The sequence below is a fragment of the Oncorhynchus mykiss genome, chromosome 29 (genome assembly GCF_057628025.1).
Source record: "Oncorhynchus mykiss isolate SJ-2025 chromosome 29, ASM5762802v1, whole genome shotgun sequence".
Taxonomy (NCBI): Eukaryota; Metazoa; Chordata; class Actinopteri; order Salmoniformes; family Salmonidae; genus Oncorhynchus; species Oncorhynchus mykiss.
Genome location: NC_143050.1, coordinates 803,472 through 947,262, shown reverse-complemented (window position 1 = coordinate 947,262; position 143,791 = coordinate 803,472). Strand labels below are relative to the sequence as shown.

At 45.5% G+C, this 143,791-nt stretch overlaps 6 protein-coding genes across 11 annotated transcripts in view; 3 read left to right on the top strand and 3 right to left on the bottom strand.

Annotated features, from left to right (window-relative positions):
- Positions 1-25,398, bottom strand: part of birc2 (baculoviral IAP repeat containing 2) — a 39,505-nt gene extending 14,107 nt beyond the window's left edge. For 2 of the 4 annotated variants that reach the window (XR_016493157.1, XM_036968048.2), the window contains exons 1-10: positions 25,043-25,398; positions 24,597-24,701; positions 22,938-23,713; positions 12,792-12,906; positions 10,896-11,061; positions 10,207-10,316; positions 7,822-7,996; positions 4,812-5,097; positions 4,312-4,411; positions 2,999-3,077 (exon numbers count right to left, since the gene is read on the bottom strand). Coding sequence is in view for 2 of the 4 variants with exons in the window: in XM_036968048.2 (XP_036823943.1) it covers positions 2,999-3,077; positions 4,312-4,411; positions 4,812-5,097; positions 7,822-7,996; positions 10,207-10,316; positions 10,896-11,061; positions 12,792-12,906; positions 22,938-23,031 (1,125 nt within the window). In the remaining 2 variants the exon portion in view is untranslated. Of the gene's footprint in view, positions 1-2,998; positions 3,078-4,311; positions 4,412-4,811; positions 5,098-7,821; positions 7,997-10,206; positions 10,317-10,895; positions 11,062-12,791; positions 12,907-22,937; positions 23,714-24,549; positions 24,702-25,042 lie in introns of all 4 variants that reach the window. The other 2 variants (XR_016493158.1, XM_036968047.2) reach the window with 2 other exon arrangements.
- Positions 25,399-43,498: 18,100 nt separating this feature from the next.
- Positions 43,499-71,330, top strand: c1qa (complement C1q A chain). The gene is made up of 6 exons (XM_036968033.2): positions 43,499-43,886; positions 45,598-45,768; positions 61,234-61,577; positions 61,896-61,982; positions 62,121-62,165; positions 70,397-71,330. The coding sequence occupies exons 1-6, from the start codon at positions 43,868-43,870 to the stop codon at positions 70,502-70,504; spliced, it is 774 nt and encodes a 257-aa protein (XP_036823928.1). The 5' UTR covers positions 43,499-43,867; the 3' UTR covers positions 70,505-71,330.
- A 9,276-nt stretch (positions 71,331-80,606) lies between these two features.
- c1qc (complement C1q C chain) lies at positions 80,607-87,813 on the top strand. Of its 2 annotated transcripts, none has more exons than XM_036967927.2 (5): positions 80,607-81,039; positions 81,368-81,553; positions 82,828-83,122; positions 86,361-86,493; positions 86,883-87,813. In XM_036967927.2, exons 2-5 carry the CDS (start codon positions 81,388-81,390, stop codon positions 87,015-87,017), a joined length of 729 nt encoding a protein of 242 aa, XP_036823822.1. In that variant the 5' UTR covers positions 80,607-81,039; positions 81,368-81,387; the 3' UTR covers positions 87,018-87,813. The 2 variants fall into 2 exon arrangements, with proteins under 2 accessions (XP_036823822.1, XP_036823823.1); XM_036967928.2 differs by having other exon boundaries at positions 80,946-81,039; positions 81,380-81,553.
- Positions 87,814-104,494: 16,681 nt separating this feature from the next.
- Positions 104,495-115,505, top strand: c1qb (complement C1q B chain). Its single transcript, XM_036967905.2, has 5 exons — positions 104,495-105,059; positions 105,330-105,516; positions 105,863-106,044; positions 106,366-106,569; positions 114,692-115,505. Exons 1-5 carry the CDS (start codon positions 105,057-105,059, stop codon positions 114,863-114,865), a joined length of 750 nt encoding a protein of 249 aa, XP_036823800.1. The 5' UTR covers positions 104,495-105,056; the 3' UTR covers positions 114,866-115,505.
- A 10,775-nt stretch (positions 115,506-126,280) lies between these two features.
- Positions 126,281-132,542, bottom strand: bud13 (BUD13 homolog). The gene is made up of 10 exons (XM_036968121.2): positions 132,331-132,542; positions 131,067-131,157; positions 130,840-130,924; positions 130,417-130,749; positions 129,628-129,938; positions 129,255-129,363; positions 127,699-127,837; positions 127,185-127,375; positions 126,746-126,827; positions 126,281-126,521 (listed from the first exon to the last, which is right to left on the bottom strand). Exons 1-10 carry the CDS (start codon positions 132,471-132,473, stop codon positions 126,428-126,430), a joined length of 1,578 nt encoding a protein of 525 aa, XP_036824016.1. The 5' UTR covers positions 132,474-132,542; the 3' UTR covers positions 126,281-126,427.
- Positions 132,543-138,030: 5,488 nt separating this feature from the next.
- btg4 (BTG anti-proliferation factor 4) lies at positions 138,031-141,494 on the bottom strand. 2 transcript variants are annotated; one of them, XM_036968209.2, is made up of 5 exons: positions 141,091-141,472; positions 140,641-140,778; positions 139,644-139,765; positions 138,904-139,046; positions 138,031-138,496 (listed from the first exon to the last, which is right to left on the bottom strand). In XM_036968209.2, the coding sequence occupies exons 1-5, from the start codon at positions 141,261-141,263 to the stop codon at positions 138,263-138,265; spliced, it is 810 nt and encodes a 269-aa protein (XP_036824104.1). In that variant the 5' UTR covers positions 141,264-141,472; the 3' UTR covers positions 138,031-138,262. The 2 variants fall into 2 exon arrangements, with proteins under 2 accessions (XP_036824104.1, XP_090082418.1); XM_090226292.1 differs by lacking the exon at positions 139,644-139,765 and having other exon boundaries at positions 141,091-141,494.
- Positions 141,495-143,791: the final 2,297 nt, after the last annotated feature.

Sequence of the window (143,791 nt, the reverse complement as noted above, 5' to 3'; positions counted from 1 at the left end):
GGTCATTGATGTTAGGTGTGAATACGGTGTATAAACAGGTCATTGATGTTAGGGTGTGAATACGGTGTATAAACAGGTCATTGATGTTAGGGTGTGAATACGGTGTATAGACAGGTCATTGATGTTAGGTGTGAATACGGTGTATAGACAGGTCATTGATGTTAGGGTGTGAATACGGTGTATAGACAGGTCATTGATGTTAGGGTGTGAATACGGTGTATAAACAGGTCATTGATGTTAGGTGTGAATACGGTGTATAAACAGGTCATTGATGTTAGGGTGTGAATACGGTGTATAGACAGGTCATTGATGTTAGGTGTGAATACGGTGTATAGACAGGTCATTGATGTTAGGGTGTGAATACGGTGTATAGACAGGTCATTGATGTTAGGGTGTGAATACGGTGTATAGACAGGTCATTGATGTTAGGGTGTGAATACGGTGTATAGACAGGTCATTGATGTTAGGGTGTGAATACGGTGTATAAAGAGGTAATTGATGTTAGGGTGTGAATACGGTGTATAGACAGGTCATTGATGTTAGGGTGTGAATACGGTGTATAGACAGGTCATTGATGTTAGGGTGTGAATACGGTGTATAAACAGGTCATTGATGTTAGGTGTGAATGCGGTGTATAGACATGTCATTGATGTTAGGGTGTGAATACGGTGTATAGACAGGTCATTGATGTTAGGGTGTGAATACGGTGTATAGACAGGTCATTGATGTTAGGGTGTGAATACGGTGTATAAAGAGGTCATTGATGTTAGGGTGTGAATACGGTGTATAAAGAGGTCATTGATGTTAGGGTGTGAATACGGTGTATAAAGAGGTCATTGATGTTAGGGTGTGAATACGGTGTATAGACAGGTCATTGATGTTAGGGTGTGAATACGGTGTATAAACAGGTCATTGATGTTAGGGTGTGAATACGGTGTATAAACAGGTCATTGATGTTAGGGTGTGAATACGGTGTATAGACAGGTCATTGATGTTAGGGTGTGAATACGGTGTATAGACAGGTCATTGATGTTAGGGTGTGAATACGGTGTATAAACAGGTCATTGATGTTAGGGTGTGAATACGGTGTATAGACAGGTCATTGATGTTAGGGTGTGAATACGGTGTATAGACAGGTCATTGATGTTAGGTGTGAATACGGTGTATAGACAGGTCATTGATGTTAGGGTGTGAATACGGTGTATAGACAGGTCATTGATGTTAGGTGTGAATACGGTGTATAGACAGGTCATTGATGTTAGGGTGTGAATACGGTGTATAGACAGGTCATTGATGTTAGGGTGTGAATACGGTGTATAGACAGGTCATTGATGTTAGGTGTGAATACGGTGTATAAACAGGTCATTGATGTTAGGGTGTGAATACGGTGTATAGACAGGTCATTGATGTTAGGGTGTGAATACGGTGTATAGACAGGTCATTGATGTTAGGTGTGAATACGGTGTATAAACAGGTCATTGATGTTAGGGTGTGAATACGGTGTATAAACAGGTCATTGATGTTAGGTGTGAATACGGTGTATAGACAGGTCATTGATGTTAGGGTGTGAATACGGTGTATAGACAGGTCATTGATGTTAGGTGTGAATACGGTGTATAAACAGGTCATTGATGTTAGGGTGTGAATACGGTGTATAAACAGGTCATTGATGTTAGGTGTGAATACGGTGTATAAACAGGTCATTGATGTTAGGGTGTGAATACGGTGTATAGACAGGTCATTGATGTTAGGGTGTGAATACGGTGTATAGACAGGTCATTGATGTTAGGGTGTGAATACGGTGTATAGACAGGTCATTGATGTTAGGTGTGAATACGGTGTATAGACAGGTCATTGATGTTAGGGTGTGAATACGGTGTATAGACAGGTCATTGATGTTAGGGTGTGAATACGGTGTATAAACAGGTCATTGATGTTAGGGTGTGAATACGGTGTATAGACAGGTCATTGATGTTAGGGTGTGAATACGGTGTATAGACAGGTCATTGATGTTAGGGTGTGAATACGGTGTATAGACAGGTCATTGATGTTAGGGTGTGAATACGGTGTATAAACAGGTCATTGATGTTAGGGTGTGAATACGGTGTATAGACAGGTCATTGATGTTAGGGTGTGAATACGGTGTATAGACAGGTCATTGATGTTAGGTGTGAATACGGTGTATAGACAGGTCATTGATGTTAGGGTGTGAATATGGTGTATAAACAGGTCATTGATGTTAGGGTGTGAATACGGTGTATAGACAGGTCATTGATGTTAGGTGTGAATACGGTGTATAGACAGGTCATTGATGTTAGGGTGTGAATACGGTGTATAAACAGGTCATTGATGTTAGGTGTGAATACGGTGTATAGACAGGTCATTGATGTTAGGGTGTGAATACGGTGTATAGACAGGTCATTGATGTTAGGTGTGAATACGGTGTATAGACAGGTCATTGATGTTAGGGTGTGAATACGGTGTATAGACAGGTCATTGATGTTAGGGTGTGAATACAGTGTATAGACAGGTCATTGATGTTAGGGTGTGAATACGGTGTATAGACAGGTCATTGATGTTAGGGTGTGAATACGGTGTATAGACAGGTCATTGATGTTAGGGTGTGAATACGGTGTATAGACAGGTCATTGATGTTAGGGTGTGAATACGGTGTATAGACAGGTCATTGATGTTAGGGTGTGAATACAGTGTATAGACAGGTCATTGATGTTAGGGTGTGAATACGGTGTATAGACAGGTCATTGATGTTAGGGTGTGAATACGGTGTATAAACAGGTCATTGATGTTAGGGTGTGAATACGGTGTATAGACAGGTCATTGATGTTAGGGTGTGAATACGGTGTATAGACAGGTCATTGATGTTAGGGTGTGAATACGGTGTATAAACAGGTCATTGATGTTAGGGTGTGAATACGGTGTATAGACAGGTCATTGATGTTAGGTGTGAATACGGTGTATAGACAGAAGCAGGTGTTACCTGTTCAAAGAGCCGAGGGAAGCGAGCCTGGATCTGATGGACAAACTCCTGACCTTTCTCCTGGAGCAGATACTGACACCTAGAGGTTAACATATACTGACAGGTTACCATAGTCACATTAATATATACTGACAGGTTACCATAGTCACAGTAATATATACACTGACAGGTTACCACAGTCACAGTAATATATACTGACAGGTTACCATAGTCACAGTAATATATACACTGACAGGTTACCATAGTCACAGTAATATATACACTGACAGGTTACCACAGTCACAGTAATATATACTGACAGGTTACCATAGTCACAGTAATATATACACTGACAGGTTACCACAGTCACAGTAATATATACTGACAGGTTACCATAGTCACAGTAATATATACACTGACAGGTTACCACAGTCACAGTAATATATACTGACAGGTTACCATAGTCACAGTAATATATACACTGACAGGTTACCACAGTCACAGTAATATATACTGACAGGTTACCATAGTCACAGTAATATATACTGACAGGTTACCATAGTCACAGTAATATATACACTGACAGGTTACCATAGTCACAGTAATATATACACTGACAGGTTACCATAGTCACATTAATATATACACTGACAGGTTACCATAGTCACAGTAATATATACACTGACAGGTTACCACAGTCACAGTAATATATACTGACAGGTTACCATAGTCACAGTAATATATACTGACAGGTTACAATAGTAACCTTTACTGACAGGTTACCATAGTAACCTTTACTGACAGGTTACCATAGTCACATTAATATACACTGACAGGTTACCATAGTCACATTAATATACACTGACAGGTTACAATAGTAACCTTTACTGACAGGTTACCATAGTAACCTTTACTGACAGGTTACCATAGTCACATTAATATACACTGACAGGTTACCATAGTCACATTAATATACACTGACAGGTTACCATAGTCACAGTAATATATACACTGACAGGTTACCACAGTCACAGTAATATATACTGACAGGTTACCATAGTCACAGTAATATATACTGACAGGTTACAATAGTAACCTTTACTGACAGGTTACCATAGTAACCTTTACTGACAGGTTACCATAGTAACATTTACTGACAGGTTACCATAGTCACATTAATACACAGACATTGCAGTAATCCAGTCTGAAGGTGATGAGTGAGTTGACCAGTTCAGAGAGCTGACTACTGGCTCTGTCCAGTACTATTTTCCAGTTGTTCAATCAGCTTGTCACTAACACACATGTAATCTGGCAATGCTGTAAGGGGTGGTTACCTAGGGAACCATTTGGCGTGCTCCACCCAGGGGTCGTCACCTGACTCCCAGCACCTCAGACCCCCGTCACAGCAGAAACACTTCACGTCATCATTACGCCCTGCAACACATACACACACACATCATTACGCCCTGCAACACACACACACACACACACCATCATTATGCCCTGCAACACACACACACACACATCATCATCATCATTACGCCCTGCAACACACACACACCATCATCATTACGCCCTGCAACACACACAAACACCATCACCACGCCCTGCATCACACACACAGGGTCAGATTAGGAGGTACTGCTAAATGTTTGGATAAAGCCCAGGGGAACAGAAGGAGCTCCAAGGTTCCTCCGATCACAGGAACAGTGTCTATGGGGATACTAACAGGGAATTCTTCTTGCCAATGACTTACCTGTTAAACAAAAAAAAGTATAAACTACATGTTAACTAAATGTTATATTGGAATGCAGATGCTGAGTCTTTCTCTCACCGACGTAGTAGAACCCTGCCTTGGCCAGCTGGTCAGGGCGCACGGGGATACGTAAGGGCCAGTGGACGAAGGTCAGCAACCTCTCCTCACGCTGCTGCATGGCTGGGTTAGACACGTTACTGAGACCTGGGGGACTGGAGACAGGGGCCCCGGGGGGCACTCCTACACCTCTAGCCCCGCCCGCCATGGACACGTTGTCGGCCCGGTCTCCTCTGACGAAGTGACAGTTGGGGTAATGTCTCTGGTGCTCCGACACGGCCCGGTCTCCTGGCTCCCAGTTACTGAGCTAGAGACACACAGAGAGGAAAAAGATTTAATCAATCATATCTCTCGCTCTCTGGACAAAGTGACCAGGAAGGTTTTCATCTACCCGCCTTTTGAGAAACGTAAAAGGCGGGTAGATGAAAACCTTCCTGGTCACTTTGTCCAGCATTAGGGTGTCCACCCACGGTGCTCAGAATGACATAAATCACATTTACAGAACATTTACATTATGGTAATTCACATTAACAGAACATTTAGATTATGGTAATTCACATTAACAGAACATTTAGAATATGCTAATTCACATTAACAGAACATTTAGAAACCGGGTACAGTAGCTTCTGTGAATTTATTAGGATTGTCCACTGTGTCACAAGAACAAAATGTCAAAACCAGAGTTGTTACTTCTCTTTATCTAGTTTCGGTCTGACTCAAACCCAGCCTGCAATCACACTCTCACAACAGCCAGAGCTTAACCACAATGACTAATATAGATGCTTGTACAACGTATAGTGGGAGAGTTTTCAGATACATAGCAAGTGTCTTATTATAAGGCCTGCAGCAAAACATCTTAAGGTCCCCTTAATCAATAATGGGGAGGGTCTTTGGGACCCTCCCCCTACAGGAGGGATGGGCCAAAATTCACCCAACTTATTGTAGGAAGCTTGTGGAAGGCTACCTGAAACATTTGACCCAAGTTAAACAATTTAAAAAGGCAATGCTACCAAATACTAATTGAGTGTATGTAAACTTCTGACCCACTGGGAAAGAAATAAAAGCTGAAATAAATCATTCTCTCAACGATTATTCTGACATTTCACTTTCTTAAAATAAAGTGGTGATCCTAACTGACCTAAAACAGGGAATTTTTACTAGGATTAAGCTGTCAGGAATTGTGAAAAACTGAGTTTAAAAGTATTTGGCTAAGGTGTATGTAAACTTCCGACTTCAACTGTATGTATGTTTGTGTATATATATTTTAAATGACAAAGATGCAATCTCCCTTAAAATGTTTTTGAAAAAGCTGTTACACAGCAACTCACTGCCTTCCTGAAGGCAAATAATCCATACGAAATGCTCCAATCTGGTTTTAGACCATCATAGTACAAGAGGCCGCATTTGTAAAGGTGGTAAATTTACTTTTAATGGTGTCAGACCAAGGCTCTACGTCTGCACTTTTACGCCAAGAACTTAGTACCACTTTTGACACCATCGATCATCACATTGGAGAGATTGGAAACCCATATTAGTCTATGAGGACAAGTCCTTGCTTGGTTTGGATCTTCTGTCGGAAACACATCAGTTCATCTCTGTTTGTCCTCTGACAAATCAATGGTACGTTTCGATATTCCTCAAGGCTCCGTTTTAGGACCACTATTGTTTTCACTATATATTCTACCTCTTGGTGATGTCAACTTTCACTGCTGTGCAGGCGACACACATTTCAATGAAACATGGTGAATCCCCAAAATTGCCTAACCAGGAAGCCTGTGTTTCAGACATAAGGAAGTGGATGTTATGCTTTTAAACTCGGACAAAACAGAGATGCTTGTTCTAGGTACATAGAAACAAAGAGATCTTCTGTTGAATCTGACAATTAATCTTGATGGTTGTACAGTCGTCTCAAATAAAACTGTGAAGGACCTCGGCGTTACTCTGGACCCTGATCTCTCTTTTGACGAACATATCAAGACTGTTTCAAGGACAGCTTTATTCCATCTTCGTAATGTTGAACAAAAAATTTTTACACTAATCTAAAAACAATGCAGAAAAATGTATCCATGCTTTTGTCACTTCTAGATTAGACTACTGCAATGCTTTACTCTCCAGCTACCCGGATAAAGCACTAAATAAACTGCATTTAGTGCTAAAAAAGGTTGCTAGAATCCTGACTAGAACCAAACAGCTTGATCATATTACTCCAGTGCTAGCCTCCCTACACTGGCTTCCTGTTAAGGCAAGGGCTGATTCAAGGTTTTACTGCTAACCTACAAAGCATTACATGGGCTTGCTCCTACCTATCTCTCTGATTTGGTCCTGCCGTACATACCTACACGTACGCTACGGTCACAAGACCACAAGGCCTCCTAATTGTCCCTAGAATTCCTAAGCAAACAGCTGGAGGCAGGGCTTTCTCCTATAGAGCTCCATTTTACTGGAATGGTAGGAGTAGGCTGTGATTCGATGATAAATTAACAGGCACCGCATTGATTATATGCAACGCAGGACAAGCTAGTTAACCTAGTAATATCATCAACCATGTGTAGTTAACTAGTGATAATGTGAAGATTGATTGTTCTTTATAAGTTTAATGCTAGCTAGTGGCTCATTGCACCCTCAAGGTAATTTTGAAGCTGCACTCGCGTAACAGGTGGTCAGCCTGCCACGCAGTTTCCGCGTGGATTATAATGTAATCATAACAATTACCGATTGTTGTGAAATCGGCCCTAATTAATCAGCCATGCCGATTAATCGGTCGACCTCCAATTTTGACCCCCCCTTTGTTCAGGGACACATTATTCCATTTCCGATAGTCACATGTCTGTGGAACTTGTTCAGTTTATGTCTCAGTCATTGAATCTTATGTTCATACAAATATTTACACTTGTTAAGTTTGCTGAAAATAAACGCAGTTGACAGTGAGAGGACGTTTCTTTTTTTGTTGCTGAGTTTATATAATTAGTACTTTAAGTGGCTGTGGAACTGCTAACAGACTAACATGTAAAATGTAGCAGTGGTATAGTACCTGTCCTCCACAGGTGAAGCAGGCCACGCGGTCTCCCTGTCCCAGGTAATAGAAGCCAGCCGTAGCCAGCTCAGAGGGGGTGATGATGGACAGGATCCAGGAGTGGAAGGAGTCCAGACGGTCCTGCTCTCTCCTCATACTGGGGTTGTGACAGGTAGGGGGTCTCTGGTGGGACCTACAGACACATCATCAGATATAGTGGGCCGTACAACTATGGCTGACCCTGTAAAACAACACAACACACCGTGGTCCTCCTTTTACATTATTATTAAAACGGGGCCCCACTTTAAATATTCCACTTCTTAGTAGGTTGCTGAAAGCGAAGCGCAACTCTAGATTTCAATAGTAGGGGATTGATTGATGCTCAATGTTAATTCCAAATCTCCCTTCCATCATATCTAAGCCAAAATGGCACCAATGTCAATGAAACTTTGTAAGTCAACTTGATTGGAGATACACAACCCACTCCCTGCCTCGTCATGAGCCATCCGGCCATTACCGAGAACCACATACCAGAGTTCTTACCTGGTCGTTAGCATTAGGAAAAAAAATACAATTTCTTGCAAAAACATAGCTCAATATCTCGGATAACAACGAGACTACAGAGTTCTGAAAGTGAACATTACACTTGCCACCTTTTTCAGACAACCACAACTCAATGTTGACAATATATCCTACCTAGCTACAGTACATTCTTCCATAAAGCATAGCTAGCTAGCTAAGTAAAGTTAATTGTCAACACCAAACTTTTGGAAACCGCCACGCTGCTAATTTCTAATACATACAACGCTCATCTAGTTAGTTACTCCACCATGATACAGTCAAACTGGCGAGATTAGGTACGTCTGTGCAGCCAGATGTCAGTTTCTGCACAAACACTGCTAGCTAACCTACATTTCCTCAACCAAGACCAGCCTCTCACAACACAGTTTGCCCTGTTGAATCTAAACCCGGCCAATGCACATGCAAGTAGTGCATCGACTATGCATTGCAATGTAATTATCTAGATCACCATGTTGCTGTTCGAGCATCAAGACCAAATTCCAGCCCTTACCTTAAGATGCATTCATTCAGAACACCCAACTCATGCCATTTTAATCCAAATCTGCGATGACTGATAAACAGTTCCTTTTCAGTGTGTTCCCAAAAATCTGAACCCTTACCCAGTTAGCAAAATTACGTTTAAAATATATATTTTTCAGACGTTAAAGTTAGGTTCATTTTCAGTTCTGTATGTATGTTAAAAATACTCAACCAGAATAAATTCAACATGAAACAATTTCAAAGATTTTATTGAGTTAGAGCTCATAATTTTCAAATTCTTGAAATGTTCCAGATTGACTGACCTTCATGTCTTAAAGTAATGATGGACTGTCGTTTCTCTTTACTTATTTTGAGCTGTTCTTGCCATAATATGAACTTGGTCTTTCTGTATAACCCCCTTACCTTATCACAGCACCGTTTGGCTCAAACGTGTTAAGAAGGAAAGAAATTCCACAAATGAACATTTAACAAGGCACACCTGTTAATTGAAATGCATTCCAGGTGACTACCTCATGAAGCTGGTTGAGAGAATGCAAAGCTGTCATCAAGGCAAAGGTTGGCTACTTTGAAGAACCTCAAATATATTTTGATTTGTTTAAACACTTTTTTTGGTTACTACATCACCCGGGGCTCCCGAGTGGTGCAGTGGTCTAAGGCACTGCATCTCAGTACTACAGCTTACCAGTCTAGATCCACGAATACAGCCTACCAGTCTAGAACCACGAATACAGCCTACCAGTCTAGAACCACGAATACAGCCTACCAGTCTAGAACCACGAATACAGCCTACCAGTCTAGAACCACAAATACAGCCTACCAGTCTAGAACCACAAATACAGCCTACCAGTCTAGAACCACAAATACAGCCTACCAGTCTAGAACCACAAATACAGCCTACCAGTCTAGAACCACAAATACAGCCTACCAGTCTAGAACCACGAATACAGCTTACCAGTCTAGAACCACGAATACAGCTTACCAGTCTAGAACCACGAATACAGCCTACCAGTCTAGAACCATGAATGTGCTACACAGAACTTCATTGCCTACTAGCAGTCACATGCAATAGCAGCGGTACGACCATAATCTGCATTGCTAATTTTTTGCTTATCGTTTAAATATTTGTTTTGGCTTAAAAGTTATGAAAAATTGTTAATTTGTCGCATCCCTAGTTATTAGTCTCATGTATTAAAGTAGTTATTTAATATTTCTCTTGTAACATCTACAGAAAGGTTTCAGAGAACATTTGACAAAAAAATGTTTAAATAAATGTTTGCAGCCAGCCAATAGGAGCGTAGAAACAGCCAATAGGAGCGTAGAAACAGCCAATAGGAGCCTTACATGTCCTCTACTTCTCGGGAGCTCAGTGGGCCAGAGGGGGGTGAGACACTGGGCTGTTCACAGGACACCGGGGCAGAGACGGGGAGGGGTGCTGGGCCAGGTCCTGACACCTAGGAGAGATAACACACGTTATTAGACATCACCCCCACCATCATCACCACAACGCTCATTATAACCCCCACGATCATTATAACTCCCACCATCACCACCACCACAACGATCATTATAACCCCCACCATCACCACAACGATCATTATAACCCCCATCACCACCACAAGGATCATTATAACCCCCACCACCACAACGATCATTATAACCCCCACCACCACAACAATCATTATAACCCCCACCACTATCACCACAAGGATCCTTATAACCCCCACCACCACAAACCATCATCATCACCACAAGGATCATTATAACCCCCACCACCATCACCCCAACGATCATTATAACCCCCACCATCACCACCACCACCACCATAACCCCCACCACCACAAAAACCATCATCATCACCACAAGGATCATTATAACCCCCACCATCATCACCACAAGGATCATTATAACCCCCACCCCCATCATCACCACAAGGATCATTATAACCCCCACCACCATCACCCCCATCATCACCACAAGGATCATTATAACCCCCACCACCATCACCCCCATCATCACCACAAGGATCTCACCGGTATGACGTGCGTGTTGCATAGCGGAGAGAAGGCGCTGTAAGAAGAGGAGAGGAGGTTGGCAGTAGAGGGTAGACTCTGGATGAAGGCGCAAGAAGGAGACATCTGTCTGTGTCTCTCGGTAGGACAGTCACCTGTCTGCCATCCCTCCGTCGTCACGTTACACCTGGAGCAGCAACATATCAATTAGATGTCACATTACACCTGGAGCAGGAACATATCACGTTACACCTGGAGCAGCAACATATCAATTAGATGTCACGTTACACCTGGAGCAGCAACATATCAATTAGATGTCACGTTACACCTGGAGCAGCAACATATCAATTAGATGTCACGTTACACCTGGAGCAGCAACATATCAATTAGATGTCACGTTACACCTGGAGCAGGAACATATCAATTAGATGTCACGTTACACCTGGAGCAGCAACATATCAATTAGATGTCACGTTACACCTGGAGCAGCAACATATCAATTAGATGTCACGTTACACCTGGAGCAGCAACATATCAATTAGATGTCACGTTACACCTGGAGCAGCAACATATCAATTAGATGTCACGTTACACCTGGAGCAGGAACATATCAATTAGATGTCATGTTACACCTGGAGCAGCAACATATCAATTAGATGTCACGTTACACCTGGAGCAGCAACATATCAATTAGATGTCACGTTACACCTGGAGCAGCAACATATCAATTAGATGTCACGTTACACCTGGAGCAGCAACATATCAATTAGATGTCACGTTACACCTGGAGCAGGAACATATCAATTAGATGTCACGTTACACCTGGAGCAGCAACATATCAATTAGATGTCACGTTACACCTGGAGCAGGAACATATCAATTAGATGTCACGTTACACCTGGAGCAGCAACATATCAATTAGATGTCACGTTACACCTGGAGCAGCAACATATCAATTAGATGTCACGTTACACCTGGAGCAGCAACATATCAATTAGATGTCACGTTACACCTGGAGCAGGAACATATCAATTAGATGTCACGTTACACCTGCAGCAACATATCAATTAGATGTCACGTTACACCTGGAGCAGCAACATATCAATTAGATGTCACGTTACACCTGGAGCAGGAACATATCAATTAGATGTCACGTTACACCTGGAGCAGCAACATATCAATTAGATGTCACGTTACACCTGGAGCAGCAACATATCAATTAGATGTCACGTTACACCTGGAGCAGCAACATATCAATTAGATGTCACGTTACACCTGGAGCAGCAACATATCAATTAGATGTCACGTTACACCTGGAGCAGCAACATATCAATTAGATGTCACGTTACACCTGGAGCAGCAACATATCAATTAGATGTCACGTTACACCTGGAGCAACAACATATCAATTAGAAACACTGCACCCTGTCTCCAACACCAGTATAGAACCATCACCCACCTGAAACACTGCACCCTGTCTCCAACACCAGTATAGAACCAACACCCACCTGAAACACTGCACCCTGTCTCCAACACCAGTATAGAACCAACACCCACCTGAAACACTGCACCCTGTCTCCAACACCAGTATAGAACCAACACCAGTATAGAACCACCACCCACCTGAAACACTGCACCCTGTCTCCAACACCAGTATAGAACCATCACCCACCTGAAACACTGCACCCTGTCTCCAACACCAGTATAGAACCATCACCCACCTGAAACACTGCACCCTGTCTCCAACACCAGTATAGAACCACCACCCACCTGAAACACTGCACCCTGTCTCCAACACCAGTATAGAACCATCACCCACCTGAAACACTGCACCCTGTCTCCAACACCAGTATAGAACCAACACCCACCTGAAACACTGCACCCTGTCTCCAACACCAGTATAGAACCAACACCCACCTGAAACACTGCACCCTGTCTCCAACACCAGTATAGAACCATCCTGCCCTGGCCAGGGTGCGCTCTGTTACCGCTGCAGTCGGGAAGAGGGCAAAGGTCGAGATGCGGAACAGCTCTGAGGAGAAAATAATCATCACAACTTTGTAAGGTGAGCGTGTGTACAGCGTGTCTGTAAGGTGAGCGTGTGTACAGCGTGTCTGTAAGGTGAGCGTGTGTACAGCGTGTCTGTAAGGTGAGCGTGTGTACAGCGTGTCTGTAAGGTGAGCGTGTGTACAGCGTGTCTGTAAGGTGAGCGTGTGTACAGCGTGTCTGTAAGGTGAGCGTGTGTACAGCGTGTCTGTAAGGTGAGCGTGTGTACAGCGTGTCTGTAAGGTGAGCGTGTGTACAGCGTGTCTGTAAGGTGAGCGTGTGTACAGCGTGTCTGTAAGGTGAGCGTGTGTACAGCGTGTCTGTAAGGTGAGCGTGTGTACAGCGTGTCTGTAAGGTGAGCGTGTGTACAGCGTGTCTGTAAGGTGAGCGTGTGTACAGCGTGTCTGTAAGGTGAGCGTGTGTACAGCGTGTCTGTAAGGTGAGCGTGTGTACAGCGTGTCTGTAAGGTGAGCGTGTGTACAGCGTGTCTGTAAGGTGAGCGTGTGTACAGCGTGTCTGTAAGGTGAGCGTGTGTACAGCGTGTCTGTAAGGTGAGCGTGTGTACAGCGTGTCTGTAAGGTGAGCGTGTGTACAGCGTGTCTGTAAGGTGAGCGTGTGTACAGCGTGTCTGTAAGGTGAGCGTGTGTACAGCGTGTCTGTAAGGTGAGCGTGTGTACAGCGTGTCTGTAAGGTGAGCGTGTGTACAGCGTGTCTGTAAGGTGAGCGTGTGTACAGCGTGTCTGTAAGGTGAGCGTGTGTACAGCGTGTCTGTAAGGTGAGCGTGTGTACAGCGTGTCTGTAAGGTGAGCGTGTGTACAGCGTGTCTGTAAGGTGAGCGTGTGTACAGCGTGTCTAAGGTGAGCGTGTGTACAGCGTGTCTGTAAGGTGAGCGTGTACAGCGTGTCTGTAAGGTGAGCGCGTGTACAGCGTGTCTGTAAGGTGAGCGTGTACAGCGTGTCTGTAAGGTGAGCGTGTGTACAGCGTGTCTGTAAGGTGAGCGTGTGTACAGCGTGTCTGTAAGGTGAGCGTGTGTACAGCGTGTCTGTAAGGTGAGCGTGTGTACAGCGTGTCTGTAAGGTGAGCGTGTGTACAGCGTGTCTGTAAGGTGAGCGTGTGTACAGCGTGTCTGTAAGGTGAGCGTGTGTACAGCGTGTCTGTAAGGTGAGCGTGTGTACAGCGTGTCTGTAAGGTGAGCGTGTGTACAGCGTGTCTGTAAGGTGAGCGTGTGTACAGCGTGTCTGTAAGGTGAGCGTGTGTACAGCGTGTCTGTAAGGTGAGCGTGTGTACAGCGTGTCTGTAAGGTGAGCGTGTGTACAGCGTGTCTGTAAGGTGAGCGTGTGTACAGCGTGTCTGTAAGGTGAGCGTGTGTACAGCGTGTCTGTAAGGTGAGCGTGTGTACAGCGTGTCTGTAAGGTGAGCGTGTGTACAGCGTGTCTGTAAGGTGAGCGTGTGTACAGCGTGTCTGTAAGGTGAGCGTGTGTACAGCGTGTCTGTAAGGTGAGCGTGTGTACAGCGTGTCTGTAAGGTGAGCGTGTGTACAGCGTGTCTGTAAGGTGAGCGTGTGTACAGCGTGTCTGTAAGGTGAGCGTGTGTACAGCGTGTCTGTAAGGTGAGCGTGTGTACAGCGTGTCTAAGGTGAGCGTGTGTACAGCGTGTCTGTAAGGTGAGCGTGTACAGCGTGTCTGTAAGGTGAGCGTGTGTACAGCGTGTCTGTAAGGTGAGCGTGTGTACAGCGTGTCTGTAAGGTGAGCGTGTGTACAGCGTGTCTGTAAGGTGAGCGTGTGTACAGCGTGTCTGTAAGGTGAGCGTGTGTACAGCGTGTCTGTAAGGTGAGCGTGTGTACAGCGTGTCTGTAAGGTGAGCGTGTGTACAGCGTGTCTGTAAGGTGAGCGTGTGTACAGCGTGTCTGTAAGGTGAGCGTGTGTACAGCGTGTCTGTAAGGTGAGCGTGTGTACAGCGTGTCTGTAAGGTGAGCGTGTGTACAGCGTGTCTGTAAGGTGAGCGTGTGTACAGCGTGTCTGTAAGGTGAGCGTGTGTACAGCGTGTCTGTAAGGTGAGCGTGTGTACAGCGTGTCTGTAAGGTGAGCGTGTGTACAGCGTGTCTGTAAGGTGAGCGTGTGTACAGCGTGTCTGTAAGGTGAGCGTGTGTACAGCGTGTCTGTAAGGTGAGCGTGTGTACAGCGTGTCTGTAAGGTGAGCGTGTGTACAGCGTGTCTGTAAGGTGAGCGTGTGTACAGCGTGTCTGTAAGGTGAGCGTGTGTACAGCGTGTCTGTAAGGTGAGCGTGTGTACAGCGTGTCTGTAAGGTGAGCGTGTGTACAGCGTGTCTGTAAGGTGAGCGTGTGTACAGCGTGTCTGTAAGGTGAGCGTGTGTACAGCGTGTCTGTAAGGTGAGCGTGTGTACAGCGTGTCTGTAAGGTGAGCGTGTGTACAGCGTGTCTGTAAGGTGAGCGTGTGTACAGCGTGTCTGTAAGGTGAGCGTGTGTACAGCGTGTCTGTAAGGTGAGCGTGTGTACAGCGTGTCTGTAAGGTGAGCGTGTGTACAGCGTGTCTGTAAGGTGAGCGTGTGTACAGCGTGTCTGTAAGGTGAGCGTGTGTACAGCGTGTCTGTAAGGTGAGCGTGTGTACAGCGTGTCTGTAAGGTGAGCGTGTGTACAGCGTGTCTGTAAGGTGAGCGTGTGTACAGCGTGTCTGTAAGGTGAGCGTGTGTACAGCGTGTCTGTAAGGTGAGCGTGTGTACAGCGTGTCTGTAAGGTGAGCGTGTGTACAGCGTGTCTGTAAGGTGAGCGTGTGTACAGCGTGTCTGTAAGGTGAGCGTGTGTACAGCGTGTCTGTAAGGTGAGCGTGTGTACAGCGTGTCTGTAAGGTGAGCGTGTGTACAGCGTGTCTGTAAGGTGAGCGTGTGTACAGCGTGTCTGTAAGGTGAGCGTGTGTACAGCGTGTCTGTAAGGTGAGCGTGTGTACAGCGTGTCTGTAAGGTGAGCGTGTGTACAGCGTGTCTGTAAGGTGAGCGTGTGTACAGCGTGTCTGTAAGGTGAGCGTGTGTACAGCGTGTCTGTAAGGTGAGCGTGTGTACAGCGTGTCTGTAAGGTGAGCGTGTGTACAGCGTGTCTGTAAGGTGAGCGTGTGTACAGCGTGTCTGTAAGGTGAGCGTGTGTACAGCGTGTCTGTAAGGTGAGCGTGTGTACAGCGTGTCTGTAAGGTGAGCGTGTGTACAGCGTGTCTGTAAGGTGAGCGTGTGTACAGCGTGTCTGTAAGGTGAGCGTGTGTACAGCGTGTCTGTAAGGTGAGCGTGTGTACAGCGTGTCTGTAAGGTGAGCGTGTGTACAGCGTGTCTGTAAGGTGAGCGTGTGTACAGCGTGTCTGTAAGGTGAGTGTGTACAGCGTGTCTGTAAGGTGAGCGTGTGTACAGCGTGTCTGTAAGGTGAGCGTGTGTACAGCGTGTCTGTAAGGTGAGTGTGTGTACAGCGTGTCTGTAAGGTGAGCGTGTGTACAGCGTGTCTGTAAGGTGAGCGTGTGTACAGCGTGTCTGTAAGGTGAGCGTGTGTACAGCGTGTCTGTAAGGTGAGCGTGTGTACAGCGTGTCTGTAAGGTGAGCGTGTGTACAGCGTGTCTGTAAGGTGAGCGTGTGTACAGCGTGTCTGTAAGGTGAGCGTGTGTACAGCGTGTCTGTAAGGTGAGCGTGTGTACAGCGTGTCTGTAAGGTGAGCGTGTGTACAGCGTGTCTGTAAGGTGTGTGTGTACAGCGTGTCTGTAAGGTGAGCGTGTGTACAGCGTGTCTAAGGTGAGTGTGTGTACAGCGTGTCTGTAAGGTGAGCGTGTGTACAGCGTGTCTGTAAGGTGAGCGTGTGTACAGCGTGTCTGTAAGGTGAGCGTGTACAGCGTGTCTGTAAGGTGAGCGTGTGTACAGCGTGTCTGTAAGGTGAGCGTGTACAGCGTGTCTGTAAGGTGAGTGTGTGTACAGCGTGTCTGTAAGGTGAGTGTGTGTACAGCGTGTCTGTAAGGTGAGCGTGTGTACAGCGTGTCTGTAAGGTGAGTGTGTACAGCGTGTCTGTAAGGTGAGTGTGTACAGCGTGTCTGTAAGGTGAGTGTGTGTACAGCGTGTCTGTAAGGTGAGCGTGTGTACAGCGTGTCTGTAAGGTGAGCGTGTGTACAGCGTGTCTGTAAGGTGAGCGTGTGTACAGCGTGTCTGTAAGGTGAGCGTGTGTACAGCGTGTCTGTAAGGTGAGCGTGTGTACAGCGTGTCTGTAAGGTGAGCGTGTGTACAGCGTGTCTGTAAGGTGAGCGTGTGTACAGCGTGTCTGTAAGGTGAGCGTGTGTACAGCGTGTCTGTAAGGTGAGTGTGTGTACAGCGTGTCTGTAAGGTGTGTGTGTACAGCGTGTCTGTAAGGTGAGTGTGTGTACAGCGTGTCTGTAAGGTGAGTGTGTGTACAGTGTGTGGTACACTATACAGTGTATAATAACATTAGAGGTCAGGTGGTACACTATACAGTGTATAGAGGTCAGGTGGTACACTATACAGTGTATAGAGGTCAGGTGGTACACTATACAGTGTATAGAGGTCAGGTGGTACACTATACAGTGTATAGAGGTCAGGTGGTACACTATACAGTGTATAGAGGTCAGGTGGTACACTATACAGTGTATAGAGGTCAGGTGGTACACTATACAGTGTATAGAGGTCAGGTGGTACACTATACAGTGTATAGAGGTCAGGTGGTACACTATACAGTGTATAGAGGTCAGGTCCTACACTATACAGTGTATAGAGGTCAGGTCCTACACTATACAGTGTATAGAGGTCAGGTCCTACACTATACAGTGTATAGAGGTCAGGTCCTACACTATACAGTGTATAGAGGTCAGGTGGTACACTATACAGTGTATAGAGGTCAGGTGGTACACTATACAGTGTATAGAGGTCAGGTGGTACACTATACAGTGCATTTGGAAAGTATTCAGACCCCTTGATTTTTTTCCACGTTGTTACGTTACAGCCTTATTCTAAAATGTATTCAATTCAAATGTTTTCCTCATCAATCTACACACAATACCCCATAATGACATCACAATACCCCATAATGACAAAGTGGACGCAGGTTAATATTTTTTTGCACATTTATTAACAATAAAAACCAGAAATACCTTATTCAGACCCTTTACTATGAGAATCTAAATTGAGCTCAGGTGCATCCTGTTTCCATTGATCATCCTTGAGATGTTTCTACAACTTGATTGGAGTCCACCTACGGTAAATTAAATTGATTGGACATGATTTGGAAAGGCACACACCTGTCTATTTAAGGTCCCACAGTTGACAGTTCATGTCAGAGCAAAAACCAAGCCATGAGGACGAAGGAATTCCTCTGAGACAGGATTGTGTTGAGGCACAGATCTGGGGAAGGGTATCAAAACATTTCGGCAGCATTGAAGGTCCAAGAACACAGTGGCCTCCATCATTATTTAATGGAAGAAGTTTGGAACCACCAAGATTCTTCCAAGAGCTGGCTGCTCGGCCAAACTGAGCAATCAAGGGAGAAGGGCCATGGTCAGGGAGGTGACCAAGAACCCCGTTGGTCACTCTGACAGAGCTCCAGAGTATCTCTGCGGAGACAGGAGAACCTTCCAGAAGGACAACCATCTCTGCAGCACTCGACCAATCAGGTCTTTATGGTAGAATGGCCAGACGGAAGCCACTCCTCAGTAAAAGGCACATGACAGCCTGCTGGGACTTTGCCAAAAGGACCTAAAGACTCTCAGACCACGAGAAACAAGATTCAATCTGATGAAACCAATATCGAATGGTTTGGCTTGAATGCCAAGCGTCACGTCTGGAGGAAACCAGGCACCATTCCCTACGGTGAAGCATGGTGGTGGCAGCATCATACTGTGGGGATGGTTTTCAGTGACTTGGAGACGAGTCATGATCGAGGGACAGACGAACAGAGCAAAGTACAGAGAGATCCTTGAGGGGAAGAGAGCTCAGGACATCAGACTGGGGTGAAGGTTCATCTTCCAACAGGACAAGGACCCTAAGCACACTGCCAAGACAACACAGGAGTGGCTTCGGGAAAAGTCTCAATGTCCTTGATAAGCCGAACCAGAGCCCGGACTTGAACCCGATCTAACATCTCTGAGACCTGAAAATAACACTCCCCATCCAACGTGACAGAGCTTGAGAGGATCTGCAGAGAAGAATGGGAGAAACTCCCCAAATACAGGTGTGCCAAGCTTGTAGAGTTATACCCAAGAAGACTGGAGGCTGTAATCGCTGCCAAAGGTGCTTCAACAAAGTACTGAGTAAAGGGTCTGAATACTTATGGAACTGTGTTCAGCTTATTTTAATTTTTTGCAATCATTTCTAAAAACTTGTTTTTGCTTTGTTATTATGAGGTATTGTGTGTTGATTGTTTTTCCCCCTTAAATCAATGTAATACATTATAGAATAAGGCTGTAACACAACAAAATGTGGAAAAAGGTGAAAGGGTCTGAATACTTTCCGAATGCACTGTACATACAAAAACTGTGGACACCCCATTAGTGGATTCAGTTATTTCAGCCACACCCATTGCTGACAGGTGTAGAAAATCGAGCACCGCGCCATGCAATCTCCATAGACAAACATTGGCAGGAAAATGGACTTACGGAAGAGCTCAGTGACATTTAACGTGGCACCGTCATAGGATGCCACCTTTTCAACAAGTCAGTTCATCAAATTTCTGCCCTGCTAGAGCTGCCCCAGTCAACTGTAAGTGCTGTTATTGTGAAGTGGAAATGTCTAGGAGCAACAACGGCTTAACAGCGAAATGGTAGGCCACACAAGCTCACAGAACGGGACCGCCGAGTGCTGAAGCGTGTAAAAATCGTCTGTCCTCAGTTGCAACACTCACTACTTAGTTCCAAACTGTCTCTGAAAGCAACGTCAGCACAAGAACTGTTCGTCGGGAGCTTCACGAAAATGGGTTTCCATGGCAGAGCAGCCGAATAAAAGCCTAAGATCACCACACGAAATGCCAAGCATCGGGTGGAGTGGTGTAAAGCTCGCCGCCATTGGACTCTGGAGCAGTTGAAATGCATTCTCTGGAGTGATGAATCTCGCTTCACGATCTGGTTGTCCAGCGGAAGAGTCTGGGTTTGGCGGATGCCAAGGGAACGCTACCTGCCCCAATGTATAGTGCCAACTGTAAAGTTTGGTGGAGGAGGAATAATGGTCTGGGGCTGTTTTTCATGGTTCAGGCTAGACCTCTTAGTTCCAGCGAAGGGAAATCTTAACACTACAGCATACAATGACATTCTAGACGATATTGTGCTTACAACTTTGTGGCAACAGTTTCCTGTTTCAGCATGACAATGCTCCCTTGCACAAAGCAAGGTCTATACAGAAATAGGTTGTGAAGATCGGAGATCGGTGTGGAAGAACTTGATTGGCCTGCACAGAGCCCTGACCTCAGCACCATCGAACACCTTTGGGATGAATTGGAACGCTGACTGTGAGCCAGGCCTAATCGCCCAACATCAGTTTCCGACCTCACTAACGCTCTTGTGGCTGAATGGAAGCAAGTCCCCGCAGCAATGTTCCAACATCTAGTGGAAAGCCTCCCTGAAGAGTGGAGGCTGTTATCAATCAAATTCAATCAATCAAATTTATTTTATATAGCCCTTCGTACATCAGCTGATATCTCAAAGTGCTGTACAGAAACCCAGCCTAAAACCCCAAACAGCAAGCAATGCAGGTGAAGAAGCACGGTGGCTAGGAAAAACTCCCTAGAATATGTTATAGCAGCAAAGGGGGACCAACTCCATATTAATGACTTCCCAGAAGAGTGGAGGCTGTTATAGCAGCAAAGGGGGGACCAACTCCATATTAAAGCCTTCCCAGAAGAGTGGAGGCTGTTACAGCAGCAGAGGGGGGACCAACTCCATATTAATGACTTCCCGGAAGAGTGGAGGCTGTTACAGCAGCAGAGGGGGGACCAACTCCATATTAATGACTTCCCAGAAGAGTGGAGGCTGTTACAGCAGCAGAGGGGGGACCAACTCCATATTAATGACTTCCCGGAAGAGTGGAGGCTGTTACAGCAGCAGAGGGGGGACCAACTCCATATTAATGACTTCCCAGAAGAGTGGATGCTGTTATAGCAGCAATGTTCCAACATCTAGTGGAAAGCCTTCCCAGAAGAGTGGAGGCTGTTATAGCAGCAAAGGGGGGACCAACTCCATATTAATGACTTCCCTGAAGAGAGGAGGCTGTTATAGCAGCAAAGGGTTGACCAACTCCATATTAATGACTTCCCAGATGAGTGGAGGCTGTTATAGCAGCAATGTTCCAACATCTAGTGGAAAGCCTTCCCAGAAGAGTGGAGGCTGTTATAGCAGCAATGTTCCAACATCTAGTGGAAAGCCTTCCCAGAAGAGAGGAGGCTGTTATAGCAGCAATGTTCCAACATCTAGTGGAAAGCCTTCCCAGAAGAAAGGAGGCCGTTATAGCAGCAGAGGGGGGACCAACTCCATATTAATGACTTCCCAGAAGAGTGGAGGCTGTTACAGCAGCAGAGGGGGGACCAACTCCATATTAATGACTTCCCGGAAGAGTGGAGGCTGTTACAGCAGCAGAGGGGGGACCAACTCCATATTAATGACTTCCCAGAAGAGTGGATGCTGTTATAGCAGCAATGTTCCAACATCTAGTGGAAAGCCTTCCCAGAAGAGTGGAGGCTGTTATAGCAGCAAAGGGGGGACCAACTCCATATTAATGACTTCCCTGAAGAGAGGAGGCTGTTATAGCAGCAAAGGGTTGACCAACTCCATATTAATGACTTCCCAGAAGAGTGGAGGCTGTTATAGCAGCAATGTTCCAACATCTAGTGGAAAGCCTTCCCAGAAGAGTGGAGGCTGTTATAGCAGCAATGTTCCAACATCTAGTGGAAAGCCTTCCCAGAAGAAAGGAGGCCGTTATAGCAGCAATGTTCCAACATCTAGTGGAAAGCCTTCCCAGAAGAGTGGAGGCTGTTACAGCAGCAATGGGTTGACCAACTCCATATTAATGTCCATGACCTTGGAATGAGATGTTCAACTAACAGGTGTCCACATACTTTGTGTCATTTTTTGCGACCCGGGTCTTTTTTGTTGTCTTCAAATGTTTGTTTGTATTATTTTTAAGAAAAGGTACAGTACACAAAACAGGTACACCTAGACAGAGAAAACAAAGGTGACGAACAAGACTAACAGTTCCCATCCCACCCACAGGAATTCCCCAAGACAAAATTAGATTAGTGGTTCACAATAGCAGTCTTTTGACAGAGTCATACGGTGATGAGAACAAATATATGTTTCTTTCACTCGTGCGTCATACAGATATTTCCATGTTTCTAATGTCCATGGATGATAGCAGCAACTGCTGTCTGCTTCAAAATAATGAGGCGCCTGCCAACGTTAATCCAGCCAGACAATTTGTATTTTACTTTATTTAAAATAGGCAAGTCAGTTAAGAACAAATTCTTATTTACAATGACGGCCTACCTGACGACCGAGGTCAGCCTGCAGGCGCCCGGTCCGCCACAAGGAGTCGCTAGATCGCGATGAGCCAAGTAATGCCCCCCCCCCCCCCCCGGCCAAAACCTCCCTTCACCCGGACGACGCTGGGCAAATTGTGCGCCACCCTTTGGGACTCCCGATCACGGCCAGGGATCGAACCAGGGTCTGTAGTGAAGCCTCTAGCACTGCGATATAGTGCCTTAGACCGCTGCGCTATTCCCTAGTCCATGCTGATGACAAGCATACCCATAACATGATGCAGCCACCACAATGCTTGAAAATATGAAGCGATACTCAGTGATGTGTTGTTGGATTTGCCCCAAAACATAACGCTTTGTATTCAGGACATAAAGTTGATCCATTTGCCACATTTTTTGCAGTTTTACTTTAGTGTCTTGTTGCAAACAACACGCATGTTTTGGAATATATTTATTCTGTACAGGATTCCTTGTGTCTAACGTGTCTGTGTCTGTGTGAGGCCTACCTGAGGAGTTGTTATACTGCAGGTCAACTGGGGCTCCGTTTCGACACAGACCAATGAGGAACGGGCTCTTCTGGAGATGGACTAGGGTGTCCATTTACAAATAGGGTAGACAGTCTAGATATAGACAGCCTAGAATCTAGATATAAAGCTATTAGAGTCTAGATTTAGCTTCTAGATGGAGTTTTTTGATGAAGAGTTTGTAGAATTAGAGAAAAGGAAGGGCCATTCTCCTCAGGGAGAGAGGGATGAGTAACCCAGGGCAGGGGGAACACACACACACACACACACGTGATTGATGGAAACAGTATGCGTTTCCTGTCATCTCACACATCAGCCTGGAAATAAAACTGAAGGTTTCAGAACTGATCTGACTAACAACCTACAGAAGAGAAACTGCCAACCTTGTGTCATAATAGTATATCACAATATGCCAGAACACCTTATAATAAAATATGATATGCCATTTAGCAGATTATTTTATAAGAAGTAATTAGTCAGTCGTGTCTGAGCCACAGAGAAGTGTCTGTCTGCCTGTAACCACCAGACTAGGCCACACCACTCTGTCCACTTGGTGAATATGGACAGAACACACACACACACACAGCCCTGGGTATGGCTGGTCAACCCTCTCCCCCTGAATGGAACAACCCTCCTGGGGTTGTTTACGTCTCCATGGCAGCAGAGATTAACCAGACAAAGAAATGTATCTGTCTGAGAGGAAGGTTTAATGGGAGAGTAAAAGTTGTCCTCCTTTACTGCAGAAATGTTGATAACACCTGTAGGGGAGACAGAAATATCACATTAGTAGAATGTTATAGTAGTAGTATTTATTAGGATCAACAATTAGCTGGTGCAGAGGCAGCGTCTACTCTTCCTGGGTCCAAATTACAGCTAAATTACATACAGCTAATTCCATATTTAGACAACAGCAGGTGTGGCGGCTTGTAGGGGAGAGACAGAGGAACATCGCATTAATACTATGTGTCCTACTGGTTGATTTTCCCTGTAATGAATGCATTACATCGCTACGTGGTTAAACATATTCAGACAACAGCTGGTGTGGCGGGTTCAGCACTTCCTGCTTTTGAATTGGGAGGAAATGAATAGACAAAGGACACATATAAGCTACACAGTGACTATTTTATCATACCAGTTATGTAATGTTTCCCTCAGATCAGGTTTAAAATGTTGCCTACACGCACACACCGCGTATATTTTAAAATATGTTGAAATACAGCAAGCTGACTTGCTACAGTGGTAGTCAGCTAGTTAGGTTAAAATGGCATTGTATGGAGCACGAAGTCATATTGCTTAATTTCCCCTCCAGTACAACTAGTATCTGCTGTGATTTCACATTTTAAATGTGGTGCACAAACATGTATCAAATTGTCTGAGATGGTGAAACTTGTTTTTAAACGAGCTAGCTAACGTTAGCGGGTGTTGTCTGTGTAGCTAAATGGCGTCAGAACATTGTTGTTATCCATAACTGCTAACTAAGTAGCTACGTGGTTACAGGGGATAATATGTAAATATTACAGTCAGCAGAAGGGGAACCCTGGTTAAATAAGGTCTATTAAGTCCCTGTCCTCCTGGCATTAGACCAGTGACTCACCCTCCAGAAAGAAATATCTCGGATCAAAGGCGAGTCTGTACAAATACCTCAGAAAGTCGTCACTTCCGTTCCGGTAAATGTGACCACGACGTTGTTGTTTTTTACCCGAGAAGAAACCAAGTAGTTATAGAAATTCCACTGTCTATAGTCCTCTATGTAGAAAGAAACATCAATGTGATCAAGTATTAGTTATCATGATAATTACATTTCATAGCAAAACCAAATAACATAACAAATGTAATATTTCCTTGTATAATAATATCACATGTTTTTGACCATAATTAATTACAAGATCAAACAACATTTTCATTTTCAATAAGTTATACACACCAAGTTGTTTAAAATGTACAGTAGGCGAGGTTACAACATCCATTATAGGAAATGTATGCTTGTCCGTGAATGGACACTGTCGGTTTTAATTAAGATCACATGATCGATCATTTTATGGTGTGAATATGAACATGACAACAGAGTAATAAAATGCTTAACTTACTTTTGTCCAACAGTTTTCAGGCAGATCACAGGGAGGAAGTAGAACTAAACTAACAGCAGCCTAACCAGAAAGACTACAGACCACAAGTGGAACCTTATATCTATGCTTATGACACGACTCGCCTACACACAAGGGGAATTACCAGTATTATTTGCACCGTACCTTGTGGGTGGTTTAGTCAAATAGGGTGTGAATGTGTTATAGTGTAACATCTGCAACGTTGACGCATGAAACTTTTGATCGATGTTACCCTCATAGACAACGGCCAGTTCACCTGTTGATGTTTTCCCAGTGGTGCAAAAAGTACCCAATAAATATACCTCACTAGAAAATTATTCAAGTAAGAGTCAACCAGTAAAATACTACTTGAGTAAAAGTCTACATTTATTTGGTTTTAAATATACTTAAGTACAAAAAGTAAATGGAATTGCTCAAATATACTTAAAAGTATAGATTTAATTTTTTTTTCTTCACATTTACTGATAAATCAAATCAAATTATATTTGTCACATCCTCCAAATACAACAGGTATTTGTGAAATGCTTACTTAAAAAAGCCCTTAACCAACAATGCAGTTTTAAGATTTTTTTTGTTGTTGCCAGAGGCACATGATAAAATGTATACAAGTATTGTGAGGGCTGTCTTTTTAGACTTCCGTGTGGCTTTTAACATTATTGATCATAGTCTGCTGCTGGAAAAACTTGTGTTATGGCTTTTCACCCCCTGCTATAATGTGGAAAAAGAGTATCAAATCAAATGTATTTATAAAGCCCTTCTTACATCAGCTGATATCTCAAAGTGCTGTACAGAAACCCAGCCTAAAACCACAAACAGCAAGCAATGCAGGTGTAGAAGCACGGTGGCTAGGAAAAACTCCCTAGAAAGGCCAAAACCTAGGAAGAAACCTAGAGAGGACCAGGCTATGAGGGGTGGCCAGTCCTCTTCTGGCTGTGCCGGGTGGCGATTATAACAGAACATGGCCAAGATGTTCAAATGTTCATAAATGACCAGCATGGTCAAATAATAATAATCACAGTAGTTGTCGAGGGTGCAGCAAGTCAGGACCTCAGGAGTAAATGTCAGTTGGCTTTTCATAGCCGATCATTAAGAGTATCTCTATCGCTCCTGCTGCCTCTAGAGAGTTGAAAACAGCAGGCCTGGGACAGGTAGCACGTCCGGTGAACAGGTCAGGGTTCCATTGCCGCAGGCAGAACAGTTTAAACTGGAGCAGCAGCACAGCCAGGTGGACTGGGGACAGCAAGAAATCATTAGCCCAGGTAGTCCTGAGGCATGGTCCTAGGGCTCAGGTCCTCAGAGAGAGAGAAAGAAAGAGAGAGAGAGAGAATTAAAGAGAGCATACTTAAATTCACACAGGACACCGGATAAGAAAGGAGAAGTACTCCAGATATAACAAACTGACCCTAGCCCCCCGACACTTAAACTGCTGCAGCATAAATACTGGAGAATGAGACAGGAGGGATCAGGAGACACTGTGGCCCCATCCAATGATACCCCCGGACAGTGCCAAACAGGAAGGATATAACCCCACCCACTTTGCCAAAGCACAGCCCCCACACCACTAGAGGGATATCTTCAACCACCAACTTACCATCCTGAGACAAGGCTGAGTATAGCCCACAAAGATCTCTGCCACGACACAACCCAAGGGGGACGCCAACCCAGACAGGAAGATCACGTCAGTGACTCAACCCACTCAAGTGACGCTATCCTCCTAGGGACGGTATGAAAGAGCCCTAGTAAGCCAGTGACTCAGCCCCTGTAATAGGGTTAGAGGCAGAGAATCCCAGTGGAAAGAGGGGAACCGGCCAGGCAGAGACAGCAAGGGCGGTTCGTTGCTCCATTGCCTTTCCGTTCACCTTCACACTCCTGGGCCAGACTACACTCAATCATAGGACCCACTGAAGAGATGAGTCTTCAGTAAAGACTTAAAGGTTGAGACCGAGTCGGCGTCTCTCACATGGGTAGGCAGACCATTCCATAAAAATGGAGCTCTATAGGAGAAAGCCCTGCCTCCAGCTGTTTGCTTAGAAATTCTAGGGACAATTAGGAAACCTGCGTCTTGTGACCGTAGCGTACGTGTAGGTATGTACGGCAGGACCAAATCGGAAAGATAGGTAGGAGCAAGCCCATGTAATGCTTTGTAGGTTAGCAGTAAAACCTTGAAATCAGCCCTTGCCTTAACAGGAAGCCAGTGTAGAGAGGCTAGCAATTTTTTGGATTCTAGTCAGGATTCTAGCAGCCGTATTTAGCACTAACTGACGTTTATTTAGTGCTTTATCCGGGTAGCCGTAAAGTAGAGCATTGCAGTAGTCTAACCTAGAAGTAACAAAAGCATGGATACATTTTTCTGCATCATTTTTGGACAGAAAGCTTCTGATTTTTGCAATGTTACGTAGATGGAAAAAGCTGTCTTTGAAACAGTCTTGATATGTTCGTCAAAAGAGAGATCAGGGTCCAGAGGAACGCCGAGGTCCTTCACAGTTTTATTTGAGACGACTGTACAACCATCAAGATTAATTGTCAGATTCAACAGAAGATCTCTTTGTTTTTTGGGACCTAGAGTACTTGTCTAACAGAACACAGAGGGTGTCTTTAATAGAAGCCTCTCAAACATAATCCAGGTAGAATCAGGAATTCCCCAGGGTAGCTGTTTAGGCACCTTGCTCTTTCCAATCTTTACTAATGACATGCCACTGGCTTTGAGTAAAGCCAGAGTGTCTACATATGCTGATGATTCAACACAATACACGTCAACTACTACAGCGACTGAAATTACTGCAACACTTAAAGAGTTGCAGTTCGTTTCAGAGTGGGTGGCAAGGAATAAACTAACCCTAAATATTTCTTAAACTAAAAGCATTGTATTTGTACAAATCATTCACTAAACTTCAACTAAATCTTGTAATAAATAAGGTGGAAATTGAGCAAATACAGATGACTAAACTGCATGGCGTAACCCTGGATTGTAAACTGTCATGGTCAAAACGTATTGATACAACAGTAGCTAAAATGGGGAGAAGTCTGTCCATAATAAAGGTCAATAATCCAGGATGGTGTGACAAGGTACAGAATGGCAGGCAGGGTCAGGGGCAGGGTCAGGCTCAGGCTCAGGGTCAGGCTCAGGCTCAGGGTCAGGGCAGGCTCAGGCTCAGGGTCAGGGTCAGGGCAGGCAGAATGGTTAAAACCGGGAAAACTAGAAAACAGGACTAAAAAAGACAGGAGCAAGGGGGAACCGCTTGACGAACAAAACTAACTGGCAACAGACAAACAGAGAACACAGGTATAAATACACAGGGGATAATGGGGAAGATGGGCGACACCTGGAGGGGGGTGGAGACAAGCACAAAGACAGGTGAAACAGATCAGGGTGTGACACACATACACATGGATTTAGTACTGTAGATATGTGGTAGTGGTGGAGTAGGGGCCTGAGGGCACACAGTCTGTTGTGAAATCTGTGAATGTATTGTAATGTTTTTAAAATTGTATAAACTGCCTTAAATTTGCTGAATCCCAGGAAGAGTACCAATGGGGATCCATAATAAATACAAACACTCAGACATAATTTATAACACATCATTTACAAACAAGCATTTGCATTTAGGGACAGATCAACCTTTACAGGGGAGGGGTGGTCCAAAATAGGGGAGGGTTGGTTTGGTTTGGGTGGGGGCACAGGGCATGAAAGTGCATTATTTCCCTGGTTTACATTAGCTGTTCTGCTCGTATTATTAGGCATATGTCGTAAGTCACGACTTCACAGGAGAGCCATTTAAAAAAAATTAAAATTGGGAGGGGGGGGGGGGGCAGAAATGTCTTCTGGAACATGTGAACTTTCATCTGCTTTAATAACAAACGTGTATGCCATCTGTAAATATGAATAAAATGGTTAAATTACAAGCCTTGTTGGTTGGTTAAGCTACAGAGCTACAGTTGCTAAAGAGATGGAGAAAACGCCTGTCTCCGGATTACATCTTCAAACTAAGGACAACCATGGCATGGCGTCCGTGACAGGAAGACGCGTCCATCATGCATGATGATGTATACAGGTAAGATAGTCTAGCGTTAGCTAGCGACATTTTCAGATATTACACATTTCTAATTTTGACAGAAAGTGGTTTCATTTCAAGCTAAAGTGTACTGTTAGCTAGCTAGCTAGCGTTAGCTGGCTGGCTCCCTAGCTGACTTTATTATTCGTATACCAGAGGGGTTTTCTTTTCTAGTTAGAGCCGTATGTTAGCTAGCCAACATTAAACCTGGTTTGTTAGCTCCCAGTATATTCATGCAGAGCAATAACAACATAATTTGGCACTATGTTCATTGTTTTTTAACTAGTTAGCGTTAGCTGGTTGGCTCGTTAGCTAAAGTTATGTGACGTGTGTGATCTTACACATTGTTTACCTAGCTAGGTTTATTGTTTACCAAGCTAGGTTCATTGTTACCTAGCTACATGTCTTAAGCTAAAGTGTACAGCACCCATTGAATATGGTGTCAGTAAACTTTGGCAAAAAAGTTAAAATTAAATTGTTGCCAGCAGAGCTGGTTAGGCTGTTTTCATGTTATCCAGAGGTAAACTAATCATTGGCCAGAGTGTCAAGTGTGCACTCTGAACGCTCCGAGAGTGAAACGAGATGGGTGGGGCTAAAGCTTAAGAGGGCGTGAACGATGCTGAATGGGTGTAGACAAAGAAGAGCTCTTCACTAGATATCAAAACATTTAAAGGCCAAAATTGAGTTTACAAGTTTATCAACTTTCATGGCAGAATTACTTTCCCATTGTTCCTCAAAAATGCAGTGTATGATATACCATTTTGTAGCTCTGAGTCTCTACTTTTATCCAATGTTGCTACATAAGGCCAAATCCAGGTGGTGAGCCACATAATGGCGCCGACAGAGATGGTCGCCCCGCTTCAGGTCCTTAGGAAACTATGGAGTATTTTGTTTTTTTATGTATTATTTCTTACATTTTTACCCCAGAAAATCTCAAGTGTTATTACATACAGCCGGGAAGAACTATTGGTTATACAAATGACGTCAACTTACCAACATTACGACCAGGAATACGTATTTGCCGAAGCGGAGCCTTTGTTCGGACCTCCACCCTGGACATGGGATCTTATCCCAGAGGTAGACGGAGCGGCCTACTGGTCAGACTCAGAAGGAGAGCACACCATCCATATTACTCACCAGTGTCCAATCTCTAGACAACAAGGTGGACCAAATTAGGGCACAAGTTGCCTTCCAGAGAGACATCAGATATTGTAACATTCTCTGTTTCACGGAAACATGGCTCACTCGGGAAATGTTGTCAGAGTCGGTACAGCCACCCGGTTTCTTCACGCATCGCAACGACAAAAACAAACAACTTTCCGGTAAGAAGAAAGACAGGGGTATATGCCTTATGATTAACGACTCATGGTGTAATCATAACAAGATACAGGAACTCAAGTCCTTCTGCTCACCTGACCTAGAATTCCTTACAATCAAATGCCGACTGCATTATCTACAAAGACAATGCCTAAAAAACAATAAAAAATAGTCTGTAAAGTTTTGCATACGCCACACATCGAAACACAAGGAATAGTGTTCATTTGTCATAGGCTGTTTTTAAGGACACGTAAAATGTGGCTTAATTGACCGATATCAGTAATTTATTGATGGTGCCGGCTGGATATGAATGCATATGGATGTCCTGTAAATTTCTCAAATTAGCAACTTTTCGTTTCTATCTCTGTACTGTGTCTATATCTACGTAATTGTGTACAATACCAGTCAAAAGTTTGGACACACCTACTCATTCAAGGGTTTATCTTTATTTTTACTTTTTCTACATTGTAGAATAATAGTGAAGACATCAAAACTATGAAATAACACATATGGAATCATGTAGTAACCATAAAAGTGTTAAACAAATCACAATATATTTTATATTTGAGATTTTTCATAGTAGCCACCCTTTGCCTTGATGACAGCTTTGCACACTTTTGGCATTCTCAACCAGCTTCACCTGGAATGCTTTTCCAACAGTCTTGAAGGAGTTCCCACATATGCTGAGCACTTGTTGGCTGCTTTTCCTTCACTCTGCGGTCCAACTCTTCCCAAACCATCTCAATTGGGTTGTGGTCAGGTGATTGTGGAGGCCAGCTCATCTGATGCAGCACTCCATCATTCTCTTTCTTGGTCAGATAGCTCTTACAGAGCCTAGAGGTGTGTTTTGGGTCAATGTCTTGTTGAAAAACAAATGATAGTCACACTAAGCACAAACCAGATGGGATGGCGTATCGCTGCAGAATGCTGTGGTAGCCATGCTGGTTAAGAGTGCATTGAACCTCGACTAACCGGTACCCCCTGTATATAGCCTCCACATTGACTCTGTACCGGTACCCCCTGTATATAGCCTCCACATTGACTCTGTACCGTAACACCCTGTATATAGCCTCCACATTGACTCTGTACCGTAATACCCTGTATACAGCCTCCACATTGACTCTGTACCGTAATACCCTGTATATAGCCTCCACATTGACTCTGTACCGTAATACCCTGTATACAGCCTCCACATTGACTCTGTACCGTAATACCCTGTATACAGCCTCCACATTGACTCTGTACCGTAATACCCTGTATATAGCCTCCACATTGACTCTGTACCGTAATACCCTGTATATAGCCTCCACATTGACTCTGTACCGTAATACCCTGTATACAGTCTACACATTGAACCTCGAATAAACGGTACCCCCTGTATATAGCCTCCACATTGAACCTCGACTAACCGGTACCCCCTGTATATAGCCTCCACATTGACTCTGTACCGTAATACCCTGTATACAGTCTACACATTGAACCTCGAATAAACGGTACCCCCTGTATATAGCCTCCACATTGAACCTCGACTAACCGGTACCCCCTGTATATAGCCTCCACATTGACTCTGTACCGTAATACCCTGTATACAGTCTACACATTGAACCTCGAATAAACGGTACCCCCTGTATATAGCCTCCACATTGACTCTGTACCGTAACACCCTGTATACAGCCTCCACATTGACTCTGTACCGTAATACCCTGTATACAGCCTCCACATTGAACCTCGACTAACAGGTTCCCCCTCGCCTGTTATTTTACTTCTGCTGTTTAATTATTTGTTACTTTTATTTTCTACATGACACTTATTTATGTATTTTTCTTTAACATTCTTAAAGCACTTTTAGTTAAGGGATTGTAGCATTTCACTGTAAGGTCTTCATGAAGGTAAGACCCAGATGCAGACAACTTTGAATTAACAATGGTTTAATAATCCAACAGGGCAGGCAATAGACAGGTCAGGGCCGGCAGGGGTCAGTAAACCAGAGGTGGGGCAAAGGTGCTGGATGGCAGGCTCAGGGTCAGGCAGAGTGGTCAGGCAGAGGTGCTCAGGGTCAGGACAGGCCAAAGGGTCAAAACCAGGAGGGCGAGAAAAAGAGAGACTGGGACAAGCAGGACCCGAGACACAAAAATGCTGGTTGACTTGACAAACAAGATGAACTGGAATGCACCAGACAAACAGAGAACACATGTATAAATACACAGGGGATAATGGGGAAGATGGGTGACACCCGGAGGGGGAGTGGAGACAATCACAAAGACAGGTGAAACAGATCAGGGTGTGACACTTATTCTGGTGAGATGATAATCAATGCTTGGCTGCCGTTTGACGAATAAAAGTAATCCAGCTCATTTGTTCATAATAATAATAATCTCATCATGTAGACCATACATACGTTCGAGCCAACAGTGTGCAGATAGCGCTGTTGGCTAGAGCACACGTGGCAATTGAGTACCACAGCATGTCATAATACCATAAAACCTCAATCAAATCAAATTGTATTTGTCACATGCGCCCAATACAACAGGTGTAGTAGACCTTACAGTGAAATGCTGAATACAACAGGTGTAGTAGACCTTACCGTGAAATGCTTACTTAGAGTTAAGAAAATATTAACTAAAGTAAAACATTTTAAAAAGTAACACAATTTCATTAAAATAATGGGGATATATACAAGAGGTACCGGTACTGAGTCAATGTCCGGGGGTACAGGTTAGTCAAGGTAATTTGTACTTGTAGGTAGGGGTAAATTGACTATGCATAGTGTGAGCGGACCAAGTAATTGGGCGTCACTCTAAAGCGGGAAAGTGGAATAAACGAGTCAGGAGTAGGTTTTCTTGATTTAACACAGTTCTCTTTTGAGGGCATTTGGTCAACACAAACACTGCAACATAATCAATGAAAATCTTCCAAGGAAAAACATACATCTTCTTCTCCAGATGAAACAGGAACACAATAGGATTATCTTTAAACTACAACAAAAAGTCACGGGATTGTCACCGTCTTAGTGGTTCTTCCTGGATAGCTCCTCTCTCTCTCGGTGGCCATCTTCCAGAGATAGTTTTCCCCTCGCTCTCTGCTGGTTCCATTCTCTCTCTTGTAGGGGAAGGAGAGTAGGTCATTAGTACCGTCAGCTGTGCTTAATTGCCATTGGTTACCCTGTCTCCCATGCCTTGTTGGGCTACTATCCGTGAGCCCAGCCTGCCCTCTGGTGATCATTCCACAATAGATAATAAAAAGTGAGTAGCAGCAGTGTAAAAACAAAGGGGGGGTCAATGTAAATAGTCTGGGTGGCTGTTTTATTAATTGTTCAGCAGTCTTATGGCTTGGGGGTAGAAGCTGTTAAGGAGCCTTTTGGATCTAGACTTGGCGCTCCGTTACCACTTGCCGTGTGGTAGCAGAGAGAGCAGGCTGTAACTTGGGTGACTGGAGTCTTTGCTGTCTTCCATTGGTGTTATCTACAAATGCATTGGAGCATGAGTTTTTAATCTACAATGATAAATAGGCCTACATCATTGCAAGTTAAAGCTTGCTGTTAGCTAGCCAGCTGGAGTTCAATGGCTGGCTGGCTAGCTAACATAATGTGTATGTATGAACAGTGTAATGTTATTGATGTTTTCTCAGAATGCCATGTACCCTCCACTACTCTACACCATCAGTGATGTATTACATTTACCCTCCACTACTCTACACCATCAGTGATGTAGTATATTTATCCTCCACTACTCTACACCATCAGTGATGTAGTATATTTACCCTCCACTACTCTACACCATCAGGGATGTAGTATATTTATCCTCCACTACTCTACACCATCAGTGATGTAGTACATTTACCCTCCCACTCTACACCATCAGGGATGTAGTATATTTATCCTCCACTACTCTACACCATCAGTGATATAGTACATTTACCCTCCACTACTCTACACCATCAGTGATGTAGTACATTTACCCTCCACTACTCTACACCATCAGGGATGTAGTACATTTACCCTCCCACTCTACACCATCAGTGATGTAGTATATTTACCCTCCCACTCTACACCATCAGTGATGTAGTACATTTACCCTCCACTACTCTACACCATCAGTGATGTAGTACATTTACCCTCCACTACTCTACACCATCAGTGATGTAGTATATTTACCCTCCACTACTCTACACCATCAACGATGTAGTACATTTACCCTCCACTACTCTACACCATCAGGGATGTAGTACATTTACCCTCCCACTCTACACCATCAGTGATGTAGTACATTTACCCTCCCACTCTACACCATCAGTGATGTAGTATATTTACCCTCCACTACTCTACACCATCAGTGATGTAGTACATTTACCCTCCACTACTCTACACCATCAGTGATGTAGTATATTTACCCTCCCACTCTACACCATCAGTGATGTAGTACATTTACCCTCCACTACTCTACACCATCAGTGATGTAGTACATTTACCCTCCACTACTCTACACCATCAGGGATGTAGTATATTTATCCTCCACTACTCTACACCATCAGTGATATAGTACATTTACCCTCCACTACTCTACACCATCAGTGATGTAGTACATTTACCCTCCACTACTCTACACCATCAGGGATGTAGTACATTTACCCTCCCACTCTACACCATCAGTGATGTAGTATATTTACCCTCCCACTCTACACCATCAGTGATGTAGTACATTTACCCTCCACTACTCTACACCATCAGTGATGTAGTACATTTACCCTCCACTACTCTACACCATCAGTGATGTAGTATATTTACCCTCCACTACTCTACACCATCAGGGATGTAGTACATTTACCCTCCCACTCTACACCATCAGTGATGTAGTACATTTACCCTCCCACTCTACACCATCAGTGATGTAGTACATTTACCCTCCACTACTCTACACCATCAGTGATGTAGTACATTTACCCTCCCACTCTACACCATCAGTGATGTAGTACATTTACCCTCCCACTCTACACCATCAGTGATGTAGTACATTTACCCTCCCACTCTACACCATCAGTGATGTAGTACATTTACCCTCCCACTCTACACCATCAGTGATGTAGTACATTTACCCTCCCACTCTACACCATCAGTGATGTAGTATATTTACCCTCCACTACTCTACACCATCAGTGATGTAGTACATTTACTCTACACCATCAGTGATGTAGTACATTTACCCTCCCACTCTACACCATCAGTGATGTAGTACATTTACCCTCCACTACTCTACACCATCAGTGATGTAGTACATTTACCCTCCCACTCTACACCATCAGTGATGTAGTACATTTACCCTCCCACTCTACACCATCAGTGATGTAGTACATTTATCCTCCCACTCTACACCATCAGTGATGTAGTACATTTACCCTCCCACTCTACACCATCAGTGATGTAGTACATTTACCCTCCACTACTCTACACCATCAGTGATGTAGTACATTTACCCTCCCACTGTACACCATCAGTGATGTAGTATATTTACCCTCCACTACTCTACACCATCAGTGATGTAGTATATTTACCCTCCACTACTCTACACCATCAGTGATGTAGTACATTTACCCTCCACTACTCTACACCATCAGTGATGTAGTACATTTACCCTCCCACTCTACACCATCAGTGATGTAGTATATTTACCCTCCCACTCTACACCATCAGTGATGTAGTACATTTACCCTCCACTACTCTACACCATCAGTGATGTATTACATTTACCCTCCACTACTCTACACCATCAGTGATGTAGTATATTTATCCTCCACTACTCTACACCATCAGTGATGTAGTATATTTACCCTCCACTACTCTACACCATCAGGGATGTAGTATATTTATCCTCCACTACTCTACACCATCAGTGATGTAGTACATTTACCCTCCCACTCTACACCATCAGGGATGTAGTATATTTATCCTCCACTACTCTACACCATCAGTGATATAGTACATTTACCCTCCACTACTCTACACCATCAGTGATGTAGTACATTTACCCTCCACTACTCTACACCATCAGGGATGTAGTACATTTACCCTCCCACTCTACACCATCAGTGATGTAGTATATTTACCCTCCCACTCTACACCATCAGTGATGTAGTACATTTACCCTCCACTACTCTACACCATCAGTGATGTAGTATATTTACCCTCCCACTCTACACCATCAGTGATGTAGTACATTTACCCTCCACTACTCTACACCATCAGTGATGTAGTACATTTACCCTCCACTACTCTACACCATCAGGGATGTAGTATATTTATCCTCCACTACTCTACACCATCAGTGATATAGTACATTTACCCTCCACTACTCTACACCATCAGTGATGTAGTACATTTACCCTCCACTACTCTACACCATCAGGGATGTAGTACATTTACCCTCCCACTCTACACCATCAGTGATGTAGTATATTTACCCTCCCACTCTACACCATCAGTGATGTAGTACATTTACCCTCCACTACTCTACACCATCAGTGATGTAGTAAATTTACCCTCCACTACTCTACACCATCAGTGATGTAGTATATTTACCCTCCACTACTCTACACCATCAGGGATGTAGTACATTTACCCTCCCACTCTACACCATCAGTGATGTAGTACATTTACCCTCCCACTCTACACCATCAGTGATGTAGTACATTTACCCTCCACTACTCTACACCATCAGTGATGTAGTACATTTACCCTCCCACTCTACACCATCAGTGATGTAGTACATTTACCCTCCCACTCTACACCATCAGTGATGTAGTACATTTACCCTCCCACTCTACACCATCAGTGATGTAGTACATTTACCCTCCCACTCTACACCATCAGTGATGTAGTACATTTACCCTCCCACTCTACACCATCAGTGATGTAGTATATTTACCCTCCACTACTCTACACCATCAGTGATGTAGTACATTTACTCTACACCATCAGTGATGTAGTACATTTACCCTCCCACTCTACACCATCAGTGATGTAGTACATTTACCCTCCACTACTCTACACCATCAGTGATGTAGTACATTTACCCTCCCACTCTACACCATCAGTGATGTAGTACATTTACCCTCCCACTCTACACCATCAGTGATGTAGTACATTTATCCTCCCACTCTACACCATCAGTGATGTAGTACATTTACCCTCCCACTCTACACCATCAGTGATGTAGTACATTTACCCTCCACTACTCTACACCATCAGTGATGTAGTACATTTACCCTCCCACTGTACACCATCAGTGATGTAGTATATTTACCCTCCACTACTCTACACCATCAGTGATGTAGTATATTTACCCTCCACTACTCTACACCATCAGTGATGTAGTACATTTACCCTCCACTACTCTACACCATCAGTGATGTAGTACATTTACCCTCCCACTCTACACCATCAGTGATGTAGTATATTTACCCTCCCACTCTACACCATCAGTGATGTAGTACATTTACCCTCCACTACTCTACACCATCAGTGATGTAGTATATTTACCCTCCACTACTCTACACCATCAGGGATGTAGTACATTTACCCTCCACTACTCTACACCATCAGTGATGTAGTATATTTACCCTCCACTACTCTACACCATCAGTGATGTAGTATATTTACCCTCCACTACTCTACACCATCAGTGATGTAGTACATTTACCCTCCACTACTCTACACCATCAGTGATGTAGTACATTTACCCTCCCACTCTACACCATCAGTGATGTAGTACATTTACCCTCCACTACTCTACACCATCAGTGATGTAGTACATTTACCCTCCACTACTCTACACCATCAGTGATGTAGTACATTTACCCTCCCACTCTACACCATCAGTGATGTAGTACATTTACCCTCCACTACTCTACACCATCAGTGATGTAGTACATTTACCCTCCCACTCTACACCATCAGTGATGTAGTACATTTACCCTCCCACTCTACACCATCAGTTATGTAGTATATTTACCCTCCACTACTCTACACCATCAGTGATGTAGTATATTTACCCTCCACTACTCTACACCATCAGTGATGTAGTACATTTACCCTCCACTACTCTACACCATCAGTGATGTAGTATATTTACCCTCCACTACTCTACACCATCAGTGATGTAGTATATTTACCCTCCCACTCTACACCATCAGTGATGTAGTACATTTACCCTCCACTACTCTACACCATCAGTGATGTAGTACATTTACCCTCCACTACTCTACACCATCAGTGATGTAGTATATTTACCCTCCACTACTCTACACCATCAGTGATGTAGTACATTTACCCTCCCACTCTACACCATCAGTGATGTAGTATATTTACCCTCCACTACTCTACACCATCAACAATGTAGTACATTTACCCTCCACTACTCTACACCATCAGTGATGTAGTACATTTACCCTCCCACTCTACACCATCAGTGATGTAGTATATTTACCCTCCACTACTCTACACCATCAGTGATGTAGTATATTTACCCTCCCACTCTACACCATCAGTGATGTAGTATATTTACCCTCCACTACTCTACACCATCAGTGATGTAGTACATTTACCCTCCACTACTCTACACCATCAGTGATGTAGTACATTTACCCTCCACTACTCTACACCATCAGTGATGTAGTATATTTACCCTCCACTACTCTACACCATCAGTGATGTAGTACATTTACCCTCCCACTCTACACCATCAGTGATGTAGTATATTTACCCTCCCACTCTACACCATCAGTGATGTAGTATATTTACCCTCCACTACTCTACACCATCAACAATGTAGTACATTTACCCTCCACTACTCTACACCATCAGTGATGTAGTACATTTACCCTCCCACTCTACACCATCAGTGATGTAGTATATTTACCCTCCACTACTCTACACCATCAGTGATGTAGTACATTTACCCTCCACTACTCTACACCATCAGTGATGTAGTACATTTACCCTCCACTACTCTACACCATCAGTGATGTAGTATATTTACCCTCCACTACTCTACACCATCAGTGATGTAGTACATTTACCCTCCACTACTCTACACCATCAGTGATGTAGTATATTTACCCTCCACTACTCTACACCATCAACGATGTAGTACATTTACCCTCCTCTACTCTACACCATCAGTGATGTAGTATATTTACCCTCCACTACTCTACACCATCAGTGATGTAGTACATTTACCCTCCACTACTCTACACCATCAGTGATGTAGTACATTTACCCTCCACTGCTCTACACCATCAGTGATGTAGTACATTTACCCTCCACTACTCTACACCATCAGTGATGTAGTACATTTACCCTCCCACTCTACACCATCAGTGATGTAGTACATTTACCCTCCCACTCTACACCATCAGTGATGTAGTACATTTACCCTCCACTACTCTGCTATATGCCTCCACACTGCACACTGCCCTAACCCATCTGGACAAGAGGAATACCTACGTGAGAATGCTGTTCATCGACTACAGCGTTTAACACCATAGTACCCTCCAAACTCGTCATCAAGCTCGACGACGAGACTGCCTACAGGGAGGAGGTGAGGGCCCTCGGAGTGTGTTGTCAGGAAAATAACCTCACACTCAACGTCAACAAAACGAAGGAGATGATTGTGGACTTCAGGAAACAGCAGAGGGAGCACCCCCATATCCACATCGATGGAACAGTAGTGGAGAGGGTAGTAAGTTTTAAGTTCCTCGGCGTACACATCACAGACAAACTGAATTGGTCCACCCACACAGACAGCATCATGAAGAAGGTGCAACAACGCCTCTTCAACCTCAGGAGGCTGAAGAAATTTGGCTTGTCACCAAAAACACTCACAAACTTCTACAGATGCACAATCGAGAGCATCCTGTCGGGCTGTATCACCGCCTGGTACGGCAACTGCTCCGCCCACAACCATAAGGCTCTCCAGAGGGTAGTGAGGTCTGCACAACGCATCACCGGGGGCAAACTACCTGCCCTCCAGGACACCTACACCACCCGATGTCACAGGAAGGCCATAAAGATCATCAAGGACAACAACCACCCGAGCCACTGCCTGTTCACCCCGCTATCATCCAGAAGGTGATGTTAGTACAGGTGCATCAAAGCTGGGACCGAGAGACTGAAAAACAGCTTCTATCTCAAGGCCATCAGACTGTTAAACAGCCACCACTAACATTGAGTGGCTGCTGCCAACACACTGACTCAACTCCAGCCACTTTAATAATGGGAATTGATGGAAATTGATGTAAAATATATCACTAGCCACTTTAAACAATGCTACTTAATATAATGTTTACATACCCTACATTATCCATCTCATATGTATATGTATATACTGTACTCTATCATCTACTGCATCTTTATGTAATACGTGTATCACTAGCCACTTTAAACTATGCCACTTTGTTTACATACTCTACACTACTCTTCTCATATGTACAGTGCAAAATTATTCAGCCCCTTTACTTTCAGTGCAGCAAACTCTCTCCAGAAGTTCAGTGAGGATCTCTGAATGATCCAATGTTGACCTAAATGACTAATGATGATAAATACAATCCACCTGTGTATAATCAAGTCTCCGTATAAATGCACCTGCACTGTGATAGTCTCAGAGGTTCGTTAAAAGCGCAGAGAGCATCATGAAGAACAAGGAACACACCAGCCAGGTCCGAGATACTGTTGTGAAGAAGTTTAAAGCCGGATTTGGATACAAAAAGATTTCCCAAGCTTTAAACATCCCAAGGAGCACTGTGCAAGCGATAATATTGAAATGGAAGGAGTATCAGACCACTGCAAATCTACCAAGACCTGGCCGTCCCTCTAAACTTTCAGCTCATACAAGGAGAAGACTGATCAGAGATGCAGCCAAGAGGCCCATGATCACTCTGGATGAACTGCAGAGATCTACAGCTGAGGTGGGAGACTCTGTCCATAGGACAACAATCAGTCGTATATTGCACAAATCTGGCCTTTATGGAAGAGTGGCAAGAAGAAAGCCATTTCTTAAAGATATTGATAAAAAGTGTCGTTTAAAGTTTGCCACAAGCCACCTGGGAGACACACCAAACATGTGGAAGAAGGTGCTCTGGTCAGATGAAACCAAAATTGAACTTTTTGGCAACAATGCAAAACGTTATGTTTGGCGTAAAAGCAACACAGCTGAACACACCATCCCCACTGTCAAACATGGTGGTGGCAGCATCATGGTTTGGGCCTGCTTTTCTTCAGCAGGGACAGGGAAGATGGTTAAAATTGATGGGAAGATGGATGGAGCCAAATACAGGACCATTCTGGAAGAAAACCTGATGGAGTCTGCAAAAGACCTGAGACTGGGATGGAGATTTGTCTTCCAACAAGACAATGATCCAAAACATAAAGCAAAATCTACAATGGAATGGTTCAAAAATAAACATATCCAGGTGTTAGAATGGCCAAGTCAAAGTCCAGACCTGAATCCAATTGAGAATCTGTGGAAAGAACTGAAAACTGCTGTTCACAAATGCTCTCCATCCAACCTCACTGAGGTCGAGCTGTTTTGCAAGGAGGAATGGGAAAAAATGTCAGTCTCTTGATGTGAAAACTGATAGAGACATACCCCAAGCGACTTACAGCTGTAATCGCAGCAAAAGGTGGCGCTACAAAGTATTAACTTAAGGGGGCTGAATAATTTTGCACGCCCAATTTTTACGTTTTTGATTTGTTAAAAAGTTTGAAATATCCAATAAATGTCGTTCCACTTCATGATTGTGTCCCACTTGTTGTTGATTCTTCACAAAAAAATACAGTTTTATATCTTTATGTTTGAAGCCTGAAATGTGGCAAAAGGTCGCAAAGTTCAAGGGGGCCGAATACTTTTGCAAGGCACTGTAAATACTGTACTCGATACCATCTACTGCATCTTGCCTATGCCCTTCTGTACCATCACTCATTCATATCTTTATGTACATATTCTTTATCCCTTTACACGTGTGTGTATAAGATAGTAGTTTTGGAATTGTTAGGTTAGATTACTCGTTGGTTATTACTGCATTGTCGGAACTAGAAGCACAAGCATTTCGCTACACTCGCATTAACATCTGCTAACCATGTGTATGTGACAAATACATTTGATTTGATTTGTGGGGCATGGCTGTCTGAGCTGTGTGCTAGTCCTTTAAACAGACCTCTGGTGGAATGTCTTGTGGGGTATGGCTGTCTGAGCTGTGTGCTAGTCCTTTAAACAGACCTCTGGTGGAATGTCTTGTGGGGTATGGCTGTCTGAGCTGTGTGCTAGTCCTTTAAACAGACCTCTGGTGGAATGTCTTGTGGGGCATGGCTGTCTGAGCTGTGTGCTAGTCGTTTAAACAGACTGCTCTTTATTATGGACAGACTTCTCCCCATCTTGGCTACTGTTGTATCAATATGTTTTGACCATGACAGTTTATAATCCAAGTTACTCCAAGCAGTTTTGTCACCTCAACGTGCTCAATTTCTTCATTATTTATTACCAGATTTAATTGAGGTTTAGGGTTTTTTGAATGATTTGTCCCAAATACAATGCTTTTAGTTTTGGAAAAACTTAGGACTAACTTATACCTTGCCACCCGTTCTGAAACTAACTGCAGCTCTTTGTTAAGTGTTGCAGTCATTTCAATCTCTGTAGTAGCTGACGTGTACAGTGTTGAGTCATCCGCTTCACTCAAAGTCAATGGCATGTCATTAGTAAAGATTTAAAAAAAGTAAGGGGCCTAGACAGCTGCCCTGGGGAATTCCTAATTCTACCTGGATTATGTTGGAGAGGCTTCCATTAAAGAACACCCTCTGTGTTCTGTTAGACAGGTAACTCTTTATCCACAATATAGCAGTAAAGCCATAAAACCTACGTTTTTCCAGCATAATGTAATGTCAAAAGCCACACTGGTCTAACAAAACAGCTCCCACAATCTTTTTATTATAAATTTCTCTCAGCCAATCATCAGACATTTGTGTAAGTGCTGTGCTTGTTGAATGTCCTTCCCTATAAGCATGCTGAAATTCTGTTGTCAATTTGTGTACAGTAAAATAGCATTGTATCTGATCAAACACCATTTTTTCCAAATGTTTACTAAGGGTTGGTAACAGGCTGATTGGTCGGCTATTTGAGCCAGTAAAGGGGGCTTTACTGTTCTTATTTAGCAGAATAACTGTCAGTTTTTACAGAAAGAAGTGGTTTTAGTGTTTGGATCAAAACCACCAACAGAGAAAGACAGTCAAAACAGAGTTTGAGGAAATAAAGCTACTGACTCATGTGTTTCAGTGTGTGTGTGTACGCTGCAGGCTTGTGTGTGTGTGTGTGTGTGATCAATGTAATAACTGCAGGATGGACTTTATTCAACATAACTAAAAAGACGGAACAGACAGACAAGACGTCCCTGTTCTATGCTGATCAAAAACACTGGTGAGTGACACATATCTACACATATTAAATAGACATGTTATATAGAGATTTATTTGTAATAGAGTTTAGTCAATGATTTTTGTCTTTTTGGAGAGCAGGAGAGGATCAGAGGTGGAAAGAGTTACCAGCTCCATGCTCTAACCCAGGTTTCCCCAACTCTCTCCTCTGCCCGGTGAAACCTCTTGGGGGGGGGGGGGGGGGGGGGGAAACCTGTGAAACCTCTTGGGGGAGGGGAGGGGAGGGGGAGAGGTTTGGGAAACCTGTGAAACCTCTTGGGGGAGGGGAGGGGAGGGGGGGGGGGGGTTTGGGAAACCTGTGAAACCTCTTGGGGGAGGGGAGGGGAGGGGGAGAGGTTTGGGAAACCTGTGAAACCTCTTGGGGGAGGGGAGGGGAGGGGGAGAGGTTTGGGAAACCTGTGAAACCTCTTGGGGGAGGGGGGGGGGGTTGGGAAACCTGTGAAACCTCTTGGGGGGGGGGGGGGGGAGTGAGGAGAGGGTTGGGAAACCTGTGAAACCTCTTGGGGGGGGGGGAACCTGTGAAACCTCTTGGGGGAGGGGAGGGGGAGAGGTTTGGGAAACCTGTGAAACCTCTTGGGGGAGGGGAGGGGAGGGGGGGGGGGGGGTTGGGAAACCTGTGAAACCTCTTGGGGGGGGGGGGGGGTGAGGAGAGGGTTGGGAAACCTGTGAAACCTCTTGGGGGGGTTAGCAGCATATCACCATCAAGCCTTTGAGTGAACCAATACACTAACCATCAAGCCTTTGGGTGAACCAATCAACTAACCATCAAGCCTTTGTGTGAACCAATCAACTAACCATCAAGCCTTTGTGTGAACCAATCAACTAACCATCAAGCCTTTGTGTGAACCAATCAACTAACCATCAAGCCTTTGGGTGAACCAATCAACTAAACCATCAAGCCTTTGGGTGAACCAATCAACTAAACCATCAAGCCTTTGTGTGAACCAATCAACTAACCATCAAGCCTTTGTGTGAACCAATCAACTAACCATCAAGCCTTTGTGTGAACCAATCAACTAACCATCAAGCCTTTGTGTGAACCAATCAACTAAACCATCAAGCCTTTGTGTGAACCAATCAACTAACCATCAAGCCTTTGGGTGAACCAATCAACTAACCATCAAACCTTTGGGTGAACCAATCAACTAACCATCAAGCCTTTGGGTGAACCAATCAACTAACCATCAAGCCTTTGGGTGAACCAATCAACTAACCATCAAGCCTTTGGGTGAACCAATCAACTAACCATCAAGCCTTTGGGTGAACCAATCAACTAACCATCAAGCCTTTGGGTGAACCAATCAACTAACCATCAAGCCTTTGGGTGAGACCAATCAACTAACCATCAAGCCTTTGGGTGAACCAATCAACTAACCATCAAGCCTTTGGGTGAACCAATCAACTAACCATCAAGCCTTTGGGTGAACCAATCAACTAAACCATCAAGCCTTTGGGTGAACCAATCAACTAACCATCAAACCTTTGGGTGAACCAATCAACTAACCATCAAGCCTTTGGGTGAACCAATCAACTAATCATCAAGCCTTTGGGTTCAGGTGTGTTGGTGGAATAATAGAACTTGACCAGTCATCTGGAGTTGTCTGGGATGGAGGGAAAGTATTCTAGAGTAATTTCTCCTGTGACGTCATATTTGACCCTCTATGATGTCATGTCTCTGCGTCCTGTCCTCTCAGGGATCCCGAGGATGATGTCAGGGTTTTCACTGTCTGCGGTGTGTGTGGCGGTGCTCCTTTCCTTGGGGCGATGCCAGAACAAATGCTCGGTCCAGGACGGAACACCAGGAGCGCGAGGAACTCCAGGCCGGGATGGGCGACAAGGAGCAAAGGGAGAAAAAGGAGAGCCAGGTAACAGAGAGATGGAGGGATTGGAGAGAAGATAAAGAAGGGAGAGGAGGGAGAAGAGAGAAGGGAGGAGGGAGAGGAGGAGAGAGGAGGGAGAGGGAGAGGGGGGAGAAATAAGTAGAGAGAGGGAGAGGAAGGGAGAAGAGAGAAGGGAGGAGGGAGAGGAGGAGAGAGGAGGGAGAGGGGGAGAGGGAGATGGGGGAGAAATAAGTAGAGAGAGGGAGAGGAAGGGAGAAGAGGAGAGAGGAGGGAGATAAGGGAGTCAGGGAGAGAGGAAGAGGAGGGAGAGAGGGAGAGAGGAAGAGGAAGGGAGAGGAAGAAACAGCATGTTACATAACCTGTCAGTAAAGAGGACTGTGTGGTTAGTGTGGTCAGGGTCTCTCCCGCCTCTCTCTTCCTCTCCCTTCTCTCTCTCTTCCTCTCCCTTCTCTCTCTCTTCTTCTACCACCTCTCCTTCCTCTCCCTTGTATCTCTTCCTCTCTCTTCCTCAACCCTACTGTCTCTTCCTTTCCCTCCTCTCCCTCCTCCTCTGGTCAGGGTCTGTTACAGTGTGGTGGTGAGGGTCTGTTACAGTCTGGTGGTCAGGGTCTGTTACAGTCTGGTGGTCAGGGTCTGTTACAGTCTGGTGGTCAGGGTCTGTTATAGTCTGGTCAGGGTCTGTTACAGTGTGGTGGTCAGGGTCTGTTACAGTCTGGTGGTCAGGGAATGTTATAGTCTGGTGGTCAGGGTCTGTTACAGTCTGGAAGTCAGGGTCTGTTACAGTCTGGTGGTCAGGGTCTGTTACAGTCTGGTGGTCAGGGTCTGGTGGTCAGGGTCTGTTACAGTCTGGTGGTCAGGGTCTGTTATAGTCTGGTCAGGGTCTGTTACAGTGTGGTGGTCAGGGTCTGTTATAGTCTGGTGGTCAGGGTCTGGTGGTCAGGGTCTGTTACAGTCTGGTGGTCAGGGTCTGTTACAGTCTGGTGGTCAGGGTCTGTTACAGTCTGGTGGTCAGGGTCTGGTGGTCAGGGTCTGTTACAGTCTGGTGGTCAGGGTCTGTTATAGTCTGGTCAGGGTCTGTTACAGTGTGGTGGTCAGGGTCTGTTACAGTCTGGTGGTCAGGGTCTGTTACAGTCTGGTGGTCAGGGTCTGTTATAGTCTGGTGGTCAGGGTCTGTTATAGTCTGGTGGTCAGGGTCTGTTACAGTCTGGTGGTCAGGGTCTGTTACAGTCTGGTGGTCAGGGTCTGTTATAGTCTGGTCAGGGTCTGTTACAGTGTGGTGGTCAGGGTCTGTTACAGTGTGGTGGTCAGGGTCTGTTACAGTCTGGTGGTCAGGGTCTGTTACAGTCTGGTGGTCAGGGTCTGTTACAGTCTGGTCAGGGTCTGTTATAGTGTGGTGGTCAGGGTCTGTTACAGTCTGGTGGTCAGGGTCTGTTACAGTCTGGTGGTCAGGGTCTGTTACAGTCTGGTGGTCAGGGTCTGGTGGTCAGGGTCTGTTACAGTCTGGTGGTCAGGGTCTGTTACAGTGTGGTGGTCAGGGTCTGTTACAGTCTGGTGGTCAGGGTCTGTTACAGTCTGGTGGTCAGGGTCTGTTACAGTCTGGTGGTCAGGGTCTGTTACAGTCTGGTGGTCAGGGTCTGTTACAGTCTGGTGGTCAGGGTCTGTTATAGTCTGGTCAGGGTCTGTTACAGTCTGGTTGTCAGGGTCTGTTACAGTCTGGTGGTCAGGGTCTGTTATAGTCTGGTCAGGGTCTGTTACAGTGTGGTGGTCAGGGAGTGTTACAGTCTGGTGGTCAGGGTCTGTTATAGTCTGGTGGTCAGGGTCTGTTACAGTCTGGTGGTCAGGGTCTGTTACAGTCTGGTGGTCAGGGTCTGTTATACTCTGGTCAGGGTCTGTTACAGTGTGGTGGTCAGGGTCTGTTACAGTGTGGTGGTCAGGGTCTGTTACAGTCTGGTGGTCAGGGTCTGTTACAGTCTGGTGGTCAGGGTCTGTTACAGTCTGGTCAGGGTCTGTTATAGTGTGGTGGTCAGGGTCTGTTACAGTCTGGTGGTCAGGGTCTGTTACAGTCTGGTGGTCAGGGTCTGTTACAGTCTGGTGGTCAGGGTCTGGTGGTTAGGGTCTGTTACAGTCTGGTGGTCAGGGTCTGTTACAGTCTGGTGGTCAGGGTCTGGTGGTTAGGGTCTGTTACAGTCTGGTTGTCAGGGTCTGTTACAGTCTGGTGGTCAGGGTCTGTTACAGTCTGGTGGTCAGGGTCTGTTATACTCTGGTCAGGGTCTGTTACAGTGTGGTGGTCAGGGTCTGTTATGGTCTGGTGGTCAGGGTCTGTTACAGTCTGGTGGTCAGGGTCTGTTATAGTCTGGTTGTCAGGGTCTGTTACAGTCTGGTGGTCAGGGTCTGTTACAGTCTGGTGGTCAGGGTCTGTTATACTCTGGTCAGGGTCTGTTACAGTGTGGTGGTCAAGGTCTGTTATAGTCTGGTGGTCAGGGTCTGTTACAGTCTGGTGGTCAGGGTCTGTTATAGTCTGGTGGTCAGGGTCTGTTACAGTCTGGTGGTCAGGGTCTGTTACAGTCTGGTGGTCAGGGTCTGTTATACTCTGGTCAGGGTCTGTTACAGTGTGGTGGTCAGGGTCTGTTACAGTGTGGTGGTCAGGGTCTGTTACAGTCTGGTGGTCAGGGTCTGTTACAGTCTGGTGGTCAGGGTCTGTTACAGTCTGGTCAGGGTCTGTTATAGTGTGGTGGTCAGGGTCTGTTACAGTGTGGTGGTCAGGGTCTGTTACAGTCTGGTGGTCAGGGTCTGTTACAGTCTGGTGGTCAGGGTCTGTTACAGTCTGGTCAGGGTCTGTTATAGTGTGGTGGTCAGGGTCTGTTACAGTCTGGTGGTCAGGGTCTGTTATAGTCTGGTGGTCAGGGTCTGTTATAGTCTGGTGGTCAGGGTCTGTTATAGTCTGGTGGTCAGGGTCTGTTATAGTCTGGTGGTCAGGGTCTGTTATAGTCTGGTGGTCAGGGTCTGTTACAGTCTGGTCAGGGTCTGTTATAGTCTGGTGGTCAGGGTCTGTTATAGTCTGGTGGTCAGGGTCTGTTATAGTCTGGTGGTCAGGGTCTGTTATAGTCTGGTGGTCAGGGTCTGTTACAGTCTGGTCAGGGTCTGTTATAGTCTGGTGGTCAGGGTCTGTTATAGTCTGGTGGTCAGGGTCTGTTATAGTCTGGTGGTCAGGGTCTGTTATAGTCTGGTGGTCAGGGTCTGTTATAGTCTGGTGGTCAGGGTCTGTTACAGTCTGGTCAGGGTCTGTTACAGTCTGGTGGTCAGGGTCTGTTACAGTCTGGTCAGGGTCTGTTACAGTCTGGTGGTCAGGGTCTGTTACAGTCTGGTGGTCAGGGTCTGTTATAGTCTGGTGGTCAGGGTCTGTTACAGTCTGGTGGTCAGGGTCTGTTACAGTCTGGTGGTCAGGGTCTGTTACAGTCTGGTGGTCAGGGTCTGTTACAGTGTGGTGGTCAGGGTCTGTTACAGGCTGGTTGTCAGGGTCTGTTACAGTCTGGTGGTCAGGGTCTGTTACAGTCTGGTGGTCAGGGTCTGTTATACTCTGGTCAGGGTCTGTTACAGTGTGGTGGTCAGGGTCTGTTATAGTCTGGTGGTCAGGGTCTGTTACAGTCTGGTGGTCAGGGTCTGTTACAGTCTGGTTGTCAGGGTCTGTTATAGTCTGGTGGTCAGGGTCTGTTACAGTCTGGTGGTCAGGGTCTGTTATACTCTGGTCAGGGTCTGTTACAGTGTGGTGGTCAGGGTCTGTTATAGTCTGGTGGTCAGGGTCTGTTACAGTCTGGTGGTCAGGGTCTGTTATAGTCTGGTGGTCAGGGTCTGGTGGTCAGGGTCTGTTACAGTCTGGTGGTCAGGGTCTGTTACAGTCTGGTGGTCAGGGTCTGTTATACTCTGGTCAGGGTCTGTTACAGTCTGGTGGTCAGGGTCTGTTACAGTGTGGTGGTCAGGGAGTGTTACAGTCTGGTGGTCAGGGTCTGTTATAGTCTGGTGGTCAGGGCCTGTTACAGTCTGGTGGTCAGGGTCTGTTACAGTCTGGTGGTCAGTCTGGTGGTCAGGGTCTGGTGGTCAGGGTCTGTTACAGTCTGGTCAGGGTCTGTTACAGTCTGGTGGTCAGGGTCTGTTATAGTCTGGTGGTCAGGGTCTGTTACAGTCTGGTGGTCAGGGTCTGTTACAGTCTGGTGGTCAGGGTCTGTTATGGTCTGGTGGTCAGGGTCTGTTACAGTCTGGTGGTCAGGGTCTGTTATAGTCTGGTGTTCAGGGTCTGTTAGAGTCTGGTCAGGGTCTGTTATAGTCTGGTGGTCAGGGTCTGTTACAGTCTGGTCAGGGTCTGTTACAGTCTGGTGGTCAGGGTCTGTTATAGTCTGGTGGTCAGGGTCTGTTACAGTCTGGTGGTCAGGGTTTGTTACAGTCTGGTGGTCAGGGTCTGTTACAGTCTGGTCAGGGTCTGTTACAGTCTGGTGGTCAGGGTCTGTTATAGTCAGGTGGTCAGGGTCTGTTACAGTCTGGTGGTCAGGGTCTGTTATAGTCTGGTCAGGGTCTGTTACAGTCTGGTGGTCAGGGTCTGTTATAGTCTGGTGGTCAGGGTCTGTTACAGTCTGGTGGTCAGGGTCTGTTATAGTCTGGTCAGGGTCTGTTACAGTGTGGTGGTCAGGGTCTGTTATAGTCAGGTGGTCAGGGTCTGTTACAGTCTGGTGGTCAGGGTCTGTTATAGTCTGGTCAGGGTCTGTTACAGTCTGGTGGTCAGGGTCTGTTATAGTCTGGTGGTCAGGGTCTGTTACAGTCTGGTGGTCAGGGTCTGTTATAGTCTGGTCAGGGTCTGTTACAGTGTGGTGGTCAGGGTCTGTTATAGTCTGGTGGTCAGGGTCTGTTACAGTCTGGTGGTCAGGGTCTGTTATAGTCTGGTCAGGGTCTGTTACAGTCTGGTGGTCAGGGTCTGTTATAGTCTGGTGGTCAGGGTCTGTTACAGTCTGGTGGTCAGGGTCTGTTATAGTCTGGTCAGGGTCTGTTACAGTCTGGTGGTCAGGGTCTGTTATAGTCTGGTCAGGGTCTGTTACAGTCTGGTGGTCAGGGTCTGTTATAGTCTGGTGGTCAGGGTCTGTTACAGTCTGGTGGTCAGGGTCTGTTACAGTCTGGTGGTCAGGGTCTGTTATAGTCTGGTCAGGGTCTGTTACAGTCTGGTGGTCAGGGTCTGTTATAGTCTGGTGGTCAGGGTCTGTTACAGTGTGGTGGTCAGGGTCTGTTATAGTCAGGTGGTCAGGGTCTGTTATAGTCTGGTCAGGGTCTGTTACAGTCTGGTGGTCAGGGTCTGTTATAGTCTGGTGGTCAGGGTCTGTTACAGTCTGGTGGTCAGGGTCTGTTATAGTCTGGTCAGGGTCTGTTACAGTCTGGTGGTCAGGGTCTGTTATAGTCTGGTGGTCAGGGTCTGTTACAGTCTGGTGGTCAGGGTCTGTTACAGTCTGGTGGTCAGGGTCTGTTATACTCTGGTCAGGGTCTGTTACAGTGTGGTGGTCAGGGTCTGTTACAGTGTGGTGGTCAGGGTCTGTTACAGTCTGGTGGTCAGGGTCTGTTACAGTCTGGTGGTCAGGGTCTGTTACAGTCTGGTCAGGGTCTGTTATAGTGTGGTGGTCAGGGTCTGTTACAGTCTGGTGGTCAGGGTCTGTTACAGTCTGGTAGTCAGGGTCTGTTACAGTCTGGTGGTCAGGGTCTGGTGGTCAGGGTCTGTTACAGTCTGGTGGTCAGGGTCTGTTACAGTCTGGTTGTCAGGGTCTGTTACAGTCTGGTGGTCAGGGTCTGTTACAGTGTGGTGGTCAGGGTCTGTTACAGTGTGGTGGTCAGGGTCTGTTACAGTCTGGTGGTCAGGGTATGTTACAGTGTGGTGGTCAGGGTCTGTTACAGTCTGGTCAGGGTCTGTTACAGTCTGGTCAGGGTCTGTTACAGTGTGGTGGTCAGGGTCTGTTATAGTCTGGTGGTCAGGGTCTGTTACAGTGTGGTGGTCAGGGTCTGTTACAGTCTGGTGGTCAGGGTCTGTTATAGTCTGGTGGTCAGGGTCTGTTATAGTCTGGTCAGGGTCTGTTACAGTCTGGTGGTCAGGGTCTGTTATAGTCTGGTGGTCAGGGTCTGTTACAGTCTGGTGGTCAGGGTCTGTTATAGTCTGGTCAGGGTCTGTTACAGTGTGGTGGTCAGGGAGTGTTACAGTCTGGTGGTCAGGGTCTGTTATAGTCTGGTGGTCAGGGCCTGTTACAGTCTGGTGGTCAGGGTCTGTTACAGTCTGGTGGTCAGTCTGGTGGTCAGGGTCTGGTGGTCAGGGTCTGTTACAGTCTGGTCAGGGTCTGTTACAGTCTGGTGGTCAGGGTCTGTTATAGTCTGGTGGTCAGGGTCTGTTACAGTCTGGTGGTCAGGGTCTGTTACAGTCTGGTGGTCAGGGTCTGTTATAGTCTGGTGGTCAGGGTCTGTTAGAGTCTGGTCAGGGTCTGTTATAGTCTGGTGGTCAGGGTCTGTTACAGTCTGGTCAGGGTCTGTTACAGTCTGGTGGTCAGGGTCTGTTACAGTCTGGTGGTCAGGGTTTGTTACAGTCTGGTGGTCAGGGTCTGTTACAGTCTGGTCAGGGTCTGTTACAGTCTGGTGGTCAGGGTCTGTTATAGTCTGGTGGTCAGGGTCTGTTACAGTCTGGTGGTCAGGGTCTGTTATAGTCTGGTCAGGGTCTGTTACAGTCTGGTGGTCAGGGTCTGTTATAGTCTGGTGGTCAGGGTCTGTTACAGTCTGGTGGTCAGGGTCTGTTATAGTCTGGTCAGGGTCTGTTACAGTGTGGTGGTCAGGGTCTGTTATAGTCTGGTGGTCAGGGTCTGTTACAGTCTGGTGGTCAGGGTCTGTTACAGTCTGGTGGTCAGTCTGGTGGTCAGGGTCTGGTGGTCAGGGTCTTTTATAGTCTGGTGGTCAGGGTCTGTTATAGTCAGGTGGTCAGGGTCTGTTACAGTCTGGTGGTCAGGGTCTGTTACAGTCTGGTGGTCAGGGTCTGTTACAGTCTGGTCAGGGTCTGTTACAGTCTGGTGGTCAGGGTCTGTTATAGTCTGGTGGTCAGGGTCTGTTACAGTCTGGTGGTCAGGGTCTGTTATAGTCTGGTGGTCAGGGTCTGTTACAGTCTGGTGGTCAGGGTCTGTTATAGTCTTGTCAGGGTCTGTTACAGTGTTGTGGTCAGGGTCTGTTACAGTCTGGTGGTCAGGGTCTGTTATAGTCTGGTGGTCAGGGTCTGTTACAGTCTGGTCAGGGTCTGTTACAGTCTGGTCAGGGTCTGTTACAGTCTGGTGGTCAGGGTCTGTTATAGTCTGGTCAGGGTCTGTTACAGTGTGGTGGTCAGGGTCTGTTACAGTCTGGTGGTCAGGGTCTGTTATAGTCTGGTGGTCAGGGTCTGTTACAGTCTGGTCAGGGTCTGTTACAGTCTGGTGGTCAGGGTCTGTTATAGTCTGGTGGTCAGGGTCTGTTACAGTCTGGTGGTCAGGGTCTGTTACAGTCTGGTGGTCAGGGTCTGTTACAGTCTGGTCAGGGTCTGTTACAGTCTGGTGGTCAGGGTCTGTTATAGTCTGGTGGTCAGGGTCTGTTACAGTCTGGTGGTCAGGGTCTGTTATAGTCTGGTGGTCAGGGTCTGTTACAGTCTGGTGGTCAGGGTCTGTTATAGTCTGGTCAGGGTCTGTTACAGTGTGGTGGTCAGGGTCTGTTACAGTCTGGTGGTCAGGGTCTGTTATAGTCTGGTGGTCAGGGTCTGTTACAGTCTGGTCAGGGTCTGTTACAGTCTGGTCAGGGTCTGTTATAGTCTGGTGGTCAGGGTCTGTTACAGTCTGGTGGTCAGGGTATGTTATGGTCTGGTGGTCAGGGTCTGTTACAGTCTGGTCAGGGTCTGTTACAGTCTGGTGGTCAGGGTCTGTTATAGTCTGGTCAGGGTCTGTTACAGTGTGGTGGTCAGGGTCTGTTACAGTCTGGTGGTCAGGGTCTGTTATAGTCTGGTGGTCAGGGTCTGTTACAGTCTGGTCAGGGTCTGTTACAGTCTGGTGGTCAGGGTCTGTTATAGTCTGGTGGTCAGGGTCTGTTATAGTCTGGTGGTCAGGGTCTGTTATAGTCTGGTGGTCAGGGTCTGTTACAGTCTGGTGGTCAGGGTCTGTTACAGTCTGGTGGTCAGGGTCTGTTATAGTCTGGTGGTCAGGGTCTGTTACAGTCTGGTCAGGGTCTGTTACAGTCTGGTGGTCAGGGTCTGTTATAGTCTGGTGGTCAGGGTCTGTTATAGTCTGGTGGTCAGAGTCTATTATAGTCTGGTGGTCAGGGTCTCTTACAGTGTGGTGGTCAGGGCCTGTTATAGTCTGGTGGTCAGGGTCTGTTACAGTCTGGTGGTCAGGGTCTGTTATAGTCTGGTGGTCAGGGTCTGTTACAGTCTGGTGGTCAGGGTCTGTTACAGTCTGGTGGTCAGGGCCTGTTATAGTCTGGTGGTCAGGGTCTGTTACAGTCTGGTGGTCAGGGTCTGTTATAGTCTGGTGGTCAGGGTCTGTTACAGTCTGGTGGTCAGGGTCTGTTATAGTCTGGTGGTCAGGGTCTGTTACAGTCTGGTGGTCAGGGTCTGTTACAGTCTGGTGGTCAGGGTCTGTTATACTCTGGTCAGGGTCTGTTACAGTGTGGTGGTCAGGGTCTGTTACAGTGTGGTGGTCAGGGTCTGTTACAGTCTGGTGGTCAGGGTCTGTTACAGTCTGGTGGTCAGGGTCTGTTACAGTCTGGTCAGGGTCTGTTATAGTGTGGTGGTCAGGGTCTGTTACAGTGTGGTGGTCAGGGTCTGTTACAGTCTGGTGGTCAGGGTCTGTTACAGTCTGGTGGTCAGGGTCTGTTACAGTCTGGTCAGGGTCTGTTATAGTGTGGTGGTCAGGGTCTGTTACAGTCTGGTGGTCAGGGTCTGTTATAGTCTGGTGGTCAGGGTCTGTTATAGTCTGGTGGTCAGGGTCTGTTATAGTCTGGTGGTCAGGGTCTGTTATAGTCTGGTGGTCAGGGTCTGTTATAGTCTGGTGGTCAGGGTCTGTTACAGTCTGGTCAGGGTCTGTTATAGTCTGGTGGTCAGGGTCTGTTATAGTCTGGTGGTCAGGGTCTGTTATAGTCTGGTGGTCAGGGTCTGTTATAGTCTGGTGGTCAGGGTCTGTTACAGTCTGGTCAGGGTCTGTTATAGTCTGGTGGTCAGGGTCTGTTATAGTCTGGTGGTCAGGGTCTGTTATAGTCTGGTGGTCAGGGTCTGTTATAGTCTGGTGGTCAGGGTCTATTATAGTCTGGTGGTCAGGGTCTGTTACAGTCTGGTCAGGGTCTGTTACAGTCTGGTGGTCAGGGTCTGTTACAGTCTGGTCAGGGTCTGTTACAGTCTGGTGGTCAGGGTCTGTTACAGTCTGGTGGTCAGGGTCTGTTATAGTCTGGTGGTCAGGGTCTGTTACAGTCTGGTGGTCAGGGTCTGTTACAGTCTGGTGGTCAGGGTCTGTTACAGTCTGGTGGTCAGGGTCTGTTACAGTGTGGTGGTCAGGGTCTGTTACAGGCTGGTTGTCAGGGTCTGTTACAGTCTGGTGGTCAGGGTCTGTTACAGTCTGGTGGTCAGGGTCTGTTATACTCTGGTCAGGGTCTGTTACAGTGTGGTGGTCAGGGTCTGTTATAGTCTGGTGGTCAGGGTCTGTTACAGTCTGGTGGTCAGGGTCTGTTACAGTCTGGTTGTCAGGGTCTGTTATAGTCTGGTGGTCAGGGTCTGTTACAGTCTGGTGGTCAGGGTCTGTTATACTCTGGTCAGGGTCTGTTACAGTGTGGTGGTCAGGGTCTGTTATAGTCTGGTGGTCAGGGTCTGTTACAGTCTGGTGGTCAGGGTCTGTTATAGTCTGGTGGTCAGGGTCTGGTGGTCAGGGTCTGTTACAGTCTGGTGGTCAGGGTCTGTTACAGTCTGGTGGTCAGGGTCTGTTATACTCTGGTCAGGGTCTGTTACAGTCTGGTGGTCAGGGTCTGTTACAGTGTGGTGGTCAGGGAGTGTTACAGTCTGGTGGTCAGGGTCTGTTATAGTCTGGTGGTCAGGGCCTGTTACAGTCTGGTGGTCAGGGTCTGTTACAGTCTGGTGGTCAGTCTGGTGGTCAGGGTCTGGTGGTCAGGGTCTGTTACAGTCTGGTCAGGGTCTGTTACAGTCTGGTGGTCAGGGTCTGTTATAGTCTGGTGGTCAGGGTCTGTTACAGTCTGGTGGTCAGGGTCTGTTACAGTCTGGTGGTCAGGGTCTGTTATGGTCTGGTGGTCAGGGTCTGTTACAGTCTGGTGGTCAGGGTCTGTTATAGTCTGGTGTTCAGGGTCTGTTAGAGTCTGGTCAGGGTCTGTTATAGTCTGGTGGTCAGGGTCTGTTACAGTCTGGTCAGGGTCTGTTACAGTCTGGTGGTCAGGGTCTGTTATAGTCTGGTGGTCAGGGTCTGTTACAGTCTGGTGGTCAGGGTTTGTTACAGTCTGGTGGTCAGGGTCTGTTACAGTCTGGTCAGGGTCTGTTACAGTCTGGTGGTCAGGGTCTGTTATAGTCAGGTGGTCAGGGTCTGTTACAGTCTGGTGGTCAGGGTCTGTTATAGTCTGGTCAGGGTCTGTTACAGTCTGGTGGTCAGGGTCTGTTATAGTCTGGTGGTCAGGGTCTGTTACAGTCTGGTGGTCAGGGTCTGTTATAGTCTGGTCAGGGTCTGTTACAGTGTGGTGGTCAGGGTCTGTTATAGTCAGGTGGTCAGGGTCTGTTACAGTCTGGTGGTCAGGGTCTGTTATAGTCTGGTCAGGGTCTGTTACAGTCTGGTGGTCAGGGTCTGTTATAGTCTGGTGGTCAGGGTCTGTTACAGTCTGGTGGTCAGGGTCTGTTATAGTCTGGTCAGGGTCTGTTACAGTGTGGTGGTCAGGGTCTGTTATAGTCTGGTGGTCAGGGTCTGTTACAGTCTGGTGGTCAGGGTCTGTTATAGTCTGGTCAGGGTCTGTTACAGTCTGGTGGTCAGGGTCTGTTATAGTCTGGTGGTCAGGGTCTGTTACAGTCTGGTGGTCAGGGTCTGTTATAGTCTGGTCAGGGTCTGTTACAGTCTGGTGGTCAGGGTCTGTTATAGTCTGGTCAGGGTCTGTTACAGTCTGGTGGTCAGGGTCTGTTATAGTCTGGTGGTCAGGGTCTGTTACAGTCTGGTGGTCAGGGTCTGTTACAGTCTGGTGGTCAGGGTCTGTTATAGTCTGGTCAGGGTCTGTTACAGTCTGGTGGTCAGGGTCTGTTATAGTCTGGTGGTCAGGGTCTGTTACAGTGTGGTGGTCAGGGTCTGTTATAGTCAGGTGGTCAGGGTCTGTTATAGTCTGGTCAGGGTCTGTTACAGTCTGGTGGTCAGGGTCTGTTATAGTCTGGTGGTCAGGGTCTGTTACAGTCTGGTGGTCAGGGTCTGTTATAGTCTGGTCAGGGTCTGTTACAGTCTGGTGGTCAGGGTCTGTTATAGTCTGGTGGTCAGGGTCTGTTACAGTCTGGTGGTCAGGGTCTGTTACAGTCTGGTGGTCAGGGTCTGTTATACTCTGGTCAGGGTCTGTTACAGTGTGGTGGTCAGGGTCTGTTACAGTGTGGTGGTCAGGGTCTGTTACAGTCTGGTGGTCAGGGTCTGTTACAGTCTGGTGGTCAGGGTCTGTTACAGTCTGGTGGTCAGGGTATGTTACAGTGTGGTGGTCAGGGTCTGTTACAGTCTGGTCAGGGTCTGTTACAGTCTGGTCAGGGTCTGTTACAGTGTGGTGGTCAGGGTCTGTTATAGTCTGGTGGTCAGGGTCTGTTACAGTGTGGTGGTCAGGGTCTGTTACAGTCTGGTGGTCAGGGTCTGTTATAGTCTGGTGGTCAGGGTCTGTTATAGTCTGGTCAGGGTCTGTTACAGTCTGGTGGTCAGGGTCTGTTATAGTCTGGTGGTCAGGGTCTGTTACAGTCTGGTGGTCAGGGTCTGTTATAGTCTGGTCAGGGTCTGTTACAGTGTGGTGGTCAGGGAGTGTTACAGTCTGGTGGTCAGGGTCTGTTATAGTCTGGTGGTCAGGGCCTGTTACAGTCTGGTGGTCAGGGTCTGTTACAGTCTGGTGGTCAGTCTGGTGGTCAGGGTCTGGTGGTCAGGGTCTGTTACAGTCTGGTCAGGGTCTGTTACAGTCTGGTGGTCAGGGTCTGTTATAGTCTGGTGGTCAGGGTCTGTTACAGTCTGGTGGTCAGGGTCTGTTACAGTCTGGTGGTCAGGGTCTGTTATAGTCTGGTGGTCAGGGTCTGTTAGAGTCTGGTCAGGGTCTGTTATAGTCTGGTGGTCAGGGTCTGTTACAGTCTGGTCAGGGTCTGTTACAGTCTGGTGGTCAGGGTCTGTTACAGTCTGGTGGTCAGGGTTTGTTACAGTCTGGTGGTCAGGGTCTGTTACAGTCTGGTCAGGGTCTGTTACAGTCTGGTGGTCAGGGTCTGTTATAGTCTGGTGGTCAGGGTCTGTTACAGTCTGGTGGTCAGGGTCTGTTATAGTCTGGTCAGGGTCTGTTACAGTCTGGTGGTCAGGGTCTGTTATAGTCTGGTGGTCAGGGTCTGTTACAGTCTGGTGGTCAGGGTCTGTTATAGTCTGGTCAGGGTCTGTTACAGTGTGGTGGTCAGGGTCTGTTATAGTCTGGTGGTCAGGGTCTGTTACAGTCTGGTGGTCAGGGTCTGTTACAGTCTGGTGGTCAGTCTGGTGGTCAGGGTCTGGTGGTCAGGGTCTTTTATAGTCTGGTGGTCAGGGTCTGTTATAGTCAGGTGGTCAGGGTCTGTTACAGTCTGGTGGTCAGGGTCTGTTACAGTCTGGTGGTCAGGGTCTGTTACAGTCTGGTCAGGGTCTGTTACAGTCTGGTGGTCAGGGTCTGTTATAGTCTGGTGGTCAGGGTCTGTTACAGTCTGGTGGTCAGGGTCTGTTATAGTCTGGTGGTCAGGGTCTGTTACAGTCTGGTGGTCAGGGTCTGTTATAGTCTTGTCAGGGTCTGTTACAGTGTTGTGGTCAGGGTCTGTTACAGTCTGGTGGTCAGGGTCTGTTATAGTCTGGTGGTCAGGGTCTGTTACAGTCTGGTCAGGGTCTGTTACAGTCTGGTCAGGGTCTGTTACAGTCTGGTGGTCAGGGTCTGTTATAGTCTGGTCAGGGTCTGTTACAGTGTGGTGGTCAGGGTCTGTTACAGTCTGGTGGTCAGGGTCTGTTATAGTCTGGTGGTCAGGGTCTGTTACAGTCTGGTCAGGGTCTGTTACAGTCTGGTGGTCAGGGTCTGTTATAGTCTGGTGGTCAGGGTCTGTTACAGTCTGGTGGTCAGGGTCTGTTACAGTCTGGTGGTCAGGGTCTGTTACAGTCTGGTCAGGGTCTGTTACAGTCTGGTGGTCAGGGTCTGTTATAGTCTGGTGGTCAGGGTCTGTTACAGTCTGGTGGTCAGGGTCTGTTATAGTCTGGTGGTCAGGGTCTGTTACAGTCTGGTGGTCAGGGTCTGTTATAGTCTGGTCAGGGTCTGTTACAGTGTGGTGGTCAGGGTCTGTTACAGTCTGGTGGTCAGGGTCTGTTATAGTCTGGTGGTCAGGGTCTGTTACAGTCTGGTCAGGGTCTGTTACAGTCTGGTCAGGGTCTGTTATAGTCTGGTGGTCAGGGTCTGTTACAGTCTGGTGGTCAGGGTATGTTATGGTCTGGTGGTCAGGGTCTGTTACAGTCTGGTCAGGGTCTGTTACAGTCTGGTGGTCAGGGTCTGTTATAGTCTGGTCAGGGTCTGTTACAGTGTGGTGGTCAGGGTCTGTTACAGTCTGGTGGTCAGGGTCTGTTATAGTCTGGTGGTCAGGGTCTGTTACAGTCTGGTCAGGGTCTGTTACAGTCTGGTGGTCAGGGTCTGTTATAGTCTGGTGGTCAGGGTCTGTTATAGTCTGGTGGTCAGGGTCTGTTATAGTCTGGTGGTCAGGGTCTGTTACAGTCTGGTGGTCAGGGTCTGTTACAGTCTGGTGGTCAGGGTCTGTTATAGTCTGGTGGTCAGGGTCTGTTACAGTCTGGTCAGGGTCTGTTACAGTCTGGTGGTCAGGGTCTGTTATAGTCTGGTGGTCAGGGTCTGTTATAGTCTGGTGGTCAGAGTCTATTATAGTCTGGTGGTCAGGGTCTCTTACAGTGTGGTGGTCAGGGCCTGTTATAGTCTGGTGGTCAGGGTCTGTTACAGTCTGGTGGTCAGGGTCTGTTATAGTCTGGTGGTCAGGGTCTGTTACAGTCTGGTGGTCAGGGTCTGTTATAGTCTGGTGGTCAGGGTCTGTTATAGTCTGGTGGTCAGGGTCTGTTACAGTCTGGTCAGGGTCTGTTACAGTCTGGTCAGGGTCTGTTACAGTCTGGTGGTCAGGGTCTGTTATAGTCTGGTCAGGGTCTGTTACAGTGTGGTGGTCAGGGTCTGTTACAGTCTGGTGGTCAGGGTCTGTTATAGTCTGGTGGTCAGGGTCTGTTACAGTCTGGTCAGGGTCTGTTACAGTCTGGTCAGGGTCTGTTATAGTCTGGTGGTCAGGGTCTGTTACAGTCTGGTGGTCAGGGTCTGTTATAGTCTGGTGGTCAGTCTGGTGGTCAGGGTCTGGTGGTCAGTCCGGTGGTCAGGGTCTGGTGGTCAGCCTGGTGGTCACTCTAGTGGTCAGGGTCTGTTACAGTCTGGTGGTCAGGGTCTGTTATAGTCTGGTGGTCAGGGTCTGTTACAGTCTGGTGGTCAGGGTCTGTTATACTCTGGTGGTCAGGGTCTTATACAGTCTGGTGGTCAGGGTCTGTTACAGTGTGGTGGTCAGGGTCTGTTACAGTCTGGTGGTCAGAGTCTGTTACAGTCTGGTGGTCAGGGTCTGTTATAGTCTGGTGGTCAGTCTGGTGGTCAGGGTCTGGTGGTCAGTCCGGTGGTCAGGGTCTGGTGGTCAGCCTGGTGGTCACTCTAGTGGTCAGGGTCTGGTGGTCAGGGTCTGGTGGTCAGGGTCTGTTACAGTCTGGTGGTCAGGGTCTGGTGGTCAGTCTGGTGGTCAGTCTGGTGGTCAGGGTCTGGTGGTCAGTCTGGTGGTCAGGGTCTGGTGGTCAGTCTGGTGGTCAGGGTCTGGTACAGTCTGGTGGTCAGTCTGGTGGTCAGTCTGGTGGTCAGGGTCTGGTGGTCAGTCTGGTGGTCAGGGTCTGGTGGTCAGTCTGGTGGTCAGGGTCTGGTGGTCAGTCTGGTGGTCAGGGTCTGGTACAGTCTGGTGGTCAGTCTGGTGGTCAGTCTGGTGGTCAGGGTCTGGTGGTCAGTCTGGTGGTCAGGGTCTGGTGGTCAGTCTGGTGGTCAGGGTCTGGTGGTCAGTCTGGTGGTCAGTCTGGTGGTCAGTCTGGTGGTCAGGGACTGGTGGTCAGGGTATGTGGTATTGAGCTGAAAAGTCCACATCTAATGGTTGCTGTTTAGTAAACCTCGGTCCCTCCCTCATCTTTCTCCCAGCACTGCAGCTGGATGCGGGGTTGCCCCATGGACTGAAAGGGATGAAGGGGAGCCGGGGGATCCCCGGGGACATGGGGCCTAAAGGCTTAAGTGGAGACCTGGGACCTGAGGGTCCTTCTGGGCCCCCTGGCCCCCCTGGCCCTGCAGGGAGGGGCGGGGACCAATCCCGTCAACACCGCGCAGCCTTCTCCGTGTCCCGGACAGACATCTCCTACCCCCCCTACAAACGAACCCTGACCTATAACTCCGCCATCACCAGCAGCAACCTGATCAGTTTGAACTCTGGAATGTTCACCTGCAGCATACCTGGAGTCTACTACTTCGTCTTCCACTCAGAGGCCAAGGTAGACAGACAGACAGATAGACAGACAGACAGACAGACAGACAGACAGACAGACAGACAGACAGACAGACAGACAGACAGACAGACAGACAGACAAGTATTACATTGACAGACAGACAGACAGACAGACAGACAGACAGACAGATAGACAGACAGACAGACAGACAGACAGACAGACAGATAGACAGACAGACAGACAGACAGACAGACAGACAGACAGACAGACAGACAGACAGACAGACAGGTATTACTCTCTCTTTCGACATCTTGTAAAACTGTGTGTGTGTGTGTGTGTGTGTGTGTGTGTGTGTGTGTATAGGTGGGCATGTGTCTGTATCTGAAAAGTGACGCCCTGGGAGAGAGGATGCTAGGTTTCTGTGACTACAACAACAGAGCCACTACCCAGGTATGGTTACTATGACAACACCAAGTAGGGACTGATGACACCAGGTTGGGTTACTATGACGACACCGGGTAAAGAGTTTAACAACATAGATTTTTCTTCCTAATAACACTATTTTATTGTTAATTCCATGATGTGTAGGTTCTGTCAGGGGGTGTGGTGTTGGACCTATCACGCGGCAACAAGGTGGGAACCATCCTCCATACTAACCAATCAGCACATAGTATCATCCATATTAACCAATCACCACACAGCATCCTCCTAACTAACCAATCACCACACAGCATCCTCCATACCAGTGGTTCCCAAACCTTTTAAAGTCCCGTACTCCTTCAAACATTCAACTTCCAGCTGTACCCCCTCTATCACCAGGGTCAGCTGTACCCCCTCTATCACCAGGGTCAGCTGTACCCCCTCTATCACCAGGGTCAGCTGTACCCCCTCTATCACCAGGGTCAGCTGTACTCCCTCTATCACCAGGGTCAGCTGTACCCCCTCTATCACCAGAGTCAGCTGTACCCCCTCTATCACCAGGGTCAGCTGTACCCCCTCTATCACCAGGGTCAGCTGTACCCCCTCTATCACCAGGGTCAGCTGTACCCCCTCTATCACCAGGGTCAGCTGTACCCCCTCTATCACCAGGGTCAGCTGTACCCCCTCTATCACCAGGGTCAGCTGTACCCCCTCTATCACCAGGATCAGCTGTACCCCCTCTATCACCAGGGTCAGCTGTACCCCCTCTATCACCAGGGTCAGCTGTACCCCCTCTATCACCAGGATCAGCTGTACCCCCTCTATCACCAGGGTCAGCTGTACCCCCTCTATCACCAGGGTCAGCTGTACCCCCTCTATCACCAGGGTCAGCTGTACCCCCTCTATCACCAGGATCAGCTGTACCCCCTCTATCACCAGGGTCAGCTGTACCCCCTCTATCACCAGGGTCAGCTGTACCCCCTCTATCACCAGGATCAGCTGTACCCCCTCTATCACCAGGGTCAGCTGTACCCCCTCTATCACCAGGGTCAGCTGTACCCCCTCTATCACCAGGGTCAGCTGTACCCCCTCTATCACCAGGGTCAGCTGTACCCCCTCTATCACCAGGGTCAGCTGTACCCCCTCTATCACCAGGATCAGCTGTACCCCCTCTATCACCAGGGTCAGCTGTACCCCCTCTATCACCAGGGTCAGCTGTACCCCCTCTATCACCAGGATCAGCTGTACCCCCTCTATCACCAGGGTCAGCTGTACCCCCTCTATCACCAGGATCAGCTGTACCCCCTCTATCACCAGGGTCAGCTGTACCCCCTCTATCACCAGGGTCAGCTGTACCCCCTCTATCACCAGGGTCAGCTGTACCCCCTCTATCACCAGGATCAGCTGTACCCCCTCTATCACCAGGGTCAGCTGTACCCCCTCTATCACCAGGGTCAGCTGTACCCCCTCTATCACCAGGGTCAGCTGTACCCCCTCTATCACCAGGGTCAGCTGTACCCCCTCTATCACCAGGGTCAGCTGTACCCCCTCTATCACCAGGGTCAGCTGTACCCCCTTTATCACCAGGGTCAGCTGTACCCCCTCTATCACCAGGATCAGCTGTACCCCCTCTATCACCAGGGTCAGCTGTACCCCCTCTATCACCAGGGTCAGCTGTACCCCCTCTATCACCAGGGTCAGCTGTACCCCCTCTATCACCAGGGTCAGCTGTACCCCCTTTATCACCAGGGTCAGCTGTACCCCCTCTATCACCAGGATCAGCTGTACCCCCTTTATCACCAGGGTCAGCTGTACCCCCTTTATCACCAGGGTCAGCTGTACCCCCTTTATCACCAGGGTCAGCTGTACCCCCTCTATCACCAGGGTCAGCTGTACCCCCTTTATCACCAGGGTCAGCTGTACCCCCTCTATCACCAGGATCAGCTGTACCCCCTCTATCACCAGGGTCAGCTGTACCCCCTCTATCACCAGGGTCAGCTGTACCCCCTCTATCACCAGGGTCAGCTGTACCCCCTCTATCACCAGGGTCAGCTGTACCCCCTCTATCACCAGGATCAGCTGTACCCCCTCTATCACCAGGATCAGCTGTACCCCCTCTATCACCAGGGTCAGCTGTACCCCCTCTATCACCAGGGTCAGCTGTACCCCCTCTATCACCAGGGTCAGCTGTACCCCCTCTATCACCAGGGTCAGCTGTACCCCCTCTATCACCAGGGTCAGCTGTACCCCCTCTATCACCAGGGTCAGCTGTACCCCCTCTATCACCAGGGTCAGCTGTACCCCCTCTATCACCAGGATCAGCTGTACCCCCTCTATCACCAGGGTCAGCTGTACCCCCTCTATCACCAGGGTCAGCTGTACCCCCTCTATCACCAGGATCAGCTGTACCCCCTCTATCACCAGGATCAGCTGTACCCCCTCTATCACCAGGATCAGCTGTACCCCCTCTATCACCAGGGTCAGCTGTACCCCCTCTATCACCAGGGTCAGCTGTACCCCCTCTATCACCAGGGTCAGCTGTACCCCCTCTATCACCAGGGTCAGCTGTACCCCCTCTATCACCAGGGTCAGCTGTACCCCCTCTATCACCAGGGTCAGCTGTACCCCCTCTATCACCAGGGTCAGCTGTACCCCCTCTATCACCAGGGTCAGCTGTACCCCCTTTATCACCAGAGTCAGCTGTACCCCCTCTAGCACCAGGGTCAGCTGTACCCCCTCTATCACCAGGGTCATGTGTACCCCCTCTAGCACCAGGGTCAGCTGTATCCCCTCTATCACCAGGGTCATCTGTACCCCCTCTAGCACCAGGGTCAGCTGTACCCCCTCTATCACCAGGGTCAGCTGTACCCCCTCTATCACCAGGGTCAGCTGTACCCCCTCTATCACCAGGGTCATCTGTACCCCCTCTAGCACCAGGGTCAGCTGTACCCCCTCTATCACCAGGGTCATCTGTACCCCCTCTATCACCAGGGTCAGCTGTACCCCCTCTATCACCAGGGTCAGCTGTACCCCCTCTATCACCAGGGTCATCTGTACCCCCTCTATCACCAGGATCAGCTGTACCCCCTCTATCACCAGGGTCAGCTGTACCCCCTCTATCACCAGGGTCAGCTGTACCCCCTCTATCACCAGGGTCAGCTGTACCCCCTCTATCACCAGGATCAGCTGTACCCCCTCTATCACCAGGGTCAGCTGTACCCCCTCTATCACCAGGGTCAGCTGTACCCCCTCTATCACCAGGGTCAGCTGTACCCCCTCTATCACCAGGGTCAGCACACTCTCAAATGTTGTTGTTTGCCATCATTGTAATCCTGCCACACACACACAATATACGATACATGTATTACTCATAAGAATGAGTGTGAGTTTGTCACAACCCGGCTCGTGGGAAGTGACAATGAGCTCTTATAGGACCAGGGCACAAATAATATTATAATAATAATCAAAAATGTAGCTCTTTATTTAACCATCTTATATATAAAATGAGAAGGGTGTGCTTGAAAGGATGCTGTCAGGCCCTGGCCATAGAGAGGCTTTTATTCTCTATTTTGGTTAGGCCAGGGCATTCTATGTTCTCCTTTCTATATTTTTGTATTTCTTTGTTTTTGGCCGGGTATGGTTCTCTTTTTTAAAATTTGTAAAAAAAATGCTTTTTCTCCCCAATTTCATGGTGTCCAATTGTTGTAGTAGCTACTATCTTGTCTCATCGCTACAACTCCCGTACAGGCTCGGGAGAGACGAAGGTTGAAAGTCATGTGTCCTCCGATACACAACCCAACCAAGCCGCACTGCTTCTTAACACAGCGCGCATCCAACCTGGAAGCCAACCGCACCAATGTGTCGGAGGAAACATTGTGCACCTGGCAACCTTGATTAGCGCGCACTGCGCCCGGCCCGCCACAGGAGTCGCTGGTGCGCGATGAGACAAGGACATCCCTACCGACCAGGCCCTCCCTAACCCAGACGACGCTAGGCCAATTGTGCGTCGCCCCACGAACCTCCCGGTCGCGGCCGGTTACGACAGAGCCTGGGCACGAACCCAGGGACTCTGATGGCACAGCTGGCGCTGCAGTACAGCGCCCTTAACCACTGCGCCACCCGGGATGCCCCAGGTATGGTTCTCAGGGACAGCTGTCTATCGTTGTCTCTGATTGAACCATACTTAGGTAGCTCTTGCCCACATGGGTTTTGTGGGTAGTTGTTTTCTGTATTGTTAGTTTCCTTACAGAACTGTTCGTTTTCCTCTTTGTTGGTTTTTGTTCTAGTGTTCTGATTTTAATAAAATATCATGAACACGTCTCACGCTGCGCACAGGAAGAGGACCGTTACGCTGCGCTTTGGTCCAGTCATTCACATGAAGAGGACCGCTACGCTGCGCCTTGGTCCAGTCATTCACAGGAAGAGGACCGTTATGCTGCGCCTTGGTCCAGTCATTCACAGGAAGAGGACCGTTACGCTGCGCCTTGGTCCAGTCATTCACAGGAAGAGGACTGTTACGCTGCACCTTGGTCCAGTCATTCACAGGAAGAGGACTGTTACGCTGCGCCTTGGTCCAGTCATTCACAGGAAGAGGACCGTTAAGCTGCGCCTTGGTCTCCAGTCATTCACAGGAAGAGGACCGTTACGCTGCGCCTTGGTCCAGTCATTCACAGGAAGAGGACCGTTACGCTGCGCCTTGTTCCAGTCATTCACAGGAAGAGGACTGTTACGCTGCACCTTGGTCCAGTCATTCACAGGAAGAGAACTGTTACGCTGCGCCTTGGTCCAGTCATTAACAGGAAGAGGACCGTTATGCTGCGCCTTGGTCTCCAGTCATTCACAGGAAGAGGACTGTTACGGTGGGCCTTGGTCCAGTCATTTACAGGAAGAGGACCGTTACGCTGCGCCTTGGTCCAGTCATTTACAGGAAGAGGACCGTTACGCTGCGCCTTGGTCCAGTCATTCACAGGAAGAGGACCGTTACGCTGCGCCTTGGTCCAGTCATTCACAGGAAGAGGACCGTTACGCTGCGCCTTGGTCCAGTCATTCACAGGAAGAGGACCGTTACGCTGCGCCTTGGTCCAGTCATTCACAGGAATAGGACCGTTACGCTGCGCCTTGGTCCAGTCATTCACAGGAAGAGGACTGTTACGCTGTGCCTTGGTCCAGTCATTCACAGGAAGAGGACTGTTACAGATGCACATAACTCTGTTGAGTTGTATTGGAGAGAGTAGTTGAAGTGTACCTATGATGAAAATTACAGGCCTCTCTCATCTTTTTAAGTGGGAGAACTTGCACAATTGGTGGCTGACTAAATACTTTTTTGCCCCATTGTAACTCTGAAATGTTGGGTTGTATTGGAGAGAGTCTCAGTCTTAAATCATTTTCCACATAGTCTGTGTCTGTATTTAGTTGTCATGCTAGTGAGGGCCGAGATTCCACTCTCACATAGGTACGTAGTTGCAAAGGGCATCAGTGTCTTATTAACAGCGTGACTTGCCAGGGCAACTATCCAGAAATCTGGCAGAACCACTTGTTGCAATTTCGATGAGGATCTCTTTTTCAGATATCGGTAAGTGGACTGGAGGCAGGGCATGAAAGGTATAACGAATCCAGTTGTTTGTGTCGTCCATTTCTGGAAAGGACCTGTGTAATTATGGTCAGTAAAGAAAACTTTAAGCTCGTCTCTCAATAAAAAAACATTTGTCAATACTTTGCCCCTTGATAACCAGCGCACTTCTTGATGTTGTAAAAGCTTTACATGGTCGCTGTCCATATCATTGCATAATGCAGAAAATACACGAGAGTTCAGGGGCCTTGCTTTAACAAAGTTAACCATTTTCACTGTAGAGTCCAAAACATCTTTCAAGCTGTCAGGCATTCCCTTGGCAGCAAGAGCCTCTCGGTGGATGCTGCAGTGTACCCAAGTGACGTCGGGAGCAACCGCTTGCACGTGCGTTACCACTCCACTATGTCTTCCTGTCAAGGCTTTTGTGCCATCAGTACAGACACCAACACATCTTGACCACCAAAGTCCATTTGATGTCACAAAGCTGTCCAGTACTTAAAAAATATCCTCTCCTGTTGTCCTGGTTTCCAGTGGTTTGCAGAAGAGGACGTCTTCCTTAATTGACCCCCCATAAACATAACGGACATATACCAGGAGCTGTGCCAGGCCCGCCACGTCTGTTGACTCATCCAGCTGTAACGCATAGAATTCACTGGCTTGTATGCGAAGCAGTAATTGTTTCAAAACATCTCCTGCCATGTCACTGATGCTGAAAGTCGTCTTTATTCTCCCTTGGCTTATTTTTCAAATGGTCATGTTTCGTTTCTAAATGTCTGAGCAAGAGTGAAGGTTTCCTGTGAGAAAGTAACGGTTAATGTGATTGGATGAGTAACGGTTAATGTGATTGGATGAGTAACGGTTAATGTGATTGGATTAGTAACTGTTAATGTGATTGGATGAGTAACGGTTAATGTGATTGGATGAGTAACGGTTAATGTGATTGGATGAGTAACGGTTAATGTGATTGGATGAGTAACGGTTAATGTGATTGGATGAGTAACTGTTAATGTGATTGGATGAGTAACGGTTAATGTGATTGGATGAGTAACGGTTAATGTGATTGGTTGAGTAACGGTTAATTTGATTGGATGAGTAACTGTTAATGTGATTGGATGAGTAACGGTTAATGTGATTAGATGAGTAACGGTTAATGTGATTGGATGAGTAACGGTTAATGTGATTGGATGTTAATTATTTAACTAGGCTACCTGTATTTGACATTGTGTTGTTATTTCACTGAACAACAGGTGGTTTAATTTTATTTTTGGCAGTGAAACGAGGCTACTGAGGCGAGGGAAAAAACTCACCCAAAAGTATAGCCCCGTTGGACAACATAAATGTACTGTTTGAAAATGTGAAAAATATTATATATGTATATATATATATACATAATTATATTTTTGATCATGATCATCCAGTATATATATCTTTTTTTAATTTGGCGTACCCCCGACGACATTGCACATACCCCAGTTTGGGAATACCTGCTCCATACTAACTAATCAGCACACAGCACCCCCCATACTAACCAATCAGCACAGAGCATAATCTATTCTAACCAATCAGCACAGAGCATCATCGAGTGGAAACTGTAAGTGCCTTCTAAACCTACAGAGAAGGCCTAAGGGTTGATAAAATAATAAATGTATTTTTATATTAAAAATGTCATTCTATTTAATTTCTATCTTTTCTATCTTTTCAATAATATTTAAATGGTAATCTGATTTATTTTATTATTTTCGATTATATTCTAATTTAATGTCTTCAGTGTGTGTTGGAAAGGAAAGGGTTAAGAGAGGAAAGGGTGAAGAGAAAAAAATATCCAATCAGGATTTTCTTTGGGGGTCTCTGGGGAGATAAAACCAGCTAACTAGCTTAGCTATTGGCTTTCAGAAGCTAGAAAGAATGCCTCTGCCATTCAACTGTATTAGAGCATAATTTTGGAGTGACAGTAGAATCAACCAATCACATTTTGACTTGCAATGGGTGGGACTGTTTTACAAAAAAAAGGAAAATGTAGGGCTAGAGACATGTCACTGCTGAGATTGTGAGCCAATAGCACGAGCTCTAGTTTTCCTATGGTCAAGTTAGTTTGTGTTGTAGGCTAGTGTGTAGGTGTTATCTTTGAGGACTGAGGAGGATGTGTTTGCTAATTTGTTACCATCGCCCTTTTCAAGATTAACTTTCAACAAGAAGTTAAAATTATCATAATCATGCCACTGTTTTATTATTGTATCTCGCTTGCTGTTAACTATCTATGGGTGACCATGACTGGGTGAAACACGGGTGACCATGACTGGGTGAAACACAGGTGACCATGACTGGGTGAAACATGGGTGACCATGACTGGGTGAACCACGGGTGACCATGACTGGGTGAAACACGGGTGACCATGACTGGGTGAAACACGGGTGACCATGACTGGGTGAAACACGGGTGACCATGACTGGGTGAAACACGGGTGACCATGACTGGGTGAAACACGGGTGACCATGACTGGGTGAAACATGGGTGACCATGACTGGGTGAAACACGGGTGACCATTACTGGGTGAAACACAGGTGACCATGACTGGGTGAAACACGGGTGACCATGACTGGGTGAAACACGACTGCATTCAACTTTAGATCACCGGTTACTTTGTGTGCAGAACTTGATGAAGTAAGTTATCAATGAGATGTAGCTAGCTAACAGTAGTACATTTTGATTTGGAAATGCTAAAGGGTTGTATTTTTATTGTCATGATTGTGGCCTGTTGGCTTATTATGTCAGATTGAATGGGATGTGACTGCTGTCTTTGTGTAGCATCGTCCATACCAACAGCACACAATGATTCTATAAACAGGTGTGTAACCAGGTGTGTTAATATAACCAGGTGTGGCTGGAGCCGTTTAAAGACGAGCAGCCGGAGAATGTGAAGGACGACAAGAAGGACAAGAAGATCGTGTTCAACGGCTTCATGCTCTTCCCCACCGGGAAGTGATGTCACAACGCCATGCAGTGACCTCGTCACATGAGCTGTCCCTGGGAACCAACCATTACTAACACTGTTCTATACTGATCTATACTGTTCCATACAGTTCTATACTTTTCTATACTGATCATCTATACTGATCTATACTGATCAACACTTTTCTATTCTGTTCTATACGGATCTACACTTTTCTATACTGATCTATACTGTTCTATACCGATCTATACTGATCTATACCGATCTATACTGTTCTATACTGATCTATACTGTTCTATACTGATCTATACTGATCTATGTGGTCCTATACTGTTCTATACTGATCTATACTGTTCTATACGGTTCTATACTGTTCTATACTGTTCTATACTGATCTATACGGTTCTATACTGATCTATACTGTTCTATACTGTTCTATACTGATCTATACTGATCTATACGGTTCTATACTGTTCTATACTGTTCTATACTGATCTATACGGTTCTATACTGATCTATACTGTTCTATACTGATCTATACTGATCTATACGGTTCTATACTGATCTATACTGTTCTATACTGATCTATACTGTTCTATACTGATCTATACGGTTCTATACTGATCTATACTGTTCTATACTGATCTATACTGTTCTATACCAACCCTGCCATTATTGATATAAAATACAGTGCCAAGTGAAAGTCACACACACCCCTGGCAGTCTTCACCTTTTGATGCTTTAAATCTCAAAAGGATCACATGTGATGTTTTTCTTTCATCTACACATCCTACTCCACATTTTAAAGAAATTATACAACATTTTCCAAATGAATAATAAAAATACAATTTAAAATGAAGCTGTCTTGATTGTGTATGTCTTCACATCCAAGAGTTAATACATGCTGGAAGCACCTTCGGCAGCCATTACAGCTGTGAATCACGTTGAATAAGATTCTACCAACTCTTAGGGCAATATACAGTGCTGTCAGAGATGATTCATAACCCTTGATTTATTCCACAGTTTATTGTGTTACAGCTTGGATTCAATGACAAAGTGAAAATATGTTTTTTTAATGTAGCACATTTATTGAAAATGAAATACAGAAATGTCACAATGACATAAATATTCCCACCTGTGAGTAGAATAACCTTTGGCAGTGATTGCAGCTGTGAGTCTTTCTGGGTAAGTCTCTAAGAGCTGTGAGTCTTTCTGGGTACGTCTCTAAGAGCTGTGAGTCTTTCTGGGTCAGTCTCTAAGAGCTGTGAGTCTTTCTGGGTACGTCTCTAAGAGCTGTGAGCCTTTCTGGGTCAGTCTCTAAGACCTGTGAGTCTTTCTGGGTCAGTCTCTAAGAGCTGTGAGCCTTTCTGGGTCAGTCTCTAAGACCTGTGAGCCTTTCTGGGTCCTTTCTGGAACAAAACAGTCCTGTCTTGTGCAAACAGAAGACAACCACCCACAAAACCCAACACCAAACAGGCTACCTAAATATGGTTTCCAATCAGAGACAATGACTAACACCTGCCTCTGATTGAGAACCATATCAGACCAAACATAGAAACGGGAAAACTAGACACACAACATAGAATGCCCACCCAGCTCACGTCCTGACCAACACTAAAACAAAGCAAACACAAAATAACTATGGTCAGAACGTAACAGAGTGGTACTCAGTAATGTGTTGTATTGGAAACAAACACCCCAAACATAACACTTTCTATTCAGGACAAAAAGTTCATTTATTCGCCACTTTCTTTTGCAGTATTACTTTACTGCCTTGTAAACAGGATATGGAATATTTTTATTATGTCATTTAGGTTAATATTGTGGAGTAACTACAATGTTGTTGATCCATCCTCAGTCTTCTTCTATCACAGCCATTAAACTATGAAATCCCTCCAGCAACTGAGTTAGCAAGGACGCTTGTATCTTTGTAGTGACTGGGTGTATTGATACATTATCCTCATCTAGAGTGTAATTAAGAAAGTCACCTCAGCTCAAAAGGATATTCAATGTCTGCTTCTTATTTTATTTTTACACATCAAACATTGGGTGGCCTTCTTTGCGAGGTATTGGAAAACCTCTCTGGTCTTTGGGGTTGAATCTGTGTTTGAAAATCACTGCTCGACTCAGGGACCTTACAGATCATTGGAGAAAATAAACTTCCTCTCACTGCTCAACTCAGGGACCTTACAGATCATTGTAGAAAATAAACTTCCTCTCACTGCTCAACTCAGGGACCTTACAGATCTTTGTAGAAAATAAACTTCCTCTCACTGCTCAACTCAGGGACCTTACAGATCATTGGAGAAAAGAAACTTCCTCTCACTGTCAACTGATTTTATTTTCATCACTTAACATTTTTTGTATCTTTTCACTACATCACTGGAAGCTCTGGACCGGATCATCGCAGCTACAGATGACGTTGGAAGTTTACATACACCTTAGCCAAATACATTTAAACTTAGTTTTTCACAATTCCTTACATTTAATCCTAGTAAAAAATTCCCTGTCTTAGGTCAGTTAGGATCACCACTTTATTTTTAGAATGTGAAATGTCAGAATAATAGTAGAGAGAATGATTTATTTCAGCTTTTATATCTTTCATCACATTCCCAGTGGGTCAGAAGTTTACATACACTCAATTAGTATTTGGTAGCATTGCCTTTAAATTGTTTATCTTGGGTCAAACGTTTCGGGAAGCCCTCCACAAGCTTCCCACAACAAGTTGGGTGAATTTTGGCCCATTCCTCCAGACAGAGCTGATGTAACTGAGTCAGGTTTGTAGGCCTCCTTGCTCGCACACGCTTTTTCAGTTCTGCCCACAAATTTGTGATGGCCACTCCAATACCTTAACTTTGTTGTCCTTAAGCCATTTTGCCACAACTTTGGAAGTATGCTTGGGGTCATTGTCCATTTGGAAGACCCATTAGTGACCAAGCTTTAACTTCCTGACTGACGTCTTGAGATGTTGCTTCAATATATCCACATCATTTTGCTCCCTCATGATGCCATCTATTTTGTGAAGTGCACCAGTCCCTCCTGCAGCAACGCACACCCACAACATGATGCTGCCACCCCCGTGCTTCACGGTTGGGATGGTGTTCTTCGGCTTGCAAGCCTCCCCCTTTTTCCTCCAAACATAACAATGGACATTATGGCCAAACAGTTCTATTTTTGTTTCATCAGACCAGAGGACATTTCTCCAAAAAGTACGATCTTTGTCCCCATGTGCAGTTGCAAACCATTGCAAACCAACTACAATACCTCTCTTGCCAATTGGCCTGGACCCTTTCTCGACACGGAGCCCCGCCGATCCATCACGACTGGTCTGCTCGTCTGCTGACGTAATTCGGCCGATGTGCTCTCAACCGGCCTCTGCGCCGTGGATGTTAGTGAAGATTCATCTGCTAGCCCCAGCCCGTTAGCTTTCTGAACGCCGTTTCTCCCACTCGCCCACTGTAGTAATTAACTACCCAACAGCTCCCAGTTTCATCTATTGCTGCTCATTGGACCCTATGATCACTCGGCTACGCAGCTGATACCTTAACAAGGTACTTAATTTGGTTTAACTGTCGGCCCTCGAACTCAGGTATCTAACTGACCCTCTCTGCCCATTCATCGCCATTGACCCGCTGCTGTTGTCTTAGCTGTTTACCTGTTGTTGTCTCACCCGTTGTCTTAGCTCTCCCAATCAACACCTGTGATTGCTTTATGCCTCTCTCTAATGTCAATATGCCTTGTATACTGTTGTTTAGGGTAGCTGTTGTTGTTTTATTTTACTGCGGAGGCCCTAGTCCTGCTCAACATGCCTCAGATAGGCCATTTTGTCCCACCCCCCACACATGCGGAGACTTCACCATAACTGGTGCCTCCAGAGATGCAACCTCTCTCATTGTCACTCAATGCCTGGATTTATCTCTCATCCTACCATACCCCTGTCTGTACACTATGCCCTGAATCCATCCTACCACACCCAGAAATCTGCTCCTTTTATTTTCTGTTCCCAAAGCACTAGATGACCAGTTCTTATAGCCTTTAGCCGTACCCTCATCCTACTCCTCCTCTGTTCCTCTGGTGATATGGAGATTAATCCAGGCCCTGCAATGCCTAGCTCCACTCCCATTCCCCAGGCACTCTCATTTGTTGACTTCTGAAGCCGTAAAAGCCTTGGGTTCATGCATGTTAATATCAGAAGCCTCCTCCCTAAGTTTGCTTTATTCACTGCTTTAGCACACTCTGCCAACCCTGATGTCCTAGCCATGTCTGAATCCTGGCTTAGGAAGGCCACCAAATCTTCTGAAATTTCCATCCACCAACTACAACATTTTTAGTCAAGATAGAACTGCTAAAGGGGGCGGAATTGCAATCTACTGTAGAGCGAGTCTGCAGAGTTCTGTCATACTATCCAGGTCTGTCCTAGCCATGTCTGAATCCTGGCTTAGTAAGAGCACCAAAAACCCTGACATTTCCACCCCTAACTATAACATTTTCCAACAACATAGAACTGCCAAAGGGGGCGGAGTTAGCCTGCAGAGGTCTGTCTTACTATCCAGGTCTGTGCCCAAACAGTTCGAGCTTTTACTTTTAAAGATTCATCTCTGCAGAAATAAGTCCCTCACTGTTGCCGCTTGTTATAGACCCCCCATCATCAGCTCTCAGCTGTGCCCTGGACACCATATATGAATTGATTGCCCCCCATCTATCATCAGAGGTCATACTGATAGGTGACCTAAATTGGGATATGCTTAACACCCCGGCTGTCCTACAATCTAAACTAGATGCCCTCAATCTCACACAAATTATCAAGGAACCTACCAGGTACAACTCCAAATCTGTAAATATGGGCACCCTCATAGATATCATCCTGACCAACTTGCCCTCTAAATACACCTCTGCTGTTTTCAACCAGGATCTCAGCGATCACTGCCTCTTTGCCTGCGTCCGTTATGGGTCCGCGGTCAAACGACCACACCTCATCACTGTCAAACTCTCCCTAAAACACTTCTGCGAGCAGGCCTTGCTAATCGACCTGGAAGGATATTGACCTCATCCCATCAGTAGAGGATGCCTGGTTGTTCATTAAAAGTGCTTTCCTCTCCATCTTAAGTAAGCATGCCACATTCCAAAAATTTAGAACTAAGAACAGATATAGCCCTTGGTTTACTCCAGGCTTGACTGCCCTTGACCAGCACAAAAACATCCTGTGGCGTACTGCACTAGTATCGAATAGTCCCTGCGATATGCAACTTTTCAGGGAAGTCAGGAACCAATATACACAGTCAGTTAGGAAAGCAAAGGCTAGCATTTTCAAACAGAAAATTGCATCCTGCAGCATTAATTCCAAAACGTTTTGGGACACTGTAAAGTCCATGGAGAATAAGAGCACCTCCTTCCAGCTGCCCACTGCACTAAAACTAGGAAACACTGTCACCACCAATAAATCCACGATAATCGAGAATTTCAACAAGCATTTCTCTACAGCTGGCCATGCTTTCCACCTGGCTACACAAACCCCGGCCAACAGCTCTGCACCCCCCACAACAACTGGTCCAAGACCCCCCGCTTCTACTTCCCCCAAATCCAGACAGCTGATGTTCTGAAAGAGCTGCAAAATCTGGATCCCTACAAATCAGCTGGGCTAGACAATCTGGACCCTCTCAACCTCTATTACTAGTCTGTTCAACCTCTCTTTCGTATCGTCTGAGGTTCCTAAAGATTGGAAAGTGGCCGCGGTCATTCCCCTCTTCAAAGCGGGAGACACTATAGACCCAAACTGTCACAGACCTATATCCATCCTGCCCTGCCTCTCTTAAGTCTTCATAAGCCAAGTGATCAAACAGTTCACCGACCATTTTGAATTCCACCGTACATTCTCAGCTACGCAATCCGGTTCCGAGCTGGTCATGGGTGCACCTCAGCCACGTTCAAGGTCCTAAACGATATCATAAACGCCATCGATAAAAGACAGTATAGTGCAGCCGTCTTCATCGAACTGGCCAAGACTCTGTCAATCACCGTACTCATATCGGCAGACTCAACAGCCTTAGTTTCTCTAATGACTGCCTTGCCTGGTTCACCAACTACTTCTCAGACAGAGTTCAGTGTGTCAAATCGGAGGGCTTGTTGTCCGGACCTCTTGCAGTCTCTTTGTATATATCAATGATGTCGCTCTTACTCTTTGATCAACCTCTACGCCCATTCTGTATACATCTGGCCCTTCTTTGGACACTGTGTTAACACACATCCAGACGAGCTTCAACGCCATGCAACACTCATTCCGTGGCCTCCAACTGCTCTTATTGCGGGATTGCTGCCCGCACCCGCACGCCCGCCCGACTAGCATCACTACTCTGGACGGTTCTGAATTAGAATATGTGGACTATAAATACCTAGGCGTCTGGTTAGACTGTAAACTCTCCTTCCAGACTCATATTAAGCACCTCCAATCCAAAATTAAATCTAGAATCGGCTTCCAAATTCGCTACAAAGCCTCCTTCAGTCATGCTGCCAAAAATACCCTTGCAAAACTGACTATCCTACCGATCCTTGACTTCGGCGATGTCATTTACAAAATAGCCTCCAACACTCTACTCAGCAAATTAGATGCATTCTATAACAGTGCCATCCGTTTTGTCACCAAAGCCCCATATACTACCCACCACTGCGACCTATATGCTCTCGTTGGCTGGTCCTCGCTACATTTTCATTGCCAAACCCACTGGCTCCAGGTCATCTATAAGTCTTTGCTAGGTAAAGCCCGCCTTATGTCAGCTCACTGGTCGCCATAGCAGCACCCACCCGTGTCACGTGCTCCAGCAGGTATATTTCACTGGTCATCCCCAAAGCCAACACCTCCTTTGGCCGCCTTTCCTTCCAGTTCTCTGCTGCCAATGACTGGAATGAATTGCAAAGATCACTGAAGTTGGAGACTTATATCTCCCTCACTAACTTTAAGCGGCAGCTGTCAGAGCAGCTTACCGATCGCTGCAGCTGTACACAGTCCATCTGTAAATAGCCCATCTGTAAATAGCCCATCCAACCAACTACCTACCTCATCCCCATATTTGCTTTTGTTTTTCTGCCCTTTTGCACCCCAGTATTTCTACTTGCACATCATCATCTGCACATATATCACTCCAGTGTAAATTGCTATATTGTAATTACTTCGCCACTATTGGCCTATTTATTGCCTTACCTCCTTATTTAATTTGCACACACTGTATACAGATGATTCTATTGTGTTATTGACTGTACATTTGTTTATCCCATGTGTAACTCTGTGTTGTTGTTTTTGTCGCACTGCTTTGCTTTATCTTGGCCATGTCGCAGTTGTAAATGAGAACTTGTTCTCAACTGGCCTACCTGGTTAAATAAAGGTGAAATAAAAAGAATGTATAAACAAATCTGTATGAACATAACAAGTTCAACAACTGAGACACAAACTGAACAAGTTCCACAGACATGTGACTAACAGAAATGGAATAATGTGTCCCTGAAAAAAGGGGGTGGGGTCAAAATCAAAAGCAACAGTCAGTATTTGGCCACCAGCTGCGTTAAGTACTGCAGTGCATCTCCTCCTCATGGACTGCACCAGATTTGCCAGTTCTTGCTGTAAGATGTTACCCCACTCTTCCAACAAGGCACCTGCAAGTTCCCGGACATTTCTTGAGGGAATGGCCCTAGCCCTCACCCTCCGATCCAACAGGTCCCAGACATTTCAGGGAGGAATGGCCCTAGCCCTCAACCTCCGATCCAACAGGTCCCAGACGTGCTCAATGGGATTGAGATCCGGGCTCTTTGCTGGCCATGGCAGAACACTGACATTCCTGTCTTGCAGGAAATCACACACAGAACGAGCAGTATGGATGGTGACATTGTCATGCTGGAGGGTCATGTCAGGATGAGTCTGCAGGAAGGGTACCGCATGTCTTCCCTGAAACACACAGAGTTGAAATTGCCTGCAATGACAACAAGCTCAGTCCGATGATGCTGTGACACTCCGCCCCAGACCATGACGGACTCTCCACCTCCAAATTGATCCCGCTCCAGAGTACAGGTCTCGGTGTAACACTCATTTCTTCGACGATAAACGCGAATCCGACCATCACCCCTGGTGAGACAAAACCGTGACTCGTCAATGAAGAGCACTTTCTGCCAGTCCTGTCTGCTCCAGCGACGGTGGGTTTGTGTCCATAGGCGACGTTGTTGCTGGTGATGTCTGGTGAGGACCTGCCTTACAACAGGCCTACAAGCCCTCAGTCCAGCCTCTCTCAGCCTATTGCAGACAGTCTGAGCACTGATGGAGAGATTGTGCGTTCCTGGTGTAACTTGGGCAGTTGTTGTTTCCATCCTGTACCTGTCCCGCAGGTGTGATGTTCGGATGTACCGATCCTGTGCAGGTGTTGTTACACGTGGTCTGCCACTGCGAGGACGATCAGCTGTCCGTCCTGTCTCCCTGTAGCTGTCTTAGGCGTCTCACAGTACGGATATTGCAATTTATTGCCCTGGCCACATCTGCAGTCCTCATGCCTCCTTGCAGCATGCCTAAGGCATGTTCACACAGATGAGCAGGGACCCTGGGCATCTTTCTTTTGGTGTTTTACAGAGTCAGTAGAAAGGCCTCTTTAGTGTCCTAAGTTTTCTTAAATGTGACCTTAATTGCCTACCGTCTGTAAGCTGTTAGTGTCTTAACGACCGTTCCACAGGTGCATATTCATTAATTGTTTATGGTTCATTGAACAAGCATGGGAAACAGTGTTTAAACCCTTTACAATGAAGATCTGTGAAGTTATTTTGATTTTTATGAATTATCTTTGAAAGACAGGGACCTGAAAAATATACTTTTTATTTTTTGTTGAGTTTAAATGGGAGATACAACCATCCCAGCTCTGCAGATTTTGCTGCGAAGAGACAGAATCATTAGATCATTTGTTTTGGTACTGTCCATATGTAACATGTCATTCCTGGTTCTGGAATGGCAAAAGAATTGCAACATTTACCTGGAGCTAACTCTGCAGAGTGATTGAATAAGTCATAGTCAATTTATCAATAATATAGTAATACTTTTTGCAAAATGTTTTATCTTTCATTTATAATCTGTAGAAACTATGAGAATAGAAAGGTTCAGACGTTTTGTGAAGCATCACAGTACACTGGGAAAATATATGGCACATAGAGATCAAAACTGGACGGTGTTCAGAGATAGATGGGAGGGGTTGAGGGGAGCTGAAGGATGGGACTGGATGGTGTTTAGAGATAGATGGGAGGGGTTGAATGGAGCTGAAGAATGGGACTGGATGGTGTTTAGAGATAGATGGGAGGGGTTGAATGGAGCTGAAGGATGGGACTGGATGGTGGTCAGAGATAGATGGGAGGGGTTGAGGGGAGCGGGAGGATGGGACTGGATGGTGTTAAGAGATAGATGGGAGGGGTTGAATGGAGCTGAAGAATGGGACTGTATGGTGTTTAGAGATAGATGGGAGGGGTTGAATGGAGCTGAAGGATGGGACTGGATGGTGGTCAGAGATAGATGGGAGGGGTTGAGGGGAGCTGAAGGATGGGACTGGATGGTGTTAAGAGATAGATGGGAGGGGTTGAGTGGAGCTGAAGGATGGAACTGGATGGTGTTAAGAGATAGATGGGAGGGGTTGAATGGAGCTGAAGAATGGGACTGGATGGTGTTTAGAGATAGATGGGAGGGGTTGAGGGGAGCTGAAGGACTGGATGGTGTTCAGAGATAGATGGGAGGGGTTAAGGGGAGCTGAAGGATGGGACTAAAAACAACAAGATAACTAATGTAAAATATAGTGGGTCCATAAAATGTATATAGTCGGTATTAACTGGAAGTAGAAGCCTAAGTGTTGTTGTCCATTAGTTTACTCCAATTAGGGGAGGGGTGTTGGGTTAGGGTAATATAATAAAGGAATATATATTTACAAAACAGCATATATGGGGGATTGGAAATGGTGCATTACATTGATGGAAGCTATAATACAATGTTACAGTTGATCTAAAAAACCTTGGTGAGAGACCACAGACACACGTTGCTCCTTCCATATATTTATTGATCATCAGCATCATGTTATGGGTATGACTGTCACTGCCAGGGACTAGGGTGTTTGTCAGGATCTAGAAAGGAGCAAAGTTAGAGGAAGACCTGCCTCAGTCTTCTGAAAACCTAATGGATAGAGTTTTATTTTTCACACACACACACACACACACACACACACACATACAGTACACACACACACACAGACAAATACACACGCGTGACCATGGCCCTGGAGATGTGAAACCTGCTGAGGATGCAGATGTGACCAAAGGTTCCGCTTTGGTTCCAGTTCCCTGAGGACATAACACCTCCTTTCCCTCTCTCTCTCTCTCTGTTTCTCTCTCTCTCTCTCTCTCTTGCTCTCTCTCTCTCTCTTGCTCTCTCTCTCTCTCTCTCTCTCTCTCTCTCTCTCTCTCTCTCTGTGACTCTGTCTCTCGCTCTCTCTCTGTCTGTCTCCTCAGACTACAATCACACAGCATACAGTATTGTACAGTATTGTGCATCTTCTCTACTGCAGGTAAGTCTGTTTTATCTGAGATATAACCGGATATAACCTGTTATAATATATTCACTTCTGTCCTCTGCTGCTGTAGTTTGTGTCACAACAGTTGAACTGAACTTGTTGATAAAGTTGTTAAATCAGTATGACTTTCTGTCTTTGGATATACACAGGTTTTTGTGTTGTAGACATAATTAAAAACAAATTTCAGCTGGTGTTGATCGTTTTAGCTCTCCTCTCCTCTCCTCTCCTCTCCTCTCCTCTCCTCTCCTCTCTTCTACTCTACTTTTCTCCTGTACCGTCTCTTCTCAACTCTCCACGCTTTCCTCTCTCCTCTCTTTTCCAGGTCTCTATTCAGTGGTTGCTATGGTCTGTTTTTGCATTGCTATGGGAGCTATGCTCTCATTGGCTCTGCCTGACCTGGTTACCATGGAGACGTGTACATCGGCGGGGACGCCTGGACTGCATGGTTTCCCAGGGTTACCAGGAAGGGACGGACGAGATGGAGAGACGGGGGAGAAGGGAGTGCCAGGTACACCCACCCACCCACCCACCCACCCACCTGGTACATTCAAGCTTCAATGCCATACAACTCTCCTTCCGTGGCCTCCAATTGCTCTTAAATACAAGTAAAACTAAATGCATGCTCTTCAACCGATCGCTACCTGTACCTACCCGCCTGCCCAACATTACTACTCTGGACGGCTCTGACTTAGAATACGTGGACAACTACAAATACTTAGGTGTTTGGTTAGACTGTAAACTCTCCTTCCAGACCCATATCAAACATCTCCAATCCAAAGTTAAATCTAGAATTGGCTTCCTATTTCGCAACAAAGCATCCTTCACTCATGCTGCCAAACATACCCTTGTAAAACTGACCATCCTACCAATCCTCAACTTTGGCGATGTCATTTACAAAATAGCCTCCAATACCCTACTCAACAAATTGGATGCAGTCTATCACAGTGGAATCCGTTTTGTCACCAAAGCCCCATATACTACCCACCATTGCGACCTGTACGCTCTCGTTGGCTGGCTCTCGCTTCATACTCGTCGCCAAACCCACTGGCTCCATGTCATCTACAAGACCCTGCTAGGTAAAGTCCCCCCTTATCTCAGCTCGCTGGTCACCATTGCATCTCCCACCTGTAGCACACGCTCCAGCAGGTATATCTCTCTAGTCACCCCCAAAACCAATTCTTTCTTTGGCCGCCTCTCCTTCCAGTTCTCTGCTGCCAATGACTGGAACGAACTACAAAAATCTCTGAAACTGGAAACACTTATCTCCCTCACTAGCTTTAAGCACAAACTGTCAGAGCAGCTCACAGATTACTGCACCTGTACATAGCCCACCTATAATTTAGCCCAAACAACTACTTCTTTCCCTACTGTATTTAATTAATTAATTTATTTTGCTCCTTTGCACCCCATTATTTTTATTTCTACTTTGCACATTCTCCCATTGCAAATCTACCATTCCAGTGTTTTACTTGTTATATTGTATTTACTTTGCCACCATGGCCTTTTTGCCTTTACCTCCCTTATCTCACCTCATTTGCTCACATCGTATATAGACTTGTTTATACTGTATTATTGACTGTATGTTTGTTTTACTCCATGTGTAACTCTGTGTCGTTGTATGTGTCAAACTGCTTTGCTTTATCTTGGCCAGGTCGCAATTGTAAATGAGAACTTGTTCTCAACTTGCCTACCTGGTTAAATAAAGGTGAAATAAATAAATAAATAAATAAATAAATTCCAGGGTACATGATCACATCTCAAAACGTTCCCTCTTCTGTCCAGGTGTTGTATCTGGACCAGGCCAGATACCAGAGGGGGGCCAGAAGGGGGAGCCGGGTGTGAAGGGAGCGGTTGGGAAGCTAGGTCGTAGTGGTGTGAGAGGAGATAAGGGATCCCCAGGGTCAGAGGGACCCCGGGGAGAGCCAGGGGAGTCGGGCTCAGCAGGGTCTCTGTTCCATTCTGCCTTCAGCGTGGCCAGAGGTACCGCCAGCCCTCCAGAGAAGGCCAGCCCCATCAGATTTACCTCTGTTATCACTGATGTTAACAAGGACTACAACACAGAGACTGGACGCTTCAGGTAATGCCGAGCTACACAACTTTCTAAATCCTAACATTGCTGAGGCTCTCACAATGACCGCCTCTCCTGTAGTTCTGTCTTGCCAACGTACGTAGTGGTGCGCACATAAGTCTTCTCTTGGTTCTGAGGATTCTCAATACCAAGCTCTTAACGTAGCTAGAACGAGCTGTGACGAGTCAGACATTCACGCTTGCCACACAAAGTTGAAATATCTAGCCAATACATTTTGAATTGAATATCATTGCCTGTGAATATCAGAGTTGTAACCATTCGACACACTGGCTAAAGCAAATACCCATAGTGCTCTTCTAGTACACACGTCTCCACATTCTGGGGGAAACAACGGCATCATCTCACTGGCTTCTTTTCTGAGCTCTCATTGGCTATCGCTGTTCTCAAAACGTGTCGTTACATATATCACACTACAAGAGCATTGCAGATTTGAACATTTTGGGCCGTGTGGGACTGCTCAAAAAGGGGATCGTAGCCCTCAGCATCTCTGACCTGCTATGTGCTGTCTGCATGGCCGAGTAGGCAACAACATTGGGATTTTGTCTCTGATCTTAAAAATGTGTCTAGGAAAGTTCAAATCAGGGCCAAAATCATGTAGTGTATACGCCTCGTCTGACTGTCCTTTCAATGCTGAGAGCCCGTACCGCAGCATTTAATGTCAGCAGAATGAACCCCGGTGGCTCGCAACGTGTAAGTCAAGCAGATACGAGCTCCGCAAATCCATTAGTGCTGCAAAAAGACAATAGACTCAAACTTGAATTGATGTTCGACAACAAAGACTTGCGACACGTGGCAAGGACTGAAGACTTTGACTGCAAAGATGAATCCAGCTGTGTGGTGCCCACCGAAGCCTCCCTCCCAGACGAGTTTAACACATTCTATTCCCGCTTCGAGGCAGACAACACCGAGACATCCAGGAAGACTCTCGCTGCTCCAGACGACCAGGTGCTTTCCCTCTCCGTGACTGACGTGAGGAAAACTCTCAAAAGAGTGAATACTCACAAAGCTGCCGGCTCAGATGACATCTCTGACCGCATCCTCAGAATGTGTGATGACCAGCTGGCTGGCGTCTTCTCGGACATCTTCAACCTGTCCCTGTCCCAGTCTGTAGTCCCCACTTGCTTCAAGGAGACATGCCCCGTCACGCTTCAAGGAGACACTCCCTGTCACGCTGACCTGGTCATCATGAAGTGCTTCGAGAGGCTGGTCATAGCCCACATCAAGGCCAGCATGCCAGGCACACTGGACACACTAGTGAGGAGGGAACATGCTCCGTTCCACATCAACAGGACTGCAGTAGAGAGAGTCAGCAGTTTGAAGTACCTTGGCGTCCACATTGGCATCCACATTACCAAGGACTTGTCATGGACCAACAACACGACCACTCTGGTCAAGAGGGGGCAACAGTGTCTCTAGTTCTTAAGGCGGTGAAGATATTATGCATGCCGCCCCAGGTCCTCTCCAAATACTACTGCTGCACCATCGAGAGCATCCTGACCAGTTGCATCACAGCCTGGTACGGGAATTGCTCCGTCCACAATTGCAAGGCCCTCCAGTGGGTGGTGAAGACCATGCTCCCACACATCCAGGACAACTACTTGAAATGGTGCCTGAGGAAGGCACCCAGCATCATCACACACCCCCCACCCACACAGATATCCACTCATCCCCACACATACAGATATCCACTCATCCCCACCCACACACAGATATCTACTCATCCCCACCCACCCACACAGATATCCACCCCCCCACACACACACACACACACACACCAAATCACATGTATTCATAAAGCCCTTCTTACATCAGCTGATATCTCAAAGTGCTGTACAGAAACCCAGCCTAAAACCCCAAACAGCAAGTAATGCAGGTGTAGAAGCACAGTGGCTAGGAAAAACTCCATAGAAAGGCAGGAACCTAGAGAGGAACCAGGCTCTGGGGGATGCTACACACACATCACAACTGATGCTACCAGACTGGTATTATGATATACTAAATACTGCACATTTTAAAAACGGGCCTTCCACCTCCTCCCCAATAGTGTAAATATTATACTATAAATTGTGCCTTTCTGTATTATACTGATGCTAAAATGTTTATTCTATTCTACTGAGCCATTTACTTTTTGTTCAAATTCTTAAATGTAATTATTTATTTTTGTTATTGCACTGTCACGAAGGAACCTGCAGTCAGTCAGCCAGCTAGTCAGTCAGTCAGTCAGCCAGCTAGTCAGCCAGCTAGTCAGTCAGTCAGTCAGCCAGCTAGTCAGTCAGTCAGTCAGCCAGCTAGTCAGTCAGTCAGTCAGCCAGCTAGTCAGCCAGCTAGTCAGTCAGTCAGTCAGCCAGCCAGCTAGTCAGCCAGCTAGTCAGTCAGTCAGTCAGCCAGCTAGTCAGTCAGTCAGTCAGTCAGCCAGCTAGTCAGCCAGCCAGCTAGTCAGCCAGCTAGTCAGTCAGTCAGTCAGCCAGCTAGTCAGTCAGTCAGTCAGTCAGCCAGCTAGTCAGCCAGCCAGCTAGTCAGCCAGCTAGTCAGTCAGTCAGTCAGCCAGCTAGTCAGTCAGTCAGTCAGTCAGCCAGCTAGTCAGCCAGCTAGTCAGTCAGTCAGTCAGCCAGCTAGTCAGTCAGTCAGTCAGTCAGGCAGCTAGTCAGTCAGTCAGTCAGCCAGCTAGTCAGTCAGTCAGCCAGCTAGTCAGTCAGTCAGTCAGTCAGCCAGCTAGTCAGCCAGCTAGTCAGTCAGTCAGTCAGCCAGCTAGTCAGCCAGCTAGTCAGTCAGTCAGCCAGCTAGTCAGTCAGTCAGTCAGTCAGCCAGCTAGTCAGTCAGTCAGCCAGCTAGTCAGTCAGTCAGTCAGTCAGTCAGCCAGCTAGTCAGTCAGTCAGTCAGTCAGTCAGTCAGTCAGTCAGCCAGCTAGTCAGTCAGTCAGTCAGTCAGTCAGCCAGCTAGTCAGTCAGTCAGCCAGCTAGTCAGTCAGTCAGTCAGCTAGTCAGTCAGTCAGTCAGTCAGCCAACTAGTCAGTCAGTCAGCCAGCTAGTCAGTCAGTCAGTCAGCTAGTCAGTCAGTCAGTCAGTCAGTCAGTCAGTCAGCCAGCTAGTCAGTCAGTCAGCCAGCTAGTCAGTCAGTCAGTCAGCTAGTCAGTCAGTCAGTCAGTCAGCCAGCTAGTCAGTCAGTCAGTCAGGCAGCTTGTCAGTCCGTTTGTCTATCCATCCACCCATCCTCTCTCTGGCTGTAGGTGCCGCGTGCCGGGGACGTACTACTTTGTGTACCACGCGTCGTCTGAGGAGAGACTGTGTCTGGTGTTCAAACTGGATGGAACCAGTCTGGCCTCCTTCTGTGACCTGACGTACGGGGGCACGAAGAGACAGGTACACACACACACACACACACACACACACACACACACACACACACACACACACACACACACACACACACACACACACACACACACACACGCGCACGCACACACACACACACACACACACACACACACACACACACACACACACACACACACACACACACACACACACACACACAGACACACACACACGCACAAACACACACGCAAGAACACACAAGCAAGAACACACACGCAAGAACACACACGCACACATGCACAAACACAATGTTAACCCTTCCCTCTCCTCTCCCTCCCTCTCCCTATCCCTCTCCTCCTCTTTTCTTCTCCCCTCTCCCGCTCCTCTCCTCCCCCTCTCCTCCCCCTCTCCTCCCCCTCTCCTCCCGTCTCCAGGTGAGTTCGGGGGGTCTGGCTACGTACTTGAAGAAGGATCAGGAGGTGTGGTTAGAGACCAACGATTACAACGGCATGACGGGAAAACCTGAAGGGAACAGTCTCTTCTCTGGCTTCCTGCTCCACTCTCACTAACCTGAAGGGAACAGTCTCTTCTCTGGCTTCCTGCTCTACTCTCACTAACCTGAAGGGAACAGTCTCTTCTCTGGCTTCCTGCTCTACCCTCACTAACCTGAAGGGAACAGTCTCTTCTCTGGCTTCCTGTCTACACTCACAAACCTGAAGGGAACAGTCTCTTCTCTGGCTTCCTGCTCTACCCTCACTAACCTGAAGGGAACAGTCACTCCTCTGGCTTCCTGTGATTACCCTCACTAACCTGAAGGGAACAGTCTCTTCTCTGGCTTCCTGCTCTACCCTCACTAACCTGAAGGGAACAGTCTCTTCTCTGGCTTCCTGCTCTACCCTCACTAACCTGAAGGGAACAGTCACTCCTCTGGCTTCCTGCGATTACCCTCACTAACCTGAAGGGAACAGTCTCTTCTCTGGCTTCCTGCTCTACCCTCACTAACCTGAAGGGAACAGTCTCTTCTCTGGCTTCCTGCTCTACCCGCACTAACCTGAAGGGAACAGTCACTCCTCTGGCTTCCTGCTCTACCCTCACTAACCTGAAGGGAACAGTCTCTCCTCTGGCTTCCTGCGATTACCCTCACTAACCTGAAGGGAACAGTCTCTTCTCTGGCTTCCTGCTCTCCTCTCACTAACCTGAAGGGAACAGTCTCTTCTCTGGCTTCCTGCTCTACCCTCACTATATATATATCTCTCTCTATCCCTCCATCCATCCATCCAATCAATCAATCAATCAATTAATGAATTACTTAATAATGTACTTCTATTATTCTGTTTTGAACAATAAAGGCGTTTTAACTCATGAGTTTTGGTGTTGTTATTATCCATTGCTTTAACGGCATTTTGATTAAATGAATCAAGGTCAACTGTGTTTTTATGCTGAACAGGAACAATCTCCATGTTTACCGTTGTGATCTTCACCAGGGTTAGATCAAATACATTTCAATTCCAGTAAATTCAGAAAGTTTCCTCATTTTAAACCATTCAACAGAATTGGTATTGTGATTTCAGTGTACTTCCTGAATTGACTGGAATTTAAATAGAATTGTCCCAACCCTGCAATCCACGATGCTGTGTTTCAAACGGAACCCTATTCCCTATGTAGTGCACTACTTTAGACCAGAGCCCTATGGAACACTATTCCCTATATAGTGCACTACTTTGGACCAGAGACCAACGGCCCCTATTCCCTATATAGTGCACTACTTTAAACCACAGACCTATGGCTCTTATTCCCAATATAGTGCACTACTTTAAACCACAGACCTATGGCCCCTATTCCCAATATAGTGCACTACTTTAAACCACAGACCTATGGCCCCTACTCCCTATATAGTGCACTACTTTAGAACAGAGCCCATGGCCCCTACTCCCTATATAAGGCACTACTTTAGAACAGAGCCCATGGCCCCTATTCCTTATATAGTGCACTACGTTAGAACAGAGCCCATGGCCCCTATTCCCTATATAGTGCACTACTTTAAACCACAGACCTATGGCCCCTATTCCCTATATAGTGCACTACTTTAGAACAGAGCCCATGGCCCCTACTCCCTATATAGTGCACTACTTTAGAATTGAGCAAAACTAGAGAAGCTGTTCGACTGCTGACAGTGTGTTTGTGAGAGGTGCAAAAAAATCTAATCAAATTGTATTTGTCACATACACGTGTTTAGCAGATGTTATTGAGGGTGGAGCAAAATGTTTGTGTTTCCAGCTCCAACAGTGCAGTAACACCTAGCTAAATGCTTGTGTTCCTAGCTCCAACAGTGCAGTAATACCTAGCTAAATGCTTGTGTTCCTAACTCCAACAGTGCAGTAATACCTAGCTAAATGCTTGTGTTCCTAACTCCAACAGTATAGTAACACCTAGCTAAATGCTTGTGTTCCTAACTCCAACAGTGCAGTAACACCTAGCTAAATGTTTGTGTTCCTAACTCCAATAGTGCAGTAACACCCAGCTAAATGCTTGTGTTCCTAACTCCAACAGTGCAGTAACACCTAGCTAAATGCTTGTGTTCCTAACTCCAACAGTATAGTAACACCTAGCTAAATGCTTGTGTTCCTAGCTCCAACAGTGCAGTAACACCCAGCTAAATGCTTGTGTTCCTAACTCCAACAGTGCAGTAATACCTAGCTAAATGCTTGTGTTCCTAACTCCAACAGTGCAGTAACACCTAGCTAAATGCCTGTGTTCCTAACTCCAACAGTATAGTAACACCTAGCTAAATGCCTGTGTTCCTAACTCCAACAGTGCAGTAATACCTAGCTAAATGCTTGTGTTCCTAACTCCAACAGTATAGTAACACCTAGCTAAATGCTTGTGTTCCTAACTCCAACAGTGCAGTAACACCTAGCTAAATGCTTGTGTTCCTAACTCCAACAGTGCAGTAACACCTAGCTAAATGCTTGTGTTCCTAACTCCAACAGTGCAGTAACACCTAGCTAAATGCTTGTGTTCCTAACTCCAACAGTGCAGTAACACTTAGCTAAGTAATTGTGTTCCTAACTCCAACAGTATAGTAACACCTAGCTAAATGCTTGTGTTCCTAACTCCAACAGTGCAGTAACACCTAGCTAAATGCTTGTGTTCCTAACTCCAACAGTGCAGTAACACTTAGCTAAGTGTCTGTGTTCCTAACTCCAACAGTGCAGTAACACCTAGCTAAATGCTTGTGTTCCTAACTCCAATAGTGCAGTAACACCCAGCTAAATGCTTGTGTTCCTAACTCCAACAGTGCAGTAACACCTAGCTAAATGCTTGTGTTCCTAACTCCAACAGTATAGTAACACCTAGCTAAATGCTTGTGTTCCTAGCTCCAACAGTGCAGTAACACCCAGCTAAATGCTTGTGTTCCTAACTCCAACAGTATAGTAACACCTAGCTAAATGCATGTGTTCCTAGCTCCAACAGTGCAGTAACACACAGCTAAATGCTTGTGTTCCTAACTCCAACAGTGCAGTAATACCTAGCTAAATGCTTGTGTTCCTAACTCCAACAGTATAGTAACACCTAGCTAAATGCTTGTGTTCCTAACTCCAACAGTGCAGTAATACCTAGCTAAATGCTTGTGTTCCTAACTCCAACAGTATAGTAACACCTAGCTAAATGCTTGTGCTCCTAGCTCCAACAGTGCAGTGATACCTAGCTAAATGCTTGTGTTCCTAACTCCAACAGTGCAGTAACACCTAGCTAAATGTTTGTGTTCCTAGCTCCAGCATAATAATAATACCTAGCTAAAAGCTTGTGTTTCTAGCTCCAACATTGCAGTGATACCTAGCTAAAAGCTTGTGTTTATAGCTCCAACAGTATAGTAATATCTAACAAGTAATATATAATCATTTCACAACAACGTTCACAATACACACAAATCCAAAGTAAAGGAATGGAATTAAGAATATATACATATTTGGATGAGCAATGTCAGAGTGGCATAGACTAGGATACAGTAGAATAGGATATAATGCAGTGTATACAAATGAGATGAGTAATGCAAAATATGTAAACATTATTAAAGTGACTAGTATTCCATTATTAAAGTGGCCAGTGATTTATAGCCTATAGGTAGCAGCCTCTAATGTGCTAGTGATGGCTATTTAACAGTCTGATGGCCTTGAGATAAAAGCTGTTTTTCAGTCTCTCAGTCCCTGCTTTGATGCAGCTGTACTGACCTCGCCTTCTGGATGATAGCGGGGTGAACAGGCAGTGGCTCGAGTAGTTGTTGTCCTTGATTATCTTTTTGGCCTTCTTGTGACATCGGGTGGTGTAGGTGTCCTGGAGGGCAGGTAGTTTGCCCCCGGTGATGCACTGTGCAGACCGCACCACCCTCTGAGAGCCACTGCCTGTTCACCCCGTTATCAGGAAGTGCAGTTGCCGTACAAGGTGGTGATACAGCCCAACAGGATGCTCTCAATTGTACATCTGTAAAATTTTGTGAGGGTTTTAGGAGCCAAGTCAAATTTCTTCAGCCTCCTGAGGTTGAAGCGGCACTTTTGTGCCTTCTTCACCACACTGTCTGTGGGTGGACAATTTCTGTTTGTCAGTGGTGTGTACGCCAAGGAACTTGAAGCTTTCCACCTTCTCCAATGTGGTCTCGTCGATGTGGATAGGGGGGTACTCCCTCTGCTGTTTCTTGAAGTCCACGATCAGCTCCATTATTTTGTAGACATTGGGTGAAAGGCTATTTCCTGGCACCACACACTGAGTGCTGGTAATCAGGCCTACTACTGTTGTGTCATCTGCAAACTTGATGATTGAGTTGGAGGCGTGAGTAGCCACGCAGTCATGGGTTAACAGAGAGTACAGGAGGGGGCTGAGTGCGCACCCTTGTGGGGCCCCAGTGTTGAGGATCAGCAAAGTGGAGGTGTTGTTTCCTACCTTCACCACCTGGGGGCGGTCCGTCAGGACCCAGTTGCACAGAGCGGGGTTCAGACCAAGGGCCTCACGCTTAATGATGAGCTTGGAGGGTACTATGGTGTTGAATGCTGAGTTTTCAATGAACAGCATTCTTACATAGGTATTCCTCTTGTCTAAATGGGATATTGCAGTGTGGCGACTGAATCGTCTGTGAATCTGTTGGGGCGGTAAGCAAATTGAAGTGGGTCTAGGGTGTCAGGTAAGGTGAAGGTGATATGATCCTTGACTAGTCTCTCAAAGCACTTGATGATGACAGATGTGAGTGCTACGGGGCCAGAGTCATTTAGTTCCGTTACCTTTGCTTTCTTAGGTACAGGAACAGTGGTCTTGAAGCATGTGGGGACGGCAGACTGGGATAGGGAGAGATTGAATATGTCTGTAAACACTCCAGCTTGTTGGTCTGCGCTCTGAGGACGCGGCTAAGGATGCAGTCTGGGCCGGCAGCCTTGAGAGGGTTAATTCGCTTGACTTTCCTGGGATATGTGGGACGGTAGCGTCCCACCTCGCCAACAGCCAGTGAAATTGCAGGGCACCAAATTCAAAACAACAGAAATCCTATAATTAAAATTCCTCAAACATGCAAGTTTTTTACACCATTTTAATGATAAACTTGTTGTAAATCCAGCCACCGTGTCCGATTTCAAAAAGGCTTTACGACACACCAAACGATTATGTTAGGTCAGAGCCAAGTCACAGAAAAACACAGCCATTTTTCCAGCCAAGAGAGGAGTCACAAAAAGCAGAAATAGAGATAAAATGAATCACTAACCTTTGATGATCTTCTTCTGATGACACTCATAGGACTTCATGTTACACAATACATGTATGTTTTGTTCGATAAAGTTCATATTTATATCCAAAAATCATAGTTTACATTGGCGCGCTGCGTTCAGTAGTTCAAAAACATCTGGTGATTTTGCAGAGAGTCACATCAATTTACAGAAATACTCATAATAAACATTGCTAAAATATACAACTGTTATGCATGGAATTTTAGATCCACTTCTCCTTAATGTAACCGCTGTGTCAGATTTTTTTTAAACTTACCGGAAAAAACACACCATGCAATAATCTGAGTACAGCGCTAGTAGTAGTAGTAGCATGACCAATGTGTGTCAGTTGTCACCAGAGGGTTCTATTGGGTTCTGTTTTTGTGTCAGTTGTCACCAGAGGGTTCTGTTGGGTTCTGTATGTGTGTCAGTTGTCACCAGATGGTTCTGTTGGGTTCTGTTTTCATGTCAGTTGTCACCAGAGGGTTCTGTTGGGTTCTGTTTGCATGTCAGTTGTCACCAGAGGGTTCTGTTTGTGGCCTGGTATTCAGTATGACAGCTTTTCAGCTAAGGCCCTGTCTAGACTTGACAGTTCATGTAGCTTTAGTATTCTGGTAATCAATCAAATTTATTTATAAAGCCCTTCTTACATCTGCCGATGTCACAAAGTGCTGTACAGAAACCCATCTTAAACCCCAAACAGAAAGCATTGCAGATGTAGAAGCACGGGGGTTAGGAAAAACTCCCTAGAAAGGACAGATCTTAGGAAGAAATCTAGAGAGGAACCAGGCTCTGAGGGGTGGCCAGTCCTCTTCTGGCTGTGCCGGGTGGAGATTATAACAGAACATGGCAAAGATGTTCAAATGTTCATAGATGACCAACAGGGTCAAACAATAATAATCCTCTACTTTGAAAAGCCCTCTACAGTGGTTGTAGAGGGTGCAACAGGTCAGCACCTCAGGAGTAAATGTTAGTTGGCTTTTCAAAGCCGATCATTCAGAGTTAGAGACGGCAGGTTCAGTAGAGAGAGAGAGCCCAAAACAGAAGGTCCGGGACAAGGTAGCACGTCTGGTGAACCGATCAGGGTTCCATAGCTGCAGGCAAAACAGTTGAAACTGGAGCAGCAGCATGACCAGGTAGACTAGGGACAGCAAGGAGTCATCAGGCCAGGTAGTCCTGAGGCATGGTCCTAGGGCTCAGGTCCTCCGAGAGAAGAGAGAGAGAAAGAGAAAGAAAGAGAGAGAGAGAAAGAGAAAGAGAATTAGAGGGAGCATACATAAATTCACACAGGACACCGGATAAGACATGAGAAATACTCCAGATATAACAGATTGACCCTAGCCCCCCGACACATAAACTATTGCAGCATAAATACTGGAGGCTGGGACAGGAGGGGTCGGGAGAGACTGTGACCCCATCCAACGATACCCCCGGACAGGGCCAAACAGGCAGAATATATCCACACCCACTTTGCCAAGGCACAGCCCCCACAGCACTAGAGGGATATCTTCAACCACCAACCTACTACCCTGAGACAAGGTCAAGTATAGCCCACAAAGACCTCCCCCACTTCACGAACCCGCGAGGGTCGCCAACCAAGACAGGAAGATCACATCAGTGACTCAACCCATTTTTAGTGACGCACCCCTCCTAGGGACGGCATGGAGGAGCACAAGTAAGCCAGTGACTCAGCCCCTGTAATAGGGTTAGAGGCAGAGAATCCCAGTGGAGAGAGGGGAACCGGCCAGGCAGAGACAGCAAGGGCGGTTCGTCGCTCCAGTGCCTTTTCGTTCACCTTCACACCCCTGGGTCAGACTACACTCAATCATAGGACCTACTGAAGAGATGAGTCTTTAATAAAGACTTAAAGGTCGAAACCGAGTCTGCATCTCTAAAATGGATAGGCAGACCATTCCATAAAATGGAGCCCTATAGAAGAAAGCCCTGTCTCCAGCTGTTTGCTTAGAAATTCTTGGGACAATTATGAGGCCTGCGTCTTGTGACCGTAGCGTACTTGTAGGTATGTACGGCAGGACCAAATCGGAAAGATAGGTAAGAGAAAGCCCATGTAATGATTTGTAGGTTAGCAGTAAAACCTTGAACTCAGCCCATGCCTTAACAGGAAGCCAGTGTAGGGAGGCTAGCACTGGAGTAATGTGATAAAATGTTTTGATTCTAGTCAAGGTTCTGGCAGCCGTTTTTAGCACTAACTGATGTTTATTTAGTGCTTTATCCAGGTAGCCGGAAAGTAGAGCATTGCAGTAGTCTAACCTAGCAGTGACAAAAGCATGGATTCATTTTTCTGCATAATTTTTTGCCAGAAAGTATCAGATTTTTGCAATGTCACAAAGATGGAAAAAAGGTGTCCTTGAAATATTCTTGATATGTTCATCAAAAGAGAGATCAGGGTCCAGAGTAACGCCGAGGTCCTTCACAGTTTTATTTGAGACGACTGTACAACCATCAAGATTAATTGTCAGATCCAACAGAAGATTTTTTTTTTTTTCTAGAGATCTAGAAACTAGCATCTCTGTTTTGTCCGAGTATAAAAGTAAAACATTTGCCGCAATCCACTTCCTCATGTCTGAAACAGAGGCTTCCAGGGTAGGCAATTTTGGGGATTCACCATGTTTCATTGAAATGTGTGTCGTCTGCACAGCAGTGAAAGTTGACATCACCAAGAGGTAGAATATATAGTGAAAACAATAATGGTCCTAAAACGGAGCCTTGAGGAATATCGGAGCCTTGAGGAATATCGAAACGCACTATTGATTTGTCAGAGGACAAACAGAGATGAACTGATGTGTTTCCGACAGATAAGATCCAAACCAAGCAAGGACTTGTCCTCATAGACTAATATGGGTTTCCAATCTCTCCAATGTGATGATCGATGGTGTCAAAAGTGGTACTAAGTTCTTGGCGCAAAAGTGCAGACGTAGAGCCTTGGTCTGACACCATTAAAAGTAAATGTACCACCATTACAAATGCGGCCTCTTGTACTATGATGGTCTAAAACCAGATTGGAGCATTTCGTATTGATTATTTGCCTTCAGGAAGGCAGTGAGTTGCTGTGTAACAGCTTTTTCAAAAACATTTGAAAGTTAACATTCATTGCTATACAGACGATACACAACTGTACATTTCGGTGTTCCTCAAGGTTCCGTTTTAGGACCACTATTGTTTTCACTGTATATTTTACCTCTTGGTGATGTCATTTGGAAACATAATGTTAACTTTCACTGCTATACAGACGATACACAGCTGTACATTTCGATGAAACTGTGAATCCCCAAAATTTCCCTCCCTGGAAGCCTTTAAAATGTTTTTGAAAAAGCTGTATACATTTTATATACATTGTTTGTCTTCAGGAAAGCAGTGAGTTGCTCTAACAGCTTTTTGTTAAATGTTGAGAGGAATGGGAGATTTGATATAGGCTGAAAGTTTAAAAAATATTTTCTGGGTCAAAGTTTGGCTTTTTCAAGAGAGGCTTTATTACTGCCACTTTTAGTGAGTTGGTGTCACGCCCTGACCATAGAGAGCCCTTGTTTCTCTATGGTGCTGTAGGTCAGGGCGTGACTCGGGGGTATTCTAGTTTATAATTTATATGTTGTGTTCTAGTTTATATTTTCTATGTTGGTGTTTTGTATGATTCCCAATTAGAGGCAGCTGGTAATTGTTGTCTCTAATTGGGGGATCATATTTAAGTAGCTATTTTTCCCACCTGTGTTTGTGGGATATTGTTTTGTGTTTGTGCATGTGCACCACGTAGTCACGTTTCGTTGTTCGTTTATTGTTTTGGTTATGCTGAAGTTTCACTTAGTAATAAAGATGTGGAACTCTACGTACGCTGTGCCTTGGTCCAGTTCTTATGACAACCGCGGGGGATATGGTCACTAGTGTAACCAGGAGGAGAGGCCTCATTTAACACAGTAAATTCATCAGGCTTAAACCATGTTTCAGTCAGGCCAATCACATCAAGATTATGATCAGTGATTAGTTCATTAACTATAACTGCCTTGGAAGTGAGGGATCTAACATTAAGTAACCCTACTTTGAGATGTGAGATATCACAATCTCTTTCAATAATGACAGGAATGGAGGAGGTCTTTATTCCAGTGAGATTGCTAAGGTGAACACCGCCATGTTTAGTTTTATGGCCCAACCTAGATCGAGGCATAGACACAGTCTCAATCGGGAAAGCTGAGCTGACTACACTGACTGTGCTAGTGGCAGACTCCACTAACAGCCTGCTGCCTGGCCTGCACCCTATTTCATTGTGGAGCTAGATGAGTTAGAGACCTGTCTATGTTGGTAGATAAGATAGGATGGAGTCCAGCTAGGATGGAGTCTGTCACTCCTCAACAGGCCAGGCTTGGTATTGTTTGTGGGTGAGTCCCAGAAAGAGGGCCAATTATCTACAAATTCTATATTTTGGGAGGGGAAGAAAACCGTTTTCAACCAGTGATTGAGTTGTGAGACTCTGCTGTAGAGCTCATCACTCCCCCTAACTGGGAGGGGGCCAGAAACTCTGCTATAGAGCTCATCACCCCCCCTAACTGGGAGGGGGCCAGAGCTTCTGCTGTAGAGCTCATCACTCCCTCTAACTGGGAGGGGGCCAGAGACTCTGCTATAGAGCTCATCACTCCCCCTAACTGGGAGGGGGCCAGAGACAATTACTCAATGCCGACACATCTTTCTAGCTGATTTACACGCTGAAGCTATGTTGCGCTTGGTGACCTCTGACTGTTTCATCCTAACATCGTTGGTGCCGACGTGGGTAACAATATCCCTATACTCTCTACACTCGCCAGTTTTAGCCTTAGCCAGCACCATCTTCAGATTAGCCTTTACGTCGGTAGCCCTGCCCCCTGGTAAACAGTGTATGATCGCTGGATGATTTGTTTTAAGTCTAATACTGCGGGTAATGGAGTCACCAATGACTAGGGTGTTCAATTTGTCAGAGCTAATGGTGGGAGGCTTCGACGTCTCAGACCCCATAACAGGAGGAGTGGAGACCAGAGAAGACTTGGACTCTGACTCTTATGACAACCGCAGGGGATATGGTCACTAGTGTTTCATGCTTAACGGGGAGAATCGGTTGAATGTTTCAGTCGGCTGAATGAGCGACACTGGTTAAGCATTCCTACAGCATTTCCTTCCAGAAGCCATGAGAAAGTTGGCCGGCTGCGGGGATCGTGCGAGGGGATTTATACTACTATCTGTACTTATTGGCGGGCATAGACGCTGTTTCATCTTTCCTACACTTAAATTACCCTTGCCTAAAGATTGCGTCTGAAGCTGGGCTTGCAGCATTGCTATCCTCGAAATAAGGAGATCGTTCTCCTGTATATTATGAGTACAGCGACTGCAATTAGAAAGCATCATGTACTACTTAGCTTCAGCTGGTGGAGGTCCTGACAAACCATGTCCAGATAAAGCATCATGTTAATGTTACTACTGGTTGGCTGGTGGAGGTCCTGTAGAACCACGTCCAGATAAAGCATCATGTTAATGTTACTACTGGTTGGCTGGTGGAGGTCCTGTAGAACCACGTCCAGATAAAGCATTATGTTAATGTTACTACTGGTTGGCTGGTGGAGGTCCTGTAGAACCACGTCCAGATAAAGCATCATGTTAATGTTACTACTGGTTGGCTGGTGGAGGTCCTGTAGAACCACGTCCAGATAAAGCATCATGTTAATGTTACTACTGGTTGGCTGGTGGAGGTCCTGTAGAACCACGTCCAGATAAAGCATCATGTTAATGTTACTACTGGTTGGCTGGTGGAGGTCCTGTAGAACCACGTCCAGATAAAGCATCATGTTAATGTTACTACTGGTTGGCTGGTGGAGGTCCTGTAGAACCACGTCCAGATAAAGCATCATGTTAATGTTACTACTGGTTGGCTGGTGGAGGTCCTGTAGAACCACGTCCAGATAAAGCATCATGTTAATGTTACTACTGGTTGGCTGGTGGAGGTCCTGTAGAACCACGTCCAGATAAAGCATCATGTTAATGTTACTGCTGGTTGGCTGGTGGAGGTCCTGTAGAACCACGTCCAGATGAAGCATCATGTTAATGTTACTACTGGTTGGCTGGTGGAGGTCCTGTAGAACCACGTCCAGATAAAGCATCATGTTAATGTTACTACTGGTTGGCTGGTGGAGGTCCTGTAGAACCACGTCCAGATAAAGCATCATGTTAATGTTACTACTGGTTGGCTGGTGGAGGTCCTGTAGAACCACGTCCAGATAAAGCATCATGTTAATGTTACTACTGGTTGGCTGGTGGAGGTCCTGTAGAACCACGTCCAGATAAAGCATCATGTTAATGTTACTACTGGTTGGCTGGTGGAGGTCCTGATGAATCACGTCCAGATAAAGCATCATGTTAATGTTACTACTGGTTGGCTGGTGGAGGTCCTGTAGAACCACGTCCAGATAAAGCATCATGTTAATGTTACTACTGGTTGGCTGGTGGAGGTCCTGTAGAACCACGTCCAGATAAAGCATCATGTTAATGTTACTACTGGTTGGCTGGTGGAGGTCCTGTAGAACCACGTCCAGATAAAGCGTCCGGGGTGAAAAAGGTCAATAAACAAAGTAGAGCGAGGAAAAAGTAAATAAAAATAAAACGGTAATAAAAAAGTACAAATCGTAAAGTTGGCAGGCAGCAAAGAAACGTCAGCAACAAACCGCACAGCAGCACGTAAACAAGTCTACAAGTTGTGACCGGAAATGACGATGTCTGGGTGTATTCTAAGAATTCATGTGAATTTGATAATACGATCATCCATTGATGTCTGTTTGTGCGGAGCTTGATTTGTAATGCCTAAAAATACAAATGTGAATGCTATGTAAGTAGAGAAAAGATATATGTACTACAGTACCAGTCTAAAGTTTTAGAACACCTACTCATTCAAGTTTTTTTTATTTAAAAAAAAAACTATTTTCTACATTGTAGACGACATCAAAACTATAAAATGACACATATGGAATCATGTAGTAACCAAAAAAATGATAAACAAATCAAAATCTTTTTTATATTTGAGATTCTTCAAAGTAGCCACCCTTTGCCTTGATGGCAACTTTTCATACTCTTGGCATTCTCTCAACCAGCATCATGAGGTAGTCACCTGGAATGCATTTCAATTAACAGGTGTGCCTTCTTAAAAGATAATTTGTGGAATTTCTTTCTTTCTTAATGTGTTTGAGCCAATCAGTTGTGTTGTGACAAGGTAGGGGTGGTTTACAGAAGATATGGTAAATTTGGTAAATGACCAAGTCCATATTATACAAAGAAAAATTACAGTCTATCATTAATTTAAGACATGAAGGTCAGTCAATACGGAACATTTGAAGAACTTTGAAAGTTTCTTCAAGTGCAGTCGCGAAAACCATCAAGCGCTATGATGAAACTGCCTCTCATGAGGACCGCCACAGGAAAGGAAGACCCAGAGTTACCTCTGCTGCAGAGGATAAGTTAATTAGAGTTAACTGCACCTCAGATTGCAGCCCAAATAAATGCTTTGAGTGTTGAAGTAACAGACACATCTCAACATCAACTTTTCAGAGGAGAATGCATGAATCAGGCCTTCGTGGTCTAATTGCTGATGATGGAGTGCTGAAACAGATGACCTAACCTCCACAATCACACGACCTCAACCCAATTGAGATGGTTTGGGATGAGTTGGACTGCAGAGTGAAGGAAAAGCAGCCAACAAGTGCTCAGCATATGTGGGAAGCATTCCTCATGAAGCTTGTGGAGAGAATGCCAAAAGTGTGCAAAGCTGTCATCAAGGCTACTTTGAAGAATCTAAAGTATAAAATATATTTTGATTGGTTTAACACTTTTTTGGTTACTACATGATTCCATATGTGTTATTTCATAGGTGTGACGTCTTCACTATTATTCAACAATGTAGTAAACAGTAAAAAATATAGGTGTGTCCAAATTTTTGACTGGTACTGTATGTAAAGAGTTGATGATTTTATGCAATTCTTCAACAGTCCTACAGGCTATGTGTCAGTGTGAATCTTGTCTCATATTTTCCCCTCTTTTTGGGGTATGACATTAATAATATTGCAGCTGTATAGCTAATAGGCTATGTGCTCAGGGGTATGACATTACAGCTGTATAGCTAATAGGCTATGTGTTCAGGGGTATGACATTACAGCTGTATAGCTAATAGGCTATGTGCTCAGGGGTATGACATTACAGCTGTATAGCTAATAGGCTATGTGTTCAGGGGTATGACATTACAGCTGTATAGCTAATAGGCTGTGTGTTCAGGGGTATGACATTACAGCTGTATGACCAATAGGCTATGTGTATGACATTAAAACCTCTTGACGCACCGATCCCTTTAGCGGGATAATTTTCTTCAACATCCGGTGAATTGCAGAAATTACTAAAAATATTTAATTTTCATGAAATCCCAAGTGCAATATACCAAAACACAGCTTAGCTTGTTGTTAATCCACCTGGCGTGTCAGATTAAAAAAAAAAAACTTTACGGTGAAAGCAAACCATGCGATTATGTGAGGACAGCTCTCAGCAGACAAAACATTACAAACAGCTAGCAGCAAAGTAGATTGGTCACGAAAGTCAGAAAAGCAATAAAATTAATAGCTTACCTTTGATGATCTTCGTATGTTTGCACTCACGAGACTCCCAGTTACACAATAAATGTTGTTTTGTTTCATAAAGATTCTCTTTATCTCCAAAAACCTCCATTTGGTTGGCGCATTTTGTTTAGTAATCCGCTCATGCAGGACACGAAGGGCAGACGAAAATTCCAAATAGTATCCGTAAAGTTCGTAGAAACATGTCAAATGTTTTTTATAATCAATCCTCAGGTTGTTTTTACAATAAATAATCGATAATATTTCAACCGGACGGTAGCTTTTTCAATAGAAGAGAGAAAGAAAAGGTCTCGCTCCAGGCGCGCGCATGAACAAATCTAAGGACATCTGGCTATCCACTGACGCGATGTGATCACTCTCGCTCATTTTTCAGAATAAAAGCCTGAAACTATGTCTAAAGACTGTTCATACCTTGTGGAAGCCATAGGGAAAGGAATCTGGTTGATATCCCTTTAAATGGAGGCTTGCAATGGAAAAGAGAGGGTTCAGAAAAGCAGCACTTCCTGGTTGGATTTTCTTCAGGTTTTCGCCTACAATATCAGTTCTGTTATACTCACAGACAATATTTTGACAGTTTTGGAAACTTTAGATTGTTTTCTATCCTAATCTGCCAATTATATGCATATTCTAGCTTCTGGGTCTGAGAAAGAGGCAGGTTACTTTAGGCACGTTTTTCATCCAAACATCAAAATACTGCCCCCTAGCCTCAAGAGGTTTTAATAACATTACAGCTGTATAGCTAATAGGCTATGTGTTCAGGGGTATGACATTACATCTGTATAGCTAATAGGCTATGTGTGTGTAGATGGACTGAGTTGAACGAACATACAGCTGCCAAGGTGATAATGGCTGGGGTCATTTCGGCTTCTTTCTGCTGTTCTCCAAACAGCATTTAGAGGCTTTTAACCATGGTTGAGGTCCTGTATATTCTGACTAAAACCCTGGTTGAGGTCCTGTATATTTTGACTAAAACTGAAACCCTGGTTGAGGTCCTGTATATTATGACTAAAACCCTGGTTGAGGTCTTATATTCTGACTAAAACCCTGGTTGAGGTCTTATATTCTGACTAAAACCCTGGTTGAGGTCCTGTATAGAACAATCTTACAATTATCTACTTCGGTTTAGATACAAGCATCATGTAACTTCTAACACAAGACAACCCTGGTTGAGGTCCTGTATATTCTGACTAAAACCAAGCATCATGTAACCTCTAACACAAGACAACCCTGGTTGAGGTCCTGTATATTCTGACTAAAACCAAGCATCATGTAACCTCTAACATAAGACTTGGTGAAAGTCTGTTTTTTGGACCTACCTTTTTTCCATTCGTTTTTTTTCCTTCACAGACTCCATGAAATGGTGACCTCTTCCTAAATATTTGGTCAAATTAATAATTTAGTGTATGGTTTCCTAGAAAACAGGGGTGACTCAACTAACCCTTAGGCTCACATTACACCACTCTCCCTCCCCTACACTGTGCTTTTGACCAAATATTCTGTAATTTTGGGTGCCAGACCTGGTTGAGGTCTTATATTCTGACTTAAACCCTGGTTGAGTACCTGTATATTCTGACTAAAACCCTGGTTGAGGTCCTGTATATTCTGACTAAAACCCTGGTTGAGGTCTTATATTCTGACTAAAACCCTGGTTGACATCTGATATTCTGACTAAAACCCTGGTTGAGGTCTTATATTCCGACTAAAACCCTGGTTGAGGTCTTATATTCTGACTAAAACCCTGGTTGAGGTCTCATATTCGGACTAAAACCCTGGTTGAGGTCTTATATTCTGACTAAAACCCTGGTTGACATCTGATATTCTGACTAAAACCCTGGTTGAGGTCTTATATTCGGACTAAAACCCTGGTTGAGGTCTTATATTCTGACTAAAACCCTGGTTGAGGTCTTATATTCTGACTAAAACCCTGGTTGAGGTCTTATATTCGGACTAAAACCCTGGTTGACGTCTGATATTCTGACTAAAACCCCGGTTGAGGTCTTATATTCGGACGAAAACCCTGGTTGAGGTCCTGTATATTCAGACTAAAACCCTGGTTGAGGTCCGGTATATTCTGATTGAAACCCTGGTTGACGTCCTATATATTCTGACTGAAACCCTGGTTGAGGTCCTGTATATTCTGACTGAAACCCTGGTTGAGGTCCTGTATATTCTGACTGAAATCCTGGTTGAGGTCTTATATTCTGACTGAAACCCTGGTTGAGGTCCTGTATATTCTGACTAAAACCCTGGTTGAGGTCCTGTATATTCTGACTGAAACCCTGGTTGAGGTCTTATATTCGGACTGAAACCCTGGTTGAGGTCCTGTATATTCTGACTAAAACCCTGGTTGAGGTCCTGTATATTCTGACTGAAACCCTGGTTCAGGTCCTGTATATTCTGACTAAAACTAAAACCCTGGTTGAGGTCCTGTATATTCTGACTAAAACCCTGGTTGAGGTCCTGTATAGAACAATCTTACAATTATCTACTTCAGTTTAGATACAAGCATCATGTAACCTCTAACACAAGACAACCCTGGTTGAGGTCCTGTATATTCTGACTAAAACCAAGCATCATGTGACCTCTAACACAAGACTTGGTGAAAGTCTGTTTTTTGGACCTACCTTTTTTCCATTCGTTTTTTTTTCCTTCACAGACTCCATGAAATGGTGACCTCTTCCTAAATATTTGGTCAAATTAATAATTTTGTGTATGGTTTCCTAGAAAACTAACCCTTAGGCTCAAATGACTCCACTCTCCCTCCCCTACACTGTGCTTTTGACTTGGACTGAACTAGGTGACAGTACTCATTTTGGGTGCCAGTACTGTTTATATTTAGGTGTTGGAACTTTGGAAACTAATATTCGATTAGAGGTGCAGGAAGTCAAGCAGTAGAGAATTCAAAGTGTTCTCTTTCAGGGTTATCCAGCACAAAATCAACCACTGTGTTTAGAGGATCTGGAAATGTCTTGGACTCCTGGCTGAACAACAGATTTCCCACAAGGACTATACAGTTTGAATTGAGGAGGAGGAAGAGGAGGAATGTCAGGAGGAGGGTGAAAAAGAGGAGCAGAAGCAGGAGAAAGAGGCACCAGGAGGAGGGTGAGGAGGAAGAGGAGCAGGAGGAGGAAGAGGAAGAGTAGGAGGAGCAGGAGGAGGAAGAGGAGGTACCAGGAGAGGAGAAAGAGGAGGAGCAGGAAGAAGAGGAGGCGGAATAGGAGGAGGTACCAGGAGGAGGAGGAAGAGGAGGAAGAAGGGGAGGAAGAGGAAAAGGAGGAGGGAGAGGAAGAGCAGGAGAGGAGAAAGAGGAGGAGCCGGAGGACGAGGAGGAAGAGGAGGAGGGAGAGAAAGAGGAGGAGTGGAGGAAGAGGAGGAGGAGGAGAGGAGGAGGAGCAGAAGAGAAGGAAGAAGAGGAGGACTAGGGTTAGGGTTAGGAGGACAAGGGGTGTTATTTAGAGTCTTGATGAAGGTGACTCTCCAAAGGGTCAGTTGGAGACGGCAGGTCAGAGTTTAAGTCTTCAGAGGTCAGTCGGAGACAGCAGGTCAGAGTTTCGGTCTTCAGAGGTCAGTCGGAGATGGCAGGTCAGAGGGTTCTTTGTCACAACATCAGCAGCATTACAAGAGGAAGCAGGTCATAAGTGAAACAACATCTCCATAACAGCACAGTAGTCAGAACACACAGTCTGTGTTCCCAATGGCACACTATTAACTGCAACTCTATGGACCCTGGTCTAAAGTACTGCACTCAATATGGTATGGGTGCCATTTAGGATCCAGAAACACTCTGACCTCAGGAGCTCTTCCCTGTTCTCAGTCCAGTAAGAGGAACCAGGAAGACAGATGGGGGATTGGGGGTGAAGAGGAACCAGGGAGACAGAAAGTGCTGAGAGAGACAGAATGACGGGGGTGTAATTATAATAATTATATGGGAAATTTTTGTTGTGGTCATGCAGTGTTCGATGTGACTGTCCTCTTCCTCTTTCAGCTGAGCTTCTCTCAGTGTCTCTCTCTCTCTCTCCCTCCATCAGTCCATCTGTAAATCAGTCTCACCGTTCATCTCTCTCTCTCTCTGTTCATCAGTCAGTCTGTCTGTCTGTCGTTGTCTTCAGAAAGACCGACACTCTTGGAGCCTCTAAGGAGCCCACAGTCATCTGAAAACGACAGACCACCAACTACAGACCCCTCCCAGAGGCTGGCAGACGACGGCACATATCAGATGGTATGTTAATGAGAAGGATAACTATCACACTGACACTAATGACTTGTATTGATGAAGCACAGTGTGGCTAATTGAACACTGTATGTAATCTGATAGACCAGCAATTATAACAGTAGTAGTGTTGTCCTGATCTGTTCTGGTTCCAACCGGGATTGAGTCTGACATAACGCTGTGTGTGTGTGTGTGTGTGTGTGTGTGTGTGTGTGTGTGTGTGTGTGTGTGTGTGTGTGTGCGTGTGTGTGTGTGTGTGTGTGTGTGTGTGTGCATAAGGCCACCTGGTGGTTGAGGTGGGGTACTGCTGCTGTGATGGTGGGCAGCATCCTGGCCTCCCTTGTAACCTCTGTTGCCATGGAGCCCAGCTGTAACGCAAACCTTGGTTACCCCGGAATACCTGGGATACCAGGAGCTCACGGAGCCAACGGTAAAGACGGACCAAAGGGAGAGAAGGGAGACCCAGGTAACGCACACTATCCTGTTATGGCCTGTAATGCCTCTCTGAGCGGTCTGTGTAACATAGACACTAAGCTATCCTGTTATGGCCTGTATTGCCTCTCTGAGCGGTCTGTGTAACATAGACACTAAGCTATCCTGTTATGGCCTGTAATGCCTCTCTGAGAGGTCTGTGTAACATAGACACTAAGCCATCCTGTTATGGCCTGTAATGCCTCTCTGAGCGGTCTGTGTAACATAGACACTAAGCTATCCTGTTATGGCCTGTAATGCCTCTCTGAGCGGTCTGTGTAACATAGACACTAAGCTATCCTGTTATGGCCTGTAATGAGCAGTCTGTGATGCATGTGCAGGTGAGTCTGGTCTGCGAGGGAAGGGTCTGAAGGGGGAGCCAGGTGAATCAGGTCCTCCAGGACGGTCAGGTCTTCAAGGGAACCCCGGTCGGCTTGGACCCAAAGGACCCCCTGGCCCCCCTGGGGAGAAAGGTAGTCCCTCTGGGGTCGACTCCTCCCTCACCTCCTTCTTCTCCTGCAAGGTAAACAACAACACCTCTTTCTCCTATAATACAAGGTAAACAACAACACCTCTTCCTCCTATAATACAAGGTAAACAACAACACCTCTTCCTCCTGGTTAACATGGTTTAAACTGTAAAGTACATGACACTGCAACAACATGTCCCTTCGGGGACATTAAAGCCAGTAACATACTCTATGTGTTCGTTCTCTCTCTCTCTCTCTCTCTCTCTCTCTATCTATCTCTCTCTCTCTCTCTCTCTCTCTCTCTCTCTCTCTCTCTCTCTCTCTCTCTCTCTCTCTCTCTCTCTATCTCTCTCTCTCTCTCTCTCTCTCTCTCAGAGGAACACAATTCAGCAGCCTCCTAAGAACTTGCCCATTCGTTTCGACGGACCAATACTGTCGGGCCTTGACCCTAGCCTGGAAGGTGTATCGCTGAAGGACGGGTTGTTTAAGTGTACCATTAGTGGCGTGTACTTCTTTACCTATCATCTGTCGGCTAAGAGCCTGATCTGTGTTAACCTGAAGAAGGGGACAGAGACCAAGGTTAGTTTTATTATTCTACCAGGAAACATGAGCTGTGTTTTAATACCCATTCTAACATACTGTATACTACATACTATTAGTTCATTTTAGTATACTGTATCTGAACGGTATCCTTTCAGTTGAGTGTACAAGCGCTTCACCTGTCTACCGGAAGATGATGCTGTTGCTATGCAACCTCTTGCTAACCCTAACCATAGCATAACAAACGACTAGCTAGACGTTATACGATTTTGGGTTGTCAGATTGTTCCGTCCGTAAATTCCTCAGTTATTCTGCACTCTTGCACTGCTCTGAATGTCCATTGAGAACTCAAAATGATTAAACCACTTAGCTAAGAATGACGTGAATAGTGAAATCAATAAACGCTGGGTGGTTAGTGGGATAGCAGATGGTTAATATACTGCCTGGCAAGTTCGTTGTATTAGTATCCAACTGACGTTAGATAGCTAGTCAACATACCCAGTGCATACTGCTGTAATGCTATGCGTTTCATAAGGGCAGCGTAGCTAACAAATTGCCAGCCAACTTATTTGAAAAGTCATTACTTTATTACATTGATCACCATTTTCTAAACATTTGTCATAATTAGTTAAAGCATTGAATTTGTATCCGATCTCGTCGAACTTTGGCTGCATATTTTCCTCCATTGTCTTCAAATCTAAAAACGTTGTGAAGCCAAGCCCGATTTCTGAAGAATTGCATTATGGGACCTAAAAGCACAGAAATAGTGTATTTTGGCGAATTTAGTATGACATTTGGGAACTTTTGGCATACTAAATATATCGATACTATAACCAATAAGCATACAACATACTGCATTTGTCACAAATAGTATGGTTAGTGCGGTTAGTATGAGTATTCGAATACAGCTATAGACTAATTAGACAGGGTCAGGGGTTAGGGGTAAGGGTTAGGGGTTAGGGGTTAGGGTTAGGGGTTAGGGTTAGTATGAATATTTGAATACAGCTATAGACTAATTAGACTGGGTTAGGGTCAGGGGTTAGGGTTAGGGGATAGGGTTAGGGTTAGGGGTTAGGGTTAGGGGTTAGGGTTATGGTTAGGGGTTAGGGTTAGGGGATAGGGTTAGGGTTAGGGGTTAGGGTTAGGGGTTAGGGTTATGGTTAGGGTTAGGGGATAGGGTTAGGGTTAGGGTTAGGGGTTAGGGGTTAGGGTTAGGGTTAGGGTTAGGTTTAGGGGATAGGGTTAGGGTTAGGGTTAGGGGTTAGGGGTTAGGGTTAGGGGTTAGGGTTAAGGGTTAGGGGTTAGGGTTAGGGGTTAGGGTTAGGGTTAGGGGTTAGGGTTAGGAGTTAGGGTTATGGTTAGGGTTAGGGTTAGGGTTAGGGTTAGGGGTTAGGGTTAGGGTTAGGGTCAGGGGTTAGGGTTAGGGGTTAGGGGTTAGGGTTAGGGGTTAGGGTTAAGGGTTAGGGTTAGTATGAATATTTGAATACAGCTATAAGACTAATTAGACTGGGTCTAAAATAAACCCTGTAATCCTGTAAATTCAACATGTCCTAACCTGGGATTTAAACTACATTAGACATGACTAATTACTACATACAGCAAAACCTCAAATTGCAGAAATAAGTCAATTAAATCACTGATGAGAGAATTGCCAGATGAACGATAACTAAAATATCAGTGCAGATGGCACTCTTTTTGCTCAGTGAAGATATGTGTTAAAGGTAATGAATGTTTAGGGGAATGCTGCAGACTCTGTTACACAGCAGAAAGGTCACCTCAAATCCAGAGGTGGGGTCATATTTTAGCTGAATAGTGATAACACATGGAATTTCACATTTGAAAACATAAATCACATGTGAAGTGTTCCAAATACATGTTTTCACATGTGAAGTGCTCCAAAAACACATGTGAAGTGCTCCAAAAACACATTTTCACATGTTCTATATTAGCGGCCAATCACAATGCACTTGGGTACTTTTTGGCCCTTGTCGCAGTTAAACTTATAGAATACTTAAGATGTATTTATGGCACAAACTGTTTTAAAAAGTCCTTATACAATGTTATCGTCTACTGAGGTGAAAAGAGTGGAAACAACTTTGAATGTATTTCTACAGCTGGACTGTATTTTGTCAGTAAATAAACAACCACAAACTGTATTTAGGAAGTAGACAGAAATTAAAATTCACTTATTTTCAGTATCGGAATACTTCCTGAATTGACTGGAAATGAAAAGGAATTGACCTCAACATTGGTTATCACACATTGGGATTCAACCACACCCAGGATTTGAACTCACAACCTCTTCGATGACAGCAACCTGAATTTCCTGCTTCGCCACCAGGTCTGTGACCATGACAGAGATCGACCACAGATTTATTGTCAAGAATACATTTCTGAACTTGAGCTAACAAGTTGCCTCGAATCAAAGTTTTCAAATGGTGCTATTAACTGACAACACCAAGTGAAAAGTAGCCGTGCTCAGGAACATTTCAATCAGATCAAGCATAACCAGGCGATAGACAACACCCGTGTAGCTGGTGTTTTGGCGTTGTCAGAGGTGTAACTGTGGTAGAGCTGTCAAAACGGTGAGCGGCTGCTTGTGGGGTTATTGTCAAGAGGCCACACCCGTCCTACTCGCGTTAGACGTTCAGAACAAGAAACTGTTGAATAATCATTAAAGAAAATAATAAGGATTTCTATCAGCCTCGTCGGGGTGTAGATTACATCTCAACATTACATTATATAGGGTCAACATTACATCTCAACATTACATTATATAGGGTCAACATTACATCTCAACATTACATTATATAGGGTCAACATTACATTATATAGGGTCAACATTACATCTCAACATTACATGATATAGGGTCAACATTACATCTCAACATTACATTATATAGGGTCAACATTACATTATATAGGGTCAACATTACATCTCAACATTACAGTGTTCCAACTTGGAAACAAGGATGCATGGGATTTCAGATTTGCACTTGTAACCTTTTGGTCTGGAGTGCATTAATGTCTAAGCAGGGCTGCCAGATGGTTATTTGTTACCAAGAACATACACTGAGGGTTAAAGAACTTTAAGAACACCTGCTTTGCATGACATAGACTGACCAGGTGAATCCAGGTGAAAGCTTTGATCTTTTACTGTTGTCACTTGGTAAATCCACTTCAAACAGTGCAGATGAAGGGGGGGGGGGGGGGGGGTTAAAGGATGATTTTTAAGCCTGGACAATTGAGATAGGGATTGTGTATGTGTGCCATTCAGAGGGTGAATTGTCATGACAAAATATTTAAGTGCTTTTGAACAGGGGTATGGTAGTAAGAGCCAGGTGCATCGGTTTGTGTCAAGACCTATAACGCTGCTGGGTTTTTCACCCTCAACAGTTCCAATGTGTAGAATGGTCCACCACCCAAAGGACATCGAACCAACTTGACACAACTGTGGTAGGCATTGCAGTCAACTCTTTCAACACCTTGTAGAGTCCATGCCCGGACATATAGAGGCTGGTCTGAGGGCATGTATTAAATATAAAGCTGCATTCGTAACCATGTGGGAGGTGGTAATTTACCAGTTGTGAAGTTGTAAATACCAATTGGATGCATTCACGTGCTTTGAAATCATTGGGAAACGCCAACAAGCTGTGTCGACCATAAGCTGAAAGTACAGCGATCCTCATCATCATCCTGCTGGGAAACTAATTACAGAGTTCAAAAAACCTATTGATAGATGTATTTTTCACTAATAATGTTCAGTTACATTTAACTGCTGAAAATGCTGTTATGGAGGACATTTGGAGGACATTTGGAGGACATTTCTTCAGTAGGTGACGCCAGAGGTCACCATGTGGGAGAAGTCAAAGCTCAGGGATGAATAGACTCGTTTCCCACTAGTAACTAACTACCAGTTGGAGGGGCACTCAAGTGGATTTTTCGCAGTCGTATGTGGTAAATTCCCGCTTGGTTGCGAACACGGCATTAGTTACAACCATTACTGCACTTTGACATGTAGGTGGGGGCAATGTGCTGATGGGGTATTTGTGCTGTCAGCAGAAATGTACCAGTTTAAGAGGTTTAATCTTTACGTGGATGAATGGTTGAGCACCCCTCTTGACATTGTCAGTTCTGCAATCTTTGTCAGAACTTGTGACATTCAAGAGTTGTTAAGAAGCTGCAGCTGGTTCACTTGTAACTACTGTCAACTAGTTACTGTAAAATTATTCAACTAATCCATCACACACACTGACCTGATGGTCTGGAAGGAAAGTGAGCACTACAATTACATGGTGGCTATAAATTAAATACTTAATGTTTTTTTGGTATCACATGTACAGTTGAAGTCGGAAGTTTACATACACTTAAAGAGGCAATCTGTAGTTGCTACAAACATTTTTGGACTTACATTATACTGCTGAAGTCAGAAGTTTACATACACCTTAGCCAAATACATTTAAACTCAGTTTTTCACAATTCCTGACATTTAATCCTAGTAAAAAAATCCCTGTTGTAGGTCAGTTAGGATCACCACTTTATTTTAAGAATGTGAAATGTCAGAATAATAGTAGAGAGAAGTATTTATTTCAGCTTGTATTTCTTTCATCACATTCTCAGTGGGTCAGAAGTTTACATACACTCAATTAGTATTTGGTAGCATTGACTTTAAATTGTTTAACTTGGGTCAAATGTTTTGGGTAACCTTCCACAAGCTTCCCACAATAAGTTGGGTGAATTTTGGCCCATTCCTCCTGACAGAGCTGGTGTAACTGAGCCAGGTTTATAGGCCTCCTTGCTCGCACACAGTTTTTCAGTTCTGCCCACAAATGTTCTATAGGAATGAGGTCAGGGCTTTTTGATGGCCACTCCAATACCTTGACTTTGTTGTCCTTAAGCCATTTTGACACAACTTTGGAAGTATGCTTGGGGTCATTGTCCATTTGGAAGACCCATTTATGACCAAGCTTTAACTTCCTGTCTGATGTTCTGAGATGTTGCTTCTATCTATCCACATAATTTTGCTCCCTCATGATGCCATCTATTTTGTGAAGTGTACCAGTCCCTCCTGCAGTAAAACAACCCCACAATATGATGCTGCCACCCCCATGCTTCACGGTTGGGATGATGTTCTTCAGCTTGCAAGCTCCCCCTTTTTCCTCCAAACATAACGATGGTCATTATGCCAAACAGTTATATTTTTGTTTCATCAGACCAGAGGACATTTCTCCAAAAACTATGTGCAGTTGCAAACCGTAGTCTGGCTTTTTATGGCAGTTTTGGAGCAGTGGCTTCTTCCTTGCTGGGCGGCCTTTCAGGTTATGTCGATATAGGACTCATTTAACTGTGGATATGGATACTTTTGTACCTGTTTCCTCCAGCATCTTCACAAGGTCCTTTGCTGTTGTTCTGAGATTGATTTGCACTTTTCGCACCAAAGTACGTTCATCTCTAGGAGACAGAACGAGTCTCCTTCCTGAGCGATATGACGGCTGCGTGGTCCCATGGTGTTTATACTTGCATACTATTGTTTGTACAGATGAACGTGGTTGCTCCCAAGAATGAACCAGACTTGTGGAGGTCAACAATTTTTTCTGAGGTCTTGGCTGTTTTCTTTTGATTTTCCCATGATGTCAAGCAAAGAGGCACTGAGTTTGAAGGTAGGCCTTGAAATACATCCACAGGTACACCTCCAATTGACTCAAATGATGTCAATTAGCTTATTAAAAGCATCCAAACCCATGACATAATTTTCTGGAATTTTCCAAGCTGTTTAAAGGCACAGTCAATTTAGTTAAGTAAACTTCTGACCCACTGGAATTGTGATACAGTGAATTACAAGGGAAATAATCTGTAAACAATTGTTGGAGAAATTACTTGTGTTGTGCACAAAGTAAATGTCCTAACCGACTTGCCAAAATTATACTTTGTTAAGAAGAAAATTGTGGAGTGGTTGAAAAATGAGTTTTAATGACTCCAACCTAAGTGTAGGTAAACTTCCGACTTCATCTGTTTATATTTCATCCTTCAACAAGGCTCCAGAACTGACCATGTATAAGCTGAATGTTCATGAACAGAGCAGATTCACCGGGATGACATAACTATTACGAGAGACCAGAAAGAGCTAGCTGAAAGCCACACCTACATTTAACCACACCTGCAAACTTCTGATATGCTGCTGCTGTTACAGTATGCTCTCAATCAGTGAATGCACAGTAGGTTAGTGAAGGCACAGTAGGTTACTGGAAACAGAAGTTACTGACAAAATTGCTTGTGGCAGTAAGTGCCCTGCACGTTACTGGCAACATTTTGCCAGTAAGTTATTGTGACTTTTAACTTACTGACAAGTAGTTTACAGTTAAGATATTAGTAATTCATAGCAACAAGTTGCCATTAAGTTAGTGGAAAATTCTCAACAATCTCTTCACAGAGCAGCTCATTACTGTCACGTTCTCTTTCAAAGTTCACAGAACACACCTTGTCGAAAGAGGTTCTCTACTTGCATTGGCATAACCATCAAACAATTACACTGCTACAAAACTTCCACTGACGGTTGGCACAAATAAACACATTTGATCACACCTCGAAATGTGCTAATGAGTCCCACAGTACATTGCCCCCAGCTATCAAAGCGCAGTGATGATTGTACCTTATGTTCAAAGTATTGGAAATGTACCATTATACCTACAAGGTACAGATGTGAGTTAATATGTGTGCCTGTGAAGTGTACCTTTGACCTTTTTGTACCCCAGGGAACAGCACTCTAACCCTTACGTTTTGAGTGTGTTAATACATGTTCCAAGCAATAAGTTTGAACCTGGTGAACCGCAGAAACATCGATGCACACAACCAACAGGTTGTCATTTCAAATCTCCAAATAATTAATGTATACTCTGCATCAAACGTATTTGAGCACTGCTAGTTTTAAGTTGGTGGTGATAATTGGACAACTGTTTACTTGATGCTGGGCAACTTTTATCAAAATGCAGAAATGCATTCTTGCCAATAAGTCTGCCTATATTAATTTCACATTCACTTATCTGGTGGTGTAGCTGCACTGTAGCAGGACATTTCAGGTGACCAAGAGGTTTTGAGTTCAAATCCCAAAGTTGGTCAAAATACAAAATTATGATAAATACTTTTTACAGTAATTGAAATCAGAATACAGCAGCATACTGTAATTTTATAGAAATAACACCTTCAAGTTCGTATATATTTACTTTATTTTTTACTGTAGCTTTGGGCAAAGTGATGTACACAGACCAGGTGGTTTAGCAGGAACTTCAGGTTCAGCAACCAAATGGTTGAGAGAATATTTTTTTGTTTTGCTACTTCTGCATTTATTTTATTCTGATCTTAATATAAAGCATTTGATTCTGACTGGATCTTTGTATGACAGGGGCCAGGATTCAATCCAAAACTGTGTTATAGCGCACTTTGACATTTACAGGGCATTCCTGATTGAGCCGACATCTGCAGCTATTACTTTGACATTTACAGGGCATTCCTGATTGAGCCCACATCTGCAGCTATTACTTTGACATTTACAGGGCATTCCTGATTGAGCCGACATCTGCAGCTATTACTTTGACTACGACCTCTGTGAACATTGCCTTTAAAAGATGCATTGTCGACAGCATTGTACACACTGAATCCCAGCTTGTGGTTGTGAAGGGGTTCTGTTGTGATGGTGTTATATTGTTGTTGTTGTTGTGAAAGTGTCCTGTTGTTGTGAAGGTGTTTTGTTGTTGTCGTGAAAGTATTCTGTTGTTGTTGTGAAGCTGTTCTGTTGTTGTTGTGAAGGTGTTCTGTTGTTGTTGTTGTGAAGGTGTTCTGTTGTTGTTGTGAAAGTGTCCTGTTGTTGTTGTGAAGGTGTCCTGTTGTTGTTGTGACGGTGTTCTGTTGTTGTTGTGAAGGTGTCCTGTTGTTGTTGTGAAGGTGTCCTGTTGTTGTTGTTACGGTGTTCTGTTGTTGTTGTGAAGGTGTCCTGTTGTTGTTGTGAAGGTGTCCTGTTGTTGTTGTTACGGTGTTCTGTTGTTGTTGTGAAGGTGTCCTGTTGTTGTTGTGAAAGTGTTCTGTTGTTGTTGTGAAGGTGTTCTGTGATTTTAAGGTTATTATTGTTCTAGGTTATGTGATAAAAGTTGTTGTTGTTGTTGTGAAGGTGGGGTTCTGTGATTCGTCGAGTGGATTCCTGGTGACGTCTGGGTCGGTGGTGCTGGATCTGTTGGAGGGAGACGTGGTGTCTCTACAGCCCACCGATAACAACGCTATCATCACTAAAGACGAACGAGCTGACAACACTTTCACCGGCTTCCTGATCTTGCCCAAATCATAGAACCACATGAAATCACACAGAGCCACACAGAACCACATTGAATGAGCTCAAACCAGATTCAACCAGATCTAATCTCGGTTACCCAGAAGTAACATTTTTGCGAAAGTTTGTCACTTCCTGTTTTACTTCAATTTTGAACAATCCTGATTCTATCAAATAATCAATGATGAAAACCCCAAACCAGGAACTACCGCAGCTCGTAATCCCATAATTATACGTGAGCCTTGACAGATTGTTTCCAATTACACACAGAATTTGTCCACGAGAGATTAAACCAGATCACACCTGCTGAAACCAGCTTCCCGCTCTTCCACACCACATAAAATACATATCATAGCCACATCATTCTGTTCTAGAAGCATCTGCAGAACAACCAACCATCTCTGTGTCTGTTTCTGCCTCCCTGTCTATACTGCTGCTGCTTGCTGAGACAGTTCATCAATCAATCAATCAATTCATTTCCCCAGGTCGTTGGTTGTAAATGAGAACGTATTCTCAGTTAACTCACCTGGTGAAATGAAGAATACATTTCAAATAAATCAAATAATCAGTCATGTATTGCATCTGCTGAGCTGCCTACCAAAACTCAAAGATACCATTTTGGAAATGAGTTTGCCATCAATAAAGTGATTTGTTACCAGTTTTTTTTTTTTAAATCAACAGTATACATTGTTTGTGAAAGATGTTGAGGCTGTCTACACTTTACACTTACATGTGACTTCTGCTATCAGAATAGGAGGATCGCTTTGAAAAGACAGGTCTCGATGCACAGAAGTGCCACTGTGGTCAGATAGAGTTCACATCTGTCGGACCACCACAGACTTGTGGTGGCTTTTTAATTGTGGAAGGTGGGCTCATAGTAATGACTGGAACGGAATAAATGGAATGGTTCCCATGTGTTTAATACCATTCCATTCACTCCGTTCCATCCATTATTATGAGCTGTCCTCCCCTCAGCAGCCTCCTGTGCTGACCACTTCAGGAGGTGGTCAGGGATGTATTGTGTGTGGATTTCTCCTCAGTCTGGATGTCAGGGATGCATTGTGTGTGGATTTCTCCTCAGTCTGGGTGTCAGGGATGTATTGTGTGTGGATTTCTCCTCAGCCTGGGTGTCAGGGATGCATTGTGTGTGGATTTCTCCTCAGTCTGGATGTCAGGGATGTATTGTGTGTGGATTTCTCCTCAGCCTGGATGCAATCAGGTGACTGAAAGCGCCTACAGTGGGCGACATCATCAGCACTCCTCCCACAAGTCTCCAGAAAACGTGTGTTTTGGGACCGGGAGGCACCTTTTCATTATAATGTTGGAGGAAATGTGTTCATAGCGTGTCAGGAACGTGTTTGCTGACTTCATAAATGCTAGCCAGCTAGCTTATTCAGAAAAACATGTGTTTGTCTATGTGATACGCTAGCCAGCTAGCTTATTCAGAAAAACATGTGTTTGTCTATGTGATACGCTAGCCGGCTAGCTTATTCAGAAAAACATGTGTTTGTTTATGTGATATGCTAGCCGGCTAGCTTATTCAGAAAAACATGTGTTTGTCTATGTGATACGCTAGCCGGCTAGCTTATTCAGAAAAACATGTGTTTGTTTATGTGATATGCTAGCCAGTTAGCTTATTCAGAAAAACATGTGTTTGTCTATGTAATATGCTAGCCAGTTAGCTTAGCCTGATTGCATCGGTGCGTAGGTTACTTTCTAAATGTAATCCATTACAGTTACCTGTCCAGAATTGTACTCAGTAACCTGAGTTACTTGGGTAACTTTTGGATTAACCAAACTCAGTAACGTAATCTGATTACATTCACTTACTTTTAGATTACTTTCCCCTTAAGAGGCTTTAGAAGAAGACAAAAACGTATGTAACTAATTGAACAACATCTATTGCAGGATAAATCAATGTTAAGGTTTACATGGTTGGTCATATATGGATGTGACATGTTACATTATGGGTTGGTTATGTAGGCTTCTTCTAACACATCGCTTTCTACTACATTATAATAATACAATTCAAGTATATGTTTACATTAAAAACCAAAGTCTATCAGAATTACAGTCATTCCAATAAATGTTATACCCTTTGATCGTCAAGAATAGGACTTGAAAGTATAGGACTATGAAAGTATAGATCCCCAAATTGTTTTACCTGAGCATGACACCAAAACTAAAGACTTATTAGCCAGTCCTACTCTGTTGCCATGGAGGACTGACTGGGCTCATTGATTCAAGTTGAAAAATATGGAATGGCATGCTCATGGAATGGCATGCTGATGGAATGGCATGCTCATGGAATGGCATGCTGATGGAATGGCATGCTCATGGAATGGCATGCTTATGGAATGGCATGCTGATGGAATGGCATGCTCATGGAATGGCATGCTCATGGAATGGCATGCTGATGGAATGGCATGCTTATGGAATGGCATGCTTATGGAATGGCATGCTGATGGAATGGCATGCTCATGGAATGGCATGCTTATGGAATGGCATGCTGATGGAATGGCTTGCTCATGGAATGGCATGCTGATGGAATGGCATGCTTATGGAATGGCATGCTTATGGAATGGCATGCTTATGGAATGGCATGCTCATGGAATGGCATGCTCATGGAATGGCATGCTCATGGAATGGCATGCTTATGGAATGGCATGCTCATGGAATGGCATGCTTATGGAATGGCATGCTCATGGAATGGCATGCTCATGGAATGGCATGCTCATGGAATGACATGCTCATGGAATGGCATGCTCATGGATTGGCATGCTGATGGAATGGCATGCTCATGGAATGGCATGCTCATGGAATGGCATGCTGATGGAATGGCATGCTTATGGAATGGCATGCTTATGGAATGGCATGCTCATGGAATGGCATGCTCATGGAATGGCATGCTCATGGAATGGCATGCTTATGGAATGGCATGCTCATGGAATGGCATGCTCATGGAATGGCATGCTCATGGAATGGCATGCTCATGGAATGGCATGCTTATGGAATGGCATGCTCATGGAATGGCATGCTCATGGAATGGCATGCTTTGCCAAGAGTGTGCAATGTTGTCATCAAGGCAAAGGTTGGCTATTTCATAAATGATATTCTTCAAGAATCAATGGAGATATAAATGATACACTGCTCAAAAAAATAAAGGGAACACTTAAACAACACAATGTAACTCCAAGTCAATCACACTTCTGTGAAATCAAACTGTCCACTTAGGAAGCAACACTGATTGACAATACATTTCACATGCTGTTGTGCAAATGGAATAGACAACGGGTGGAAATTATAGGCAATTAGCAAGACACCCCCAGTAAAGGAGTGGATCTGCAGACCACTTCTCAGTTCCTATGCTTCCTGGCTGATGTTTTGGTCACTTTTGAATGCTGGCGGTGCTTTCACTCTAGTGGTAGCATGAGACGGAGTCTACAACCCACACAAGTGGCTCAGGCAGTGCAGCTCATCCAGGATGGCACATCAATGCGAGCTGTGGCAAGAAGGTTTGCTGTGTATGTCAGCGTAGTGTCCAGAGCATGGAGGCGCTACCAGGAGACAGGCCAGTACATCAGGGGACGTGGAGGAGGCCGTAGGAGGGCAACAACCCAGCAGCAGGACCCCTACCTCCGCCTTTGTGCAAGGAGGAGCAGGAGGAGCACTGCCAGAGGCCGACAAAATGACCTCCAGCAGGCCCACAAATGTGCATGTGTCTGCTCAAAAGGTCAGAAACATACTCCATGAGGGTGGTATGAGGGTCCGACGTCTACAGGTGGGGGTTGTGCTTACAGCCCAACACCGTGCAGGACGTTTGGCATTTGCCAGAGAACACCAAGATTGGCAAATTCGCCACTGGCGCCCTGTGCTCTTCACAGATGAAAGCAGGTTCACACTGAGCACATGTGACAGACGTGACAGAGTCTGGAGACGCCGTGGAGAACGTTCTGCTGCCTGCAACATCCTCCAGCATGACCGGTTTGGCGGTGGGTCAGTCATGGTGTGGGGTGGCATTTCTTTGGGGGGCCGCACAGCCCTCCATGTGCTCGCCAGAGGTAGCCTGACTGCCATTAGGTACCGAGATGAGATCCTCAGACCCCTAGTGAGACCATATGCTTGTGCGGTTGGCCCTGGGTTCCTCCTAATGCAAGACAAAGCTAGACCTCATGTGGCTGGAGTGTGTCAGCAGTTCTTGCAAGAGGAAGGCATTGATGCTATGGACTGGCCCGCCCGTTCCCCAGACCTGAATCCAATTGAGCACATCTGGGACATCATGTCTCGCTCCATCCACCAACGCCACGTTGCACCACAGACTGTCCAGGAGTTGGTTGATGCTTTAGTCCAGGTCTGGGAGGAGATCCCTCAGGAGACCATCCACCACCTCATCAGGAGCATGCCCATGCATTATAGGGAGGTCATACAGGCACGTGGAGGCCACACACACTACTGAGCCTCATTTTGACCTGTTTTAAGCACATTACATCAAAGTTTGATCAGCCTTTAGTGTGGTTTTCCACTTTAATTTTGAGTGTGACTCCAAATCCAGATCTCCATGGGTTGATAAATTTGATTTCCATTGATAATTTTTGTGTGATTTTGTTGTCAGCACATTCAACTATGTAAAGAAAAAAGTATTTAATAAGAATATTTCATTCATTCAGATCTAGGATGTGTTGTTTTAGTGTTTTTTTGAGCAGTGTATACCTACTGCTGAAGTTGGAAGTTTGCATACACTTAGGTTGGAGTCATTTAAACTCGTTTTTCAACCACTACGATTATTTCACTTATAACTCACTGTATCACAAATCCAGTGGGTCAGAAGTTTACATACACTAAGTTGACTGTGCCTTTAAACACCTTGGACAATTCCAGAAAATTGTGTCATGGCTTTAGAAGCTTCTGATAGGTTAATTGACATCATTTGAGTCTATTGTAGGTGTACCTGTGGATGTATTTCAAGGCCTACCTTCAAACTCAGTGCCTCTTTGCTTGACATCATGGGAAAATCAAAATAAATCAGCCAAGACCTCAGAAAAGAAAATGTAGACCTCCACAAGTCTGGTTTATGCAATGTCCAAGCGCCTGAAGGTACCATGTTAATTTGTACAAACAATAGTATGCAAGTATAAACACCATGGGACCACGCAGCCGTCATCCCGCTCAGGAAGGAGACGCGTTCTGTCTCCTAGAGATGAATGTACTTTGGTGCGAAAAGTGCAAATCAATCTCAAAACAACAGCAAAGGACCTTGTGAAGATGCTGGAGGAAACCGGTACAAAAGTATCTATTTCCACAGTGAAACGAGTCCTATATTGACATAACCTGTAAGGCCACTCAGCAAGGAAGAAGCCACTACTCAAAAACCGCCATAAAAAAAGCCAGACTACGGTTTGCAACTGCACATGGGGACAAAGATCGTACTTTTGGAGAAATGTCCTCTGGTCTGAAAAAATAAAAATATAACTGTTTGGCCGTAAAGTTATGTTTGGAGGAAAAAGGGGGAGGCTTGCAAGCCAAAGAACACCATCCCAACTGTGAAGCATGGGGGTGGCAGCATCATGTTGTGGGGGTGCTTTGCTGCAGGAGGGACTGGTGCACTACACAAAATAGATGGCATCGTGAGAAGGCAAAATTATGTGGATATATTGAAGCAACATCTCACGACATCAGACAGGAAGTTAAAGCTTGGTCACAAATGGGTCTTCCAAATGGACAATGACCCCAAGCATAGTTCCAAAGTTGTGGCAAAATGGCTTAAGGACAACAAAGTCAAGGTATTGGAGTGGCCATCACAAAGCCTTGACCTCAATCCTATAGAACATTTGTGGGCAGAACTGAAAAAGTGTGTGCGACCAAGGAGGCCTCAGTTACACCAGCTCTGTCAGGAGGAATGGGCCAAAATTCACCCAACTTATTGTGGGAAGCTTATGGAAGGCTACCCGAAATGTTTGACCAAAGTTAAACAATTTAAAGGCAATGCTACCAAATACTAATTGAGTGTATATAAACTTCTGACCCACTGGGAATGTGATGAAAGAAATAAAAGCTGAAATAAATCATTCCCTCTACTATTATTCTGACATTTCACATTCTTAAAATAAAGTGGTGATCCTAACTGCCCTAAGACAGGGAATTTTTACTAGGATTAAATGTCAGGAATTGTGAAAAACTGAGTTTAAATGTATTTTGCTAAAGTGTATGTAAACTTCTGACTTCAACTGTATAATGTAAGTCCAAAAATGTTTGTAGCAACTACAGATGGCCTCTTTAAGCCTATAAAAACGTATATATAAACAAGCTTATAATTGTGACAGGTGAACTAAGCTCATGAGGAATTTATAAATTATATTCTTCAAGAATAAATGGAGATATAAATGATATAGATAAGTCCAAAAATATATGTAGCAACTACAGGTTGTCCCTTTAAGTCTATCTAAAGTGTGGGAGTTTGAGCTTGTGTCCTCTAGGCCTATGGATTTATTTATTTTATCAGCATGAATTAGATTGAGCAATAAAAGCCCCACTTTTAGTCCATAGGCTGGGATCTGCACTATGCAGCTGTTATTCTATAGGCTGGGATCCTCACTATGCAGCTGTTATTCCATAGGCTGGGATCTGCACTATGCAGCTGTTATTCTATAGGCTGGGATCCACACTATACAGCTGTTATTCTATAGGCTGGGATCCACACTATGCAGCTGTTATTCTATAGGCTGGGATCCACACTATGCAGCTGTTATTCTATAGGCTGGGATCCACACTATGCAGCTGTTATTCTATAGGCTGGGATCCACACTATGCAGCTGTTATTCTATAGGCTGGGATCCACACTATGCAGCTGTTGTTCCACAGGCTGGGATCTGCACTATGCAGCTGTTATTCCATAGGCTGGGATCCACACTATGCAGTTGTTATTCCATAGGCTGGAATCCACACTATGCAGCTGTTGCAAGAGCACATTTTTCACTGGCTGTCCACTGGTTTAAAAAACAATGATTGATAGGCAGCTTAAACCTCTTGAATTCAACCACAATCCGTAAGGCACAAATAGCTAAATGAGAGAGCAGCAGTGTGATTCACATCAATGTGCTATGTTGATATCAATAATAAGTGATATCCGTATCGCAGTAGACTACACCACTGCTGTCATCCTGACTTCCAAGCGTTTATTCAAGTTGGATCATCTTTGGATGCCGACAGCAGTCTCTCCATTGGAAGACATACAGTAGCTTGGACTGTAACCTACAAAACACTTTTCCTGCTCTTTTCCCAAGATCCATCAAACACATTTGGTGTGTCATCATAGTGGTCTCTGACATCATAGTGGTCTCTGACATCATAGTGGTCTCTGATTGGTGGTCAGACTCACTCAGGTGGAACAAACTTTTTTCAATGCTGATTTGAATGTCATTGAGAAAACAGAGTAGTGTCAATTTAAACGTTATCCTCCAAGTAATAATCTCGTTTTTCTAAAGCATCTGTAATCTGATTATAATATATTTGCTGGTAACGTAACGGATTACAGTTACTGGGTTTTTGTAATCCTTACATGTTATCCGTTACTCCCCAACCCTGTCTTCCTTTTAGCTTTGCTAGCTACATTACAATTACCAAAAGTATGTGGACACCTGCTCGTCAAACATCTCATTCCAAAGTCATGGACATTAATATGGAGTTGGTCCCCCTTTGCTGCTATAACAGCCTCCACTCTTCTGGGAAGTCATTAATATGGAGTTGGTCCCCCCTTTGCTGCTATAACAGCTTCCACTCTTCTGGGAAGTCATTAATATGGAGTTGGTCCCCCCTTTGCTGCTATAACAGCCTCCACTCTTCTGGGAAGTCATTAATATGGAGTTGGTCCCCCTTTTGCTGCTGTAACAGCCTCCACTCTTCTGGGAAGTCATTAATATGGAGTTGGTCCCCCCTTTGCTGCTATAACAGCCTCCACTCTTCTGGGAAGGCATTAATATGGAGTTGGTCCCCCCTTTGCTGCTATAAGAGCCTCCACTCTTCTGGGAAGTCATTAATATGGAGTTGGTCCCCCTTTTGCTGCTGTAACAGCCTTCACTCTTCTGGGAAGTCATTAATATGGAGTTGGTCCCCCCTTTGCTGCTATAACAGCCTTCACTCTTCTGGGAAGTCATTAATATGGAGTTGGTCCCCCCTTTGCTGCTATAACAGCCTCCACTCTTCTGGGAAGTCATTAATATGGAGTTGGTCCCCCTTTGCTGCTATAACAGCCTCCACTCTTCTGGGAAGGCTTTCCACTAGATGTAGGAACATTGCTGCGGGGACTTGCTTCCATTCAGCCACAAGAGCATTAGTGAGGTCGGGCACTGATGTTGGGCGATTAGGCCTGGCTCACAGTCGGCGTTCCAATTCATCTCCAAGGTGTTCTATGGGGTTGAGGTCAGGGCTCTGTGCAGGCCAGTCAAGTTCTTCTACACATATATCGACAAACCATTTCTGAATGGACCTCGGTTTTTGCACGGGGGCATTGTAATGCCGAAAGAGGTACCTAAGGCCACAAAGTTGGAAGCACAGAATCATCATCTAGAATTTCATTGTATGCTGTAGCATTAAGATTCTCCTGGCATCCGCCAAACCCAGATTCGTCCATCGGACTGCCAGATGGTGAAGCATGATGCATCACTCCAGATAATGCGTTTCATGAGTCCAATGGCGGCGAGCTTTTCACCACTCCATCTGACGCTTGGCGTTGCATATGGTGATCTTAGGCTTGTGTGTGGCTGCTCGGCCATGGAAACCCATTTCATGAGGTTTCCCAACGAACAGTCCTTGTGCTGATGTTGCTTCCAGAGGCAGTTTGTGTTGCAACAGAGGACAGATGATTTTTACGCGTTACAGCACTGGGCGGTCCCGTTCTGTGAGCACGTATGGCCAACTACTTCCTGGCTGAGCTGTTGTTGCTCCTTGATGTTTCCACTTCACAATACCAGCACTTACAGTTGTCAGGGGCAGCTCTAGAAGGACAGAAATTTGACAAACTGACTTATTGGAAAGGTGGCATCCTATGACAGGGCCAGATTGAGTCACTGAGCTCCTCAGTACAGGCCATTATACTGCCAATGTTTGTCTATGGAGATTGCATGGCTGTGTGCTCGATTTTATACACCAGTCACAGGTGTGGCTGAAATAGCCGATTTCACTCATTTGAAGAGGTGTCCACATACTTTTGTATATGTAGTGTAGCTAGGTAGCTAGCTACAGTAGTAAGCTACTGTCATCAAGTTGTTGTTGGGTCATCATATTTAGTCTATTCTCATGAATGCATACTGGCATTTGAATAGAGTGCTAGAAAAGGGGATCTGGACATGGTAGACACATTTAAATGTTGGTGTAGATGCATGATGTGTTCAGAATTTCATGATCAGATCTCCATGATCAGAATACTAAAGCTACATGAACTGTCTAGACAGGGCCTTAGCTGAAAAGCTGTCATAATGAATACCAGGCCACAAACAGAACCCTCTGGTGACAGCTGACACACAACAGAACCCTCTGGTGACAACTGACACACATACAGAACCCTCTGGTGACAACTGACACACATACAGAACCCAACAGAACCCTCTGGTGACAGCTGACACACATACAGAACCCTCTGGTGACAACTGACACACAACAGAACCCTCTGGTGACAACTGACACACATACAGAACCCTCTGGTGACAACTGACACACATACAGAACCCAACAGAACCCTCTGGTGACAATCGACACACATACAGAATCCAACAGAACCCTGTGGTGATAACTGACTCACAAACAGAACCCTCTGGTGATAACTGACTCACAAACAGAACCCTCTGGTGATAACTGACACACATTGGTCATGCTACTGAGAATCAATACCGTGATGTATCATGGCTAAATTCTGACTGATCTAATGTTGAGTAGTCATTATGGCTGTCAAACATTGAAAATATTTTAATTGAGTTAATGGCATTAGTTAATCATGATTAATCACACTTTTGGCCCTAAATAAACAATTTCTCCTCTTTTTTGGGCTTGTATCTACCAAGTTGTAGCAGCAAAAAAGCAGGCCGGTGCAGATACGCAGTGCTCTGTGTGACTGGGTAAGGGCTCATCTTGAGACTGTGTGTGACTGGGTAAGGGCTCATCTTGAGACTGTGTGTGACTGGGTAAGGGCTCATCTTGAGACTGTGTGTGACTGGGTAAGGGCTCATCTTGAGACTGTGTGTGACTGGGTAAGGGCTCATCTTGAGACTGTGACTGGGTAAGGGCTCATCTTGAGACTCTGTGACTGGGTAAGGGCTCATCTTGAGACTGTGTGTGACTGGGTAAGGGCTCATCTTGAGACTGTGTATGACTGGGTAAGGGCTCATCTTGAGACTGTGTGTGACTGGGTAAGGGCTCATCTTGAGACTGTGTGTGACTGGGTAAGGGCTCATCTTGAGACTGTGTGTGACTGGGTAAGGGCTCATCTTGAGACTGTGTGTGACTGGGTAAGGGCTCATCTTGAGACTGTGTGTGACTGGGTAAGGGCTCATCTTGAGACTCTGTGACTGGGTAAGGGCTCATCTTGAGACTGTGTGTGACTGGGTAAGGGCTCACCTTGAGACTGTGTGTGACTGGGTAAGGGCTCATCTTGAGACTGTATGTGACTGGGTAAGGGCTCATCTTGAGACTGTATGTGACTGGGTAAGGGCTCATCTTGAGACTGTATGTGACTGGGTAAGGGCTCACCTTGAGACTGTGTGTGACTAGGTAAGGGCTCATCTTGAGACTGTGTGTGACTGGGGAAGGGCTCATCTTGAGACTCTGTGACTGGGTAAGGGCTCATCTTGAGACTGTGACTGGGTAAGGGCTCATCTTGAGACTGTATGTGACTGGGTAAGGGCTCACCTTGAGACTGTGTGTGACTAGGTAAGGGCTCATCTTGAGACTGTGTGTGACTGGGGAAGGGCTCATCTTGAGACTCTGTGACTGGGTAAGGGCTCATCTTGAGACTGTGACTGGGTAAGGGCTCATCTTGAGACTGTATGTGACTGGGTAAGGGCTCACCTTGAGACTGTGTGTGACTAGGTAAGGGCTCATCTTGAGACTCTGTGACTGGGTAAGGGCTCATCTTGAGACTGTATGTGACTGGGTAAGGGCTTATCTTGAGACTATGTGACTGGGTAAGGGCTCATCTTGAGACTGTATGTGACTGGGTAAGGGCTCATCTTGAGACTGTATGTGACTGGGTAAGGGCTCATCTTGAGACGGTATGTGACTGGGTAAGGGCTCATCTTGAGACTGTATGTGACTGGGTAAGGGCTCATCTTGAGACTCTGTATGTGACTGGGTAAGGGCTCATCTTGATATCTGCGGTGATGCTGGTTGTCATCTCACAGAATCTGCTATTAACATACAACAGAATATAAATCAGGAGCCACAGAGTTACAAAACAGTATTTAATAAAGCAGGAAAAACCACATTGTTGACTTCCTTTACACAGTACAGTGTGTAATGTAGAGCCTGCTGGGTTTGTTGAAGCAGTCTCATGGTGTTCTCTTAACAGCCAGCGCCTCGGTCTCCATCTCTCCTCTACATATCTTCCACGCTCCACTTGTAGGCCATCTCCTGCACAGCCTTCTTATCAGCCATCCTGGTGTACCGCTTCTGTTCAAAACCATTCGACCTGACACACACACACACACACACACAATAATATGAGAGTAATTATAATGTTAATTCTAATTATATATGAATGATAAATGAGCGTGGCGCTATACACACACACATACCCCCCCAACACACACACAGACCCACAACACACACACACAGACCCCCCACACACACAGACCCCCCCCCCCACACACACACAGACCCCCCCAACACACACACAGGGGGTGAGAGGTGTACCTGTCCACTCCGTCCCAACGGTAGCCTGGTGGAATGTTGAAGCGGTTTGGGGGCGGAGCCGGGCCTTTGTAGCGAGGCTTCTCTGTAAACAACAACAGGAAGTGTCAGAGATTCATTGTGATTGGCCGAGGAGGGTTGGAACCTGTGGTACATCACAAGTAGAATCTTAGCATTTGTTTCATCTTAACCCTTCACACACCAGGGGTTGAAACCACTCCAGGCCACTCTGGACCTCTGACAGAAACGAAGAACACAACATAAATGTACCTACTATATAGATTTTCAAATAACTGCTGTTTTTCTGGCCTACAAATTGCTTGTAGAGAAAAAAAAGCAGCCCCCAAAATAAATAGGTGCGGCCTTTTGCTGAACATTGAAATCCCGATGTGGCCCTAGAGCCACAATACACCCCCCCCCCCACCCACACACACCCACACACCTTTGACTCCTCGTAGTTTGTTGTCTCGGTCCTTTTTGCGTCTCATCATGGCCAACATGGGGTCTCCCTCTCTCTCCTGCTCTCTCAACATCCTGTCCAGGTCCTGGTCATCACAGGAACGTGCTAGAGGCTTCTGGGATTCCCTCAACGCATCCTCAACATTCTGCAGCTGCATCTGGCCCTGGGCCACACTACACACACACAGACACACACAGACAGACACACACAGACACGTAAATGACAGACAGACTGACCAGCTGAAAGCTATGATCCCTTATTGATGTCACTTGTTTAATCCATGGTGTGAGATTGCAAGAGTGTGCAAAGCTGTCATCAAGGCAAAGGGTGGCTTATTTGAAGAATCTCAAATATATTTTGATTTGTTTAACACTTTTTTGGTTCCTACATGATTCCATATGTGTTATTTCATAGTTTTGAGGTCTTCACTATTATTCTACAATGTAGAAAATAGTAAAGATAAATATACATTCATACGACACACAGTCTCTCTCACCCTTTCCCCCACTGAGCATATTTCAGGTCTTTCTCTGCCTTCTCTCCGGCCTTCCTCCTCTGCTCCTCTCTCTCTGTCTCGATGTCTCTCCGCTTCCCACTCTTATCTCTGAACACAGTCTCCGCATTTCGAGACGCATCTGCAGGAGAGAGACAGAACAGATGGATTAGTATAACACACAACATAGTATTACACCTAGTGAGTACAGCAGACTAGCGCTAGCCAACACTACCTAGTGAGTACAGCAGACTAGCGCTAGCCAACACTACCTAGTGAGTACAGCAGACTAGCGCTAGCTAGCTAACTACCTAGTGAGTACAGCAGACTAGCGCTAGCCAACACTACCTAGTGAGTACAGCAGACTAGCGCTAGCTAGCTAACTACCTAGTGAGTACAGCAGACTAGCGCTAGCTAACTACATACATCGGGAGGGTGTGTGTCTGGTAACATATAGTGGGAGGGTGTGTGTGTGGTGTACTATAGTAACATACAGCAGGAGGGTGTGTGTGTGTCTGGTGTACTATAGTAACATACAGCAGGAGGGTGTGTGTGTGTCTGGTGTACTATAGTAACATACAGCAGGAGGGTGTGTGTGTGTGTGTGGTGTACTATAGTAACATACAGCAGGAGGGTGTGTGTGTGTGTCTGGTGTACTATAGTAACATACAGCGGGAGGGTGTGTGTGTGTCTGGTGTACTATAGTAACATACAGCAGGAGGGTGTGTGTGTGGTGTACTATAGTAACATACAGCAGGAGGGTGTGTGTGTGTGTGTGGTGTACTATAGTAACATACAGCAGGAGGGTGTGTGTGTGTGTGGTGTACTATAGTAACATACAGCAGGAGGGTGTGTGTGTGTGTGTGTGGTGTACTATAGTAACATACAGCGGGAGGGTGTGTGTGTGGTGTACTATAGTAACATACAGCAGGAGGGTGTGTGTGTGTGTCTGGTGTACTATAGTAACATACAGCAGGAGGGTGTGTGTGTGTGTGGTGTACTATAGTAACATACAGCGGGAGGGTGTGTGTGTGTGTGGTGTACTATAGTAACATACAGCAGGAGGGTGTGTGTGTGTGTGGTGTACTATAGTAACATACAGCAGGAGGGTGTGTGTGTGTGTGGTGTACTATAGTAACATACAGCAGGAGGGTGTGTGTGTGTGTGGTGTACTATAGTAACATACAGCAGGAGGGTGTGTGTGTGTGTCTGGTGTACTATAGTAACATACAGCGGGAGGGTGTGTGTCTGGTGTACTATAGTAACATACAGCAGGAGGGTGTGTGTGTGTGTCTGGTGTACTATAGTAACATACAGCAGGAGGGTGTGTGTGTCGGGTGTGTGTGTGGTGTACTATAGTAACATACAGCGGGAGGGTGTGTGTGTGTCTGGTGTACTATAGTAACATACAGCGGGAGGGTGTGTGTGTGGTAACATACAGCGGGAGGGTGTGTGTGTCGGGTGTGTGTGTGTCTGGTGTACTATAGTAACATACAGCGGGAGGGTGTGTGTGTGGTAACATACAGCGGGAGGGTGTGTGTGTGGTGTGTGAGTAGTACCTTCTAGCGGCTGGTTGATCTTGTCTCTGCGTCGGTTCTCCTCCTGTTCTCTTCTTAGAACCTCCACTGATACCAGTCCTGCTGCGGCTCCTGACAGCATGCTCCGAGACTAACACACACAGATGTTAGAATGGGCAAAGCTTCCACAAAACTTCTCTACCTAGCGACAGGGGCATGTTCAGCAGGATACATTGTTTCAGAACGTTCAAATAGAAATATGCTATGTGGAACAAACATGCCTATCTGACATGTAGAATAAGGCATTCATGTTGGCTCTATTCATGACATTTCTATCTGCAACATTCCAAAACATATGTCAACTGAACATGGCCCAATACTTCTGTGCCTCTTCCCTTCAGCGCCACATGCTCACCTGTGATTGGTCAGGCCTACGAGGGGGGGAGAGGTCAGAGTCTGAGCCCCTCCCACCATGGGTTCGCCTCCTAGGGGGCGATTGGTCAGAATCACAGTTCTGCCCACCCTTTCGCCTTCTCCTGGGCGGTGATTGGTCAGAATCAGAGGCCCCTCCCATCTGTGTCCTTTTCCTTGGAGGTGATTGGTCTGAGTCTGAGCCGGGCCCGTTCTGAGCCCGCCTCCTGGGTGGGGATTGTTCAGACCCTGAAGAGCGCTGGCCAACACGAGCAGACGATGAAGACTTTGCTTTTTTCCTGGACGGAGATGAATCTGAAGAAATTTAAAAAAATTTTTTTTTAAAGACTTCAGAACTTAACCACACCAAGAACGTGGTGAACTACAACCCACGCTGTAGAGTAGGGGAGTATTAATTAGGAACCAACGGAACCAAACAGAATGAAACAGGGAGGGACCCACCAGAATTTGTCCAATATGGACTTTTTAAATCAGAAAACAACTTCCATTTGGAGTAAATGGTTGCCGTTGCAAAACTGGTACTAAATGAATACACCCCAGGGTTATATAGAGAGATTTGTCTTTGAATGGATGTTAACATGGATTGTATTCATTAGTCGCAAACTGTAGCAAAACGTTTTGCAACAGAAACTGTTTACTCCAAACAGAGTTTTTTTTGTTTCTATTGGACAAATTGAGGTTGGTCTTTCTCAGTTTGATTCCAAGTGAATACACCTCTGAACTTGTCCAAGAACACTGATTTCAGGGTCAGAGGTTAGGGGTCAGGTCTCACCTCTGCTGTGTGTCCTGTGGGGGGGTTGGGATGATGATGATGATGATGGAGGAACGCTAGGCTTCAGTCTACGAAGAGACGCATCGGGGGATTCATGTCCAATCCTCCTATGCGGAGAGACGTCCGGCGAATCATGACGCTGCTTTCTGAGTGACAGGGGCTCTGGCGAATCATGACGCTGCATTCTGAGTGACAGGGGCTCTGGCGAATCATGACGCTGCTTTCTGAGTGACAGGGGCTCTGGCGAATCATGACGCTGCTTTCTGAGTGACAGGGGCTCTGGCGAATCGTGTCGAACTCTCTGTTCCTCCTCCTCTGGGACCTCTTCATCAGCTGAACAGAGAGAAATATATATATATATATGCACACACACACCATGCAGCGGACAACACCTGAGCGCACCTCCACTGCTGTCTGGCTCACCTCCCATCACTCTCCATTTGTTGCTGGTCCTGAAGGCTTCCAGGCGTTTGATCTCATCTGGACGCTCGTCTATCACCTCAGCAACCTGACACACAATACAGAGCGAGAGACACAGGTGAGTGGATCAGAGCACTAGCTAGCCACTCTAAAATTATGTTTTTGGTAAAGGTGACCCCAACTGAAAACAAAGTGACAGTGAAGTTAGCTAGTTATGTAGCATTATTTACCACTGGCGCCTCCTCCTCTTCCTCCTCTTCGTTCCCCTTCTCCTCGCCGGCCAGCTGTTTCCAATCCACATCGTCATCTACTATCTTCATCCTGCTCAGACCGAGTAACGTAAACTCACCCCATTCCGTACAAATATGCGCAACCACAACATTTAAACGAGGCTACAGAGAAAACTAATGGGACTGTAGCGACTGTGTTGACTTCAAAATTGGCGGTGGGAACTAGGTTTTTATTCAAGCGTTGATCAACATGGTAATGGATCTATAGTATTGGAAGGCCATAAAGATCATCAAGGACAACAACCACCCGACCGAAAGACTGAAAAACAGCTTCTATCTCAAGGCCATCAGACTGTTAAACGAAGAGTCAGTTGAGAACTGACCCTCCGTTATATCGTGACGTGTCATGTCGTAACGTACAGCACACATAAAGCAACTATTTCTGTCTTACAATCTCTCTCCACCAGGTGTAGCACTTCTTTCATCATTAAAAACAAGAAATGGACAGTGACAGGGGTAAAGGGGGATACCTAGTCATTTTTTGCGTCATCGTTGCATGCGATCATTCTCAAAGCCCCTGTTTACTTCTAACATCACTTTAGAACCGCCCTAAAAACCCAATTAAAATTCGACACAAACCTCCAAGTAGGTATGTAATGACACATTATATAAACTCTTTATAGTGTTTTAATTTACATTTTAGAGGCGATAAGGTGATAAGTTGGACAGATCGAGTGAAAAAAAGCAATTTTCCCACACAACATCTCTCCGTCTCACTATCACGCATTAGTTTCGCTTCCTAACCCGCCATTTTTAAAAAGACCCGACGGGGGCTCATTGCCTGCTTAAATTATGCAGAAACGGGCAGCGTTTAGGTCAAGTAATTGATTATGTTGGAAATGGGAGAAATTGTGCTTTACAATGATATTGACATTACAGTTGATCTGGAAGTATTACGTTTTTGGGGCTCTAAAATAAGGGCAATTGTACGGACCAAGGGGATGTACGAGTTTACGTGAGTTTACGTTAACAGAGCGGTTAGAAACTACTGCCAAATAACAACTTTTTTTAATGCTAGCCAGCTAGTTAACTAGCTACTGGAGTTCGCCAACAGAGGTTAGAAACTACAGCGAAACATCGACCAGATAACGTTAGCTGGCTAGCATAACAAACTTATCAGAGTGTAGTAGGGCTAGCATGCTAACGTTAGCTACTGCCTAACTGTTTAACTCCATATTCCCACGGTGTTTTCACACATACTCACCCTTTTCCTGTAGTTTTAATGCCTTTCTTTTTAGCCTTCTTCTCCCTTGACTTCTTGGCGTCTCCATCTGCAGATAAATAACGTTTCAGATACTCGGATTTGGAGAGAGACGCTCCTTTACTGTCATTCGTGGACGCAGCCATTTTGAAAACAGTCCACCTACATTAGGGAACGGAGAGGACCGAGGGACAAACAGTGCAATGAACGTCATGAAATGCCGCGTTTTCTATTTTGTTTTGTCAATGACTTCATAAATATACAGCTCTGGAAGAAATGAAGACCACTGCAAAATTATCATTCTCTGGTTTTACTATGTGTTTGTGTAAAATTAACATATTTGTTTTATTCTATAAACCAGCAACATTTCTCCCAAATTAAAATATTGTCATTTAGAGGATTTATTTGCGGAAAATGACAACTGGTCAAAATAACAAAAAATATGCAGTGTTGTCAGACCTCGAATAATGCAAGTAAAATACGTTTATTTTCATTTTTAAACAACGCTAATGTTTTAACTTAGGACGAGTTCAGAAATCAAGATTTTGTGGAATAACCCTGGTGGGTGGGTGAGAAGGAGACCACAGCCTCTAAAAGTATTTTTAGGGAACATGACAGCGACACCAAAGCCAAATCAAATCAAATGTATTTGTCACATACACATGGTTAGCAGATGTTAATGCGAGTGTAGCGAAATGCTTGTGCTTCTAGTTCCGACAATGCAGTAATAACCAACGAGTAATCTAACTAACAATTCCAAAACTACTACCTTATACACACAAGTGTAAAGGGATAAAGAATATGTACATAAAGATATATGAATGAGTGATGGTACAGAGCGGCATAGGCAAGATGCAGTAGATGGTATCGAGTACAGTATGTACAAATGAGATGAGTATGTAAACAAAGTGGCATAGTTAAAGTGGCTAGTGATACATGTATTACATAAAGATGCAGTAGATGATATAGAGTACAGTATATACGTATACATATGAGATGAATAATGTAGGGTATGTAAACATTATATTAAGTAGCATTGTTTAAAGTGGCTAGTGATATATTTTACATCAATTCACATTATTAAAGTGGCTGGAGTTGAGTCAGTGTGTTGGCAGCAGCCACTCAATGTTAGTGATGGCTGTTTAACAGTCTGATGGCCTTGAGATAGAAGCTGTTTTTCAGTCTCTCGGTCCCTGCTTTGATGCACCTGTACTGACCTCGCCTTCTGGATGATAGCGGGGTGAACAGGCAGTGGCTCGGGTGGTTGTTGTCCTTGATGATCTTTATGGCCTTCCTGTGACATCGGGTGGTGTAGGTGTCCTGGAGGGCAGGTAGTTTGCCCCCGGTGATGCGTTGTGCAGACCTCACTACCCTCTGGAGAGCCTTACGGTTGTGGGCAGAGCAGTTGCCGTACCAGGCGGTGATACAGCCCGACAGGATGCTCTCGATTGTGCATCTGTAGAAGTTTGTGAGTGCTTTTGGTGACAAGCCGAATTTCTTCAGCCTCCTGAGGTTAAAGAGGCGCTGCTGCGCCTTCTTCACGATGCTGTCTGTGTGGGTGGACCAATTCAGTTTGTCTGTGATGTGTACGCCGAGGAACTTAAAACTTACTACCCTCTCCACTACTGTCCCATCGATGTGGATAGGGGGGTGTTCCCTCTGTTGTTTCCTGAAGTCCACAATCATCTCCTTAGTTTTGTTGACTTTGCGTGTGAGGTAATTTTCCTGACACCACACTTCGAGGGCCCTCACCTCCTCCCTGTAGGCAGTCTCGTTGTTGTTGGTAATCAAGCCTACCACTGTTGTGTCGTTCGCAAACTTGATGATTGAGTTGGAGGCGTGCGTGGCCACGCAGTCGTGGGTGAACAGGGAGTACAGGAGAGGGCTCAGAACGCACCCTTGTGGGGCCCCAGTGTTGAGGATCAGCGGGGTGGAGATGTTGTTACCTACCCTCACCACCTGGGGGCGGCCCGTCAGGAAGTCCAGTACCCAGTTGCACACGGCGGGGTCGAGACCCAGGGTCTCGAGCTTGATGACGAGTTTGTAGGGTACTATGGTGTTAAATGCTAGGCTGATCCAACAGCAGTCGATGAACAGCATTCTGTGTGTGATGAAAATTTAACTGTTGATGACTGTTATATTACATCACTTCCTTAAATGATACGGCTGCTCAAGACACACTGTGAAAAATACAACTTCAGTATCTAAGTTGGCTGGACTTTAATTGGGAAGTTGTTGAGCTGACATGGACCTAATCTACTAACCCAATGATTTTGCTCAATGGGAGATGAATTTCACTTGTATTTTTCTCAGTGAACTTTAAATATTGAACTTTGCTTTTGCAACACAAGTGGCTGGGGAGAGAGATTAATTTGCTGTGGCCCGGTGCACTACTATTGTGAGATTTTTATTTTAATGTATTCATATTTTTTTAAATTCCGATTTGTCAGGGGGTGCTGCTGCACACTCAGCACCCCTACTTCCCGCAGCTTTGCCTCCAGCACTGTGACAGGTTTGAAGAAAATAGATTTTCCATTTGTACCGTGTTTACCAATTTATTGTGTAACATTGTATCAAGTTATTCAGCTCGTCATTGCTGTTGATACTATGTAATGCCTCATTGTATCAAGTCATTCAGCTCTTCGTTGCTGTTGATACTATGTAATGCCTCATTGTATCAAGTCATTCAGCTCTTCGTTGCTGTTGATACTATGTAATGCCTCATTGTATCAAGTTATTTAGCTCTTCGTTGCTGTTGATACTATGTAATGCCTCATTGTATCAAGTCATTCAGCTCTTCGTTGCTGTTGATACTATGTAATGCCTCATTGTATCAAGTTATTTAGCTCTTCATTGCTGTTGATACTATGTAATGCCTCATTGTATCAAGTTATTCAGCTCTTCATTGCTGTTGATACTATGTAATGCCTCAAATTGTAAATAAACTAATTAGACAGAAGTCACACTTCCTGTGTCTATCAGGCTCCATCAGGAGAGACCAGCCTCCCCTGTACCCAGCTGTCTGTCCATGAAGGAGAGACCAGCCTCCCCTGTACCCAGCTGTCTGTCCATGAAGGAGAGACCAGCCTCCCCTATACCCAGCTGTCTGTCCATGAAGGAGAGACCAGCCTCCCCTGTACCCAGCTGTCTGTCCACGAAGGAGACCAGCCTCCCCTGTACCCAGCTGTCTGTCCATGAAGGAGAGACCAGCCTCCCCTGTACCCAGCTGTCTGTCCACGAAGGAGACCAGCCTCCCCTGTACCCAGCTGTCTGTCCACGAAGGAGACCAGCCTCCCCTGTACCCAGTTGTCTGTCCATGAAGGAGAGACCAGCCTCCCCTGTACCCAGCTGTCTGTCCATGAAGAGTGACCAGTGTATGGATCCGGTTGAAACAGAAGTAATAACAACACATTGATCAACTGTATTCCAGATCAGAAGAGATGTATAGTACCAGTCAAAAGGTTGGACACTTACTCATTGGAATGGGGGGGGGGGGTGTCCAACCTTTTGACTGGTACTGTATGTCTGCAGTGCCTATACAGTAGACTTATTTATTTAACAAGGCAAGTCACTTAAGAGCAAATTCTTATTTGTAAAATATACAGCCTAGGCTACCAGGCATGGGTTCTGATCCAACAGCATGGGTTCTGATCCAACATGTACAGTCTACCAGAGTCAGCATGGGTTCTGATCCAATATTTACATCCTCGGATACCAGTCAGTGTGGGTTCTGATCCAACATTTACAGCCAAGGTTACCAGAGTCAGAATGGGTTCTGCAAAATATACAGCCTAGGCTACCAGAGTCAGCATGGGTTCTGATCCAACATGTACAGCCTAGGAAACCAGAGGCAGCATGGGTTCTGATCCAACATGTACAGCCTACCAGAGTCAGCAAGGGTTCTGATCCAACATGTACAGCCTAGGAAACCAGAGTCAGCATGGGTTCTGATCCAACATGTACAGCCTAGGAAACCAGAGGCAGCATGGGTTCTGATCCAACATGTACAGCCTACCAGAGTCAGCAAGGGTTCTGATCCAACATGTACAGCCTAGGAAACCAGAGTCAGCATGGGTTCTGATCCAACATGTACAGCCTAGGAAACCAGAGTCAGCATGGGTTCTGATCCAACATATACAGCCTACCAGAGTCAGCATGGGTTCTGATCCAACATATACAGCCTACCAGAGTCAGCATGGGTTCTGATCCAACATGTACAGCCTAGGAAACCAGAGTCAGCATGGGTTCTGATCCAACATATACAGCCTACCAGAGTCAGCATGGGTTCTGATCCAACATGTACAGCCTAGGAAACCAGAGGCAGCATGGGTTCTGATCCAACATATACAGCCTACCAGAGTCAGCATGGGTTCTGATCCAACATATACAGCCTACCAGAGTCAGCATGGGTTCTGATCCAACATGTACAGCCTAGGAAACCAGAGTCAGCATGGGTTCTGATCCAACATGTACAGCCTAGGAAACCAGTCTCAGCATGGGTTCTGATCCAACATGTACAGCCTACCAGAGTCAGCATGGGTTCTGATCCAACATGTACAGCCTACCAGAGTCAGCATGGGTTCTGATCCAACATTTACAGCCTACCAGCCTACATAACCTTTACATCGTTGTTTCTGTTCAGTATATTTCAAGTGTTGGTCCCATGAGCTGAAATAAAGACCCCATACATTTCCCATAGGCACCACAAGCTTATTTCTCTCAAATTTTGCACACAGCTAAGTTTACATCCTTGTTGAGCATTTCTCGTTTTCCGAGTTAATCCATCCACCTGACAAGTGTGGCATATCAAAAAGGTGTATGGGGCGGGAAACACCCTCGTCTTAACTATGTTCGAGCCACTGTCGGTGGTCATACATGAAGCGACTCTTTGAAGCCCCCGGATGAAAGTGCCTCCCTCAGCCCAGCTGCGATTATTTCTCCGGTGTGGTCGTCTGGGAAATAAGGTCTGAAGGCATTTGCTTTGCAGCTTCCAGTTGTCAATGGAATGAATGCTGAGGCTAATGTATGGCTCTGGTCCGGCTTGACCGGAAGTCTGCAGTGGTAGAGAAGGCAGCTTTACGAATTTCGTTGAGAACTCGATCACCCGAGATTCTGTGTAGAGTTCTGGCAGACACGGCTAGGTCTCTTAGACTTCGAATAAACTTTATTGGTTCCATGTTTTTTGCAATTGCACTTGTTCTCATTCCCACTACTTGCCATAGGGAGTACCACTAATGAATGACACCTTGAGTGACAGCGGAGTGCAGGCCTGGCTTGAAGTCTTGGGACTTCCTGCACGCATTCTGGTAGAGTCGTCTTTGCGCACATGCAGGGTTCAGGTGGTAAAAACCGCTGGCTTTTCCACCTTTGGCTAGCACAATGCGTCAACTTACTGTTGGTCGAGGTCAAATAGCTTGAAGCCAAACCAGTTCCAAACGAAAAGAGTTCCTCCTTTTTTTCAAACAAATTATTCTTCGTCCTGCAACTCAGTTTAATTCTCCTTGTCTTGGCACAGATCCATATCCTGGCTTCGTACTCACGCCCACCCTAGTTGGTTTACGAATATTGAAGCTCAGTTACTAACCAAATGAGCCCCACTGAATAATATGGACCGACGTAAACCTGGACACTCCCACCCAGCGGTCCTCTGAAAACACTCATCTAAACGAGGTCCTAGACAATCCACTGCAAACAGACAACCAGTTTGTTAAAAACAAATCAATTTTATTCAGAGAATATTTTCCAGTTTAACAATCACAATAGTTAAGACATAAAATATTTTTTTAATAAAAAATACTGCAACTTTAAAAATGCTATAACAGCATTGCTTTAACCTTTTCATAATTCACACTTTGACCTTTTAATATTTTTAAGTGTTCTGGGCTCCAAGCAGCCAGTGGGGTCTTGTTTTTCCAGTAGGTTCTAGGTTGACATTCTAGGAGCGGTTCTTGCTGACCCAGTGGTACTTGTCCTGCCTGGGCCCAGTGAAGGAAGAGGTGGCTCTGTAGGGTTTGATTCCTTTAGGAGGCTGGAACTGGCTGCTGTGCTGCTGGGCGAACAGACCTCCAGAGGGGGGGCCGTGGGGAGGGTAGCCATCCCCAGGGAAGGCCCTTCTGTTGGAGTAAGCGGCCCAGGCCGGAGGGGGTGGCACTGGAGCAAACTCACTGAACTGGAACAGAAAGAAAGTCACACATCATTGATGCCTGTCAGCTCTTACAACACCTGGACCACATCTGTCACTGCATCATCGACTGTGCAATGTCTGAACACAACCAGAATCTAAACCCCATCAAACATCCCTAGAGCGCTCAAATTCAACTCTGGACTTTAAAGCCAGTTTCACTGCATTTTCTCCCCCCTTCATTGTTCCCCCTCTAAATTAGGGACTGGTTTAGACCTGGGACACAAGGTGGGTGCAATTATCAGGTAGATCAGAAAACCAGGAGGCTCCGGACCTGGTATGGTAAGAGTTCAGTACCCCTGCCCTAGAGCTTTGTCCAGTCCTGGTTTGTTACGTCAGAGCTCTTTACATTAGTTTGTTAGTTACCTGGTAGACACCTCTAGAGCGCTAGTTACCTGGTTAGTTACTTGGTAGACACTGTTGGGGTTGCTGACTGTTGGGATGGTTTTGGGTTTCGGGTTGTGGGCAGGGCAGGGAGTGGATAGGCTGCTGCAGCTGCTGTTCATGCTGGTGTCCCCGCCCTCCTCGTCGGAGCAGCCTGATTGGATCAAATCAAAGCTTTAAAACACTTTTCACAGTAAATGGATTCGATTATCTGGCCTGGGTTACCCCGGTGAGAGGAGTTTTCACCGGTTGAAAAGTGGTTGTATTAGTTTTGGAACGGGGCTGCCTCCCAGGCGTGAGCCAGGTGCCCCGTTCAAAGCCCGCAGCGAAGTCGGCTCAAAACAAAAGTGACGTAGACTAGGCTAAATGATGTGGATAAGGAGTAGGAAGGAGTCTGTTCAAGGGAAAAGGGATCGGCGTCTTTATCAAAAGCAGTTGACGATCCCTGCCCTACCGGCTACAGTAAAACATAACTGTAGAACCTTCCAGAACAGTTCATTTGGGAACTGCCTTCCAGTGAAAACTAGTTAGAACTTTGACGACAACATGACCAAGCTGCGCAGATTACTGTTTGATTTGAGAAGGACGCATCAGCGCTTTGACCAGTTACACCACGTGCCATAGACCGGTTCCCGCAGCTCAGCATAATCCAATCCGCCCATTACACGTTGCAACACATTTGATAATCAGGGTAAGAAATACAAAATATTTGTCTGAGAAACAGAAAACATAAGACAGAAAACCAGAGCACCTGATTGGATGTCGGAGGCGGCCCGCTCCACTGCATTATGTATACGTCGGGAAAACTCCTTGTCACCTTGGTGACAGCCCTGCAGCTGCATCACACAGAACGGAACGCTGCGCTCTCCGTACCTACACAGGAAACGCATCACAACATCTTCCTGCCACAACACAGTAGCCCCTTTCCCTGGGCTCAGGTTAACAAGCAGAGGGAGTTTCTAGCTGAGCCAGACCAATACATTTCTCAAACCTCTTCTCGTGCCCCCCCCCCCCCCCTCAGACTTCTCAGCTTTATTCTGCCCTGAACAAGCTCACCTGATTTAAGTAGTCAAAAGCGTGACATTATTTGAATCAGGTGTGGTAGCTCTGGAATGAATTAAATCTGTCCCTGTGGAGAGTTTTAAAAAGTTCTGGTCTAATAATCACATATAGCAGCTGGGGGTCTCCGAGGAGAGGTTTGAAAACCACTGGCCTAATCAACACAATCCTGGGTCATATTCATTAGCTCATTCTGTAAAAAAAAAAAACTTTTGCAATGAACATGACCACGGCTGGCTCCACCCTAATGAACATGTCTCCACCCTAAGGAACATGTCTCCACCCTAAGGAACATGTCTCCACAGCACCAGTTTGTGGATAACTGAGAGGCCGGGGTGGAGTAGAACCTTCTGGAACAGGTGTCAACTAGATTGAGTTGTTCTGGAGATGAGGTTCGGGGGACGGAACACGTACACCGCAAATTGAGCCATGAAGCCCAAACAGACATTGTATTTGACCATTTCAAACCTTACATTTGTACATGTTCCCATACATCTATTTATGAGCGTAAATACTTGGGTATAGATTTCTTAAAATAGATAATTGAGGTGAATTCCAAGTGGGTTTTTAGTCTTATGTCCACATTTAACATGCCAAGGGGCTGAATTTGGCACACCAGTTGACAGTCTGCCCGAGAGGCTCCAGTAAGACATACCAGTACAGTAGTGCCTCAGTACAATAGCACTCACCTGCAGGACACTTCTCCAGGGTCGACCCAGATTGTCATCTCCTGTGGCAACCCCAGGTCCTCGTAACAGACAGCACTCCGTAAACACGCCCTCTCCAACACAGGGTCCCTCAGCTGAGCTCGGTTCATACGCAGGCACCTAACACATGCACAATGGTTATACACACCGGAACACAATCTTGCTTATGTGTAGTTACTGACCGGTAGGCCTGTCCCTTGACAGGTGTGTGTAGTTACTGACCGGTAGGCCTGTCCCTTGACAGGTGTGTGTAGTGTAGTTACTGACCGGTAGGCCTGTCCCTTGACAGGTGTGTGTAGTGTAGTTACTGACCGGTAGGCCTGTCCCTTGACAGGTGTGTGTAGTTACTGACCGGTAGGCCTGTCCCTTGACATGTGTGTGTAGTTACTGATCGGTAGGCCTGTCCCTTGACAGGTGTGTGTAGTTACTGACCGGTAGGCTTGTCCCTTGACAGGTGTGTGAGGGTACCAGTGGGTCTTGTAGGTGTCAAACAGGGCTGAGGTGAGGGCAGCAGCAAACTCCTCTCTGCTTTCAGCATCTAAACTACCATGGCGCTTCGCCAGCCGAGCAACGAAGAACACTGCTGCTGCAATCTCTTCCTTCATTGTTAGAACGTCAAACCACCTAACCTTAACACAACCTTGAGCCAACTACCTTAGCAACACAGACACTACTTAAAGGCTTAATTAAACTGCAGCTTTAGAAAACAAATGACAAAATGTCCCAATCCCTAGCAAACAAATCTGCTTTTAAATGTTAGCATTTCTCTCTGAACTCTTCTAGACGACAGACAGTTCATTCAGCGCAGTTAGCAGCAGCTTCAGACCAGAACAAACAGATTCTATATAAGAGCCTGTTGCTAAACACACCTCGTTTAAATCAGCTGTGTATGAGGGAAGAGCACAGGTGATGCGAGTTCCAATGTGATTGATTGATTGATTGATTGATTGACAGCAGCCTGCGGTAGTACCTCTGACAGAAACAATGCACCATGGAGATAACCAGACTCAGTACCATCTCATTCATTGATATGTTAACCAGACTCAGTACCATCTCATTCATTGATATGTTAACCAGACTCAGTACCATCTCATTCATTGATATGGTAACCAGACTCAGTACCATGGACCGCTCTGTCTGTCAGAACGTTCACATAGACCGCTCTGTCTGTCAGAACCTTCACAGTACCACTGTGTCTGTCAGAACCTTCACATGGACTGCTCTGTCTGTCAGAACCTTCACAGGTACCACTCTGTCTGTCAGAACCTTCACAGGTACCGCTCTGTCTGTTAGAACCTTCACAGGTACCACTGTGTCTGTCAGAACCTTCACAGGCACCACTGTGTCTGTCAGAACCTTCACATGGAATGCTCTGTCTGTCAGAACCTTCACATGGACCACTCTGTCTGTCAGAACCTTCACAGGTACCATTCTGTCTGTCAGAACCTTCACAGGTACCACTGTGTCTGTCAGAACCTTCACAGGTACCACTGTGTCTGTCAGAACCTTCACAGGTACCACTGTGTCTGTCAGAACCTTCACATGGACTGCTCTGTCTGTCAGAACCTTCACAGGTACCACTGTGTCTGTCAGAACCTTCACATGGACTGCTCTGTCTGTCAGAACCTTCACATGGACCGCTCTGTCTGTCAGAACCTTCACAGGTACCACTCTGTCTGTCAGAACCTTCACAGGTACCGCTCTGTCTGTCAGACCCTTCACATAGACCGCTCTGTCTGTCAGAACTTTCACATGGACCTCTCTGTCTGTCAGAACTTTCACATGGACCTCTCTGTCTGTCAGAACCTTCACAGGTACCACTGTGTCTGTCAGAACCTTCACATGGACTGCTCTGTCTGTCAGAACCTTCACATGGACTGCTCTGTCTGTCAGAACCTTCACAGGTACCACTGTGTCTGTCAGAACCTTCACATGGACTGCTCTGTCTGTCAGAACCTTCACATGGACCGCTCTGTCTGTCAGAACCTTCACATGGACCTCTCTGTCTGTCAGAACCTTCACATGGACCTCTCTGTCTGTCAGAACCTTCACATGGACCTCTCTGTCTGTCAGAACCTTCACATGGACCTCTCTGTCTGTCAGAACCTTCACATGGACCTCTCTGTCTGTCAGAACTTTCACATGGACCTCTTGAACACCAAACCAACTTTCAAAAGTTCAGGCTATCCTAACTTAAAATTCTTAAAAACTTTTATCAACTATAACTAGACAAATGTGCATACATTTGCATAAATCAGCTCACCAACAGTGCCTCTTGAACTGTTCAAGCTAGAGACAACAAACCAACTTTCACATGTTCAAGCTAGCCTAACTTCAAATTCTTTACATTTTGTATCAACTATAACTATATACATTTGCATACATTTGCATAAAATAACTCACCAACAGTAACTCTTGAAACGTTTAAGCCAGAGACACCAAACCAACTTTCTTATGTTCAGTCTATCCTGACTTCACATTCCTAAAAACGTTTATAAACTACAAGCAGTGGTAATTTGCATAAATTAGCATAACACTTCATGGATTCAATGCCAGAAATGAGAACACGGTGGTAGACATTTTACTGCTAGCGCTCTTTAACCATTTCAGCTACAAACATTTAAACGACATTAAGATTTTCTAAACGTTTCAAAACAAGCTAGCAAGCACACCACCATTTCTTCAGGAAATATATTTTATAGTTAACATTATTATTACAAACAGAAGATTATCACTTCTCACGATGGTGCTCGTTTTGTAAAGTTAGATAAAGCTGAATCCATGGTTTCCATGGTTTCCATGTTTTTGATGCCATTCCATTTGCTCTGTTCCAGACATTATTACGAGCCGTCCTCCCCTCAGCAGCCTCCACTGGTATGGGCATAGGCAGACGTTGCAATTGGCCTATTCTACAATGACATTCAATATGCTACCAACTTTGATTGAGAAATTATGACATCGTTTAAAAACTACATTTTGCGCTCCCTCACCTTAAAAAACATCACCACACCACTGGAATGGAAGGAAATGTGCCAATGCATGGTGGACTGTTCGGATGCTGTTAAATTATGTTGTTACAATGAAACCCATTGAACAAATGCCTGTGTCCCCCATGGAAATCAATTGCCTGTTC

Bases quoted from the DNA above. Each gene is read 5' to 3' on its own strand.
- c1qa (XM_036968033.2), top strand. The intron at 61,578-61,895 runs GTAGACAGACAG...GTGTGTGTATAG, and splicing joins TCTTCCACTCAGAGGCCAAG to GTGGGCATGTGTCTGTATCT. The intron at 62,166-70,396 runs GTGGGAACCATC...TAATATAACCAG, and splicing joins ACCTATCACGCGGCAACAAG to GTGTGGCTGGAGCCGTTTAA.
- c1qb (XM_036967905.2), top strand. The intron at 105,517-105,862 runs GTAACGCACACT...ATGCATGTGCAG, and splicing joins GGGAGAGAAGGGAGACCCAG to GTGAGTCTGGTCTGCGAGGG. The intron at 106,570-114,691 runs GTTAGTTTTATT...GTTGTTGTGAAG, and splicing joins AGAAGGGGACAGAGACCAAG to GTGGGGTTCTGTGATTCGTC.
- btg4 (XM_036968209.2), bottom strand. From the start codon at position 141,263: ATGAAGGAAGAGATTGCAGCAGCAGTGTTCTTCGTTGCTCGGCTGGCG. The intron at 139,766-140,640 runs GTGAGTGCTATT...TTTCCTGTGTAG, and splicing joins CCTGGAGAAGTGTCCTGCAG to GTACGGAGAGCGCAGCGTTC. The intron at 138,497-138,903 runs GTAACTAGCGCT...TTTCTGTTCCAG, and splicing joins TCTACCAAGTAACTAACCAG to TTCAGTGAGTTTGCTCCAGT.
- c1qc (XM_036967927.2), top strand. From the start codon at position 81,388: ATGGTCTGTTTTTGCATTGCTATGGGAGCTATGCTCTCATTGGCTCTG. The intron at 83,123-86,360 runs GTAATGCCGAGC...CTCTGGCTGTAG, and splicing joins ACAGAGACTGGACGCTTCAG to GTGCCGCGTGCCGGGGACGT. The intron at 86,494-86,882 runs GTACACACACAC...TCCCGTCTCCAG, and splicing joins ACGGGGGCACGAAGAGACAG to GTGAGTTCGGGGGGTCTGGC.
- bud13 (XM_036968121.2), bottom strand. From the start codon at position 132,473: ATGGCTGCGTCCACGAATGACAGTAAAGGAGCGTCTCTCTCCAAATCC. The intron at 129,939-130,416 runs GTGAGACCTGAC...AAATTTCTTCAG, and splicing joins CCACAGGACACACAGCAGAG to ATTCATCTCCGTCCAGGAAA. The intron at 126,828-127,184 runs GTGTGTGGGTGT...TGTTGTTTACAG, and splicing joins CAAACTACGAGGAGTCAAAG to AGAAGCCTCGCTACAAAGGC.